Below are 144,179 nucleotides of genomic sequence, written 5' to 3'. Positions count from 1 at the left end.
TTAAGAAAATACGTAACATCATTGCCATCTTACCTTCGTGATACGATGGACGTGCTAAATAAACTGGAACATCTGACAGTCAGCAAGGACACATGGTTGGTGTCCTGCGACGTCGAAAGTTTATATACTAGCATAAGCCATCAGAATGGCATTAAAGCCACAAGGTATTTTCTGAATATGGATGCAAATTATGAATTTAATGAATTTCTGATCGATGCCATCACCTTCATCCTGACCAGAAATTATTTTACCTGCAATGGCTCCCACTACCTCCAGGTACGGGGTACAGCGATGGGGACAGCATGTGCCCCAACGTATGCTAACCTGTACCTGGGGTGGTGGGAAAGAGAGGTGGTCTTCCAAGAATCCCATATGAAATACACAGACAACATCCCACTCTTTCTTCGTTATATTGACGATATTTTATTTCTATGGGATGGAGACAAAAGTGAATAAGATGAATTCATAGAAAAACTAAATGTGAATGAACTCAACCTGAAATTGACATACGAAGCCAGCCAACAACAGATCCACTTTCTAGATCTTACTATTGGAATCGACACAAGGGGAAATATCCATACCGACATGTATAGAAAGGCCACAGCAACCAACAGTGTCTTACATGCTGCAAGCGCACATCTGCCTAGTACCATTAAAGCTATCCCGAAAGGGGAAATCATAAGAGCCAAGCGCAACTGCTCAGACCCTGTAATTTTCAAAAAAAGAGAACAAGAACTCTCTGAACGTTTAGCCGAAAGGGGCTATAGTAACAGACTCATCAGAAAGTCACAGAAATCGGTTGAGCAGACACCGCGGGAATCTCTACTTGTCCCTAAGAAACGAGATACCAAAGAAGAACCTATACGGTTTATTGGGACCTACAACAACCACTGGAGAGAAATACGGCAGACACTCCAGAAGCACTGGGCAGTATTACAAACTGATAATGACCTGAAAGACATCCTTCCCCCCAAAGTCGAAGTTAGCTGGCGAAGGGCCAAGAATATTGGAGACCATCTCGTACACAGTCATCTAGCTGACCAATATCAGATGAAGACCATTAGACAGGGGTCCACCAAGTGTGGTCGGTGTAAGGCCTGTCAATACATGGTACCCACACAAACGTACACGGACAAATACGGGAAAACGTGGAAAATCAATGAACTTATTACCTGCACAACCATAGGGGTGATTTATCAACTGCAATGCCCCTGTGGGAAAATTTATATAGGTAAAACGAAAAGACCCCTGAAAGTGCGAGTATTGGAACACATCTGTTCAATCCGCAATGCCATAAAAGATACCAACAAATTTAAGAAGCTAACCCCAGTGGCTAGGCACTTTATGAGGCACCATGGAAATGATCCTCAAGGACTCAAAGCTTTCGGTATGAGACATATCCGCATGGGGATACGAGGAGGCAATTTGGATACCGAATTACTCAAAGCTGAGACCAAATTAATTTTTCTTATGGATTGCCTCCAACCCAAAGGTCTCAACGAATATAATAGCTACATGCATTTTCTGTAGATGCTAATAACCAAAAGTACCTACATTCCTTTCCGCTCATCCTAACCTCCTGCCCAGACACAAATGGGCAACCCAAGCCCCTCCAAGAGACTAATGGACATGGATTCAACATCTACTTCAGAAGATGTGGAACATAGATAAAAAATAATTTTGACTACATCCACTGTCAGATTTACAAATTATCTAGAACGTAATCCTGAAACATAAAGATATCAAACAAAAATATTGAGTATAAACACTTCCCTGCTATTCTGAGACAAGAATACTCACCATGACCTCAGCAATTAAATATTTAGCTGTAAATCGATAATAGATGTCGGGAATTAAAAACTCAACATTCTCATAAGTCTTATAATATAAGGCTCCCCCACCGAAGTAGGGTCCATATATGTGTCTTTAATATCAAATCTGTAAACCTCCATAATATAACCCTGCAACATCCCATACTAGGTATGAGCAAAAAGTAGAAAATACTTACCTTCAACTCTGAGAATAACAATATCTACTAAAAACTTGGCACTATAACCTCAGCATGAGAGGCCCATACCCAAATACTATTGTATTTTACAACCACCAGGCCCCCCCACCAGGACAAGACCAGGGGCAAGAAATGTGTATGACATGAGTACCCCATATACAGGTCTGTAGAAAGAAAGATGGAAAAACAACAATTAAATGTCGTAAATATAAATATAAACTGTAATATCAAAGTTATAGCATATTAAAAACCCCCAATACCCACCATATATTGGGAGAACACAAATAAATTCCACCCCCCACCCTCACCATCCCAGTTTGGCTTCCGGATACAAAATGCCTATTCACAAATGATAGATGCACCTAATTGGTATAAATACCAACAGCACCTCATAATTTATTCAACATCCACTTATATATTGCACAGCAATAGTTTGACAGCATCAACTCATTCAATCACACATGTACTTCTTGCCCCATCTTTTATCACTTATTTTCCTTACACCGTTTTATGTATTTTTAGAGTGGTCACTTATTCACATTCTCACATCACAGGGCGAGTGAAATAATAACACCAATATTACACAACATATTTATTTATTTATAAATAATAACTAACAACTCAATTTTGCTTTATTATGAACAAATGTATGCATCATTTTGGAACAACTCATAAAATATATATATATGTTTTTTCATATTTTTTCCTTTTTCTTTTATATTTCCTTATTCCTATCACATTTTTCTCCAATATATGTATATGCTCAATAGACTTACTAAATGTCTACCACTACTCTGTTGGATACAGAGTAATAGAACAAAGGAACAGAATTCCACAAGACCTGTATTAACCAGGAATAATACAATATTACATCATACCTAATGAACATCAAGGTACCACGAATCTACACAGTATTATATATACCCAGGACAGGGCTCAGTTAGGGGAAGGTACTCATACGCATGTAACATCCCCAGCATCACTAATACATAGTACAGGGCCACCGTCCCCTGTGGGATAAAGCATAATCTAATAAAGATTTGTCAAAACACACTCAGACTATCAAACTCCGAGGTTTAAAAATAGAGACATCAAAAGGACAACACCCGATCAATCCTTCCACTTAATCCTCATGAATTTACATGACATACCAAAGATTTATGTACAATAATAACTCGGGCGTTATTATATATGCTCACTACAGGGCTATCTCATCCAAGAAGCAAACTTCCGGGTATAACATACAGCCGCGGGATTGGTCCACACGGACCACGTGATACGGCGCATGACGCGGTGCGCGGATCACGTGATCAACGTGATGACGTCACCGGCGGGGACGCCGAAGTAAGGGCGGAATTCGCTAATGATAGCAGCCGCACCAACGATTAACCATTGGTTCCTATGGAACCATGTGACTATTATGCCAATAATGATTGGTGGGCTATCTAAATAAATAAAGCCACTGTGAGACAGTCTAATGGTTGGCTTGAAGAAGCTGTTTATGCGAAACACGTGTCCCAATGTCTGTAGTGTCAGATAGAGGGCTGTGAATATATGCTGAATAATGTATTTATAATGTGAATATACTAGACTTATGCCTATACCCGCACTTATCAGATAGATGCTATATCTGTAGTATCAGTGGTCTGCATACAATTCAGACTATCTGACTTATATTATTCTTCTCTACCACCAGGGGTCAGTATTGGAATTACACAACTCCAATAAGCACAGCCACTTCTGTATCTTTCTGTGTTAAAAATCATCTGGAGTTTGTGTTTAAACTATATGTCAAATACACAGCAAAAACATATATAAACTGATACTCCAAACGATATACTTACCTTGGTATCAATTGTGGCATACACAAAAATATACCCAGATTAATTAAAAATTGTGTAATAGGTACATGCCCATGTATATGATATAAGGGCTTTAACATCATATGAGCGGCCTCCCGCCTTAATGGTACCAACCACATTTAAGAATTAAAGTGATAAAACAGCAGAGCATCATCTAGTGTTTACATGGGTCGGCAAGGATAACACAGTTTACCTGTTAGATATCCAGTCAAGCAATTTAGCTAAAGACATAGTGATATCCCAGACAGATTAATATCCTCTGTGCAACAATCATTCTCTGTGTAATATATCCTGGTGAATTATACCCCAAGTCAATAATCAGCATCACTACTATTTTTCAGCCCCATCTACCTACATTTTAAATCTATTTAGCACATATTTTCTCAAAAATCTTTTTCACCTATGTTATGTATTTGTATGTTACATGTTCGTCATTTTAACCTCTTCATGATTTCGCATTTATAGTGGGTAATCCCGAATCCATTAACTATTAAAGATTAATGGGATCCCCCACTTTTGAATAAAATTGGAATATTCCAATAAAAACCAATATAAAAATATATCTCTTTTTTGGTGTGCATCCGCTGCAACTACTTTCTTTCTTTTCCTTCGACTACAAGGGAGAGTTGATCAGACAAAATCAAATTACAGTGATCTTTGCTGAAGGGAATTCACTGCAAAAGTCTGGGAGATGAGGCATACTGACTGTCAAAAATGGTACAAACCTTCCGGCCATTCTATTAAACTGTTCTATTATACTGTTCTACTATACTGATTTATTAAACTGTGCCATGAGGTCAGTGGCTGATCCACCATGGGGCGACAGGGGCGGTCGCCCCGTGGCCCCCACACATCAAGGGCCGCTACACTCCAGTCTGCGGTGGGTGGTGAGTGGGTGGTAGGCAGCAGGGTCCGGGTAGCGTATCCCTGGGGTCCGGGCAGCATGGGGTGGGCAGAGGGTCCCTGTCGCGACTGGACAGTCACCGGAGGGCTCCCTGCGGCGCCTGGGAACTTGATAAAATGGAGAGTGATAAACATCCAGCCAATCAGATCCTTCCTGCCATGTCACAGACTGTGTTTGAAAAATGTCAGGCAGGATCAAAACGTTTCAAAACGGTAATATGTGCGGTCTGAAAGGTGCAGAGTGATTTTACCGTTTCCAAAATACCGGTTTTTGGAAACGGTAAAAAAGCAGGGTCCTACCCGTTTCAGACCTGGGTTTTTTTTGCTTGCTGAATGGGTCTGAAACGGTACCCAGGCAGCAGTGAACACTGTTGGTCCCCAGCGCTGTGCATATTTAATGAGCCAGACGATCATTACATATGCGCATATGTAATCAGCCGCTCACTTCATATGCACATATGTCATGAGCGGCCGGCTCATTAAATATGCACAGCGCTGACTCAGAGCATGCTCTTAACTCCTTCAGTGCCAAGAGATTGGTACAGGAGGGGGGGGCAGCACAGAGAGACCTGCCCTGCCTGCAGCTCCACAGGGACTCGTCAGACCGCACTGAAGACCCTGTATTTGAAAAAGTTTCCAAAAACGGGTCTGCCAGGTAAAAAAAAAAAGTAACTTAAACGGTAATATACCGTTAATATACCGTTTAAGAGATACGGTGTGAAAGGGGTTTAACCTGGCAGACCCGTTTTTGGAAACGTTTTCAAATACAGGGTCAAAGCCAGTTATGTGGTCTGAAAGCAGCATTAGTGCATCTGGCCCTAGGTGATTCTGTGCACTGTTACCCATATGTAGTGATACCAAAAACACCTCACCTTCCCCAATAGGCTTGTATATGGAGATAGGTTGGAGGTGAGTACCAGAGATCATGATAAAACAAACATTCCCTTATCTTTCTCTTCTTCTCCCCACTGGGGTTATAAAGTATTTATACTTCAGGAACTATATAAAAGAAGATATAAATCAACTTGTCTGCCTTTCTCAGCAGATACAGAAATAATCCATCGCCACGGAGATTTAACTACAAACCATATATATTACTAGTATAGTTAGTTTATGGCCTAATACCGTAAGGGCAATGCAGCAGCTACCACTGCTTTAACACAGATGGCTGCAGCTCTAATCACGGTATAAGTGTAGGGAGAGTAGTATGCAAGTGGTCTCTGCTCTCCATCATGGATCCCTCCCAGCATGCCCCCTGGCCGGGCCGTCCACCTGCGCATGTGCTGAAGGACTCCCGGATCTCATACCCAGAAGTCAAGCGCCGAGGCTGCTTCGCAAAGGACATCTCTTACCACTCTTACCGCAACAGCTGGCCTTTGCGTTACTAATCGAATATGTTAGAGCATATGTGATTAGTAAGAATGCGGTAGCCGGCGTAGAGGGGCGGTAGATGCTAGCGCATCCCGCCCTATATCTGAGCCTAAAAAAAATAGTCCAAATCTTCTACTCATTTATTTCAGCATCTGTTTATTTTTGACTTGCAGTTTCGATACACAGCTTTGGAAAATGGTGCTGACTTCAAGGAATCCCACTGAGGTAACGCGCAGAGGTTATGGCGAGCATCTGTGCAGTGAGACAAGCAACCTGTCTGTCTCTGGGCTGCAGTAATTACTACACTCGCCTGGGCAGGAAGGGAACCGTCAGAGCCATCACAGATATTGCTGTTTGGATAATCTTCTGCCCCAGGAGGCTCTCCCCAGACTGCTACAGAATGGAAATACACGTTGGTTTTGTTTAATTAGTTCAAATATTTTCTTGATAATGTTTGGGAAATTAAATGCATTCAAAATAAGTTATTGAACATACTGTAATACATTCAGCGTTTATACTTCAGAATACAAATGGACTACAAAGAGAAGTCGACATAATTAAAAAAACAGTGCTATTTTTGTAGGAAAATAGGTTCAGGAACTGTGGGCGGGGCAGAAGTGGGTGGAGTTACCAAAGAGGCGGGGCATTGATTTTGCATAAACTTTATTTTTTAACACATTATGCCCCCAACAGCGCCATATATACACAAAATGGCACCAGTAGTGCCATATATACACATGCCACCAGCAGTGCCAGTTACACAATGCCCCCTATATGGGCAGTAATGCCAGATACACAATGCCCCCCAGCAGTGCCACATAAAGGATGCCCCCTAGTCAGTGGTGCAAGTCTAAAAAAATACTCATGGTACTGTGGAGGGGCATTTTTTCAGTGCACACCAAAAAATGGGTGTGGCCAGATGCCATCCCATTTTGCCCGCCCACTCTATACAAGGCAGCCAATAGGCACTGTGTATAGCCTTAACCAAAGGAAGCGTGCATGACGAGCACTGCCAGGCAGACTGCCTCTCACTCTCCCTGCTGCAGCAGCAGCTCGGGTACTTTCAGGGTGCCACGCTGACCCTGCCGGCATTGCCCCCCACAGCCGCTGCGAAGGTCAAACATTGGGCTGCTTGCTGAAGGGCCGGGGTTTAGGCTGTGGAAGGGAAGGTTGGGGTTTAGGCTGTGGAAAGGAAGGTCAGGGTTAAGGCTGTAGGTGGGAAGGTCAGGGTGCAGGAGCGGAGGATTAGGTGAAGGCTGCGGAAAGGGCTGGAAGGTCAGGGTTTAAGCTATGGAAGGGAAGGTCGGGGTTTAGGGTATGGAAGGGAAGGTCATGGATTAGGCTGCGGGAGGGAAGGGAGGGGTTTAGGGCAGTGGAGTAACTATAGATGGTGCAGGGGATGCAGGTGCTATGATTGTAGCAGTAGTCATTCAGCACAGTCTTCTGGAAGAGGTTTTTGGGGAATTATGGTGTTAGTCAATGTGAAATCCAGGTCAAAATGGACATTGACATTATCAGGAAACTACAAGTAAAGTGAAGATGGTATAGTGTGGTGGTGCTAAAGCTTATTTCACCTGTGAGAGAGGAAGATAAGGTGTTGGAATACTTATCCCTTTGGAGATCGGTATTCCTTTCTTAGTTTGTCGTCAGTATTTTCCAAGTCTCTCGCAGATATAGATGCATGACAACTCAAGAGCAGGTGGGTCCAAGGGATCTATCCCACAGTGTCTACTTGGGCAGCTCCAGCAAAGTGACCTTCCTTATCCTATTCTTTTCCATTATCAGGAAACTGAAAAGGCCTGTAACAAAAAGTTATTGTATAGATGCACGGCGCTGTGGACTACTTGTGGCGCCTTATAAATAAAATGTCATATTAATAATAATAATAGTAATAATTAGGTGCAGAACAGCATACACAGTGTACCCTGCCTTTATCGGACAGTGTCTGGCTTCATTTGGCGGCCACACATCATGTAACCTTTTCGGTCTGAGACACTTTGGCCCTTATTCAGATCTGATCGCAGTACAAATTTGTTTGGAAAATGGGCAAAACCATGTGCACTGCAAGTGGGGCAGATGTAACATGTGCAGAGAGAGTTAGATTTGGGTGGGGCGTGTTAAAACTGAAATCTAAATTGCAGTGTAAAAATAATGCAGCCAGTATTTACCCTGTACAGAAACAAAATAACTCGCCCAAATCTAACTCTCTCTGCACATGTTACATCTGCCCCATCTGCAGTGCACATAGTTTTGCCCATTTTCCAAACAAATTTGTACTGCCATCAAATCTGAATAAAGGCCTTTGTTTTAATTTGTCATTACAGGTCGAGTATCCCGTATCCGAATATCCATTATCCGAATTATTCCGAAAACCATACATTCCAGAAATTGAAAAATATATTTTTTTTGCTAAAAACTCACTGGGGACATTTGTAACAGCACTACTGGTGACATGATATGTAACTGGCACTATATATGTACAAGAAAATGATTGCTTGGCATTCAATTTCAATATCTGAGATAGTACACACATTTTGTTTCATGTTTTGAAACCTTGTTTTTTGAACAAATAAGATATGTGTGTATTTTATGTGGTAATAAAATATATTTGTGTCTATTTTATGTGTTTATACAGCATAAATGCAAGATACTTCAAAATACATAATTGAAATTTTAAAATATTCCGAAATACGGAATAATCCAATCCAAAATTCTCCTGGTCCCGAGCATTTTGGATAAGGGATACTCAACCTGAACCTCCAAATTATTTCATATATTTTTCAACCATATTTCATGTTCCCGGCTCTGTAGAGTTTATAACGCTGTATTTTCTTGTATTTAGCATTCATTTTACTGCTCTTTCATTATCCTGCCACCTAGTGATCCATTTCCATTTTTCCTGCTTTGCTTTATTTTGTTAAAGGGCTTATGTATATAGGGGGATATAGGTGGTTATTCAGACCTATATATGGGGGTTCTTAAGACCTTATCGCTGCTGTGGGAATTTGCAGAGTGTGGAATCCTGCAAAAATATCGCTGGCCATCTGCAACTAAATCCCCATCCAAAGATTTTTCCACTCTGAAACCGCCTGAAACCGCCTGGGTACGCCAGCATTTTTCCAGACACTCCCAGAACATGGCCGGATACCACCCACAAACGCCGGCTTCCTGACGGCCAAGTTGTGAGGGGATTGAGAAAAAGGTAATCACTGATCTTTGTTGCGCGCTGTGATCCGTACACAGGTGCAGTCGTACGATAATCTGTCACCTTTGCGAATTTGTGCAATAGCATCAGATCTGAATAACCCCCATCATCTCTGCTTAACTGATAAATCTATATGTGACTCTGGAATCTATTAGGCATTCCTGAGCAGAGACTCGGAGGTGGCTAAGGAGATGTACAAAGATATTTCATCTGATAGGGCATTGTATGGGAGTGTTACAGGCCTGGTTTCAGACTAAGGGGGGTATTCAATGTGGGATTCCGACTGTCGGAACGTCCCGACAGTTGGAACCCCGGGTCGTTTTCAGTTCGCTTGCCTGCAACTTGACAGGTGGAATTCAATATTCCGCCTGTCAAGTGGGGAAAAGGGGGTGTGTCGGTGAAAATGGCCGTGAATTGTCAAGAAACGGCCATGAATTCAACAATACAGAGATGTTTTTCATTTGTTACTATCCAAGTTTATTAGCCATAGCCTACCAGAATGTTCTGACTTTTGTGGCCAGAGTCTACAAGGATAAATTTATGAAGATGGGAGATCTTTTGAAGAGCAACCAATCAGATTCTAAGTGATAAAATGGAGAGTGATGAACAACCAACCAATCGGCTCCTGCCTGACATTTTTCGAACACAGTTTGTGACATGGCAGGTAGGAGCTGATTGGCTGGTTGTTTATCACTCCATTTTATCACTTTTGAAGCTTAGTACATCTGGCCCAGAATCTTATTGGTTACTATGGACAACAGCCCAACTTCAATAAAACTCCCATCTTAAATTTACCCCTAGCCATCTAATAATGGCTAGTTCCAGTCACACTGTACCTACCATGGCGCATATGTCACCTGAAGATTCCGCGAACATGACAGGGAGATTAGTGTACCACAGTCACCTTTGGGTGCGATGGGATGTGAGATTCACAGCCTGCATGTACAACAAACAAAGCCACAGCAACTCCATGATGCTGTCATATCCATATGTACCGCAATCTCTGATGAATTATTTGAATCCAGTTCCTGCTGCTCTGGAGAATAGAAGGGAAAGGAGGGGGTGTCCGACCTAATAATGCCGGTATTCATAAATAAATCCCTAACAGGCCAGGTTGTAAGAATATCTGTGCTTGAGCACAGGCAACTTATTTAATACCTCGGTAAATGAGATTTAACCATCTGTGCTTAACCATGGATTTCCTTAAAATCTGTTTGGTTTGGGAACCTCTGCACTAAACTCTCAATACTTAGCCACAGCTACCAGTCATTTTTAAAGGGCTTACACCAGTGGTTTCCAAATGCAGTCCTCATGGCACCACAACAGTTCAGGTGTTATGGATATCCATGCTTAAGCACAGGTGACTTTGGGTTCCACTGGCTTACACAATGCTATCAGCTGCCATATTTGTTACTGACCATGACACATCCAGTATAATATAACTCCATGTTTCCAAACACATTTACTTCATACTTGCCTACTTTTAAAGTCTCCTCTCCAGTAGAAGCCTGGAGTAGAGACGGTCAGCATCAATTCTGTGGGCGGGGCCTGATGTAGACTTCATCAAGCCCCACTCCCAGCACTGCAAATCCCCCGATTTGCGGTACCTCAAGGAGGGGTGGGGCTAAATGCTGCTATTTGCATATTTAGCCCCACCCTGTCCCGAAAATAGTCATAAATTCCGGTAATTCAACGATGCGGTCGGGAGGGTCTGGCAGAATCTGTGAGGATTGTGAGGATCTGTGAGGATTGCCCACCTTTTTGTGGGGGCCGGGAGGGGGACCCAAATTTTGGGACCCTCCCGGCCAATCTGGGAGGGTAGGCAACCCTTATTTACTTTGAGGTAATAAATAAATGGATTCCATTTGTAATATAAGATACAATTAAATCAGTACAGTAGCTGCCTTTATATCTGCGTGTATTTCCCATATGTATGTATCACAGTATTCTCATTGCGTCTGTTATAGAAAGCACTCAGCCCAGGCACAGAAAGCTTCAAGTACCAAGTTTATTTTGACTTTTCACTGAATACAAATTTTGACATTGAATGCACATTATCTTCATATAAATTTACATGGCGGCATTTTTACATATACGTTATGTATGTAGAAGAACATACTTACTTGTTCCTAAAGGAAAGGCACAGCCTTTATTTACAAGACACATACAACCACACTCAAGCGTGAATATACATACAATACCTAAGACAAAGGGTATATCAATGCATTTTACGGCTAATAAATGAGCAGGGTAATAACAAAACAAAAAACACAAATCTAGTTACAAAATGTGAGGCCTTGTACTGTAATTACTTTCATGTGTTTTGCTTTCAACATAAACACTTTGTAGAACTTGAATAGGGCTGAGAACCTTTAAGGCTTGACACAACTACTGCATTTAACATTGTAACATTAGGGGGCTTATACAATTAAAAATCGTATTGGGGTGCATTTAACATTGTAAGCACCCATTCAGGGCATCACGGACTGTGTAATGGCTAGCATTACTGCCTCACAGCGCTGAGGTCATGGGTTCAATTCCCACCGTGGCCCTAACTGTGCGGAGTTTGTATATTCTCCCCGTGCTTGCGTGGGTTTACTCCGGGTACTCCGGTTTTCTCCCACAATCCAAAAATATACTGGTAGGCTAATTGCTCCCAACAAAATTAACCCTAGAATGTCTGTGTGTGCGTGCACATGTGGTAGGGAATATAGATTGTAAGCTCCACTGGGGCAGGGACTGATGTGAGTGTTCAAATATTCTCTGTACAGCGCTGCGGAACATGTGTGCGCTATATAAGAAACTGTTAATAAATAAATAAATAAATTACTGAATCCATCTAAAGGGGCATATACATGGGGCGATTTTCACCCCATGCTTGCATTGGCTTTCCTTCTAGATTGCGGGGCTTTGCCTATAAAAAATTAGCCCCGCACTGCAAAGATCGTTTAGCACACAGCATTGCGTTGTGCTGTACCACGGATGTACTGCGATGTGTGCTGAGCGATCACGGTTAAGCACGTCACTCAGCCTCCCTGCACCTGTGTGTGTGCGGGGCTTAATATTCCAAACACCTCGGGCAAAATGTAATAGGGTGTGAGAATCAGAAAGTGAGAGATTTTGGGAAAGGTTTCCCATTTTTTAAAAGCAGCAATCAATAAAATGGCAAAATCAACTTGGTTATTCAGTGTAAATAATTGCCGCTTTAAAAAAATGGGAAAACTTTCCCAAAATATCTCACTTTGGCCCCTTGGGTTTGTATGTAAATGTCCAGGTGCGTAAAGTGAGTTGTATCATCTAATGATCCAATACGAAAGCGGAAAAAAAAAAAATTCTACTATTTTCTATATATATAAATATAGAAAAATTCTGTGCAGAGTCAGGATTATTCAGGATGCAATTCCCACTGTTTGATAAAAAAAAGATTTTTTTAACCAAATATTGGAGGTAGTGACCTAATGAATGACTTATGACTAATGAATTAAGGTCACTACCTCCAATATAATATTTGGTTAAAAGAACTTTTTTTTATCAAACAAGTGGGAATTGCATCCTGAATAATCCTGACTCTGCACAGAATTTTTCTATATTTTTACTAAGTACAGGTTGAGTATCCCTTATCCGAAATGCTCGGGACCACGAGCATTCCGGATAAGGGAATATTCCGGTCTTTGGAATAATTTTTTTTTTGTCATACTTACCTGCCCCTGGTGGGTCCCCGATGGTCCCACGGCGTCCATGGAGTCTTCCGGCGTCCACAGCAGGCCACCAGCACCGTCTCCGGCGTCTCCAGCGGTCCCAGGAGTGCTTTGCGCAAGTTCCCAGGCGCGCCGGTGACGTCACCGGCGCGTGCGCGCACTCGCGCAAAGCACTCCTGGGACCGCTGGAGACACCGGAGAGGATGCTGAAGGCCTGCCGTGGACGCCGGAGGACTTGGTAAGTATTAAAAGAGGGTTAGGGAGGGAAAAAAAAACAAACAAAAAAAAAATTTGAATTATTCCAAAAAAACACGGTTTTTGGAATAATTCGGATACGGGATGCCCGGATACGGGATACCCAACCTGTATAGGTATTGATATCTTCTTACATTTTGACCTCATGATGGGACAGGAAGGGTCATAGATGACACGTATACTGTAACCTTTTTTTCGCTTACTTAGACAGCATAGTTTACTAGGAATACCTTATGGGCTTTGAGAAACCATTCATCAGGCTCACCTAAATGCATGGAGCTGTCAGCAGACTTTTTAACTGTTTAAAGGTATGGATATGAGCGATCAATTAATATAGCTCCCTAAGGGGGGCACCAACTAGCCCTCCATCTATAATCATTCCAATAACTTGTTTATATGTAGGTATGACCATTTACAGGGATGCCACTAGAAATGTTGGGGCCCGGGACTGACCTTCAGCCCGGGCCCCCAGCGGCATTCCCCCTCATGTGCCGGCACCCACTCCCTCGCGTGCTGGCACCCCGCCTCCACCCCAACTACTATTACTTACTAGCGGTGGCTGCAGCGCTCCGGGACTCGGAGCACTCACTGCACAGTGCAGCCTGCAGAGCGCTGAGCCCCTCTGTATCCTAGGCTCGGCGCTCTGCAGGCTGCACTGTGTATTGTACGCTCCTGGCCGCCGGGTGGTGGGATTTGTGCGGGTGGGGGGGGGGTTGGGGGGTGCCATGGCCACTGTCCTCCAGGGGCCGTGGCCTGGGACAGTTGTACCCATGGCACCCCCCTGTCGGCGCCCCTGACCATTTATGAGAATTAAGAGGCCCTTAAAAGGACTCGCAAATGAAAACAGTCTGAAAGACAGTATAAGTAATATCAATGTATAACAACAAGAACTCAAACCTCTAACAAGGAACTTTTTCCTTATATAAAAATCCTGTTGAAAGAGTCAAACATAACATATATCATCAGCCTAAAACAAGTTTATTGCTTTATTAGGTACCTCAGAATTCTATACAGGGACCTATTAAATCCCTCTATTGTGGATATGCTCCACGTGTGAAGGCCAGCGGAAGTACCTTTTGTGTTATCTGGTATGTGATTTGATATACATATAGTTGTCACGGTCTGAGGATTGGATGAACTCGTGTGACTATCAGGAACAACTGCTGAGCCAGAGGGGGTAGGTTGAAAACGTGCGGGTTTAATAAGAGACCTCTGCATTTACAAAGAAAATAAACTTGTCCCAAATAATGTCTTTGAGAGTCTGTACAGGAATTTGGCTATCACAATACTTCTTGTGAAAGTCTTTAGCAGGGGACTGCGAAATAATGAAATAAATGAAGAACTGAAGAATAAAAGCCACAGGAAGGATGCCGAGGGAATAGGGCCACTGATCACGGGGCCCCTGGTTGGCGATGGTATGGCAGATGTGGGAGACTAGGGCAGTAGACCAATCAGGAACCTTCCGGCTGGAATTAGCAGTAGGCAGACCACAGCACTACAGGAGCAGGATAGCTGGAACTGAAGAGCAGGATCAAAAAGGTAACAGGAATAGAGCCAGGATGTGCACAGCTTAACTGACACTTTGCACTGACTCAGAGCTGCCTTGACAGATCCCTTTTATGAGGAGAGGACGGCTGCCATTGGCTGCAGAGAGTCAGGGGAAGGAAATGGGCGTTTCAGGCAAGTTTGGGCATTTGCCCTTAACCAAGATGGCGGCACCGGCCTCCCGTCTAGCCCAAACCAGCTCACTGCTCCCGCTGGCCGCCTCTCACTGCGCCGGGACCCGATTGCCGCCTCCAGCCTCCTGACCGCCGCACCAGCCCCACGGAGAGCCGCCGCCGGGCACGGACAGGTGAGTAGCGGCCCTGCCGTGACCCGCGGCGGGCTGCCGTGACAGTACCCCACCCTTTTTGGACACCCTCTGAGCTTCCTGGTCTCTTGTCGGGATTCCGATGGAAGAACTGTCGCACCAGTTTGGGAGCATGCAAATCAGATGCCTCGACCCACGAATTCTCTTCTGGGCCGTAGCCTGTCCATTCCACCAAGAATTGCACGCGGGAATTTCGTTGGCGACAATTTAGAATCCGTTTGACCTCAAATTCGGCTTGTTTTTCAGTTTGGATAGCGGCAACTCTTGGAGGCTTAGGCTGGAAGGGACTTAATTTTAATGGTTTCAGAAGGAAGATATGGAAAGAATTGGAAATTTTCATGGAAGCAGGAAGTTTCAATCTGTAGGCGGCAGGATTGATGACCTGAATAATGGGGAATGGTCCGATGTAACGAGGGTCAAACTTCATGGAAGGCAAACGAAGCCGGATATTTCGAGTGGACAACCAGACCCGATCCCCAATCTTCATTGGCGGAACCGCTCTCCTTCTCTTATCTGCTGCTTTTTTATAGCGAATTGAGGCTTTTTGGAGTGCGTAGTGAACATTTGACCAGATCTTAGAAAATCGGCGTAATGAGGAATCCACCGCTGGTAAATCGAAAACTGGTAGACTGGGGAATTCTGGTGCACGAGGATGTTGACCGTACACAGTGAAGAATGGGGTCGTACCGGAGGAAGAATGGTAGGAGTTGTTGTGGGCGAATTCTGCCCAAGGCAGTAGGTCCACCCAATCATCTTGGGAGGAAGACAAATACAGGCGGAGGAAACTCTCAAGGTCTTGATTCACTCGTTCTGTTTGGCCGTTGGTTTGAGGGTGGTATGCAGTAGAAAACTTGAGTTTGATCTGCAGGGAGGAGCATAAGGATCGCCAGAACTTGGCCACAAATTGTACTCCACGATCCGAGATAATTTCTGTAGGTAGACCATGCAGCTTGAAGATGGTGGATATGAATAACTTTGCCAGGACTGGAGCAGAAGGTAAAGACTTGAGTGGGACGAAATGAGCCATCTTAGAGAAACTATCTACAATTACCCAGATTACTGAATGGCCTTCGGAAGGTGGAAGATCTGTAATGAAGTCCATGGATATGTGGGACCAAGGTTGATTTGGTATTGGCAGGGGTTTTAAAACACCGGCTGGAGCTTGATGGGACATTTTGTGTTGAGCACATTCGACACATGAAGAAATGAAATTGATGATGTCTTTGCGCATGGTTGGCCACCAATAGGAGCGCTGGAGAAAACTTAAAGTCTTTTGGATCCCAGGGTGACCTGCAAATCGGGAGACATGAGCCCAACTTAGAATCTTGCTGCGCAGTTCTTCAGGTACATAGGTTTTCCCCGGTGGAGGCATGGGAATTGGATTTGTGTGAGCAAAGACTAACGGGTGGAGAATGGGTTGAGATTTGGGATGTTCCTCCATAGAAGAGTCGAATGATCGGGACAGCGCATCTGCCTTGCAATTTTGAGCACCAGGCCGAAAGAGAATCTGGAAGTCGAAGCGCTCAAAGAAGGTAGACCAGCGAGCTTGCCTGGAGGACAAACATTGTACATTCCTAAGGAAAGAAAGATTTTTATGGTCCGAGTAGACGGTGATTTTATGACGTGCCCCCTCTAGCAGATAGCGCCATTCCTCTAGGGCTAATTTTATGGCCAAAAGTTCTTGTTCCCCAATGGGGTAATTCTTTTCAGCAGGCAAGAATTTTTTGGAGAAATATGCACAAGGGTGAAACATTTGATCGTCCCCTTTCTGAGATAAAATAGCTCCGACCCCCTCCGAAGATGCATCAACCTCCAGGAAAAAAGGCTTGTCCATGTCTGGTTGTAGCAGGATAGGAGCAGTGAGGAACGCTTGCTTGAGTTGAATGAAGGCGGACGTAGCTTCTGAAGGCCACTGAGCGGGATTTGCGCCCTTGCGAGTTAGAGCAGTCAAGGGAGCTGCCAATGTTGAGAAGTTATGAATAAAACGTCTATAGTAGTTGGTAAATCCGAGGAACCTTTGGATGCCTTTCAAAGTTGTGGGAGCGGTCCAGTCTTGGATGGCTTTTAATTTTGCTGGATCCATCTCTAAACCGGTGCCGGAAAGAATGTGTCCAAGGAAGGGAATGGATGTTACCTCGAAGACGCACTTCTCGAGCTTACAGAATAGGTGGTTCTGACGTAATCTAGAGAGTACTTCCTTCAGGATGGATCGATGGGTTTGTAGGTCGGAAGAGAAGATCAAGATGTCGTCCAGATAGACCACCACAGATTTGTAAAGAAGGTCTCTGAAGATATCGTTGACAAATTGCTGGAAGACAGCGGGTGCGTTGCAAAGACCGAAAGGCATCACGAGATATTCGTAATGTCCATCACGAGTGTTGAAGGCTGTCTTCCACTCATCCCCGGAACGGATGCGGATCAGGTTGTAAGCGCCCCGCAGATCGAGTTTCGAGAAGATGGAGGCGCCCTTGACCTTGTCAAACAGTTCAGTTATTAACGGAAGGGGGTATCTGTTCTTAATTGTTATGTCGTTGAGACCCCGATAGTCTATGCATGGACGAAGAGAGCCGTCTTTTTTTTTTACGAAGAAAAAACCCGCTCCAGCTGGTGAAGAAGAGGGTCGGATGAACCCTTTCTGAAGATTCTCCTGAATATATTCCGACATGGCCTCAGTCTCAGGAATGGACAATGGGTATGTACGGCCCCGAGGAGGAATCTTCCCGGGGATCAGTTCAATGGGGCAGTCCCATTCACGATAAGGGGGAAGTGAATCGGCTCCACCTTTACTGAAGACATCGGCAAACATTGAATATTGAGCTGGAAGAGAAGACGGGCCCTCAGGAGTTGTTTGTCGAAGAGGTGTCACTTGAGGAAGACAAGAGGAGAAACACGAAGGGCCCCAGGCTTCAACCTCCATGGACGACCAGTTGATGTGTGGATTGTGTTGGGTCAACCATGGCAGCCCGAGAACCAGCTGATGAGAGGATTTGGGAATAACGAGAAACTGGATCTTCTCCTTATGTAGAGCTCCGATTTGTAATCCCAGAGGGCAGGTTTGATGAATTATGTGACCACTCGGAATCCGGCTGCCGTCAACTGCGGTTAGGTACATGGGTTGCTCCAGAGCTTGAATTGGGATAGAGAGCTGAAGAATGAGCTCATTACTGATAAAGTTACCAGCGGCTCCAGAGTCCAGTAACGCTTTGATCTTGGCTGAACTTGAAGGCAGGTTTAAGGTAACCGGTAGAGTGGATTCAAGAGGAGTAGGAGAAGTTAATAAGATTCCCAATCTGGCCTCTCCTTCGCCGATTAGGAAGAGGCGTTTCCCAGACGCCGGGGACAGGATGAGATCAGATGAGTGGATGCTCCACAGTACATGCACAAGTTCTCCCTCTTGCGTCGGGATTGTTCTTCAGAGGTTAAGTGGAACCGATTAATTTGCATGGGTTCCTCAAGTGGCATGGAGACTGGAGTGGACGGAGCTGGACTAACAAATGGACGAGGTCTGGGTCGGTCGTTCTTGCTACGCTCGATCTGACGTTCTTGATATCGGATGTCGACTTTGTTACACAGCGAGATGAGATCGTCTAAAGTGGTAGGCATATCTCGTGTGGCCAAATCGTCTTTCATACGACCAGAAAGCCCGTTCCAGAAGGCCGACAGGAGTGCCTCGTCATTCCATCTCAACTCAGAGGCCAATGTTTGAAATTGTATGACATACTGGCTCACTGGTCTTCCTCCTTGCCGGATCCGGAGAATCTCAGTAGCTGCAGACGAGACCCTTCCTGGTTCGTCAAAGATCCGACGAAAAGTTGAAATGAAGGACGAGTAGTCGGACAATAATGGATCGGAGCGTTCCCATAAGGGAGAGACCCAATCAAGGGCTGGTCCTATGAGCAGAGACACGATGTATGCCACCCGGGCTTTCGCTGTGGGGAAGTTCGAAGGCTGGAGAGTGAAGTGAACCTCACATTGGTTGAGGAACCCCCGGCAGGCTTTGGGCGATCCATCAAATTTATTTGGAATGGGTAGATGGAGATGACTAGGAACAGTTGAAGCAGGACTGGCTGGGGTTGTACTTGTGCCCTCTGTGGAGACTGTTACAGGGGAGGCAGAAGAGGTGGCAGGAGGGGCCTGTTGGCGCTGAACCATTTCTTGCAAACACTGAGCCATTTGCCGCTGTGAGGATTCCACTTGTTCCAGACGATTGAGAAGTCCTTGCATGAATTCAGCGGTTAATCCCGAAGCACCACCCGAGTCCATTGGGTCAGTGCAAACTGTCACGGTCTGAGGATTGGATGAACTCGTGTGACTATCAGGAACAACTGCTGAGCCAGAGGGGGTAGGTTGAAAACGTGCGGGTTTAATAAGAGACCTCTGCATTTACAAAGAAAATAAACTTGTCCCAAATAATGTCTTTGAGAGTCTGTACAGGAATTTGGCTATCACAATACTTCTTGTGAAAGTCTTTAGCAGGGGACTGCGAAATAATGAAATAAATGAAGAACTGAAGAATAAAAGCCACAGGAAGGATGCCGAGGGAATAGGGCCACTGATCACGGGGCCCCTGGTTGGCGATGGTATGGCAGATGTGGGAGACTAGGGCAGTAGACCAATCAGGAACCTTCCGGCTGGAATTAGCAGTAGGCAGACCACAGCACTACAGGAGCAGGATAGCTGGAACTGAAGAGCAGGATCAAAAAGGTAACAGGAATAGAGCCAGGATGTGCACAGCTTAACTGACACTTTGCACTGACTCAGAGCTGCCTTGACAGATCCCTCTTATGAGGAGAGGACGGCTGCCATTGGCTGCAGAGAGTCAGGGGAAGGAAATGGGCGTTTCAGGCAAGTTTGGGCATTTGCCCTTAACCAAGATGGCGGCGCCGGCCTCCCGTCTAGCCCAAACCAGCTCACTGCTCCCGCTGGCCGCCTCTCACTGCGCCGGGACCCGATTGCCGCCTCCAGCCTCCTGACCGCCGCACCAGCCCCACGGAGAGCCGCCGCCGGGCACGGACAGGTGAGTAGCGGCCCTGCCGTGACCCGCGGCGGGCTGCCGTGACAATAGTAAACCAGTGTGGATTATTATCTTGTGTTGTGTTTCCATTCACCTGTTCTCACCTCCATTCTTTCAAAACTCCTGTTTAGTTAATATATCATGAGGACCAACCCAAATCAATTATTGTTCTTGTACTTTCAAGTAAAGTCCTAAAGTTGAAAGTTTTAATGTTGTTAAAAATGTACAATTTGTTGGTAAAGTATTTTTAAAGTATGTTTTTATGTGTTTGCCTGATGATGTCCCGCGTAAGGGACTATTTGTTTGCAATTTTGAAGTATCTGAACCTTATAACGGTCTGGAACAGCCACTGATATTATGTGGAGAAAGAGACTTTTAATAAATGTTTGAAATTTATGGACTTTACTTTGCTTGTTTTATAACTATTACAAGGCTTCACTGATCTAATTACAGAGGTCACTAAAATGGGCGCCATCTTACAATTGCTATCCATATCCTTCCTTTCCCCCGTCCAACAGGGGATTCTGTAAGTCAGGCAGCCCAGACATAACAATTATTAATTCTGTGGAGTGAAACAAGGGTCACCAAGATGCAGAATTAACCTAATTTCAGGTTTTATAAATACACCTGTGAGTTGCTGATGTGCATATTTAAAGCTGCTGCAAATGCATATATTTAAATCTGAAATAGTAAATGCCCAAAATCGACTTATTTAAATCAAAATACCAAAGCAAAGCATTTACAGATGTGCACGTAACCTGAGTGTGATGGTTTACAACACTTACACTTATGGGGCCTACACACAAGGTGACTGTGCTGAGCAATCTGAGCAAGATTGTTCAGCACATAGCGCTGCAATTGCCGATAGCAATGCGTAGGGCTGCGCATCACTATCGCCATGCCCCTAATCACTGAACAATGAAAGTGCATTTTCTAAGGAAGTGATGGCTAACCTTGACACTCCAGCTGTTGTTGAACTACACATCCCAGCATGCCCTGCTACAGTTTTACTATTTGGCCATTCTAACACTGATGCAGAGCATGCTGGGATGTGTCCTTCAACAACAGCTGGAGTGTCAGGGATAGCCATCACTGCAGCGGCGTAGCTACGTTTTGGGTGCCCCCCCCCCCCCCCCGCCGTTAGGGGGGGCGCCCCCCGCCGCCCATTCAAACCCCCCCAATCCCCCGCAGCCTTACCTTTCACGCTGGTCCCGGCGGCTCCGTTCTTCTGCTGAGGACCACCACAAAATGGCCGCCCCCATACAGCAGTTTCAGAGAACTGTGTGCTATATGGGGGCAGCCATTTTGTGGTGGTCCTCAGCAGAAGAACGGAGCCGCCGGGACCAGCGAAATAGGTAAGCCTGCGGGGGTTTGGGGGGAGGTGTAACTATAGCACCGCAGCCCCCGGCGCCCCCATATGCACAGCGCCCCCCCGCGGTGGCGGGGGCTGCGGTGCTATAGTTACGCCAGTGCATCACTGTTCTAAGGAATGTGGGAAGATCGCTTGGAGAATGCCCAGAAATCGTCCCCTGTGTAGGGGCCATTACAAAACACAAATTTAGGCATGTGTGAAAGGTTCTCATACAGATTGGGATATTTAAACCCCTGAAGCCTCTTGAAGGTTATAAGAAATTCTGTAAAATGCATTTCCCAGTAATTTATATTGATTGATCTTATTTCCCCTGTCAGTCAGTATACTATCTATCGCATATCTCTCACCACTACAGTCCATTATGAATGCAGCTGCAAGGCTAATCTTCCTAGCCAGACGTTCATCGTCTGCAAAGCTACTCTGTCAGTCACTTCATTGGTTACCTGTACTCTACCGTATTCAATACAAAATTCTTTTACTTACACACAAAGCCATAAACCAAACTACACCAACATACATCTCTTCTCTTATCTCAAAATATCATCCAACACGACCTCTACGCTCCTCCCAAGATCTGCGTCTCTCATCCACACTCATTACCCGTTCCCATTCCCGACTGCAGGACTTTCTTCGGGCTGCACCCACTCTGTGGAATGCCCTCCCAAGCACAATAAGACTCTCCTCCAGTCTCCAAACCTATAAGCGTTCCCTGAAGACTCATCTCTTCAGGCAAGCTTATCAAATTCCAGAACCAGTCATAGAACCTTGCATTCTGGTGGAATCGATGCAATAAAGAATACAGTATATATCCTTATGTATCAGTGCCTATTTCCCTATAGATTGTAAGCTTGCGAGCAGGGCCCTCCTACATTTGACTGTCTGTAAATACCCTGTTTTGTTGTATCACTGTCTGCTATTGTAAAGCGCAACGGAATATGCTGCGCTATATAAGAAACTGTTAATAAATAAATAAATAAAATATCTTCCTCTCTGTTTATCATGCCATGTATCTTATAATCCATCAAAAATGTTTATATCTGCTAAAAAGTGTATTCACTCACTATACAAGATGGGGTGGGTATCATTAGGTGGACAGTCAATAGTTCGGCCACTATTGGTCGACAGGCAAGTCAACACATGAAAAGAGTTGACATGCATTAGTCGACATGGTCAAAGGGTCGACACAGGCAAAAGGTCAACAAAAGGTTGACATGAGTTTTTCTGTTTGTTTTTTTATGGCTATGTCAACATAGGATGACGTGGACACCGTATTAGTGTACAGCGTGCCCTGGCATGCCTTGTTGTGCTCGCCATGCTTTGGGCGCACTATTATATTCTCCCTCTATGCCCATTAGGTTGGTAAAGTATGAACAAGTCAGTTTAAAAAAAAAATCATAAAAAGCTCATGTTGACCATTTCCTATGTCGACATGTTGCTTGTGTCGACCTAATGTGCTTGTTGACCAATAGTGGTCACCCTATTGATTGTTCGGCTAGACACTGGGCCATATTCAATGAGAAAAATTTGCCGTGTTTTATGGCGAGTTTGTGCTATTTTCGCGTTGGAAGGAGCATTTTGCTCTACAAAAGTGAACCACCCTATTCAATGTGATATTTTCGCCGTCTTTCTAAGTGATTTTCGCCATGTCTCTCCGTGTAGCAATTCTCCATCTTTTCATGGAGAAGTGGAATGGGAACTTTTAAACTAAAAGTTTTTTTTTTTTTTTTTTTTGGTGTAAAAAAAATCAGGATTTTTTTTCTGTGAAGGGGCATGTTATTTTTATTCATGTGCTTATAGCACATGAATATATATTTCATTTAAAAAAATTATTTTTTATTTTTTTACACAGAGCAGCACTGCACCCGATCATTACATATGCACGATCGGGTGCAGTGAATACTGGGTCCCCCGCTGGCTATAGGGGGGGGGGCAGCTTGTGCTGCCTGGGTCCCGGGGAGCCCTCCTCCCCTCCACATATGTTCTGGGGCAGCCAAAGAGACATTAATCTCCCTAGCTGCCACCGTCCCCCGGCTCCCTGCTACGGACACTCGTCCGCTGCAGGGGTTAAGACTCGCCGCGAGTGGCGGCGAGTCTTAACCACATTGAGTAGTGGGAGCAGGAGTGGCAGCGAGCACTCCGGAACAGGGCGAGTGCATGGCGAGAGAAAAAATCTCTCGCCATGCACGGCAAATTTTTCTCATTGAATATGGCCCACTGTCTTTTATTAGTCATTAGGGACTTTTATTACAGCTTTGGGCTATTCATATGATGGGATACAGCAGGAGGATCTAAGATTTCCTCTGCAGACTTCCATGTTGTTTTTTTTCGCACATGCGCTGAATCAATGAACATGTATGTTTTGACACTGGTCTCCACACTGGGCATGCATGTGCGGATCTGATAAGTGTAGAGAACGGTGTCTGATTTAAGGGCACAGGAGTGTTCCTGCCCTCACAAAGACAGGGATTGGCGTTTTGCCCTATTGATAGCTTTTCAGAAGATTGTTGACGGATGAGGTTACCGCAGCACATCGGAAGACCGCAGAAGGCAAGAATTTATTTTTGATTTACAGTACAACAAACATTTTACAATTGTCTCCATGAAGCCATATTAAAAGTACCACAATCTACAGAAAGATCTAAATACTGCCCTAAGCCCGTGTTGGCTGAAAGGTGCTGCATGTGCCACATTTGGCCCAGCCACGTGATATATTGTTTTTTTTTTCATTCATTTGGACTCCAAATTGGGTGCTGAGCACAGTGGTACCAGAGCGAGGCACCTATCCCAAGGGTACCCGGTACTCTCATTTGAGGTCCAAGTGATGAAATGTACAAATTAATGCAAACATTTTTAATGTGTTTTCATGTGTTGACAATTTCAATGCTGACCTTTGCTTGTGTCGACCCTGTGCATGTCGACTATTTGGTGTTGACCTATTGAATGTCTACCTAGCTATGTCCACCATTTAGACCGTAACCACTAATATTATACACCTATTTTTATACAACTACTACATGAGCATTTCCAGAAGATATAAATAATAAATAAAAAAGACTAGAGAATGTAAAAATCATTACTTCTAGTAATTTCAGCAGCCTTGTAATTGTGTATTTAATTTAGAGACTACAGTACAGTTAAGCCTGTGGCTTTGAGTCAGCACCTCTTCAGTAAAAGTAATATTGGCCAAAATACAATTATACTAATCAGCCCTCTGCGTGTGTCCATTTGCAGCAGTTGAGCTTTACCAAAATTATTCTGAGGGAAGACACAAATGAATACTCAACGTTTTCAGGGAATAATTACATTTTGTGCTCATAAGCAAAATATATTGTGCCACATCTCTATCTTACACCCCCCCCCCCCATATACTGTACCAGCATTAATTATGTGGTATTCTAAAATTTAATTTTGTGGGGGGTTTTTTTACAATAAAAATACACACAAAAAATAAATCCCTCCCACTACTACAGCCATTTCAAAAAGTTCAAGTATGGTGGACAATATTTATATTTCTCTAGAACATCTATATATTTAGTTTCATTACTATGAAATTAATTTAATTTTTTCAATTTATTACTTGTGCTTTTTAAATAACTCAGTCTACATCTTTTAATTTTATAATATGCAAAGCTGGCTTTATTTTACCAATCAATAAATTTTTTGACAACTGTATAGTTTTGACACACTATCTGTACTCTCTCAGCATTCCTAATAGGTCAATTTCCACGATTTAAGGCAGGATTAACAAGGCTACCTTTTTCTTTTACAATATGTTACATTTTCTTTCTCAAACAGACAATAATAATTTTATTATTATTTATAAAACAACACAGTCAACCAAACTTACAAAATGCTAACATCATACTGCATAAAGTATGTTTTTTTTTCTTGATGGCATAGTAAATTTTTCCAGAAATACAGTCAGCAATATCAAAACATCATTGAGGCTGTAACATAGTAATACAGAAAAATAAATTGAATTAAGACTAAAGATTTAAAAAAAATACCAAAAAAAAAAATGTTATACATATTTTGCAAATGAATATGGGACACAATATAATGAATGTACAATTTTGATAAACAGCGCTTTAATTTTTTTTTTTACTGTAACGAGCTTTGTAGTCATACATTTACATCTTTTTTAACAAAATATTGGACATTCAAAGACAACAGAGGCCACATATGTATTCATCATGAAAATCTTACATTTTCTTCTTTCTAATGAAAGAATAATACACCAAAGCTTGCACAATTTTAAAGTGTTGCTGCAATATAACATATTACAAAGATTTAAGGATTTAAGGAAAACAACTGTAAAATATATCTAAATACCAAACTTGAACAGTTCAGTTGTATATTTTTAGCTAAAAATGATTAAAAAAAGGCAAGAATGTTTACATAATATTCATAAACTGTAAAATACAGTAATTCTACATTAAGCTTTGAACTATTACACAAACTTAAAATGTTACATTCACATGTTAAGAAATAATTGAATATCTTACATTTCTATCTTACTTTAACATGCAGACCATTATTAATATAAAATAAAGTACTTTTATTTCACTTATAATTGAATTTCCACTATTAATTTCAGGCTATGCATTCTTAAGCAAACTAGAAATACAAATAATAGTTTGAATAGAAAATCGAATAAATGATATGAAAAATATTAAAATAAATTTGGAAGAAATTTCATAGGTTTCATATTCCTCATGGTGATAAATATATATATATTTTTTTACAAATGACAGGTAAAACACAATGAATTTCTCTGCATTGTACAATTTTATATTTTGCCAAAATTACAATATGTGTGTATGTGTGTGTGTGTGTGTTTTTTTTTTTTTAAGATTATGATGCAGGTGAAACGTCTTCTATTAAGGGAACCATTTACTACTACAGACATGGAAAGACAGACATATTTAACATTTTCAATATGCGGTTACTTACCATTGAGATAAATTTATTAAGTTTATTAATTTTATCATTGTCAATTTAATGCTTGTGAAGTATTATATCAATAAAATATTGGCTTTTAATTGTAATTTATATTAACATATATATAAGGTTTTGAAAAACTAAATAAAAAAATATTAAATGTGTTAAATCGGAAACATTATACCAAACTGGACAATTCATTTTACCCACTATCTATACATATCCATTTGATTGTCAGAGTTGCCTCTCTTTCTAATTCAGTTTTAGATTGACTTTAGTGATTGAAGGTCAGAAAAATCGGAGTAATATTTCATCCATGTATTTGTACGATAAAAAACCAGGCCTTAGGAATCATCCAAAACCACAGGACCTTTTCTATAATAATTATTTTCTAATATTCTCCATTCCTTTGTATTATATGATTAATGTTGAAAAATATGGTGTTATTATATTAAAATATGTCTGAAGAGCTTTCGAGAAAGAAGAAGGTTTTAAATGGTAGGAAGTACAACCAATAGTCTTTAATTGCAACAAATAGTTTAAATGGTCTGCGCCCCAGGACTGCAGCAAGGTATACACCAGGGATTACCAATCCCACAACACAATCTACAAGCAAAAATGATGAATACTCTTGCGCTGTCCTATACTGCTGGTAACTGGTCTCCCCAAGATGGAACTCGGTAGACGTTGCTCCAATATGTAGGTGAGGATGGGGCAATAGATCACATGAGAGGGATTCACCCCCTGCAACTGACCTCTCTATGGAGCCCTATAGGCACGTAAAGGTTTCTTTTTCCAAATCTCTCTCCAGCCTCTCACTCTAAGCAGATCAGAGCTCACCTTGTATCTGTGCCCTATGGTCCACAAAAGGTTTCTTTCACTCTGGTCATTCGGCGGGTAGCCCAATTTACTCGGATCCAGATAGGTGAAAAAACTTTTTATTCGGGTCACAGCAGGTATACAAAATCCAGAAAAAATCACAGATAAAACCTTAAAAATGGCAGAAGCCAATAAAAAGGTCAATGCACTGAGGGGGTCCAAAGGGAACCAGTCCACCACTTCCCACTCACCCGGGATTGAGACGAGAGTGGGTGTCAGATGAAAAAAGACACTGGAGTCCCCAAGGTGCACAGACGCTGTTCCTCCTACCAACGCGTTTCGAGCCTGTAATATGGCCCTTTTTCAAGGTATGACCTTGAAAAAGGGCCATATTACAGGCTCGAAACGCAGTGGTGCCTGGGTTTGGTGGTCCAGGGCCAAATCAAGTTATTTATGGTTAAAGTAATAGGCAAAACCAGTACTAATCATAACACATGTGTATCCCCAGAAGCACAAGGCTGTACACCCCCACATAAGTGACCCTAAGAATAACAGGTAGGCAAAAATTACTTAATTGAATATTTTTTCTTTATATATAGATAGATATCTCTCTCTCTCTCTATACATATATATATATATATATATATATATATATATATATATATATATATATATATATATAGACTTTTGATGGGGTGATCTGGCTCTCCCTGAAGTGGATATAGCTGCGCCGGGTGCCCGCTCCAGTGAATGAACAGATGGCAGGGGGGAGGAAAAGCAGCACTCCAGGCGTCTTGGCAATAAAACACAATCAGGCCATCCTATGTGGACATAGGATGGCCTGATTGTGTTTTATTGCCAAGACGCCTGGAGTGCTGCTTTTCCTCCCCCCTACCGTCTATATATACATATATATATATATATATATATATATAGATAGATAGAAAAAAAATTCAATTAAGTAATTTTTGCCTACCTGTCATATATATATATATATATATATATATATATATATATATATATATATATATATCAGCAAATTTGGGCTACAATAAGCCTGCCAAGGGTCCAAGATCAGGTGCTGTTGCCACTGTTTCAATTCTGCAGAAACGACACCTTGCATCCTTCGCAGTTAATATGATCAACCCTTATGTTTCTATATTACTGGGTTTCGCCTACAATATTATACATATGTGCACTGGAAAACAAATTCTCTCTCTTGAAAAGTTCATCTTAAAATGATGTGACCATTTGGAGGAAAAAATTTCAAATATTTACTTTTTTATGACACTCTGGCATCAATCATTTATGCATTCATTTTATAATATTGAACTAAATCAATTGTGAAATATAAATATGAAAAATACTTAGAATCTTTCAAATATTTTCTTAAACTTCTTAAGACAATTTACTCTTTAGATTTGTTAGCCTTGGAATATAAAAATAAAAAGTTTTTGGGGTTTTTTTTGCATTGAAAATACTGAGCTCTAGGATTATAAACTATACCCAAGACATAACATTATAAATTGACTATGGTGATATGGATTATTGTACTTCTATCGATAAATGAACAAATTATTCATATTCATGGTTAATGTAGGAAGGACTGAAATTTATACTTATACTGTCATACTTTACCTGGTTGAAATTTTTACCCGGTAATTTGTTGAATAACACGGGTATTTCTTCTATGTTAAAGGGTCAACAAGGGTCATAAATCCCGTGTCCTCGACCCTGGTCAATTCCAGGGTCGGAGACACGGGATTTACGACACGGGTGAGCCCTTTCACACAGAACCCGTGTTATTCACGAAATTACCGGGTAGAACTGCTTCACCCGGTAATTTCGGTTTCTGTCTGAAAGGGGTATAATTGATTTTATGCCATCTATTGGGTTTTGCTGGTTTGAGGGCACCATCCAACTCTCCAGCATGTCGTGAGACAGTGAGGGCGTGCACATGGGTCTATGTGCAGACTCCAGATGCCCCTGTTGTGAGCTGATTGGCTGGAGCATTTATCATACAGTATGTTACTGTCTACATCCTTGCTGGCGGGTCGCCAGAACGTACGCGCTGGCGACCCGCCAGCAGCCTCGCCAGCGAGGAGATTGAGACGCACGTGCGTCTCACGCGCACGCGCGTCTCAGTCTCCGTCGCTAGCGCGACGGAAACCCTGTCCGTCTCCGCCTCAGGGAGACGGACAGGGTTAGGGGGGGTTAGGGGGGGGTGCGGGCAGGCGGCGGGGACCCCGGGTTACCGCCGGCAAGCCGGCGGGGACCCGGGGGAACGGATCGAAGCGCCGTCGGAAGGGGACGCGCGCGCCGCTCGTGCGCGCGCGTCCCCTTCTCACCATCGCCATGGCGCTGGCGGGGGATGGCGGCTGGCGACGCCAGCGCCAACCCCTGCAAAGATGGGACCTGACCCATCTGTATGCAAAAAGTTTTATCAATCATAAAAAGTTTTATCACTCATTGATAAAGGAGCCCCTAAGTTATAGTCTTCAAACTTGCTGTGCAAAAAAGCACTGGGGATTGGCGGATTCATACGGTACATTTAAGGTATGGGCCAATGGCATCACCTGAAATCAAATGGGTGCTTGTTGCCAAAACTTCCCCTCCCTTTCAGGAACCATGGGGCATTTCTAATTTAATTGAGCAGCTCCCATACTGTTTTTATTTACAAGATGTATTGATGAGACCCGAATTTGGAGGGCATGCTGGTTTCTGTAGTGCCAAAAGGAGGATATAGGGGTGACTTCTGATAGGCTGGCTCTCAATTTAGTTATATTGGTAAGTGCTATTATCATGTAGCCTTACAGTAGACAATTATATGGACAAGTATGGGTACTGTTATCATACAGTGTAGGGACCTCCGGTATCAGAGAAGCCTTGCCGAGGCCCGGTAGCTTATCATATTTTTGCAAATATATGTAACTAAGATCTCTGAATTATCTCTGAATTGCCTATTAAATCTTATTACAAGAGCCCTTTGGTGTGGGGGAAAACGTCCGCTCCCTCTCAGCACCTGAGGGGCATAACTAATTTGATTGAGCAGCTTTCACTGTCTTTATCCGTAAGCAGTGGTAGGAGTTTAAGCTGTAGTCAAGTGCTGATGTGATCATTTACTTTTGAGATGCAGTAGAGTATTGGAGGAAGCCTGTTAGTTGGCTAAAACAATCTTCATGATAAAGTCTATAAAAATCACTATAAATGAATGATATCAGGGAAGCATGAGGCACTTTGTGATGTCACTAGATCCTGATGATGATGCATAGTAACCTTCTAGTGACGTATGGTCCAAAAAAATGACCTCCTCTGTAATTACTGTACATGTTTTATCAATCTTCATGCTGTCGGAATATTATTGAAAGGATTGTAATGGTGTCAGCATCATAACATGACCATACTGTATTGAAAAGCATCAATACTGTATTGAAAATCATCAATTTTAAAGTAATAATGCCATTCCCATTAATATAATGCTGTTGACATGCAGTACTGACTGCCGGCAGTATGAAGATTGCCAAACTACCTACTTCCCATGCTATATATAGTCAGTGGGTACACTGAACAGACTTACCTTCAGCCATAAATAAAGAAAAGCAGCATGGTAATAAGTGGATTTATGTGTAAACCGCTAATGGCCTGCCTACTCTGCTGATGGCCTGCCTATTATGCTGATGGCCTGCCTACTCTGCTGACGGCCTGCCTACTCTGCTGATGGCCTGCCTACTATGCTGATGGCCTGCCTACACTGCTGATGGCCTGCCTACTCTGCTGACGGCCTGCCTACTCTGCTGACGGCCTGCCTACTATGCTGATGGCCTGCCTACTCTGCTGATGGCCTGCCTACTCTGCTGACGGCCTGCCTACTATGCTGACAGCCTGCCTACTCTGCTGATGGCCTGCGTATTATGCTGATGGCCTGCCTACTCTGCTGACGGCCTGCCTACTCTGCTGACGGCCTGCCTACTATGCTGATGGCCTGCCTACTCTGCTGACGGCCTGCCTACTCTGCTGACGGCCTGCCTACTATGCTGATGGCCTGCCTACTCTTCTGATGTTCTGTGTATTCTTACATGACAGCGCAACACAGCACCGGTTGCAACAAGTTCATTTGATGAAATCCTCAAATACAACTCACTGTGATATTTCATCCTCCATAACCTACTGTATCTTATACTCCTTTCACAACAAAATCTCGGGTCTAACCGAGGATTTAGAACACGAGTCAGATCATGGACAGATTCGTTCACGTTCACACTATGGCTCTGGCCTGAGTTGTTCCCGGGTTGGTGTCGTGGGTGCTATGTTAAATGTTCTGTCATGATCCGCCTCTTCCTATACTGCAAAGGGGACTCAGGTCGGATGATGTGGGTTGAACCAATCACACTGCCCCCTTACACAGGTCATTGTCGTGGCTACCCCTGGTCCCTATCTGTGACCTTTTCACATTGAGCCACGACCAGGGTGAACCCGGCAATAACCCAGTTTGAAGCAGCGGGGTGAACAGGGTATTAGAGGTGTCCTCAGAGCCAGATCATCTGCAAGTTCTCCTAAATTTATTAGGAGCCTCACAAACAGTACTTCCAGAAGAGTTTAGCATCCCAAAACACATCCCATCCACTTCCTTGTAAAATGAGTTGAACGGGACAGGGGGATGCCGTCATGTTGACATGTGATCGTGCGATTCACTGCACTGTGTTGCACCAGGGGATAGGACAAATGTTCTGAATTGCCAGATCTGTCCTCCCACAATGGCCACCTCCACCTGTATTTTACCTATTAGAACGTAAGCTATTAGGCAACCTGGAGGCCTGGTGTTCAGTGTTTCTTTCTTTTTTAAGCAAATGGGGTCTCTTGCCCAGTGTCCCAGTGAGTTCAATCAGGCTCTGAGTCTGGTGTCTTTTGGTAATACCAGATCTGGTTAAAAAAAGTGCTGAATCACGCCTTACTCGCTCTTACCATTCTAAAACAAATTCACCAATAAGCTCCACTGCTGATACATAAATAGATTGATGACATCATAAACTAGGGTCTTCATAGGATCCAACGTATGATTCAGAGCATCACTGAAATAGTTATCAATAAAACACAGACCAAGTGTTTGACATGGTGCAAATACATCACTCTAAAGAGAAAAAGTATCCAAAAAAGGAACTGCTATATAATAGAAAACAAAACCATGTAGCAGCTAGGCCATTAGGGTTAATTTAATCGACACACCGCTAGCATACACTTACACATACACAAAAACTACATGTATCACATTAATATCAGGCTCTCCTTGGACATACAGTAGGACAGAATAAACAAAAAATTATGTCATATTTCTTAATATATAGCACGCCTATATTTTTATACAATACATCGGTCTGCCTTACGTTTCATCTTTCCAGCATTAAGAAAAAAAAAATTTGAATAAAAAAAATATATATTTTTTTTTTTGCATTTAAGGGCTAGTTTTAGCAATCCTAAAGAACTGCAAATCTATCATTAAAAAAAAAGCTAAAAAATAATAGTTTCACTAGTACGGTATTTCACAGAATCATTTTATATAGAGAATATATGGTCAGATGAAAACAATAGATACATATCATAAACAAGTGTGCTTACTGTAAATCCTGCCTTGTAACTAATTAGCTCAATCTTAATGAGCCAAACAATCAACATTTAGCCATAATTATAATACATCCGTTAGCCTTCAATAGACTCATTGACCTGCCTCCTTTATTACAATGCAGTGGATTTTTTTCCATTAGTAATATAAACATTTAAAGTAAAACAAAAATACAATTTACATTTCTGCAACCAACGTACAAAAAGTACTTTTTCGACATTAACAAGTCCACTGAATTTCTATAAAACGTTATCAAAAGATAGGACGACTGCATGCGATAACTTAATTTAAAAAAAAAAGTCCAAAAAAAAAACCTTTAACTCAGACTTTGTAACTACTATATGCTTTGGTTTAAAAGATAAAATCTCATCAAACAAAATAAACAAATGTTTCCCTCCATTCTTTGATGTTGTTAATATTTTTCACATATTCAGGTGCTAAATTAAATACTTTTTTTTTTTTTCGTTTTTCGACATAGGAAATAAAATGTTTAGCTATCCTCGTTGGACTTCTAGTTACGGGACCCAAGCAACTTGTAGAATGTGATAGGAAGAGTTCTGTGTTTTTACAATAAAACATTGCTAAGACAATTACACTGCAGCATTTCATGTTTCTGGAAAAGTTTCTTGCATTATCAAGTAGTACCGTCTTCCTCATCCAACAGATAGTTCAGCTTGATGACAGTGCTGATAAAGTCTCCTAATTCTACAAAATCTGCCGTAACGATATTGATTCCACTCTCACCCGGCTTCTGTGTCCTCACCCACTGCATCATGGAGGGGAGGGCGCTACAAGGGAAAAAATGAGAACAAATTAATTAAATATTTAAAAAACAAAAACAGATGTGTAACAAAGTGAGTTATCAAAGCAAAAAATCTGCAAAAAAAAATATTTTTTTTACAATTTTTGTTAGTGAATATTGAATTATTGTAAATTGCTACTTATACAACTAATCAAATCATAGCATTATAATTTCATGTAAGGTATTTACTACTACTGTAGCTTTGTCAAAAGTAAGACCCTACATTATGGGAGAATTGGGACAATTTCCCATTCTGTCACAGTTGAGTGGGGGGGGGGGGGATCTGGAAAATCCAACATGTTGGAAATCCTTGATTTGCTGATTCCATCCGAAAATATTCGAATTTTATGAATAAACGATAATTAAAATGCTGGGCTGGATTTAATGTGGTTCAAGTCAGGAGGTCGTGTGGGATGCCGGCCGGGACTTGGAGGTTTTTTGAAAGGTTAGTTGCTTACAATGCATGGTTTTGCCTTGTAAATGACTGTTTAAAAAAAAAACTTTGTTCTGTTTTTAACTGATCCTTCAATGTCTGCCAAATAGCAGATAGGATCGCCATTGGGGAATTGGGGCTATAGATGTATGGCTCGTACAACCCTTCAAAAAAAAAAAAAAAAGAGAAAAAGAAATACAGGTAGAGTCTCCCATATCCGAAGATCTCTTATCTGAAATATTCCAAAGGCAAAGCCTTTTTTAGAATATTTTGGATTTTTTTTTTGTTCCCCCCCCCCCCCTGCCACTTTTTTCATACTTACCAAGTCCCCCGATGTCCAGGCGGCCTTCAAGATCTTCTTAAGTGTCTTCAGCGGTCCCAGGAGTGCTTTGGGTGGGTGCACATGCAATGCACCCCTGGGACAACTGAAGGAGATCCTGAAGGCCGCCTGGATGCTGGGGACACCATGGGACCAGGCAAGTATGTTAAAAAAATCAAAAAAAAAAACATAAAATTCCTTATCCGAAACGCTCATGGTCCCGAGCATTTTGGATAAGGGATGCTCAACCTGTACTGTAATAACTTGAAGTTGAAATTGCACCATACTGTATATTCATCTCAAAACAATCATTACAAAACTAACATCTAAACATTGTACAAATTCACATAATATATGATATCTAATATATACAGCTATATACTGTTTATTTAGGATTTTTTTTCATTCTTAAATGTTTCCTATTTTTATTCATTTAAAATTTTGGCTTTGTTGAGGCTGTATTACTTTTCTAAAAAGTTGCTGGCAACTTTATTTTTGTATAGCATCTGTTTATATTTATATGAATGTTTTCAAAGCAGTGCTATAACTAAAACCCGATACACACTAGCTGATTCACAGATAAATCACTATTGTTAATGATATGAACAATATCGTTGGAGATCCTGGTTAAACAATATTGTGCATACTTTCTAAATGATAACATTAATGATCAGTGGCGTAACTAACGTAGCCCACCCGCCCAAGTAAAGTTAAGCACCCCCCTCCGCATGCCGTCGCCGCAGCCGCCGCATTCCTGGTCCGGCACCGCAGATATCCTCCTGGCTCTGTCTCCTGCAGTTCTAATGAAAAATTACACGGCAAAATGGCTGCCACCTAATAGCAGACAGTTTTTAAGGATGCTAGAGGAGGCCGCCGCATCCTCTAACATTCCTAAAAAACTGTCTGCTGTATGGGGGCAGCCATTTTTTGGTGTAATTTTTCATTAGAACTGCAGGAGATGGAGCCAGGAGGATATCTGCGGTGCCTGACCAGGAATGCGTCGGTGGCATGCGGAGGGGTAAGGGGTGCTTAACCTTACTTGGGCGGGCAGGTGGGGGGTCTAGTGGGAGGGGGCGGCGCTGTCAATATGTCCAAGGCTACTAGTAACTATAGCCCCGCAGAGCAGCGCCCACAGTTACTCATCGCCTTCCCGCCACAGTGGGGGCTGCGGGGCTATAGTTACACCACCGTTAATGATATCGATCAGTGACACCACTGCATCTTTGCAGCACAGACAACGGGGGGGGGGGGGGAATTAATGATGCATACAAAGGTTTGATATACAATGGGGCAGGGATGTTCGCGCGGAGCGGGCATTTGCTCACCCGCCGGGCAAATTTAGCTGCTTAGTGAGTCAACATGACTCAGACCCTTGGGTTCTCTAGCGGAAGTCACTTCTCAAATCCACTAGGATATAATCCCATCAGCAAAAAAAATAAAGTAAGATAATCCATGCACAGAACTGCAGGATACTGAATGCTCAATATAAAGTTACAGCACTGAGAACTTCAGTATTCCCATAATACTTATACAGTGGTTAATCTCGGCATTTTAATATGCATGGAGATTACATATTAGAGAATTTGCTCACGATAAACTGTCCCTTAAGTATCAGATGTAATTAATTCATCAGGAAGATTTGTTGCGTACATGAAAAGTTATGTAACATTTAGTAGCTTCAAATTAAATTACCATAAATAACGAGTAAACACACTACAGGTAAATTTCCTTCGTTGTTTCATACATTGCTTCAAGGTACCATCCCGCAGTGGTGTCTTTTCACAAAATTCAAAGCAAAGATTCAAACAAAATAGATTCTGACATCTCATGAATTACTGACCCGCTGTTAGACATTGATGCAGATACAATACTGTATTACAAAGCTAAATAATATACCGTACCTAAGTGTTTATAAAGTACCTAATCTGGATTCAAAAGAGAAGCTCAGAGAACCCGTCAGAACTTCCTTCTATTGGAAATGAATCTGTCATACTGACTGTGGGATGTCGGTTCTCCGCTCACCGTCCTGCAAATGTTTGTGTTCAATCAGGCGTGTACTGACATGATGTCACAAATTCAAAAACATATACGCTTTTGATGTGATGTCACTAAATACCGAACTGTATGGAGCAGCCACACCTCGTTGCATCACCTACCGCCTATTAGATGAATGCATACGAGGAGAACCAATGAAAGCTGTCCTGCAGCATCAGGGTCAAGGTCAAGGTGTTGTTTTTTAAGGATTGGGGAGACTAAGGTATGTTTGATGGATGTGAGAACAGAGACAAAAGACAGGGACTGGTTAAAGGCAGAGAGAAGGTTACAGGAGTCAAAGTCAGGGCATGATTCAGTGGCGTAGCTATAGCACTGCAGACGCCGCAACGGCGATAACCAAGTGTGGGCGCCCAGAGCTACTGCTACGCTGCCGCCTGCACTGAATTCTGCTGTGCCTGGGAGTGGACCCACATATTTTCTAGCCTGGTCCGACGCTCCTCCTGGCTCAGCCTCCGACAGCTCCTTATGAAAAATAAACCTTACAAAATGGCCACCCCCTTAAAGCAGACAGTTTTTGAGGATGCTAGAGGAGGCTGCAAGGCACCACCCTCCCCCCAATCAGCCCATTGGTTAATCAGGCACGGGGTAAAGTCATCTAAGAAATGCAGGACAGATGGTACAGGGGACACAGAGGAGCTTGGCAAGAAGGTTAACAGGATGGTAAAGAAGTATAGCAAAGACCTCAAAAGAGTAGGAGTGTTCAGGGTGAAAGACATAGAAGCTGAAGATGGGAGAGAAGTGGACTTATCCCTTGTCATTCATCAGGAAAAGAGACGTTGGGAGATTGAGGCCCCCAAATACAACAACTGGGGAAGATGTGAAAGATGAGGCTAGCCAAATGTGGTGATGGCAAAGAGGCAAGGTGATCATGTATGAAGACTAGCTTATTCCTAAATGATTTGGCATTCCAGAAACCACATTAAGGACTGATGAGTTCTACGTCTGAACATGTACAACTCAAACCTCTCAACTGTCCTGACTTTTGGGCATTGTCCCACTGTCATCGCTGGAAAGAGGGTAAGCATGTCCAGCACCTCCCAGATCGCTGGGCATGCCCACACAGTGAAAATGGGGGAATGTATCACAGGGATGACATTTCCACACAAAGCCGTGCCCCCTATTCTATCCAGAGGCCATTCCCCCTATTTGGGTCCTTAGTCACAATTACAGCAGGCTGGGAGGTATGATAACTGAAGACAAAAGGGACAGAAAACCACATGAAAGAAACATATACATGGATTTATAAGTATTAATACACGTAGTTCAAGAAGACGTTATTTTTTAAGGAGTATTTCTAACACTTTGAAGTTGAAGACCAAAATATAAAACAGGGTGAAGACTTTTTGTAGGAACTCATACAGTAAAATAATTCAAGAATTCCTGGGACAAACGTATTGTTATTTTTAAGTCCTGTGAACGCTACTTCATGCTCGCCTACTTTTAAATTCTCCTCTCTGGGAGAAGCCCTGAGAGGAGTCTGTCGGCATCACGTGTGGGGGCAGGGGCCTGATGTAGACGTCATCAAGCCCCGCCCCCAGCACTGTAAATCCCCCCCCCCCCCGATTTGTGGGGCCTCACGAAGGGGCAGGGCTAAATGATGCTATTTGCATATTTAGCCCCACTCCCGGTGAATAGCCGCGAATCGCGGTAATTCAACGATGCAGCCGGGAGGGTGAGGCAGAATCCCGGAGGATTCCCCACCTTTCCAGGGGCCCGGGAGGGGGACCCGATTTCCGGGACCCTCCCGGCCAATCCGGGAGGGTAGGCAACCCTGCACTAAATGGACATAAATGTTCTAAGCCAGGCATGTCCAAACTATGGCTCTCCAGCTGTTATGAAACTATAAGTCCCATCATGCCTTGCCACAGTTTTGCTATTAGGCATTGCTAAAACTATGCCAAGACATGCTGGGATGTGTAGTTTCACAACAGCTGGAGGACCACAGTTTGCACATGAGACCACATGGGCCTAGGGATGAACATGATCAAGGACCTGTTGTGAGAAGCAGATGAGGTGTGGCCAGTGGTGTGAGGGTGTGGCCAATGTCATGTGGGCATGTACGCTAACAGCCCCAGGGAATGATGTATTAAGTCTTGGAGAAAACTTAAGTGGCAAGTGGTAAAGTACCAACCAATGAGCTCCTGCCTTAGTTAAAAATGGCCTATAAAATGATAGAAGTTGATTGGCTAGTACTTTATTTATCTCCGCTGTTTGATACATCTCCCCTCGGATGTCTTCCCAAATAAGTAAACATAGAAAATGTCGCGGATACCTGTGAAGCCTCGCGGGGCTCACTGTGCTCGCCACGCTTCGGGCTCGGTGGCTCGCTGCGCTCGCCACACTTTCTATTCTCAACTCCACGCCGACGTGGATAGTAGGGGTATGAAAAGGTCGGAGGACGCGTACTCGCCACGCTTCGGGTTGGCGTCTATAGCGGGGTGGCGTTAAAATTGGGGGCCATTTCAAACATCAGGGGGGGTTCCTATTACAATGGGGTGTTTTGGGTCATTTCACATTAAGATTAATGCAAAATCGCGTCGATCGCATCACATGCGATTTGGTTGGCATGCGATGCGATCGACGCAATTTTTTCCAACGCGATGCTCACAATCAAAATCGGTGGCGCCGTGCTAGGAAACAAGTACCCAATTTTTTATAGCCCTAATTTTTGGCAGACCATGTGTCACTCTGGGTGGGCGGACATCACCATGATGTGGAGGCCCCAGGCTGTAGTCTCATCCGTTCCATTGTTAATCTGGCCCTGGATGTTCCTAACATCTGTACATCAATCCCAAACGATGCAAACAAAACGCTGCTAATATTTATTATGCAACACATTTCTGATGCAAATACAATTATGGTGTTTGTCTTTCTTCTAAATAGATTAGAAAACCACTCTGCTCTCAAGTACGCTGCGGCTGCAGGAGCAGATATGCGAGCTTATGCCAAAAGAGGCATTTTCAAGCCAATTCCGAAAGCATAAAATCCTGTGGAGAATGGAATTACTGGAGCCTAAATCTGCAGAGGCCCACGAAAGCAACGCTAAAAACATATAATCAAGATTTCACAAATTCAATTGAAACATACGGGGGCTCTTCCCTACATGAGACACCTTAGTCATTTGCTTGCATTTTGGCAGAAAAATGTATGAGCAAAAAAAAAAAGAACCCACTCATTTTTACGATGCCATTTAAATCAGTCTGGAACAAAGTTGTAAAATTAAAGATTCATTTTAAAGAGTTTGTGAGATTCATTTGAAAGAGTCATCACACAAGTAACTGACCATCAGCTCTTGCGGCCAGGTCTCAGGTTTGCTAAAAAAAAGCTGCTGCACATTTTTTCGCTGGGTCAACATTCCGACTAGGGGGAGAACTCAGTCTCCAGGGGGCTATCTAATGTGATCTGAAAGCTGACATTATCAGGGATTATTTTTCACCTGCTTGCAGGCAGGTGCAATAAAACCCCCGATAAGTGCCATTTCTTTGCAGGAGCGGTCTAATATCTGGTTATTTACATATGTAACTGAGCATATACCACACATAGGTCCTTATTCAGATCTGATTGCAGTACAAATTTGTTTGGAAAATGGGCAAAACCATGTGTACTGCAGGTGGGGCAGATGTAACATGTGCAGAGAGAATTACATTTGGGTGGTGTGTGTTGAAACTGAAATATAAATTACAGTGTAAAAATAATGCACCCAGTATTTACCCTGCACAGAAACAACTCACACAAATCTAACTCTCTCTGCACATGTTGCATCTGCCCCACCTGTAGTGCACATGGTTTTGCCCATTTTCCAATCTGCGATCAGATCTGATTAAAGGCCTTAGTGTATTTAAAAAAGTAAAGAAAGTAAATGACATTAATGCATACTTGCCAATTCTGCCGAAATAGCCAGGAGACTTTCAAAAATTGAGTGCCGCTTCCGGCTCCCCTGAGAAGTGGTTAAGTCTCCCAGTCAGCCGTCCCCTTGTATGCAGCCCCCCCCCCCCCCCCTTACTTACAGCTGCATACAACCTCCAGCAGTTGGGAGATTAGGGGGTGATGATGCGATTTGCTGATTAAAATGATATGCAGCATGCCTATATTCTGTGTGTGAGTGAGGCTGTATCTGCATATGAAATAGTGTATTCATGCAGGTACAGCTACAGTCGCACACAGAATATAGGCATGCTGCATATCATTTTAATCATCGGAAGCTCTTTGAGCATCCTGGTCACATAATAATGCAAATAAGATGACTTTTCAGCAAAAAAGGTGCCCGATGTTAGCAGAGCTGGCCCGGAGCTGCATGGTGTATTGAAGCAAGATGTATGAGGACACATCTGTATCCAAGCAGAGGCAGAGGTCACAGTGTTAGTGGATGTGCGAGTGCTGTGTGCAAGTGGGTTGGTTGTGCAATAGTGTTAAGCATATGTGTGCCGTGTATAAATGCATTAATAATGTGCGACAAATGTGTAACAGGCATTAATAATGTGCGACATATGTGTAAGGGACATTACGTTTGTCATTATGTTTATAAAGGCATTAATAAAGGTTGGCATAATGTGTAATGCTCATTAGATTTAAAAGGACATTAATAATGTAGTGTATGTCATGTAAGGGGCATTACTGTGTGGTATTATGTGTATAAAGGCATTACTAATGTGTGGCATTATGTGTATAAGGTGCTCTACTGTATGGTGTAACATATAGAATGGGCACTACTGTGCGGTCTAATGTGAAAAAAAGAGCACTTCAGTGTGATGTAATGTGAATAATGGGCACTACTGTGAGAAGTAAAGTATATAAGGTTAAGTGGTACTACTAAGTGATGTAACGTGAATAAGGGACACTATCGCATGATATAATGTGAATAAAGTTGCACTAATGTGTGGCATAATTTGAATTGGGGGTACTATTGTGTGGCCATGCCCCTTCCCATCGAGAACACACCCCTTTTTAGGATGCGCGCCAAATGTGCACACGGTTTCTATTTAAAATACAGAGGGTAGGAGCACCAAAATGATGACTGCTGTGATGACTGATGATGGTGCTGGGAAAGGGGAGGCGGAACTAGTGGCAGTGCTAGGGGGCACTAGACAACATCTTGCCTAGGGCATCATATTGGCTAGGGCTGGCTCTGGCTGCCTCCTCTCAAAGGGGGGGGGGGAGTCATAATATCAGCAAGTATGCATTACTCTCAGTGGAGGCTCGACGGGAGGGAATGCAGCACAGTTTAAAATTCAAATAGGGGTGCCACATCCACTGTCAGTGAGTCAGTTTGGAATGGCAGTTGGTGGCATTTGGTCTGACTCCCCTATTTGAATTTTGAAATGTGCTGCAGCCCCCCCTTTTAGATCCGCTGCTGATTACTGTATAATATAGTCTTTAAACTACTGAGCTAACATTTATATCTAAAAGTAACTGAATGATTTATACATTAGAAAAAAAGGTCTATCATTTCATTAATTCCTCTGCAGAATATTATAAATTGGAATGTATGTATGTATTAGGGCAGAGGGTTACTGACAGCACTGTAAATGGGTGTTTTATAGCTCACAGACATTGTCTAGGTCAACACAAACAATGCACAAAACCTCGACACAAGCAAAAGGCCAATATGAGTTTTTCACGGTTTTTGTTTCAATGTTGACATCTGAGCATGTAAACCCCGAATTAGTCTCCTGCCTTCTTTCGCCATGCCTTGGGCCAGGTGGCTCGTGGCACTCTCAAAGTTTCCATTCAGAGTCCACGTGGATGGTAAAGCATGAAAAAGTCCCAAAAAAGTAATGAAAATTGGGAAAAACTCATGCTGACTTTTTCAAATATAGACTTTTTCCACGTTGAACGTTTGCTGGTGTCGACCTTGTGCTTGTCAACCTTTTGATGTCGGTCTATTAACTGCTAAGCTAGACAATTTCTGTAAATCATCCGGGTACCCTAGCAACCAGATTTGTAGAAGGATTAAAGGCTTTACAGATGAGGCAGGGCCAGTTATCAGATACACACACTCTGCCCACCATGTTCTACTAAACATGCCCAAGCCTGTAGCACCACCTGGTGTTATACAGTGATTGCACAAGAGTAAAAACAATAAGGCTGACATTTAATAGGGTGAGAGATTCAGAAAGTGAGAGAGCTGGTAAGAAATCTACAGGTTTTTTTAAAGCGGCAATCATTTGCACTGCAAAATCAAACTGGTAGATTTCTTACCAAATCTCTCACTTTCCAAATCTTTCATGCTATTAAATCTCACCTCTAAATGTTTTTTATTTGTAGTCTGGCCTATATACAAGATAATAAGATTAAACTATATATATATATATATACATGCCTCCCAACTTTTGACCTGAAGAAATAGGGACACTCGCGCGGCGAAGCGCCCGAAAAGGGGGTGGGGCGTATGCAAATGAGGTTGCGGCTTATGCTAATTATCCGCGACCTCATTTTCATACGAGAATAGACGCTGTGCGCATGCGCACAGCGTCTATTCTACTAGATTGGGGGGTCTCCCAACTGCCACCCCCCGCAGTGGGACAATGCCTGCCGCGGGTGGGACAGCGGGACAGGACCCGAAAATCGGGACTGTCCCTCTAAAATCGTGACAGTTGGGAGGTATGTATTTAGGTATGTAGTTGGGAGGCTCACTGACGAAGTCCTTAACGACGAAACGCGTTTGGGCGTGCCTCACCTGACGCAAGAACCTACACCCAGCACTGACACTGATCGGGAGAGGGAGAGCTGCTGCCGTTGAAAAGATCCTGGTAAAAATCATCCATCCGGTGTATCTTGATCAGCGCGGTTCCCCAGCTGTGTACTCCGACGGTGACGTGTTTTTGGTTGTCATACATATCATGTGGTACTCAAGCCCACACTGATGAATAGTGGGGTACGAGCATATGTATTTTATTGAATCTTTTACTAATTGGCAGTCTGCCTTTTAAAATAAAAAAAACGTTGTTGCACTAAGAAGCGCTTCCCTCTGTACCTTTTCTGCAGATACATATATATATATATATATATTATATACACACACGCACAAGACAGTAAGATTTAACTATATATACAAGATAGTAAGATTTATCTATATATATATACAAGATAGGAAGATTTAACTACATGTACAAGAAATTAAGATTTAACTATATATACAAGATAGTAAGATTTAACTGCTTATATATATATATATATATATATATATATATATATATATATTAGTAAGATTTAACTGTATATATACAAGATAGTAAAATGTAAAACGTAAATTAGGATGCAAACAGTATCTTATTAATATGTTAGCATTACTTGTATATTGTATGGTGTCGAAGTACTTTTATACATATTTTTCAGGCTGAAAACAGAACTATTCAATCATATGTGCAGTGGCGTAACAATAGCCCCGCAGACCCCGCGGTGGTGTGGAAGCGCTGTGTAGGTGTGGGCGCTGGGGGTCTGCGGGGCTATTGTAATGCCGCTCCCCTGTTCCCTCCTGGCTTCTGCTTCGTTCTAATCTGAACGGACATCACAAAATGTCTGTCTCCATACAGCAGATAGTTTTTGAATATGTCTCAAAAACTGTCTGCTGTATGGGGGCGGACATTTTGTGATGGTCCGTTTTCATTAGAAGCTGGAGCCGAGACAGCAGACAAGGTGGGGGAACCTACAGAAGTGGCTTTTGGAGGGGTAAGGCAGGGAGGTTAACTATCAATTACATTTTCTGACTTTATTGAGAGATAATGCGCTTGATTTGGGTGTACGTGTTAGAGAAACGACTACAAACAATGAGGGAAAGTTAGTAAGATGGGAGTTCTATATCACATGCCTGTCGACCAATAGTGGTTGGTCTATTGACTGTCGATCTAGACAATGTCGACCTAATGTCCCATCCCCCACATTGGCACCTTGCACCATTTTCATTGAACTCTGCTCTGACTGCTGTAATATGAAGATGATATGTGTAGGTGATATAGGACGTCACAGTGGGCTGAGGATGAGATGATAGACATTTGTAGGACAGACAGCCTGACAGCTAATTGGAAATAATACAATGAATATTCTGGCTCCATAGATAAGTTATTGGTACGTATACTAGGCAAGGCTCTAATTGGATGGGATTTCAGAAAATCAGATGTACCTTAAATGTCAGCAAAACATAGGCCCTTATTTTGGTTCACTCTTTCTGACAAATTCCTTCTTAGATGGACAAAACCATGTGCACTGCAGGTGGGGCAGGTGTTACTTGTGCAGAGAGAATTAGATTTGGGTGAGTAATTTTGTTTCTGTGCAGGGTAAATACTGGCTGCTTTTTTTTACACTGCAATATAGATCTCACTTTGAAGTAAAACCCCACCCAAATCTAACTCTCTCTGCACAAGTAACATCTACCCCACCTGCAGTGCACATGGTTTTGCCCATCTAAGAAGGATTTTGTCAGAAAGAATGAACCAAAATAAGGCCCATATAGTCCTGTATTAAAGGCTTATCTGAGATCTTAGCTGTTCTAGCTCTGTTTCCAATGTGCTTATAAATGGAAATGACCTTTTCTGGACAGATCCTGGAAAGATTAAAGACAGCGATGGAAATTTACTAATATGGGAGTCGACACAGTCGACATGGACACAGTTGGAATTCAACCGCAGCCCCTCGCATCGCTCGCTTCGCTCGCATTGCTTCGGGCATGGACCTTCCAACCTGTCGACCTAACCCATGTCGACATAACGCTATGTCGACTTAAACACGTGTAGACCATGTCCAATGTCGACCTAGACACCTGTTGACCTTCACCTGTGTCGACCTAGATACCTGTCGACCTCCCACCTGTCGACCCAACGGTGTCGACCTAACGACTGTCGACCTAAGTGTGTTCGACAACACGACCGTATCCCCCACTGGGATATAAGAATAAAGATCACACAAACATACACAGCAGCAGTTATACACTGTACCGACACCCGTGCAGCCTTCAAGACAAACCTGCGTTCCTGACTCGCTAGTAAAAGGAAGAATTCATTCTGTGTTGGGTTATAGAAATGTTGATGGGCAATTTATTCAGCTGACACTGTTGTACCAAGTAATGTAACACAGTTGCTTTATGCACCAGTGATTTTATGGCAAAGCAAATGCAGCTGTGATAGTCTCTTCTACAGACACACAGCACCCGGATAGGATCCTGGCTTCTCACTGACACTGGCATCTGCGTGAGAGAAATGAATGGGCGCTGAGAGCACCTACGGAGGAGAACGATGAGATGGGTCCACCTGCATCTTTTAAGCCGACAGCTCAAAAATCAATATATGTAGCCCTTTCGTTGTGTATACTATTGATTTGCAGGGTATGGCTTTGTTGTCACTGTGGGTCTTATTCTAGTTCACTCTTTCTGACAAAATCCTTCTTAGATGGACAAAACGATGTGCACTGCAGGTTGGGCAGAAGTAAAATGTGCAGAGAGAATTAGATTTGGTGAGTAATTTTGTTTCTGCGCAGGGTAAATACTGACTGCTTTATTTTTACACTGCAATATAGATCTCACTTTGAAGTAAAACCCCACCCAAATCTAATTCTCTCTGCGCAAGTAACATCTGCCCCACCTGCAGTGCACATGGTTTTGTCCTTCTAAGAAGGAATTTGGGTACTTATGTAGTATCTGGGCTGCCGATTTCTAAATCGGGTCGGATCGGGAGATCGCATCGCATCGCATGCGACCATGCGATTCGATGCGATGCGATGCGATGACCCGATTTTTCCATAGGAATCAATGTTAAAATGGACTGAGTCCATTTTAACATGGAATTCAATGGGAAAAATGGGTCCTTTTCATACCCCTACTATCCAAGTGGGCATGGAGTTGGATATAAACCTGTGGCGAGCGTAGCGAGCCACCGAGCCCGAAGCGTGGCGAGCGAAGCGAGCCCCGCGAGGGGACGAATACCGTCCCCTCGCGGGGCTCGCTTCGCTCGCCACGCTTCGGGCTCGGTGGCTCGCTACGCTCGCCACAGGTTTATATCCAACTCCATGCCCACTTGGATAGTAGGGGTATGAAAAGGACCCATTTTTCCATAGGAATCATTTTAACATTGATTCCTATGGAAAAATCGGGTCATCGCATCCGATATCGCATCCGATATCGGATGCGATGTGATGCGATATCGCATCGCATCGCATCTGATTGTATGCCTTAACTTAAGGCATACAATCAAAAAATCGGCAGCCCAGATACTACATAAGTACCGGAATTTGTCAGAAAGAGTGACTGAAAATAACCCCCCATTTGACAGATTGTGTTTGAAAAATAACAGTTAAGCCCCATACATTTTGCACACAAACCGATATTGACCCAGTGGGGTACCATCATTGGCAAGTGCATACACACTGGTCCGATGCCGGCAGGGAAGGAGTGACTGGGAGGGGGGACCAAGGGCTATGCTGCAGTTTCAGTAACAATGCATGTGAGCGCTTCTGAGCGATATCTTTTACTATCTCGTCCAGTGTTTATGGGGCTTTAGGAGCTGATTGGTTGGTACTTTTTTTCTTTCCAATTTCGTAGGCTTAGTACATCTGCCCAAAAAAAATGTTTTTCTTGCAGCTATACTTGCCTTGGTTCTGTGGGAATAATGGGCAATAAATACCAAACATTAGCATATACAAATCTCATATAAACAAAATTCAGCTGCCCACAGTTCAAAGGGTTAATTATTTCCACTGCTACTCCCATGATCTCACACATGTTAGGACCTGCTCCTATGTTCTGGTCAATGAGAAACAAGATCAGTATTGGATTTGTCCAAACACGTTAATAAGCATTAATCATTTATGTCATTTGGGTTGTGTGGGACCCAATGGGCCACCTATAGCTGCACACATATAAATTATGGTTCATAAGGATCATTAACAAAGCTGCAAAAGTGTAGAAATAAATTAATATGTAGAGAAAAGTGATGCTTCGTTGAAACGTCTACATTGCACAGAAGATATCACTGGGAGGATGGTGCCAGCCTTAACCCTTTGAGTGCCGAGTAAATTTGTCAAAATAGTTGTAAAAATTGCCAAGCAAACATTTTTAATCATAGTGGGCGAGATTCACCAATAATCCCCGGTGCACATCGCCGGCATTCGCATTGTTAATAATCGCATATGCACTAACATATGCGATTATTAATGCAAAAGCGATGCCTGGCGATGTGCACCGGGTCCCCCCCTCCCTGCCGGAACCCTTACACAGCTGTAAGGGCTCCGGTTCCTCCTCCCTGCACTCAGAAGTGGTGCAGGCAGGAGGAAATCACTGTACCGGGCAGCACAGCAGGAGGCTGCCCGGACACAGGTGAGGAGGGGTGCGGAGTAGATCGGCGGGGGGCGCGTGAGGCAGCGGGGGACGCGAAGGGAAGCCCATAGGCTTCCATGGGGTTATGCCAAATAGGAACTGGCGTAACCCCCCGCAGCGAAGCCCCAGCAATGGGGCTTTGCTGCATATTAAAATGCGGTAAAAACCCTGAAAACTGTTTTTTTACGGCATTTTTAGCTGGCTGAATCTCGCCCATAGACCGGTAATGTTTACCTTATATAGGAAATATAATCTTTTTTACACAAATTTTTTTAATTGAATTTATATAACAAATGTGAGCGACCCTGGCATTTTTTGCAGATACTTTGCACATCTCTCACAGAGATGTTGGCACTCAAAGAGTTAAGTATAGGTATACTATATTGCAACTGGAAGCCAGGGCCGGCGCCACCACTAGGCAGCTTCAGGCATTTGCCTAGGGCACCGGTCACTGGAGGGCAGTACTGAGCTGGAAGGAAGAATGCAGCAGCCAAGTACCAGCACCTATTCAGTCCCGACAGGGAACAGGTGAGCCGTACCCCAGTGCCTCCCTGGAGCCCTCCCGTGGATCTGATCGGAGGGTGGCGCCCGCAACCCCCGTGCTGGTCAGCGGCAATCTGTGGGGGAGGGAATGATGTGTGGGCTGCATAGTGAGGTATGTCCTGTCCCCGCCTCCCACAGCTGCTTTGAGCTCTCTTCCTGGCTGTTCTGAGAGGCACCGGGGAGAGAGAGATCAACTACAGAGACCTGATTGATAGAAGTGCCGGGGGGTAGAGGACTCCAGCAGCCTCTGAAGTAAGTCGGGGGGTGGGAGTCCCCGGCTATACTGAGGTGAGGTGAGGGGGGCGGGGGATAGAAGTGTCTCCCGTGACTAGGTTGGGGGGATGGGGGGGGGACGGACGATTCAGAAGTTTTGCCTAGGGTGCTGAGATGGCTCGCACCGGCCCTGCTGGAAGCTCAAGTCAAAGAACACTACATAGAATTTGACGGCAGATAAGAACCACTTGGCCCATCTAGTCTGCCCCTTTTAGCTGGTGAACTTGTAATAGTTCTCTAACCACTGCCAATCGGTATCTCTGGCGACCTGGGTATTGCTTACATTTTATTGGTGAATTCCAGGGACATACTGTAGCACAGTGATAGAGGGCATGTAAAGTACCAACCACTTGCAGAACATCCTGCCGCCCATCGCGCCGATACTAAACGCACATGTACGATAAGAGCTGCCCTTTGCGATGCGCTCCGGTGTCAGGGCTTTGTGACCTGGGAGTACCTCTGTGCTTGCGTAGAGTGCCACCGCTGAGCATGCTGGGAGGGATCTGTGTTGGAACCCTCAAACAATGATGCGGAGAGAAGCGCATAAGCTACAGCTGGCATTACCCTTCTTAACCAGAGCTGACAGCGGGGCTTTAGTATATTCAGAAATGCCATAAAAACACTGAAAACAGGGTTTTTACTGCATTACATTCCGCCCAGAGAAAATACTAAATAGATCCCCCAATCTTGTTTACTGGAGAACACCTTTTGCCATGTGTGTCCCCTCTCCTCGTAGTGTATAACTGCGCCCTAACATCACGATATTTTGCGACTGCGCATAGTCAGTTATGCACATGTGCAACCGCTGTGTGGGAGTGGCCACAGCGAATAGATTATTTGCTGGCGCTCGCACACATCAGTGCGGGTAGGGGCTGCGGGTTTGTGGGCCGGGGGATTCGTCCATGGTAACGCCCAGCGTTTCATGGCCGTCCCCATGAAAATGCAGGACGTCCTCATGGTGATTCGTGGGTGCAAGGGGCAGGCATCTGACATCAGCAGGTGTCAGCTGCCCGCCGCTTCCCGGACGGGCACTTGCAGATGTGACACCAAAGAGAACAATCCCGTACTGTACACAGCTGTGTAATTTGTCCCCATTTTATGAATAAAAATAAATTCACATAACGCAATAAAAACCCAATTGCCTAAACAGTATCCGTACAGTGAGCTCCTGCCGGGGATTCTTCTGGTCCTTGTTCCTATAGCACAAACTGTGTCCTGCGAGTGCTAAAAATAAACTCTTCAGCATGTGAAAATATTTTGCTAGGAGACATAATTACAGGCACTAAATATTCAGAAACCGCGCAGTTCTATAGCCGGTGAACGCAATGATTTTCGATATGTGACACTGAGTGCACCCGTTGTTGGGTAATTTATAATTAATATCAGCTCATTATTTCCAAAAGCTGCTGTTTGTGTTAGATCATCTAAAAAGCCATTATTGACTAATGCAGAATGTTTTGAAAGACTGCAATATAATGCAGGATAATGGTCTGGAATTGTCAGCCATAGCTGGAAACACTGTATTTTGTGTCCTTCCAGACCGAGCACCAGGATTACAATTCTTAATTTGTTGGTTGTTTTCATAAGAAATGTTCAGTAACTGTTGCTGTGAATTCAAATGTTTTGTAGACTTACAATGTCATCAGAACTCCAACATCGGAATCCCGACTGTTTAAGTGCCCGACAGGCGGGATCCCGTCTAACAGGGGCTATTCTCCCTTGAGGGGGACCATGACCCCCATTTAGGGAGAATAGAACCTGTGGGGTGCGAAGCGAGCCACCGAGCCTGCATGGGGCTTCTTTGCACTCGCCCCCTATCATAGTGCCACACACAAAGAGATACAGAGGGTCATTCAGACCTTATCGCTGAGCAGCCCGGCTGATCATCGACTGCGAATGTGTATGGATAGTAGCATACAAGCATGAGACCTTCCTGCAATAAAATCCAGCGTCTTTTTTCATCGCTGGCCGTACGAAAGTTGACTCATAGGAAGTCGGCGTTTGGGGGTGGGAATGTCCGTTCACTTTGAATGTCAGGATAAACGCAGGCTTTTCCAGGCAAGATATGCGATGTCAGCCTGATGCAACATCCCATCTTCAATGGGATGTTGGGCGGGGCCTGATGTAGACGTCCTCGAGCCCCGCCCCACCAGTACTGCAAATCCTACAATTTGCGGGTCTTCGGTTAGGGGGCGGGGCTAAATGATGCAATTTGCCCCCCTCCAAGCTGCGAATCGAGGGAAATGAACGCTGTCGCGGGGGAGAACGTCGGCGCAGGTATCTGGGAGGATTGCCAACCTTTTTCAGGGGGCCGGGAGGGGGACTCGATTTTCAGGAGCCTCCCGGCCATTTCGGGAGGGTAGGCAACCCTGATAGAACTCCCATCTTAGTCAATTTACCCCACAGAGTGCAGGCAGCAGGTAGGGACTGTACCTTGTATGGCACCATAACTTTCCCTAACGACAGATTTAGAACACTTTTCACTGAATTCCTTCTCCCAGCACTATGAATAGTATTTACTACATTTGGGGCCATGCTGCCGATTAGTTAGATCTCTAAATAGGAAAATGTAATATTAGCCATGTTGTATTATCAATATTTGTTCACAATATACTTAAAAACCTCCATTGATATTATCTGACATTTGCAGGAACAGGGAATGGATTTTACACCATATAGATTTGCATTGCTTTATACAGCCCGTCTGCTCTGTTCCAAACACAATATATTCTAAAACACGATAAAACAATGTAACTGTCCAGCCCTCCCCATAAAGCCTTGTATGCCAGACACGTAACAGGCACAATATAATGGTAGCTGAACTGTATACGGAAGCATTGCGTGAGATAAAGCTGGTCCGGTTCTGCTGTATATCATTGTAATGGCAGCTGGAGAACATTCTATCAGCCCCTCCGGTGGTCATGGAAACAGCGGGGTCTTGTTTTATGTTTCCATAATTCCATTATTCATGACCAGAAGTTTGTTGACATCAGACATGTTATGTGCCGTGACACTTTCACCAGCCAATAATGGACGTTTAAAAAAACAATATTTTCAGTACAATATGATAAAATCGGACACAAATAAATACTGTAGATTTCCTCTCACTGTATATATTCCTATTCAGCACTATGCCAGACATGCACACACATGTTTTTAGTTTACCAGTTAAAAGCCTTTTTGTTATGTTTGCTTCTCTACAGTACTTGGAAAACTTTTTAAATAAGAATTTATGGACATATGGTTTTTTTTTTCAGATTGTTGTATATATACAACTAGGTGATTCATCGCGCCCTCCGGGCGGTCTTCACACCGTCGTGAGGGGCTACGCCCCATTAGAAGTAAAAATATATGTGAGTGTGAGATCTAGTGTAATTGAGATAGAGATCGCAGAGAGAGATAGAAAGGGATCGCAGAGAGAGAGAGAGAGGGATCGCAGAGGGAGATAGAGAGGGATCGCAGAGAGAGATAGAAAGGGGTCGCAGAGAGATAGAAAGGTATCGCAGAGAGAGAGAGAGAGGGATCGCAGAGAGAGATAGAGAGGGATCGCAGAGAGAGATAGAAAGGGGTCGCAGAGAGAGAGAGAGGGGTCGCAGAGAGAGAAAGAGGGGTCGCAGAGAGAGAGAGGGGGGTCGCAGAGAGAGGGATCGCAGAGAGAGATAGAGAGAGAGGGATCACAGAGAGAGAGAGAGAGAATCCCTTTCGTGGGCACCCCTCCCCCCACCCGAGACCCCCCCTCCCGAAATTCGCGGGCACCCCTCCCCCCACCAGCGACACACACACCCCCCAATTCACGGGCACCCCTCCCGCGACACACACCCCCCCCCAATTTGCGGGCACCCCTCCCCCCACCCGTGACCCCCCCTCCCGAAATTCGCGGGCACCCCTCCCCCACGAGCGACACCCCCCCCCAATTCGCGGGCACCCTTCCCGAAATTTGCGGGCACCCCTCCCCCCACCTGTGACACACACACCCCCCCAATTTGTGGGCACCCCTCCCCCCACCTGCACCCCCCTCCCAAAATTGACGGGCACCCCTCCCCCCATCCACGACCCCCCCTCCCTAACATCGCGGGCACACCTCCCCCCACCCACGACCCCCCCCTCCCGAAATTCGCGGACACCCCTCCCGAAATTCGCGGGCACCCCTCCCCCCACCCGCGACCCCCCCTCACGAAAGTCGCGGGCACCCCTCCCGAAGATCGCGGGCACTCCACCCGCGATCCCCCCTCCCGAAATTCGCGGGCACCCCTCCCCCCACCCGAAAATCGCGGGCACCCCTCCCCCCACCCGCGACCCCCCCTCCCGAAATTCGCGGGAACCCCTCCCCCCACCCGCGACCCCCCCTCCCGAAAATCGCGAGCACCCCTCCCCCACCCGCGACCCCCCCTCCCTGAAAATCGCGGGCACCCCTCCCCCCACCCGCGACCCCCCCTCCCGAAAAATCGTGGGCACCCCCCCCATGTGGGGGGTGCCATGCCACCTTCAGCAGGGGCTGTATGGTGAGTACAGAAGTACTCACTGTGGATGTCTGACCATTGAGGAAGGAGCTGGCAGGAGGAGAGTACACATGAGCCACTGCAGCAAAGGCATCCTGGGTCACAGTCAGTGTGCTGGGGTGGAGGGGTTGGTGTTCAGCCGTGGGGCGGGGTTTGGGTGGTATTTGGCCAGACATGGGGAGTGGTGGGAGAGTAGGGGGCAGGAGCTTTGTGTAGGACATAGGATGTGTAGAACTTGTAATGCAGGTTCTGCAGTGTGGATAACGGTGGATGGGCCTGTCAATCACCCGTGGAACCCCGCCCACCATTACCTACACTGCTTTTGAGTGACGGATCTGGCTAAATATATAAGAGATATATATACCACAAAAAGTCCATCTAGGATCTTGTGCTAGAGATCCGTGTTGTTGGTATGTACTCAGTATTTTAAATCATTTTAATTATCTCCTTTGTAATCAGATATAGTAAATTATACATACCCCTGATGAAGTTGTGTTGACAAAACGCGTTGGGTATCTTCATTAATATACTAATATACTACTACATCTTACAACGGATGTCTGCAGTTTTTATTGAATATAAATCCAGAGATTGGACAGAGGTGAGTGCTGCCTCTATATTTCTGGATGTATGCACACTCCGGGAATTAACCACCTACCGTATTTGCCGGCGTATAAGACGACTGGGCGTATAAGACGACCCCCCAAGATTTCCACTCAAAATGTAGAGTTTGTTATATACTCGCCCTATAAGACTACCCCCTCTTCCACACACCAAATAAAACGTACCGTGCGATACTGGATGGGATATAGCAAGTAGCCAGTCTGTGTATCCTGGAGGGAATACTGCTGGGCTGTCAATCACAGGGGGCGTTCGGAGGACCTAGTGTCCCTCAGGCAGGGGTGCTAGAACTGGAGGCAGAGGGTTAGGCTGGAGGGGTTCCCCGACTACCGGCATAATCTGCTGCTGTTAACTGGAGTGCCTGTCCCTGATCCCCCTTTGCTGTGGTGCGTGGTCGAGTGGGTGGGAGCTGTACCTGTGGGGAGCCTCTCCCCCTGAGTGCCATGGCTCCGGTCTCCACGTGTGCTGCGGCGGGTGGCGGGTCCCTTGTGCTGCTGTCCCCGGCGCCTCTGTCTGCTCTGGCCTCGGCTACACTTTGTGGCCTCCCTTTTCAGCGGCTGTGCTGCGTCGGTGTGGGAAACGGTCATCACGGCACTGGTGCGGCACCCTCTCTCTGGCTACACGTGAGTTCCCTGCACGGTGCACGCTCCTTCCTCCTCTCTTCCACTGCCCGCCTCTTCCTCCCGGCGCCAGCCAATCCTGTGGCTTCCTCTTCTTCCTGTCACTCAGGAATGCTGCAGCGGCTCCCCTCCATTAACCCTGCACAGCCTGGCCTGATCCCAACTGAAGTGTACCCGGCGTATAAGACGACCCCCCCACTTGGAGGCATGTTTTTCAGGGGAAAAAAATCGTCTTATACGCCGGAAAATACGGTATATCTAAATACTAGGAAGACATCGCGGCAATTGTTCTATTATCCAGAGTGCCGGACCCCTGCACGCTATATATATATATTGCCTATCGTGAAAACTCTATCAGCGCTCCTTAAAGGGTGCAGAGAAACCCGGAATATGTGCCTGATTTACCACACATAGAAGTGCAGAAATCAATAATATGACAGCAAAGCACATGGGGTTGCATGGATGGCTGCTGGAGCTGGGCAAGGGGGTACAGGACTGGCCCACACCTCTTCTGTAAAATACAGTACCCCATGCCATAGAAAGGAAGCAGATAGTGCCCAACAGATCTGTTGATGTATTGACCTGTTTCTGTTTGTTAGCAGAGGCTTTAAGTTGGCACTGGGTTTGGCACGACTAAAAATAAGATTTGCTCTCTAGGGCAAGAGTGAGAATTCAATGTTGGGACCATGAGTAAGAACCTAGAGGACAAAAGGGTAAGTGCAGTATGGTGGATTTGCTCCCTGTCCGACCTTTACTGGCCAGTCTTATATTTATCTATCTGCAACAATCTGTTTTCATGTTATTAGTTGGTAAAAAAAAAACAATTATAACAATTATTATATATAAGGGGTGTGCAATAAGTGTCCAGAAATATAGTGCGTAGGTAAAGTAGACACAGATCAGACTGTTCTCTAACTAAAGTTCTGGCAACGGTAATCTCGAACTAAAGGTCTTGTGAAATGTCAAGGCACAGAACCGAGGTCACTGGTGGATTTTCCATGACTACAAGAGTGGTCTGCCACAGCAGGATAATTTTTAATGACCTGGAACTGCTTTTAGGGAGGAAGCACCACCCTGAACCACTGTTTGGTTGGTTTGCAGAATACCAGCGAGAGTGACAATTCCTGGAAGACGAGGAGCATTGCGGTCAACCAGTGTCTGCCATCGCCGAGAATGCATTGCTGCAGTGAGGGTCATAGTTAAGTTGGATGCCAGGGAGACCATGGGCAAGTGAAAGAAGGAGATAGGCATCTCATTGGCATGCATCTGTTTGATACTCCACGAAAAGCTTGGCAAGGTTTCTACAGACTGGGTGCCGTATCAGCTGACTCCAGAGAAGAAAGAGGCTCAGGTGACTCAGTGCCACAACATGCTGGCTAGGTTTAATGGCCGTCATTCAAACCCATCGGTGGCGATGAATCCTTTAACTACAGTTCCGACCCCCAGAGCAACAACAGTCCATTCAGTGACCCAATGGACCCCAGTTGGAAGTGCACCACTGTCCTTCATAGAAAACAAAAAAAAAACACAGTCCAAGGCTGGTTCTGCAGAACACAGGAGATACCTTATGCCAATGCCAACTTTTTTTATGTAGAGTACCCCAGGGATCGAGTGTAGACAGCATAGCCACAGGACACCTGAGAAGTTCCTCACTTTGCTCTTTTGACCTGTCTTCTATAAACTCTGTAACTCAGTCAGCATGCCCCGAGCAACGAATGCTTGAACCAAGACAATGGGACTGACACCATCATCCTGAGAGAGGGAACAGCAGGATGATTAGCAGATGACAGGAAGAAGAGAGACCAGCTGCCAGATCTGGACCCACTGACATCAGAGATGGCCGGTCTCACCTGCCCAGATACAGGACTGGAGCAAGAAGCGACCAATTCTGCCAAAATGAATAGTTGAACTGATGATGTTGACTGTACACCGGCACGGGCATCTGTTGCTCTGGCGGCACATTTAAAAACTGCTCACGGCACACGAGTGCCACGGCACAGTGGTTGAAAAACACTGCTCTACAGAGTTGAATTTTTGCAAGTGTTCCGTAAAGAGTTACTACAGTAGGTGAGAGCACTTCTTTTAATAGAGTATTTATATCACTGTGTCTTGTACTATTTCTTTTTTATGCTCTAGAGGTTTCATCTGCCAAATTCTGACTTGGCATAAACTCTGCTTACTAATCACTCCGTGAAATGAAAAGCTTTTTTTTTGTTTAGCTACATTGGTACGCTGGAAGAAATAAATGAGCAAAGCTAGTAGGACGCATTGTCAGATACACATCGAATATATTTAACTGAAAAGTCTATAAATAACATTTAAGAAACGCACAGCCCGAGAACTTGCTCTAAGCCATTTCTGCAACAGTTCTACTCGGTGATCGGTGAAGTAGACAATGCATGAATACAATTCTTTTTCTTGGCAGTTCCCATATAAAAGGCTTGTCAGCCAAGGTTCCAAAAATAGGAGAATACATTTCTACATGTTATATCTCTGGGTGAGCAGGGTAAGACTGCAGACATACCTGGATAGTGTTCGCAGGAATGGATCTCCAAGTCAGAAGACAAAGGCGAATCAATCATTATGGAATCTCCACGGCCATCGCAGTGCCGAGTAAGTATGGACTTAATCTATGGCTGCACGCATGGGGAAAACCATTCAATGCTGAGTGATTGTGAATGGTTTTCCCCCTGTTTGCTGGGGGAACTCTGGTGGGATGGCATTTACCTGATCTCTGGGTTCTGAAGATTGGCAGTCCAGCAATCAGGTCCGAATCAGGCCCTAAGTGAAAGTATTCACCGATATTCTGTAAAACAAAGCTTTTCAGCGACTCTCCCCCTGTTAAACACCAATGTACAAGTGAATCTTTCGCTGGAGTGCCTTGGAGGAGCCAGAACGAGCTGCAAGCTGTTCCTCTTGCAGAAAGTCAAGAGAGTCACTGCTGGTCCTGCTCTGAGGTAGCTCCACCGCCTGTAATGGTGCCGGAGCTACTATGAATATTTATACTGGCAAATTACATAAAACTTGGTAAAGCTATGCCACAAGGCCACCCTTTACCTAATCGCTGCCAGTGTGCACAGGGGGTTATGCGATCCCAACTGCACGTATATGCCACACTAAACAACGGGGTTCCCCCCTTAGTGGGGTCCCAGGCCTTCTGCTTGCCAGTCAGTCGTCTTCAGACAAGTGAGGGTTGTTGTGATGCCAGTCGGTACTCTAACACTACCGGTTATCGGAGCAGCACCTGAAGAGGTCGGTGCCCCCCCCCCCCCAAGTTCCCACAATGCAATCATGCTCCATGTCCAAGCAAAATGCCCAAATAAATAAAAGTTTAAATAAAATCCTCTGAAACTCCAGAATGTGCATCCCCTCCTGAGGGCACATTTTTCTAAACTGAGCTGTGGGAGGGGGCCTAGAAGGGAGGAGCCAGCACACCCTGTTTAAAGTTTTATGTGCACATGCTCCTTTGGACCTCATCTAAACCCCATCGTATTAAGTGAATCCCCAGTATCCCTTATGGATAGAGAAATATAATTATCTCTGCACATGGTGTATCAGCCCCACCTGCAGTGCCCATTTGTGTGCTTTTGTGATTAGCTTGCCACTGTGATCCCACAGGTCAGATCCCAGGATGTTTTCTGTATACATTCTAATAAAAACACGAAATGCAAAAGTAAAAATAAATATCCTACTTCAAAAATGCAAGTTGTACTGTTCGGTATGTGAGAAACTGCAGAGACATCTGTCACGCACAACTGACAGTTCTAATGCTGGAAGAAAAGTTTTCAGCAAGCTGCCCCAGGGTACTCATGTCACTTGGAGATGGAATTTGCTGAGCTGTGTCTATGTATGATCGGTGTGACCTGTATTCTCCAGCTACAAGGGATCTTACTGGGCATAAATAAGAAGTATATACAGTGGAGGGAGCTTACAACTATGCCCTGTTGTTTCAGTGTCAGAGCAAAGGATATCTCCAGTATCAAAATGGGCTTACACAAACAGGAGTTAAAGTTCACTTAAAGTCCATGCACACTGGGTGATTTTGCCCAGCATGCATGGACAATGATTATGGTGAAAATTGCTGGGCTGAAAACCGCTCAGTGCATTCACACTGAGTGATTTTTCAGTCTTCTTAATTATTTTCCCAGGGGGTGGCTGACTTTCCATAGCAGGACGCTAATACCAGCCATACTTGCCTACTTTGGAAAACTAGTTTCAATGAGATTATAGTTGGTTGCAGAATTTTCCACAGCGCCCCATTGAGGGGGCGTGTCATGCTCCACCCAAAGGGCGTGTCTAGTTCCATATATGGAGAGATTGTGAAAATAGATTGTGAAAGTGGCACCTTGAATCGTTGGTGTGTACTGCTACATCTGAGGGGAATCTTTTAATAGGACTTATATCCAAATGTAGATGAGCCCCAAAGCAGTTAGTAAGAGCTACTTATACTTGGTAAAGTGCTGGGAAACGGTGCTGATGATTCAATGTAAATGTATCTGTCTCTCATTCCTTTTTTCCCCAAAAAATGTAACAGTGTAATGTGGGCTAGGTGACATGAGGGAGATTGCTAGACTACTGAGGTAGATTGCTGCTATGTCAGGGAGTCTCCTGCAGAATGCAGGAGGGAAGGTAACTATGATGTAACAGTGTAATGCGGGCTAGGTGAAATGAGGGAGATTGCTAGACTAATGAGGGAGAGAGGGAGATTGCTGTTATGTCAGGGAGTCTCCTGCAGAATGCAGGAGGGAAGGTAACTATGATGTAACAGTGTAATGTGGGCTAGGTGACATGAGGGAGATTGCTAGACTAATGAGGGAGAGAGGGAGATTGCTGCTATTTCAGGGAGTCTCCTGCAGAATGCAGGAGGGGAGGTATCTATGATGTAACAGTGTAATGTGGGCTAGGTGACATGAGGGAGATTGCTAGACTAATGAGGAAGAGAGGGAGATTGCTGCTACAGTATGTCAGGGAGTCTCCTGCAGAATGCAGGAGGGGAGGTAACTATGATGTAACAGTGTAATGTGGGCTAGGTGACATGAGGGAGATTGCTAGACTAATGAGGGAGAGAGGGAGATTGCTGCTACCGTATGTCAGGGAGTCTCCTGCAGAATGCAGGAGGGTAGGTAACTATGATACCAGCAGATGAGTGGCGGCTGACGACGTTGATGCAGGACCGCGCAGCAGCGCCCGCTGCTCATTGCTGGCCCATACAAACTGGCTGGATTTTGTGCTGAATGCAGCTCAAACAACAAAACTGAGCTCAAAATCGCCCGGTGTGTATGGGTTCTAACAGCGATAACTCTGCGCTGATTTATAAAGCTAAAAGGGAAAAGTTCTCCTATGTAATATTTATGCAAACATGCAGAGCATCCATGATCTACTGTAATGAGGCCACTCAGTAAGTGTATCTCATAAGTGCTTGGTTAAAAGATGTTGCAATGAAATTATAGTCATCGTATAGCAGCATGAACAAGCGCTTCTAAGCTGTGGTTCACCTGCAACGCGTTTCCTTTTTTTGGCTCTCAAGAGTCTATAGGCCTGATTCAGATCCATAAGGAATCTCCCTCACCATTGAATGATTTCCCCAGGGTGAGCAGTCTGCGTGTAAGCCAGAACCTACTCTGCCTGTGCGATAGAAAGAGTCTGACCGAGGCCGGAGCTCACATCACCTGCCCTCCCTGATAACACTTGCCCACCTGCGGTTTCCCTGACACTCCCAGGTAACCGCCGGTTACCACCCCCTCCCCCCCCCCCCCCCCAAACACCGGCTTCCTGTTAATCAAACAGCAGTCGTGTTGCAATTTAATAAAATTCTGTTTTCTGTCACAGTTTGACAACAGGCATGCGTACTGTGATTGTACGTCAATTGATAATCATCCAGCGTTCGAATTGGCACAACAGCGATCAACATTGGTCGACAGGCAATAGGCCGACACATGTCAAAGGTCAACATGCATTAGGTCAACGTGGTCGACAAAAGCGAAACGTTGACACACCAAATGTCGACATGAGTTTTGTTAAAGGTTTTTGTGGCTATATCGACGTAAATCGACATTAACACCGTGTAAGTGTGCCGCCTTGCTCGTCAAGTATGAAAAAAGTCAGTTTTAATTTTTTTTTTAAACTCACATGTCGACTTTTTGCTTGGGTTAACCTTTTTGACCATGTCAATCTAATGCATGTTGATCTTTTTCAATAGTGGTCAATCCCACGGCTGCGTCCCTCCCGTCTGTGCAGAAAGCAGGATGTTACTGCTGACTGGCCGTACGAGAATGTTTTTGAACACCAAGAAATAACTGTGTGCGCTGTGTCCTCTGCTGCTGACTGCTCATCACCAGCGCCCTGACTAGATATAACTGCAGCTAGGCAGAATACACGTCTATCTGCAGAACAGATACATGTGCATCTTCACTCTCACACTGATCACGTCAATTGGATTTTGTTTTAGATTATCTCCATTCGAAGGCCGCTGTAATAAAACGGAATCGGTACATCTGTCAGAATGAACTTAGGTCTACAGTCATTAGGTCGACCCCATTAAGTCGGCTGGCAGGAAGGCCGACCTGATTTAAGGTCGACATGGGCCAAGGTCGACATGACGTAAGGTCGAATTTGCATAAAGGTTGACATGAGGAAGGTCGACTGGTCATAAGGTCGACATGGTTTTTTCACAGTTTTTTATCCGAATGTCGACACAGTCGACATGGACACAGTTGGCAATGAGAATCGGACGCTTGCAATGCTTCGGGCACGGTGGCTCGCTTCGCTCGCCACAGCTTTAATAACCTCCTCCACGCCCTAGTGGATGGTAGGGCATGAAATACCGCCTGTTGGCACATGTCGGCTCAAAAAACAGTGAAAAACCCCATGTCGACCTTATGACCAGTCAACCTTCCTCATGTCGACCTTTATGCAAATTCGACCTTAAGTCATGTCGACCTTGGCCCATGTCGACCTTAAGTCAGGTCGACCTTCCTGCCAGTCGACCTAGTGGGGTCGACCTAATGACTGTAGACCTAAGTTCATTCTAATAGATGACCGCTTCCCAATAAAACATAGGGAACTTCAATGAAAAACCAAGGACCTTATTCTGGTCTGTTGGCAGCAGGGCTGCGTTCTCACGGGGACCGATGTTGTCTTAATGCGCATTTCTGTGCCCCTAGGACAGTGGGCGGGGGGCAGAGAGGGGCGTGGGGTGGCGGGCGGCCCCATTAGCATGTGGGCATTCCCATGAGAACGCTGGACGCTCTAATGAGACATTATGCTAATGAGGCAATGACGCGGGTGCTGGGGGTGGGCAGCTGACCGCCAATTTCCTTCCCAGCATGCACGTATATGTCAGGTTGCTCAGAGTAACCTGACATATGCGTGCACCTTCCACATCTTTCGATGGTAGGCCTGTGAATCGCATTTGCGAATGGGTAGGCGGCAGCTAACCATTCGCAAGGCTGCGGATTCGCAGCTATACGAATCCACCAGAATAACCCCCATAATGTGAGATTTTCTCCTCTCTTACACAGTGCATTGCTATTTCTCCTGTGAATAACCCCCCCCCCCCACCACCTCCTCCCCACCCCCCCCATTGCTTCCCTCTTCATATTTGCAGACACTGACAGGATTATACAGCGACAATCTGAATAAATCACTATCTCAAGTCTGTGCCCCCTGTAAAATATGAGACTTGTAAACGTCTGACTGGGAAAGATGATTTATGTGACTGATGAGCAATTATTTGATCGCTTGTTCGGCTGAATAAACTCTCCCCAGTCACTCCGTGTGTGTTACACATCTGCACAATCACTGCTTACTTAGTACACGTATCATTGCACTGACTGCTTGTGAGCAGTGTCTTGTAGGGTTAATGCCAGATATCAGCGTCGTACCGTCCCACACAGGTGCGTATAATTCAGACTTTTAGCTGGGTTAGTAATAGACCTTTTAATATTGCCACATGAGTTCATCCAATCCCCCCTTCTGCTGTATTACTATAAACGCGGATAGCTGGGAGAAGAACGTGCTCAGTCTGGTGACGGATCTACAAAGCGGAAAATTAACTCATTTGGAAAACAATTGAGACGTTTTTCTAGAACCGCGGCTCTCGGGAAAATATTCCTGGTGGCAGAGTCATCAACCCTAGAAAATGTTCTCTACTGACAAATTTACTGACTGATAACATTAGTTTACATACACCATATTCAGACTCTTAAAATCTACCGAAGAGAGAAACCAGTAGCACTGGATCTTCAGCTGCTAACAACAGAAAAGCAACAAATGCGAATAAAGCGCAAATCTAAAAAAGCAAAAAGCTCAGTTTTTCTATATAAAAGCAATATTGTATGTTATTAACATCTAAACCTACAGAATTTTGCTTGAATTTTCTTAAACATCCTGGCATCTGACGTGTGACCTTTTGCATATATATATATATATATATATATATATATATATATATATATATATATATATATATATAGACTTTTGTTTCAGTCCGGCACTCTCCACTATTAGATGCAACTTACGTGGGTGCCTTCCGGATACATGTATAGAGATCGGTTTCAAACAGGCAGCGGCACTCCACGGTTTGGTGTAGTCAAAAAGAATTTAATCCAACGTTTCGGGGCGTATTCCCCCCGTTCTCAAGGATACAGTGCAACACAAGGGTGATTCACAAAACGATTTAAATACCCAAACAAAAAGTGCATACTCACGGTACCTCAGCGTGATTCAGGCTGCCCGGCGTCTGCGTGGACTTCCGGTGAGCTCCGGAAGGTGGAGGGAGTGTTGTTCTGACGTGTGCGGCCGCGTCAGGTAGGCGCACCTCTCTGGCTGGTTGCCAGGATACCGGGAGACGCTTGGGGAACAAGACGCGCCGGGCGCACCTTTCACTTCACTGAGGCACTGTTGATACAAAGTGCATACATAAATACAGTGTACATGAGACAAGTGGTCATAGTGCATGTTAAGACTGTACAATTAGGTCACAGAGTCAAATGCGCATCAGACCCGCTGATGCTGTGTAAAAAAGGTGATGCTGCGTTTTAAGCAGTAACACCTTAGTGGTGTAAGTGGCAGATGCCGGAAGGTCCTGAGTCCAACTGCTGAGGGGAACCTGAGGGATAGACACCCAGGAAGGGCTCAAAGGGTACTGGGTTATTTAAGATCCCTTAGTCGGGATGCTACAGTAGGTGGAGCGGCAGCAGGGACTGGGGTTGCGCTATGCTTTATAATTACATATTTTTAAGAATTTTAAAGAAACATTTCAATAAGGGACAGATATGCCTAGAGATGCTAAGTGGCATGATGCTACAAGGACCGGGTAAGGAAAGGGATCCACGATTCAGCGTCCTCTATTTGAAACCAAAGACATTCATATTCAGTCTCTCATTGAGACCATTGGGTTTGCAAGTGTCCAGTGTGAGGATCCATTTAGCCTCTCGCTTTAGCAGGGTACCTGCTCTGTCACCACCTCTTAGTGATGCAGGGATTTGATCAATGGCCATGTATTTGAGGTCGGATAGTCTGTGTCCTTTATCCACGAAGTGTTTGGCCAGCGGTTGGTCGGCTGGTTTGCCCTTTAATGCATTGTTGATCGTGGATCTGTGCATGGCCATGCGGTCTCTCATATTTCGGGTGGTCTTCCCCACGTATATCAATTGGCATGGACATGTGGCCATATAGACTACGTGGGTGGACATGCAATTTAGAACATGTTTAATTTTGTATGACTGAGTTTTAGCGGAATTATAGAATGTGTTCCCAACAATCATGTATGAACAAGTGACACATTTTGGACATTTATAACAGCCGTTTGGCTTGCTTAGGAAGTGTGTTCTGGTGTTTTCAATGTTAAAGCCAGATATGTCCGTGTGGACTACATAGTCTCTTATGTTTCTACCTTTTCGGAACACAGTCATTGGTTTTACTTCCTTGAGGTCTGTGAGGGACTTGTCTGTGGCAACAATCGGCCAAAGTGCTCTTGTGGCTCGATTTAGTATTCGGCTTGTGGTGGTAAAGTTAGACACCCAGGGCATGGTGTTTTTAGCGCAGCGTTGTTTGGTAGTTAGTAGTTCTGACCTGGGTATTAACATGATTTCTCTTTTAGTGTTGTTCAGATCTTTGTAGTCGTATCCTCTTTCCCAGAACTTTTTAATTATTTTGTCGAGTTCTTCTGATAGTTTATCAGGGTCACTTGTTATTCGTGCTATCCGATACATTTGGGACCGTGGTAGGCCTTGTTTAAGGGCTCTAGGATGAAAGCTATTAGCCCTGAGCACGGTGTTTTTGTCTGTTGGTTTGCTGTATGGAGTGGTGGAGATGATGCCGTCCTTGATTGTTATCAAGACATCCAGATAATGCATTGATTCTAGTGAATATTCGTATGTGACTTTGATGGTAGAAGGGCGGTCATTGATGTTGTTGAGGAGATTTTTTAATGCAGCCTCACCCCCCGTCCAGAATATGCATAAATCATCTATGTAGCGAGAATACGAAAGGATGTTGTTAGCTGTTTCTGCATCCTCAAAGAACATCGATTGTTCCTCAGCAAACATGAACACGTTTGCATATGACGGGGAGACGTTGCTCCCCATAGAGCATCCCGCTGTCTGAAGAAAAAACTCTTTGTCAAATAAAAAATAATTTTTGGTAAGTACCATTTCTAGTAGGCCCATAAATAGGTCGATGTTGATGCTGTCCATCTGTTCCTGTATGAGGAAGTGTCTCATGGCTTGTAGTCCACTCCCATGTGGGATGCTGGTGTACAGACTACATATGTCTAACACACAGACAATGGTACCAGGTGGCAATGGTCCCAGTTGGTTGATTTTTACGAGAAAACTGGTGGTGTCCTTGATGAAAGTACTTTGTTTCATCACCAGGGGCTGGAGAATACCGTCTAAAAACTGCGATATTGGTTGTAGTAGTGATTTATTCGCCGATATAATCGGTCTCCCCGGTGGTCGTAGTTGGTTTTTGTGTACCTTTGGTACAGTATAGAGGATAGGTGTCATCGGGTGATCTTGTGATAGGGCGTTCTTTAGCTTCTCGGAGATAAGTTTGGCATCGTAGGCTTCTTGTAGAAGTGCATCCACTTGTTTTTTATACTGGAGAGTAGGGTCTCCCCTTAGTTTGGTATATGTGGATGTGTCTTCTAATTGCTGACGGGCTTCATTGCGGTAGTATTCGATGTCCATGACAACTATCCCGCCCCCCTTATCGGCGGGGCGGATGATGACATGGTGTCTATCCCTCAGGTTCCCCTCAGCAGTTGGACTCAGGACCTTCCGGCATCTGCCACTTACACCACTAAGGTGTTACTGCTTAAAACGCAGCATCACCTTTTTTACACAGCATCAGCGGGTCTGATGCGCATTTGACTCTGTGACCTAATTGTACAGTCTTAACATGCACTATGACCACTTGTCTCATGTACACTGTATTTATGTATGCACTTTGTATCAACAGTGCCTCAGTGAAGTGAAAGGTGCGCCCGGCGCGTCTTGTTCCCCAAGCGTCTCCCGGTATCCTGGCAACCAGCCAGAGAGGTGCGCCTACCTGACGCGGCCGCACACGTCAGAACAACACTCCCTCCACCTTCCGGAGCTCACCGGAAGTCCACGCAGACGCCGGGCAGCCTGAATCACGCTGAGGTACCGTGAGTATGCACTTTTTGTTTGGGTATTTAAATCGTTTTGTGAATCACCCTTGTGTTGCACTGTATCCTTGAGAACGGGGGGAATACGCCCCGAAACGTTGGATTAAATTCTTTTTGACTACACCAAACCGTGGAGTGCCGCTGCCTGTTTGAAACCGATCTCTATATATATATATATATATATATATATATATATATATATATATATATATATATATATATATATATACATATACAATTTACCACTCAAATAACTTACTTATATAAACCTGAAAGAAAAGGCTTGGAGACTTAGGTTTGGCAGAAAGTGTTAGCTGTATTTATTATTGAAGCACTTTAAGTTAATTAATTAGATTATAATTAATTAATTAATGGTGGCCAAGAAAGAACGGCTAATTATCTCAGCTCCACCCACAACTGACCTACGTAATCAAACATTCCCTTACAACAAGCGGTATCCCCTCAACCTTCTACATTGACTGCCCACCGGTCCAGGTGGTGTCGCTGTCCCAGAGCGGGTGAACCAGCGGATGCCTATAATCAGCGAAGGTGAGCGCACCGAAAAACAACCATATACACAGAATCACCATTTAATGAAGACCTTAAATCAATTAACCTGCAATTAACCTTTCCCGGCAAACAGCCAACGCAATTAAGCACCCACCCATCATTAAAGGAAAAGGGGCGGGAGGGTGGGAAACTCCTCCTCTTCCTGCAACTAATATCCCAGCTAACTTTGCCATCCCCTGCATCCTTATTGGATGCCGAGTCACATGCTTCCCCAGGTTTACACAGCCTTGGATGTTGAACCCACTACATGCCTATGCAGACATTCCGTTATTCAATTAATGAATGAATATCAAACTAAGAATGTGAATTTTAATGTCACTCCCTATGTGCAGAGGTCCTGATTCACAGAATTACGTTAGCGACACCGCTGTTGTACACAACGGCTAAATATGTAAGGGCTGCAGGAGGAGTCTTAAGTAAAGATTGACCCACTGAAGGCTTCTCTAATCTACAGCATAAACATTGAACATCTGCTTAAGCCCGAGGTTATTCATGATGCCCACCAAAACCACACTGCCGGCGGCAAGTGAAACCGCGTCCAAGGACATAGCCACTGGCTTCGGCAAGCCCAGGAAATGGGCATCCCTTTATTCTTTAAAGCAATACACCTCCATGCCTCCAAACAGCTGCTGCTGCTGCACTGCAACCTACATGGCAAAATACGCGCAGATAATTAAACATTGAGATTTGCGCAAGTATCAGATTTTAGGTAAATATTGGAATCAGACCCAAAGCCAGACTGTTTGGTGAGGATCCGTTATCACATCACGCTAGCTGTCTACTCTTTCTTCCTGCTTAAATTCAGGAGTCTAGACTGCGAAGGTGAGTCTGATTTGATTATTTTCATTATTATTATTATTATTATTATTATTTTTATTATTATCATCATCATATTATACTGTATATTCTATCTTACAATGTCAGGGTTACACATTGCACTCTTTTTTTCATGTCTGCTTGCTATGCCAATGTCTCGGAAAAGAACGTGATGGGTTATTTCACAGATTTCTTTGTTGAGAGTGGCATGCGGATTCTGTTCTGTACCTACACAATAGCCCTCTGATAGTCTATAAGCAACTCTGCAGGAGGCTCATACAAAAGTCAAAGCACAAATAAGAAGGAGATTTTCGACTGAGCGCATCTACAATTCATACATAAGTGGTCCTATCAATCACTGTTGCAGACTCCATGAATGCAATTTATAGATCATGGCTATAAGAGATACAGTAAGTGGCACAAATTGCTGCTTTCTTGAGTTTATAGGACTAAAGGTGCCCATACACGTTACAATTATTGTATACAATATTGTATACAATATCGCATCTCATCCGATCTCGGTTTTGCGATGACATCAAATGAGATGAGATCTAGTACAAAAAGTACGTGCTGCACATACTTTTTGTACTAGATCTCATCTCATCTGATGTCATCGCAAAACCGAGATCGGATGAGATGCGATATTGTATACAATATTGTATACAATAATTGTAATGTGTATGGGCACCTTTAAGCTGTGTACCCACGATGAGAATTTGGCTATCAATTTTGACTATATAGTCAAATCGATAGTACGTTAGTTCAAATTGCACCGTGTTTAGCCACATCCAATACAAGTGCGATCCCGATTTGTGGCCCCACGCTGTTGGAAACGAAAGTAGAAGTAGACTGTGCAGCACAGTCTATTTGTACTCTCTCGTAACGAGGGCCATGCTGCCATAGGCGTGCGCACAGGGGGTGCCAGGGGTGCACAGGCACCTCCTAATGACTGGCACCCCCACACGATTGCTGCACCTCCTAGTGGCCGCTGGTCTGGGAGGAAGTCCCCAGTCATCACAAGGCTGCAGCCGCTCAGAGGAGGAGAGTTCCGCAATTCGCGGGTAGAAAGGGGGCGGGGCTTAATGCCGCGAAATGCCCGCCCCCATCAGATACCTCACTCAGCTCAATTCAGGACAGGTAGTGTGCTCTCCCTCCTGCCCCCTCTCCCTAAAACTCTCCCTCTCTCTCACACACTCTGCCCCCCCCCCCCTCTCTATGACAATCTGCTCTCCCTGACACTGATACCCCTCTCCATGCAGCCTGCCCCCCCCCCCCCCCCCCTTGCCATGGCACTCTGCCCCCCTCTCTCCCTGACACTGCTCCCTCTCACTCTCTGAAACTGCCCCCCCTCTCCCTGACACTGGCACTCTGTCCCCCTCTCCATGGCACTCTGTCCCCATCCACTGTGTGTCCGGCGCATGCGCAGAAGCTAAAGAAGGACACTGGGGAAGCATCCGCCAACATTTAAATTAACACGGCTGGCCAACATCTGGCTGCACTGACTGCTGCCTATCCATGTCCAGCCAGTCCCAGTATGCCCAGTCCACTGCCCCAGTAAGTTAATGCCAAGTGCTGGGCTACTGTGCTCCAGCCCTGCGTGTGCTGTTCCAGAGACCTCCTGAGCCCTCCGAGCATGTTATCCCCATGGCATCAAGCATGAAACCTCTAGCAATTAACATGTAGGTAAGCAATACTTATGAGGCATCATATTTAGTAGCCCTTATGGTGTGTAGTATAATATGTAATGGGCATTAAGGCATGTGGCATAATGTGTAATGGGCATCACGTATGTTAAATAATGTGTAATGGGCATCATAGTCTGTGGTGTAACATGTTAGGGGCATTATGGTCTGAGGCGTAATGGGCATTACAGTGTGAGGCGCAACATGTAATGGGCATCAGTGTGAAGTGCAACATGTAATGAGCATCACAATGTGAGGCGCAACATATAATGGGCATTATGGAGTGTGATGTAATGGGCATCATGGTGTGAGGTGTAAAGGGCATCATGGTGTGAGGTGTAATGTGTAAAGGGCATCACGGTCTGAGGCGTAACGTGTAAGGGGCATCATGGTGTGAGGGGTAACGGGCATCACAGTGTGAGGCGCAACGTGTAATGGGCATCACAGTATGAGGCGCAACATGTAATCAGCATTACAGTGTGTGGCGTAATGTGTAATGGACATTATGGTGTGTGGCGTAATGTGTAATGGGCATTACAGTGTGATGAGTAATGGGCATTATGGTGTGTGACATAACATGTAATAGGCATTATGGCATGTTGTATACTGTGTAATGGGTGTGTGATGTGTAATAGGCATAACGGTGTAAATTTTTGGCGTGCACTGTCCCTATTTTACAAAAAATTGGCAAGCCCTGGCATAATGTGTAATGTCTGTAATGTCATACGGTGTGTGGCATTATGTGAAATGAGCATTACTGTGTGTGGCATGTGTGATGGGCATTATGGTGTGTGGCATTAAGTGTAATGGGCACTATGTTGAATGGCATATTGTGTGATGGGCATTACTGTGTGCCATTGTGTGTAATGGGCATTACTGTGTGTGCCATTATGTGTAATGGGCATTAATGTGTGTGGCATTATGTGTGATGGTTATTATGGTGTGTGGCTTTATGTGGAATGGGCATTACAGTGTGTGGCATTACAGTGTGTGCCATTATGTGTAATGGGCATTACAGTGTAGATTTTTGCAGCGCGCCTTTGGCATGCAATGTCCCTGTGTCTAGTATATGTGTAGGAGAATGATTCACTCTCAAGTGCATATACATAAATAAGTAACCTTCTATTTAGTTTGCATTGATGCCCAGTAGGCGGCGATGGACACGCCCAGTAGACTGTGATGGACACACCCCTCCAATGGTGCACCCCCTAAGAAAATGGGCTGCGCACGCCTATGCATGCTGCACAATGCAATGTTGGAGGGTATGACACCCCCTCCCCCCCCCTCCCCGTGAAAATATGGGTACATCTTTCTTACAGACTAACACAGAATAGAAGAGGTATGGGGAGAGGAGGTACCTAAGCCTATTTAACCCAGAAAAAAACTGTGACAATATATTTTGTTCTATATAATGGAGCAGTGGAATGCAGAAAAACATGGGCGCCGTACAGCTTGGGGCTATGAAACGCAGTCCATAAAAACAAGGAAGCAACAGCTTGTTCTAATATAAAGCCATCAAATAGAATTTAAAAAAAAAACATGGTCGCCGCACATATAAGGAGGCATGGGCCGCGGTTTTAAAACTAATAAGAAAATAGCACCCGGCTCAACAAGATGGACGCCCAATGGAACGCAACAAGAAGTGACCGATGATATGCATACAGATGGAGCGCCTCTCATTCTCTCGTCAGATCCCCTCCGCTGGCAAGAGCTGATGGAGAGGCGCTCCATCTGATGGGGACTCGTAAGCGTCTCACACGCACTCACGTCCCACTCACTCGGCGGCAGGAAGCGGAATCCCTGCCCATCTCCGCTTCAAGGAGACAGGCAGTGTTAGGGGGGGTGCAGGGGGCTGTGCGGACCAACGGGGGAGCTGCGGGGAAGCAACGGGTGGCTTCGGTGGGCTCAGACGGAACGGGACATGCAAGCATCAAGCGTCTGATGGCGGGTCCTGGTGATTGGCGATAGAATCGCCAGGACCCGTGAGAACAGTGAGAACGGCTCCATCTGTAAGTCACTTCCGGTCAGTGAAACCTGGATGCAGGATACCTAATTACCTCACCAAGAGGGGTGATGACCACTATTCATCCAATCCTGAAGAAAGAGTTTGCACTTCGAAACGTGTTGATTGATTTGGATGAATTGGGCTTGTGCACTTTGAAGCCTGGAGTCCCCCTGCAAATACAAGCCTTCTGTAGAGGAGCGGAGCTATACTTCCATGGACCATTTTGCTTTCACAGGCAAAGCCCATCACAGCACCACCACAGACATATTTGAGTATTTGCTTAATAACTCATTATCAACACATTTAAATATTTTGTTTGTAATATCAAATTAAGAACAACCTCTTATAAGGGGAACTATATCAAACCTTCTGAAGAGGACATGTGAAGAAGCTTTCCATAGCAACCAATCAGATCCCAGATATCATTTACCCAGATATCATCTATCTAAATAATAGAATTTGATTGGTTTGTTATGGGCAACTTCTCCACTTGTGTTTGTCGAAGGTTTGACAAGTTACCGGTAAAACTCAATGATTTACTTACCGTTCGGTTATGGTTTCTCTCAGTCCACTCGTAACTCCTTTGACCACAGTACTAGCTTTTGGTGTTAATACCACCTGAGAGATAAAAAATGTACCTTTCTTCCTCCGTTCAGTAATTGACGAATGCAGAAACTGAATTAATTTTTCTGTGTCTGTTGTATTGGCCCAGGGAGCAGGCATCATTTGCCCGGGCCAGAGAAACGGAACCTCGAGAGCCACTGGGCTGTGATAGAAGACCAAGATCTGGTAATTCCTCTCCCAAAGATACTGGAGACTTACTTCCTGGGCAAAGATAACGGGGCACGTCTTGTTCCCAAATATGTCTTTAAGCATTTGAACCAGGTTTTCATGATGGTATTTTTGCATGCCATAAAAATGGTTGAAGTCCAAGAACACCACTTCCTTACTGTGATTGGACAGATAGGCGTTGATCTCATTAAGACCTTCGTTGACTTTGGCACTAAATAAACCATGAGCAAAATACAACTCATTATCCGGGTCTCTAGGTTTTGTCGAAATCCGGAGATCAAAATATCTTATTCCCGCTTCCATTTGGCTTGTAAAGTTCATGGTCTGGGTGGCCAGCCACTTTCTCATCAGCTTCTTGGCAACTGTCCCAAAAACGGAGACAAAGTTCTGGACAGTTTCTGGCTGTTCAGGCCCAACTGGAGATGCCTCATCGATGTAGAAGCTGAAGGAATCATGTGATCCTGAAACGGAAGAAAATTGTGCCATTAATATTCATTCAAGCTTTGCTATAATTCTATACCTTTAGTGTTTTAGGGTATTTACTATGATCCTTGAGTTTAATTTGTTACTATGGGTGGATGTATGAAGCCTTGGTGAGAGATAAAATATTAACCAATTGTCACTTTGTTTTTAGACTGCAAGCTCTTAGGGCAAAATGTTCCTCAACTGTTATCTCGATAGTGCAAGTTCTTAAAATGTTACTGTAGGTATCTAACTTTCCCCACCAACCTTGTACCTCCATGTTCAGCATTACAGAGTAACAGTAGCTTGCAATTTCTATACACATTTTAAAAATGCTTTAAGTAAAACATACAATATAAACTGGAAAAAAACTTTTAGCAGAATAAATTCAATATTGTTATGTGAATATACATGTAAAAGATCTTTGCCATATCAAAGGAAACAGGTACAGTACATCATATAGAAAAAATATGTTAATGAATTTGTATCAATGAATCAAATCAAATAAGTAACGTTAAATTGAAGTATGAATTCATTTGGCAAGCTAGATTACAAATTCCATTCCACTCCAATCTTCCAGAACTTGCGCTGATTTTTCCATAACCCCGCACATCACTAAGGCAGATGTATATAGTGATGCATTAATTGATTCCAATTACAGCACATACATGCATGCATACTGTATCTCTTCTGGCAAATCACCACAAGTGTTCCAGATACTGTTAACATTTCTCTATTTTGCTAATTAATGTGTGAATATTTTTTTTTTTCATTTGTAAAAATTTTACATTTAAAATTTTTGAATGTTAACATAGAAAAAAAAAAAAAAAAGATATATTGTGATCTGGGAATCTTACTGTGCAAGCCACAAAGGTGCGTAGAGGTATCTTTCTAATTCCTCTCCACAGATTCCGGGAAAAGAAGCCCATAGGCTTCTGTAGGCAATCTATAGATAGCATTGCTCATCGGGCGCAAGCTTGATACGTATGGGAACACTTCAGTCCCATACAATTCTATGAGGAATGTAGTGTGGGCGGTCCGCAGAAGAAATATATATATATTAAAGTGATCCGCTGTGGATATCTACAATACCAACAGGGATAACTTTAATACATACTAGGAGTGATTCAGGTTGATTCGCTATGTAGTGTATTCGGGCCGGGACCGATGTTTCGGGTTTGCGTATCGGAGAATATACGCATGTGCAGACCGGATGTGCGAATGCCTTCTGCGACTATCACATTCACCAAGGTGTTCGCACACTCTGGGGCGGACAGGGGGCTGTCACATGGGGACACCCAGTGTTTCCTAGTCATGTTGACAAAAACACTGGGTGTGCCTATAAAAACGCTGGGCATCCCCATGCGACCGCAGGCATGGCGAAGCCCGCACGGGGTGGAGGAGATGTTCAAGAGGGCCAAAGTGCGGCTAAAAAACACTGCTAAGCGAGTGGGTCTGAATCAGGCCCACTGTATAAGGATTGAGGAAAACCTCCTGCAGTGGCATTTATTGGCGCTATGACAGCATTTTGGCACTTAATACAGTACATCCTGCCCTTCCATTCTGTTTTAGTTCTTTGGAATATTATGTCCTCTATGGGTCAGAGCTGTTTTGGTGGCACTAGGGGGGACCTTCACAATATTAGGTAGATGCTTCCATGGTTATGGCTGGTGGGTATATGAGCCTGCTCTCATTATACATATATTTGGGGTCAAACTGAATCATTCTGACTATAAATGATCCCATAGGAAATGATGTTATTCAGCCTGGACAGATTTATGCTGTCATATATCCTGATCAGAGCAATACATGCTTTCTCTGTCCAAGATCTGACAGACCAAGGTGGTCATTAATTCCCTGACGCTCATCAGGAGACAGTAATAGCGCCCCCTCATTCTCGGCCGAGCCTGACTGCAGCCATATATGACAGATCCGTGATGGATGAGTCAACGGTTTTTGATAATGGCGTTTAAACAGATGGCTCTAAAAACAGTAAATGCCTCTATATGGGAATAATAATGATCGGGCTGTTTGTATGGATGATAATAACACTGCCCTTTTTAAGATAATGCCATTTTTATATATATTATTGCCAGAAATCTGACAAGCGACTGTAAGTATCAAGCTGGTATTAGAAAACAAAAACCAACACAGCCACATCAATCCTATCTGTGCTCTGATATTAAGGTATAGGCTTTTCTGATACAAGAAGAGTAGCCAAGAACAGTTACTTGGTTATATATCTAGACAGATAATCTTCGCAGAGGCAGCAACAATTTTATCTGTTATAGTCCCAGCAGTATATATACAGCGGAAATAACTACGGTACAATGAATACAATCCTGGTTATACGCTATACAGTGAGCATCAATGGTAAAATATTTTGTTAACTCCTTATTGTTGACTTTACATAAACCTTGGCATTTTATAAAAAAAGATTTTCTTGCAACTTCACCATCGTACCTTGTGTGACAGTTGTTCATTTTAATGAATAACATAACACATCGTAAGTTTTAGTGCAAGATATTCCACACCCCACTGGAGAGGTTCGTTGGGTAGCTAACACACTTCCTCATAACTGATTCAGGAGACCACCAGGAGATACTGTCACAGAGCCATGGGTAACTAACTACCACACTTCCTCATAACTGATTCAGGAGATAATATCACAGAGCCATGGATAACTAACTACCACACTTCCTCATAACTGACTCAGGAGATAATATCACAGAGCCATGGGTAACTAACTACCACACTTCCTCATAACTGATTCAGGAGACCACCAGGAGATACTATCACAGAGCCATGGGTAACTACCACACTTCCTCATAACTGACTCAGGAGACCACCAGGAGATACTGTCACAGTGCCATGGGTAAATTACCACACTCTGCATATGTGACTCAGGAGACCATCAGGAGATACTGTAACAGTGCCACGAGTAACTACCACACGTCCTTATAAATGACACCGGGAGATAATAAGCAATGATTTTTAGGGCCATATGTGATTAAAAAAAAAGCCAACCCAAAGGAGCACAGGAGAAACTCTGGTGAAAAGGCTGTCGATGGAGCTTTTAAGACCTTATGGGGGCAATGATACTCAAAGGTAATTTGGTTAAAGCACGCAATAACTCCTGCTTAACCAAACTGTTTAATTGGGATAGCCATTTAATGCTTCACCCAATATCAATAGCTTGAACAATAGGTGGGCACCAGTTTTTGAGGACACATGGATATGGCATGTCATTCAGAGAAGGAAGGCGGGGCTAAAGGATAAAGCCTTGTCACTATAGGGCCAGAGAAACATTACTGCACCACTGATGGCAAAACCATTGACGCAATCAATGTTGATGGCCATCACTATGGCTTAGCTACTACAGGTTGAGTATCCTTTATCCAAATATCGTTTATCCAAATTATTCTGAAGACGTTTCCAAAATGTACTTTTTTGCGTGCAATCGCGCAGAGGACTGATCTAATCAGAATAACCCCCATAACCTCACATATTTTGTCTTTGTTCACTTTTTTATTGGATGAGAAGTGTCATGAGTGCAAAATCAATTAAACCTTAAACTCTACAGTAAATAAAGACAATGAGATGGTAATTTGGCAGAGGATCCGTTAGTTCATTTATATGATCACTCATTTAAATGCGTATGGTGGTAAAGAAAGGACGGCAAGAAATCAGTCATCATCTGCAATGCCCAAACACACCCAGCAATGGTCATCGCAGGCGGATTCAGCTCAGAGTACACAACCATAACACCTCTATAAGCAGCAAAAGGTATCAACTTACCTTCTACCTTGACAACCCGCCCCTTTGGGAGGTGAAACTCCACCCCCCCCCCCCCCCGTTAGGGTGGTATAGCCAACTGCCAGCCAATAAAAGGCATGCACCTCATCTAAGCAATTGCACCTGGACTTTTGACCCAACATTCTTTCCCACCACAATATAGTCAACATAAAAACCACACGCAAACCTTGATGGAAAGGGAGGGTGGGAATCCTGGAACCATAGAGGTTTGGCCTACATCACCAGCCCCTTAAATAAACAATATCCAAACTCATGCCCCTGAACTGCTATAGGTTGCTAAAATCAGTGATCAGCACCCAGTTCAGCCCCCATCCTTGAGGTTTAAACCACCTGTTTTCTTACAGATGGAGCGCCTCTCTTCTTTGGCCGGGGATCGCTGGCATGTCTCCTCTGGCGATCGCCAGTGCAGAAGCGCTCCATCTGACTGGGACGCACGTGCGTCTCACACACACATGCGTCCCAGTTTCAGGACGGCGCCGCTGCCGGTCCCTGCCTGTCTCCATTTCAGGGATAGGGGGGAAAGCGGGGTGGCGAGGGGCACCAGGAGATGAGGCGGAGCCAGCTCCATAGCCACGGGGTGCGTACGAGCGTCTCGTGCGCCAGCGCCCCTGGCAAGAGCCGGCCACTGATGGGATGTTGCTATGGGCAACCAATCAGATACTATCTATTATCTTCTAGAAGGTGCTAAGTAAATTAGTAGATTCTGATTGGTTGCCTATAGCAACATCCCTTATGAAATTCAACTCCCATCTAACTAAATTTCCATCGCTGTCTTTAATCTTTCCAGGATCTGTCCAGAAAAGGTAATTTCCATTTATAAGCACATTGGAGAGACAGATAGAAGAACAGCTAAGATCTCAGATAAGCCTTTAATACAGGACTATGTTTTGCTGACATTTTACGGTACATCTGATTTTCTGAAATCCCATCCTTATAGACAATTAGAGCCTTGCCTAGTATACGCACCAATAACTTATCTATGACGCCAGAATATTCATTGTATTATTTCCAATTAGCTGTCAGGCTGTCTATCCTACAAATGTCTATCATCTCATCCTCAGCCCACTGTCACGTCCTATATCACTTACACATACTGTATCATCTTCATATTACAGAAGTCAGATCAGAGTTCAATGACAATGGTGCAAGGTTTCAATGTGGGGGATGGGACATTGTCTAGATCGACAGTCAATAGACCGACCACTATTGGTCGACACGCAGAAGGTCAATACATGTCGACATGTGAAAAACTTGACATGCGGTTTAAATTTTCTGTCTAATAGACACCTTATTAGTTTTATTAGTCCTGCCCGGGGTCGGCAGTGTCTCGTGCCGGGGGCAGTTGGGAGTCGCATGCTCCGCAATACCCGCATGCACAATACCCGCATGCACAATACCCGCATGCGCACAGCGTCTATTCCAGAGGGGCTGGGGGCATAGCCAGCAGCACACAGAGCAGCTGATCATGCCCCCCACCATGGCAAAATGGGGGTGTGGCCTCTGAGAGTGATTTGTAGGACACACCCCATGTCGCCAGGCCATGCCCCCAAATTTTGGGTTGCGCCATGCATCATTCTAAAGTTGTTTAATGGATACATATATTTATTGATACATATATTATTTATTAGATGAAATGGCTTTTAAATCCTAAATAATGAATATACCATAATCGTTCATGGTACAGCACGTATGTACGTCTTGTGTATCTCTCAGCACTCTTGTATATCTCTTGTGTATCTCTGATTTCTGTTGCTGTCCTGCAATTTGTTGCTTCTCCGCTTCTTCCAGTTTAAAGCATGTGTCTGTAATTCACTGAATTAAATGGGCCTCCCCTACAACGCCTCACAATTTGAGAATCGCTCATTGAGTGGATAAAGGAGATCAAGACCTCTGTGGATCAAAGCGACAGTTTTGCTCCAAGCATAACGATGTTAAATTATACATCACAGACGATCATCAGAATCCTACTTATTCCTCTCTATGTTCTCCCTGACTGTACGACCAGACTGCTCTCCGACATAGCAACAAGACTGTTGTTCACATAATAAGTATTCATCACAATGTAGGACTATGGGAAGGGGCAGGAACGTTACCGAGCTTGGTTGCTATGGAACAGGTGAATGGGTGCAAGGAGTTGTATATACTGTAGAGATAAGAGATAAGTACTCTAGTAATACAGATTGGCAAGAAAAATTATCTGGAATGACTGTATGTGAAATAAGAGTTTTGTTGTTTTTCAGGAGAAAAGGACAATCCCAGTCTCCTGAAATCCCCGGCGCTAAATTGAAAGATGTATTAAATTGAATAATGATATTTAAATAAATGAATATTTAATTAGTAAATTAAAGCCCTGACTGGCTGCTGCAGGAGTGAGAGGTCTGCCTGACCTCTAATAGAAGAAAATAAGGTTATTTTCTTCAGACAGTCGTGTGTGTTGGGGTTACCCCTGCGCTGTCAGTCAGGACACATGCAAGAATTTGGGTTGGTATGGGGTATATTGCAGTTTTCTCTTCGTCTGTTTCTCACAGGGAACATTCTGTGGAAGTTATATTATATTAAATTCTATATAAGCCCTAAGTCATTAGAAATTTAATTAATTATTCAAATGTCTACATTGTTATCATTAATATTTTTGTTTTTTGTTTGTTATTATGTACTATGGTATTATATTATTACAATTGTCCCAGTAGTTTTTATACCGTACATATATATATATAAAAACTTTCCTTGAATACTGCGATATTGGTTATAAGATATTTCTGGGCTAGGATATAACTTTATATTAATAAACCTAGAACTCCATTTGTCCCCTCCTGAATCATGCCATCAGCTAAATAAATCACCAGATATGAATTGTCTGCGATCTCTATAGATGGACTAGGGTTATACTCTCTGTCCCCTTTATATACTCATCGCTGTTTCCAGCTCTCTGTCTTTGCAGTTTACCTTTTAGCTCTCTCTCAATGTACCGTATATGTATCTGTTGCTAGTTGTTAGAATTGATACCCTATTTACAATATTGAATCAATTAGATACTCTAGATTAGAACCAAAGTATTGAATTTACCATTGGGTATTTGTATAACACAAGAGGATGCGCTGTAATGTATTTGTATGTCTTTTTTAACTCTTAATGATATTAATGTGCAAACGAGAACTATTAATTGTATTATTGATTCATTATGCAATTAACTCTGGCCTTTAAATATGTGTCACTGGCAATAGCTGATTACAGCTTGAAAAAGTCTCCAGTCCGTGGGAGACGAAATGCGTTGCTCACTTCCGCCAGTACCTTTGCAGACTTGGTAACTTGGTAACTGACTTCCGCCCTCACCTTCTGAGATTGAAGCCGCGTCTACATCCGGCTACCTCCGGCTGTCCCCCGCCCTCACCATCGGCGTGGACGCCGGGCTCATCTCTAGACGGGAAGCCGCCGACCACCTGCCCTCCTTTGGCAGACAGCCTGCACAGAAAACCGCACAAGAGGTGCCGCTTCACCCTCCAGCAGCCAGTGAGTGTTAACATACCTGCAAATGCAAACGGGATACCCACTACCCGGGGCTTACTACTAACTGTGTCTCCCTGCCTATTAACACACTGGCTATAGCAAGCATATTACATAAGCCATTACCTGCATGAACTTTTCTGCGTGTCAGCTTACTCGCTAAACCAGGTCACAATCTTGGCTTACTAACCCAGTTGCTGCTTTATTACCTCTTCTAACTGTGCTTATATTATCCGGCTTCCCCTGGAGGGAATTTATCCAATATCTCATTGACTGCACCATTATTATTCTTGCTGGGACGCCAGCACCTATTTTTTCTACATGAGTCCTACCAAGTCTGCATTGTTTTTATACAATTAATTGTATCAAGTGGTATATACCATTATATGTCTATGTGTCTTTTTAATTCCAGTTTCTGTTTTTGTACCCACCTAAATATTTAAACATATATTTTTTGTCTATAAAACTTTATATCTTTTTACCACAGCGTGTCCTCTTTCATTGTGCTTGGTGTGTTATATACCCCATACCAACCCAAATTCTTGCATGTGTCCTGACTGACAGCGCAGGAGTAACCCCAACACACATGTATGTGAAATAAGCTGCGTCTATTATGTGTTAATAATGTATCGGCGCTGTAATCAAAATGTTAACGAGAACAAATATGTTGTAATAATGAGACGCATTTATTGTATTGCACCAGATTTATATTCATGCAAATAAGAAGTATGCTAACCTAGCCCATTTGTATTCCACAGCAACGGCTTTCAAATATAAACAAGTTATTTAATTTATTATTTATGCATGTTCGTGGCACATTCATGCTCACCGTGGCTTCTCTTCTACTACCTTGGAGAATACTTTCTCATCATCTGGAGAATTCTTTTCCACATCTGTAACATCTGGAGAACTGTTTTTAATTAATACATCTGGAGAATTCCTTTCTATTACAGAATTATCTAGAGAAATCTCTTCTGCAACCGGGATTGGTATGAATCGTTCAAAATCCCGACGCCGAAATCCTGACAAGGGGGGGACTTGGATTGCCCCCCCTTGCGGGCTCGCTGCGCTCGGCACCCTAATTTATTCTCCCTCTATGGGTGTCGTGGACACCCACGGAGGGAGAAAGTGTCAGGATTTCGGCGGTCGGGATTCCGGCGTCAGGATTTTGAACGCTGGGATTTCAACTGCATTCCCTGCAACCTATGGAAAAAAAATCTTCTACTTCTGAAATGTCTGGAGATTTATCTTCTCCTTCCACAACATCTGGAGATTTATCTTCTACTTTTGTAACATCTGGAGATCTTCTACTTCCACAAAATCTGGAGAATTATCTTCTACTTTTGTAACATCTAGAGATCTTCTACTTCCACAAAATCTGGAGAATTATCTTCTACTTTTGTAACATCTGGAGATCTTCTACTTCCACAAAATCTGGAGAATTATCTTCTATTTAGATCCAACACCTGTATATTGTCTCCTTCATTAAGACCCATATAGGGGCTAATACTTCCACCTCAGTGGTTACATATACCACACCCAGCCGTGATTGTGAGAAAATATTGTCTCCTTCATTATTATCCATATAGATTCCTACTACCCCTGATGAAGTCCATGTTTGGATGAAACGCGAAGGGTTTCGCTCATGAAATGAAGCCATACAGATGCTGGATCTAAATTCTGTGAAAAGTTAAATATTTTAATCTGCTGTAAAATGGAATAAATCATTTTTGTTTTATGTGTTTACATTTTTATCTATGATTTTATTAATTATAATATGGTGAACATTGTATAGAGCGCACTTCTACATCTTTTTGTTTTCTATCTACTCCCTTGTTCCTCAATTAACAGCGAGGTTCTATAGAAGTGCTGCCATATCCAGCGCAACAAAAGGGTCACACTCTTCTGTATGTAATAAATATATATTACACGCCCTCTGACGAAGTCCGCTAGTGACGAAACGCGTCAGGGCGTGGCCTACGACGCTCCAGCTGCCCTGGTCACCGGTGTCCTCGACGTGCCTTGAACTTCTGCGCTTCCCTGCAATCCAGCTCTGCGGCGTTTGAATACAAGCAAGGTCCTGGTCCTGGTACAGTGTGAGCAGCCTATGCCATTGGTTTTAAAACCCATGCCTTGTGGTACCCAGTCCACAGTGTTTTTATTTGTGGTACGAGTCTTATCTTGCCTACATCCGGGAAAAATTTTTAATAAATTTCATACTTTGAAATATTACACCATGAAGCGCCTTCTTTCTGCCCATTTCTAGATATATATATATATGTGTGTCTAGTGTCCGTGAGTCTCTGAAACACTGCCATCTGCTGTCAGTGAGTGAAACTACATCTCTTTCTCACACATGCACAAACACAAAAGGTAGCAGACTTTCGAATTTTTACTTTGAACTAGTATAACAAATGTGAGCGACGCTGGCATTTTTAGCAGATATTTTTGCACATCTCCCACAGAGATGTTAGCACTGAAAAGGTTAAATCAGAGTTTGATCACAGGTTCCAGGTGCCTTAGGCTAATGCACATGTAGTTCCCCTTGTAATGCTGCAAAACACACAAGTATGGGCGCTCAGGGACTCACCAGTCATACTGCCCATGTGCATGTAATGAAGGTTATACACTTGGCATGTAGGATCTAATGCTTGTGGCGTGTGAAGGAGACTTTGGCTTTAGGTTGCCTGGCTGACGCTGTAGCACAATGTACATAAAGAAATGGTTCCACAGCCATCTGTCAGTCACCTTAAGAACTTTATCCTCCACCCCCCTTGTCCACAGTACATTGGGACAGGTGAGGGTGATAGGTAAAACCCTCACCTGGTGTTAGCTATCACTGGCGCCCTGGGCTGGAGCCTAATCAGCCTTTGTTAATCAGGCACTGGTTTAAATACAAAGTGATCATATGTCAGCCACCCCAATGTAAACTACAGGTTCCAGCATGCCCAGGCTGCATACTAATGCCTGCCAGGGTATGTTTCCCCAGAATGATAGCTAGAAGCTTATTGGTTGCTATGGCAACTTCTCCGCTTTAAACAACTAAATGATGAAAAATATTATACAAGACTTCCATCCAACCCCACCACCTCTTATCAAATTCTGTTTAAAGAGCTGCTGGACAAAGCAGTTACAGAGAATGCGATATCCAGGGAAGAATCACAATTTCTGTTTCCCTATCACCCGGTCACACCCACTTTTTATTTTTTACCCAAAATACACAAAAACCTCACGACACCTCCTGGGCGACCTATTATCTCTGGTGTAGGGTCCCTCACTTCTAATTTGTCACATTTTGTTGATTCACACCTTCAAAAATTTGTCACTGCACTCCCTTCACATATTAAGGACACGACCCATATTTTACAAAAAACTCTTGACTTAACTTGGACTAAGGGGTGGGGCTTCCTCACCCTGGATGTCCAAGCACTATATACAAATATCCCACACAAACAAGGACTTGAGGCTGTTAACCACTATCTAGACACAGATAAAGAAATTTCCTCACCTCTCAAAAACTTTATTTTGGATTCCATATTTTTTATACTCACTCATAATCATTTTCTTTTTGAAGACACCCACTTCCTGCAGCGCCTTGGAACGGCCATGGGGACCAGATTCGCACCCAGTTTTGCGAACCTCTATATGGGCCGCCTAGAAGAACATCTTATATGGGGCGGTCCATATAGAGAGAATCTGGTCCTCTATGGCCGTTTCATCGACGACCTCTTTATAATATGGAAAGGGGGACAGGAACTGGCCTTGGATTTTGTGAACCATCTTAACTCCAACACTTTCAATCTCACCTTTACTCACACTTTTAATTATAACACTATTAATTTCCTGGATATCGCATTCTCCATCGAAAATGATGTACTGATTACATCAAATTATTGGAAGCCAGTGGGCACAAATAACTATTTACATTTTAATAGCGGTCACCATAGACCATGGATTAAAAATATACCTAAAAATCAATTACTGCGTTTACGCAGAAACTGCACATTGGACTCAGAATATCATACCCAATCACAGCTAATGACAGATCATTTTAGAAGACGCAAATATCCAGAATCCATCTTGAATGTGGCTCTGAATGAGGTGAAAAAAGTAAAAAGAACCAGCTTATTATCTCCCAAAAAAACATCTGAGAGAGATATAATAACTGCCAAAGACACAATGAATTTTGTGTCCAAATTCAACACAAAATCGAATCAAATCAAAAAAATTGTGTTGGATAACTTTGAAATTCTTCATCAGGACAAAATACTCCAAAGTCATCTTATAAAACCGAGAGTGACTTTTAGGAGAAACAAAAATATTAAAGATTACATTTCACCAAGCCTACTTCCCTCGCTGAAAACAGAGCCACAGGCAACATGGATTCCAACCAAACCCAATGGCAGCTTTAGATGCAATAAAAACATCTGTTTAACTTGCAAACAGATCACTAATAAAAGAAACTTAATGACCTCAACAAATAATAAAAAAACCTTTCCAATTAAACAATTCATTAATTGTGAGACATCATACTGTATTTATGTCCTAGAATGTCCATGTAAGCTGCAGTACGTTGGACGTACGATACGCAGCATAAAAACAAGATTCAGGGAACATAGGAATAATATACTAAGAAAAATCCAAAATCATAGTATCCCCCGACATTTCTGTGAGCAACATGAAGGGAACCCCAATACTTTAACAATTACTCCAGTTGAACATATCACCAATACAAAAAGAGGGGGAGATCGCTACAGAAAACTATGCTTAGCAGAAACATCATGGATTTTTAAGCTAGAAACACTGAAACCTCAGGGACTGAATGAGGCCCTTGACTTTGTAGGAATGGACTAACATATAAGATTCTCTCTAAGACGAAATAAATCTCTAACAAGATCATGGAGCTCCATGCGGGTTGGTGGAATTGGGGTCTACCATCTGTGCGTTTTTTGAAAGCGACACTGACGGTTTGCAGTCCCCTCCTCCCCCAACCCCTATGGGTTTCCTCCACTAAATATAATAAAATATAATAAAATAAAATAAAATAGAACTTTATTCTTACTAAGGGATAACTAAAAACTCATATAAATATTGAAGCGACCTCAAAGTTGCTAAAAATATATATATATATATATACATATCTTCCTCCCCATTCTTCCCCCTTTATGCCCTCGGATCAATTTATTCGTATATAAAAATTTTCTTTGTATGTGGAACTCTAATTAAGGACTAATAGAAATGCATAAATATATAGAAATTATATAGACTTTATACGAATTTCCCGTATATTCTCCTTTGTACTCTCTCTATTCTCTGACCATCCCCGACTTAGCTAAATAAATGTATCAATTAATTCTAGATGTATATCTTTATATATAATTTCTATAAAAAAATCCTTTTGCAATCAAATCAGCTCTCCCCTTTCTTGATATGTATTCAGAACATATCTTTATTGTTAAAAATCCATTCAGAACCATAATGACACGCATTAATTTTTAAATACATGCTCTCAACATGGACTACTCGATTTATTACAAATCTAACCTGAGCTAGTTATATCTATACAGGTTTTTTCTCTATATATCGGTTTCTCTCTGTATACTAGCTCCTTTATGTATATTAGTATCTCCCTGTATATTAGTTTCTCTCTGTATACTAAGTATTCTTTGTATATTAAATCTTTTAAATATACCTGCAAAAATGTTTACATTATATGCATATACCAGATGCTGCCATCCTCGATGTCCTAATTCTTTGAAACTTTTTATTAGAACAATAGGCACTGTCCAGAATTGAATGAATTATACTTCTATTAGATTAATATCAGACTCCTACTGACATGACGGTTATGAATAGGATGTATTATATTTATGGCCAGTATACTAGACTTTAAATGCCGGACACACTGCTTTTTATATGAATTTGCTACATGTGAATATTTTTATGTGATTTTTTTCTTATAATTGAATTTACAATTAATAATTGGCTAATTGAGAACCAGCTAAGCAAATTCAGCCTTTAAATAGCCTCACTACCATGGGAGGTTACCTGTCTTGAAAAAGTTTCCCGCAAGCAAAGGGTTACGAAACGCGTTGACGCAATCCCTGTCTCCTGTTGAGCTTCACAAATCTGACTGAGCTCTGCTACATCGCTCCACCTGCAAGACTGCCTATCCAAGTGCAACCAGCGGCAATAGCCCTCCACAGCGCAGAAGGACCTGATTGTCCGGTTCCCGGGACGCCAGCGTGACGGCTCATACAAACGAGCACATCCACTAAGGCACACATCGGCTCTCCTAGCCAGCCTGCAGCCGGCGCTTCCAAAGTTCTTTATCCCGACTACACTGAACCGGACACCGACTCTTAGTAGGTGAGCACAAAACACCTTATCAATTGACACTGAGTAGTGGACACACGGTCCAAATACAAATTGCGCTGCTCAGTCCATCTCTGCATTATTACAAACTCTGCGTGTCACTTACACGCTAAAGGATGGACTGTTTACACCTTATTTGAAATATATTGCCCGGAGTGTTATAGATTGATTATTGGTCACATGGACTGCCAGACAAACCATTGTTGCTTTCTGTAGCACCTGAGATCGTTCTATAAAAAAACAGGAGACATATAATCCCTATACCCCCATTAGAGGGAACAGATATTCAATTTGCTACTATTGGCTGTAATTTTTATTATGTGTATATTTTTTTTCCTTATTTCTTTTTATTGATTGTATGTGATGTATATTTCTATGCATTTTTATTGATTATAAAATTGTTACATTTATAGCAGTGTGTCCGAACTCATTTCTATTCAGCAGACATAATTCAGATACTATTCTTCTCAACAGCGCAATATCATCCAATTGTACTTAATCCAATTATCACTGGCGCCCTGGGCTGGAGCCTAATCAGCCTTTGTTAATCAGGCACTGGTTTAAATACAAAGTGATCATATGTCAGCCACCCCAATGTAAACTACAGGTTCCAGCATGCCCAGGCTGCATACTAATGCCTGCCAGGGTATGTTTCCCCAGAATGATAGCTAGAAGCTTATTGGTTGCTATGGCAACTTCTCCGCTTTATCTCTCTCGAAGAATTGAAACCTCACTCATTTAGTAGGAAGGAAGTCTTCTCACTTTCTAATCCATATTACTTCCCCTTGCAGTGGGCATAGAAGTTGCTTGCCAATGCATTAGTCTAGGGACATCTGCTGTAGATGATGGGAGAAGTTACTGACCATGACCTAATACTCTCACCTTCTACTACCCCTAATACTGTGTCAGCAGGGATGAGAGTCTCACCTTGCTGTATAAGCGATATGGAGCAGATGTACTAAGTACTAAGCCTAGGAGAAAGATAACGTGGGGAGTGATAGACTACCAACCACTCGGCTCTTGTCGTTTTTCAAACACAACCTGTAATATGAGAGTTAGAAGCTGATTGTTTTTTTCTTTATCTCTCTCCACGGTATCACTTTCCAATGCTTATTACATCTCCCCAACTGTCCCGATTTCAGCGGGACAGTCTGGCTATTTGGAGACGATCCCACTGTGCCTCCTGTGGTGACAGTGTACCGCAGGTGAGGGGACTGTTGTGGTGGAGCCAGGGGGCTGCCCAGCATCGCAGTGCTGGGCATGACAACAAAGTGGAAAAACGGGAGCCGTGGCAGTAGGCCACGCCCACTCCGGCAGAGGCCAAGCCCTTCCACTTGATAGCCCCGCCCCTTTTCAGACCAGCCTTCGGTGTATTACTTGGCCAGTGTCAGTGAGTGGTACCCCATAAGTTCAAGGGACGGCATATACTCAACTATCAATGGGGGAGATGTGCTAAGCCTTGGAGAGCTATAAAGTCGAGAAAAGATGAAGTACCAACCAATTGGCTCCTAACTGCCATGTAACAGGCTGTTTGAAAAATGACAGGTAGGGGTGGATTGGCAGGTACTTGATCTTTCACTATTTTACTCCAAGGCTTAGAATATCTTCCACTCCCACTAGAACGCACTAGGTCTAGGAGTGCAGGGGGTAACTGTAAGTGCTTCCCTGATGTCATAGATCAGGTCTGACATTCAGTGCCGGGCAAGGTGATCCAGCTTCTGGCCACTTAGACTCAATGCAGGAGTAGAACGAAATCTGAAACGGGAGCCTTGGCCATAGCCAGTTGTGGTCTGGATGACAGCCATCTACAACACACAGATACGTCTTCTCAGCCAAAATCAATTCCCAGACAGTATTATCATCAGGGTCCAAAGTAACAAAGAGAACACGTTCTAATAATGACAAATATTTTAAAATGAATGGAACATTTGAATATATCTACGAAATCATCCTCAGAAACAAATATGTGATACTACAGATACATAATAGGTTTCCAAATCCAAGAGCCCAGACAATTGCAATAAGTGGTACTGTGTATTCGTTCCTACATATAGAGCAAAGGTAGTGGTACTGTGCAGACTTAAATATATATAAATAAATATACACTAGTACTGTTGGACCTATTCTACTATGGGGGAATACATTATCCCCTGAGGCTATACTATTAACCTTGAAAATGTCACGAGCCTCGGTTTATGAGGGATTTTGTTTCATCTGCTTCAGGTAGGCAATGCAAAATCCCTGATAAGTGCTGGCTTTTTTTGTGCAGTGGCCGTGAACACACACTTTCGCTTTCCCTTTTCCTTTTTTTTTTTACGAGAATTCTAGTTAAATAACCCATAAAAAAAAAAAAATAGGTAAAACATCGGGAAAACTCCTGTTTTTGGTCCTAATGTTTCATCTCATTTAATTGGGTACCCCTCTAATAGCTCTGTGTCCCTCCCCACATCTCTCCCATCCCAACATTTGTATTTATCTATCTAGCATGTCATAGCGCTGCACTGGGAAGAGTGTGTGTAGGTGGATCCAGCATCATTGTTCCCGCGGGCCTTCCGATCAGACGGCTGGCGTGCCAGTGCACGTGGACGCGTGAACGTCTCGGATGCTCGCATGTTCATTTCCGGAATTGGGGTGCACGGTGCATCACAGTCCCCCGCGCACCATGGCGGTTGATGCGCCGGATAAGGGAACAATGAGGCTGGCTCGATCTGTAGATAGAGGTTTGCAAGGAAATAATTAGCTAAGTAGTGGAGCAGGGGATGCATGGCCTTACCAAGCTGACCCAGAATGATGATAGATAGAGATATACAGATAGACTATATATGACGAGAAGGGTTAAACCTGGGTCGCTCTGTGTATAATGGACGACCTGAGCTTAGTGTGTAAGGGCAGACCCAGGTTAAGATCCCAGGTCCAAACCTGCATAGTAATGGGAAAGCAGTATAATACAGTAAGTGAATAGCCCGGGTCGACCAATCTGGAAATTCAACCCTGATTACAAAAAGGATTAAACTTGGATTGCCCTGTTTATAACAGGCGACCCAGGTTCAGTGTGAAAGCGTTTAATCCGGGTTAGCGATGTGAAATCGGTATAAATTATGAACCTACTGTACAGTGTGGCAAATAAATTAGTAGGAGACCCAATTGAAATGAATACAAGGCTGAAGTGTAGTACCTATTAGTGGTGAGAAGAACTATGCTCTAGTAGTGCTATGACATACAGTAACGACACTTTGTTATTGCCCACGTATAGAATGTACTAGTGCTGGGATAGAGAATGGGACCCCAGTGCTGGAGCACAGTGACAGTGTTCGGACATCTACATTGACAGTGATGTGGCTGGGACGGGAGCAAAGCTGGGAGCATCTGATCCCACCTGCAGGGCAGTTTAAAATCGTCACCAGACAATTCTGGCTCATGGAGCAGCTGCCAATCAAAAGAAGCGGTGGCTTTTTAAAAAATCTGGTGTGAGCCAATCACGTCTCGTGGACTGCCAGCCAATGAGAAGATGATAAACATGGCTAATTTGTGGCAGCACACCAGTCCGCAAAATAATTCATTTTCAGCGCTCTCCCTTTGTTGATTGGTAGGTGGCTATACTAGCCTAACAGGGACCATCATGCCTTGCCACAGTTTTGCTATTAGGGAATGCTAAAACTATTGCAAGGCATGCTGGGATGTGTCGTTTCACAACAGCTGGAGGGCCACAGTTTGGACATGCCTGCAATTGAATGTTTAATGTAAACCTATTGAATCTGATACAAATACAGACAACAATCTTCAGTTGTGACTCTGCATGAGAGTTCTCTGCAATCGCTGTGTAGTGCGCGGGTGCCCGTCATCTCTGTCACTGGGCTGTATGTTACTCTGTGGCTAATGAAATAATACATGAAGTATAATTCAATTAGGCAGAAGCTTCTGCTTGTCATGTACATAGTGCTCCCTGGTGCGCTGCTCCTGTGGGATGTTACTGTACTTGACTTGGCCACGATACACTAGAAAAGCTTCTGCATACGAGACATTTGTGTCTGTGACAGTGACATCATGTTACCAAGTTACAGTATAAATAAAGTAACTGCTGGACGCTAAAGCCAGAGACACAATATAACTGTATGACAACATAGACCGTTGCAATCTCGAGTCAAGATAAGAAAATCACAATTACTAATGGAGCAGGTCATACAGTATGGTGACGGTTAATAGTCTGGAAAGGGATATAGGGCCTTGATTCCAAGTCACCTAGGCCCTCATCCTAGTCTGCGTCAGAAGACTGCCAGTAGCACTTCGGGGGCGGGGCCTGATCAAGCCCCCCCCCCACCCCGTACTGCAAATCCTGCAATTCACAGGTGTCTTTGAGATAAATGGTGTGATTTCCATATTTAGCCCCGCCCCTTCTATCCTAAAATTGCAGGAAATTACTTTTTGGGGGGGGGGGGGGGGGCTGGAGGGGGACGCAATTTTCGGGAGCCTCCCGGACATTCCGGGAGGGCAGGCAACCCTGGTCTGCATGCTCCCCTGCCTATTCACAGGGAAGTGTTGGTGAGCGACTGGGCATGCACATAAATGTGCAGCCACTTGGTGCGAGCCGGTGCGGCAAACTGATTGTTTGCCACCCCGTTCGCACCTAGCAGTGCAGGAGCGGGACGTGGGGTAGGCGGTGAGGGGCAGCACCTATGAAAATGCATGGATAGAGGCTTGTCAGCTTGGACAGGTTTACATACTCTGTATCCGTGCAAAAATATTCACCATACAGTGAGTTGTGTTCTGCTTGTTCAGCTCGAGTAATAATTTGCCTAGTGTGTGTGTGCACCTTTACTAGGGATGGCCATTGTTGCAATTGCCATCGATGGTTGCCATCGATGGCAATTCTGCATCTGGCTATCGATAGTGCTAAACTATGCAATGGCTGACCATCAAAATTTTTGTGGGCCAATCAAAACACGGGGCGGGGCTTCGCGAGTGGAAAAAAAAAAGGCAAAACATAATTTTGCTGTTCCATCGATGGAGGGAAACCATCTGGTACTCCCCCATCGATGGCAAAAGTATTCTACATCGGCCATGAACCATCGATGATTTCAAATCATCGATGGTCGATAGCCATCCCTAACCTTTACTCTCCTCCTAGTGCCCAATTTTGACCCTTTCAGTAATCCTCCCATCCAGGGGTAGATTTACTAAGATGGGAGTTCTATTGCAGATGGAATGTTGCCCATAGCAACCAATCAGATTCTATCTAATAGAATAGATGTTACCTTAATATTAATCTCTACCTTAAGGCGCCATGCACTAAAATCTGCGCCCTTACTTTGCCGCACATCGCCGGCTACCGCAGAGGGGTGCGGATCAGTTGGTCACCAGCAAGTTGTTAGGTCATTAGGTCGACACCATTAGGTCGACATGCATTTTGTTCGACATGTGTCTAGGTTGACATGCAGGAAGGTCAACATTAGGTCGACAGGGTCATAAGGTCGACAGGGTCATTAGGTCGACATGGGTTAGGACAGTCAAAAGATCGACATAGGGGTTTTCACTGTTTTTTTGGCCCGAATGTCGACACGGTTGACATGGACACAGGTTAAAGTGCACCACGTCCCCTCACATGACTTGCTGCGCTTTTCATGCTTTGGGCTATTTTATTCTCCCACCACGCCGTAGTGGATGGTAGGGCATGAAATACCGCCTGTCAACACACGTCGGCTCAAAAAACAGTGAAAAACCCCATGTCGACTTTTTACTGTCAACCTAATGACCATGTCGACCTAATGACCCTATCGACCTAATCTATGTTGACCTAGACTCATGTCGACCTTCCTGCATGTCGACCTAGACACATGTCAACTTAAATGCATGTCGACCTAATGACTGTCTGACATCTTGTTGGTGACCCAATGACCTTATCCCCCGCAGAGATAATTATTGCATACGCACTAACATATGCAATAATTATTGCAAAGGACAGCTCTTGCGTTAGGAGCTGTCCTTTGCGTTGCACCGGCGATGTGCAGCAGGTCCCCGGCGGCTCTCCAGCGGCTCCCCCTCCCTCCCTTGCCCAGCTGCTGATGGTGATGGTGGTTGCTGGGGTTACGGAGCGGGCTCTCCTCCTCCTCCCTGCACCGGTAAGAGGATGTATAGTGCAGGGAGGAGGAGGTCACTGAGGTGCACTTACAAAGGTGAGGTGGGGGGTATGTGGACATGTCAACCTTCTGTACTTGTTGACATAATCAATGTCAACGTTGTAACACTGTAGACATCACAACTGTTTACATCCTTAACCAGCTTTTGGGGGTTGTATTTTCAGAAATCCTATCACCCCAAAAAAAGTGGTACAGTTCTTACTCCTAACACAACAGGGTTATTCTGTTAAAGTGAAGGAGCCCTGAGCTATTATTATGCTGTGTAAACACGCTTCGATTCAGGGTTATTTTCAATTTGATTTTGCCTATAGAAGTCTATTTGTGCTTTGATCTGGAAGACTGAAGTGTAATATAATGTAATTCTGCTCAATGCAGCTTCCCCTTCTCCCGGGTGTGGATTGTATTGTCGACAAGACTTACATACCTCCCAACAGTCCCAAAAACTGCGGGAATGTCCTGGTTTTCGGGGACATTCCCACTTCCCTCCCATGGCCGGCAGTGTCCCGCGGCGAGGGGGGGCTGTTGGGAGTCCCCACTGTCGGCTGCTGAGCAGCGGTGAATAAACGCTGTGCGCATGCGCACAGCGTCTATTCCCGCAGCCAGGGGTCTGGGGGTATGGCTAGAGGCTCACAGAGCCTCTGGGTCATGCTCTCATAGCGTCAAAACAGGGGCGTGCCCCCCCCCCCACCCCCTAAATTTTTGGTGCGCAACACTCTGTCCCTCCTCCGTCTCCCTGAAAGTTGGGAGGTATGGACTTAGGTCGACAGTCATTAGGTCGACAATGTTAGGTCAACAGGGTTCTAGGTCGACATGGGACAAGGTTGACAGGTGTCTAGGTCGACATGGGACAAGGTTGACATGAGTTTAGGTCGACAAATGCGTTAGGTCGACATGTGTTAGGTCGACAGGTTGCAATGTCGACATGGGTTTTTTCACCTAAAGACCTAACCGTTGAAGGTCGACAGGGCTTATGTCGACACCTGAAATAGGGTGACATGGCTAAGGTAGGAAGGTCAACACAAACATTAGGATGACAATGGGAAGGTCGACAGTCAAATGGTCGACATTATTTTTTCACTTTTTCTTTTAAGGCAACTTGTGCCGACAGGGCGGTATGTCATACACTACCATCCACCACGCCGTGACGAGAGAATATAATAGTGTGCCGAGCGCCGCGAGTCATCGTGCCCTAAGCTTGGCAAGCGCAGCGGGCCGGGCGAGGGGACGCATTACACTTAGACAGCGTCCATGTCGACTATGTCGACATTTGGGACAAAAAATTGTGAAAAACTCATGTCGATCTTCTGACTGTCGACCTAATGCTTGTTGACCTTCTGGCCATGGCGACCGTAGTCATGTCAACCTACTTCAGATGTCAACATAATCCCTGTCGACCTGTTTTTGGTTATTATCTTTTGTCTCCCGACGAATTATGTCGTCTTTAGTGGGAAAAGAGCGAATACAGTAATGATCCACAATCGCAGTACAAAGCCGGACAAATCCTAATGTTACAGTCATTCAAAATTCCCATCACACTCTTCCTCCTCCTTGGAACATCCCCAAATACTGTAGGTAACAATTTCCATTCCCAAATGTCACATAGTTGTGCATTATGATTAAGTGAGGTCTATTCCTAAGCAATTTGCCTTCAGATTCTTCGCTAGGACGATATTTTGTAGGAATGGCAAGTGAAAAAGGCATGCCCGTAACATCAACGCGCGGACAATAATAATTTGGAGAAGCCAGCTGGCTCGCAAATGCTTTCAGCTAGAAGAACCCCCTCAATCATAGTTACTAGAAGCCTATAATAAGTCCCCTACATGTCGTCCACCCACACACTCGCTGAATCTCTAAATACTGTATTTAAACCCAAATATTCAGAAAAACATAGAGATGCAAGTCACACGTAGATAATATCACAAAGGTTCCCGGAGATTACCAGGAATGGGCGTCTGCCCTACACAATTTGAAGGCAAAATAAACTATATATGCAGGGCCGCCACTAGTAATGTTGGGGCCCGGGACTGACCTCCAGCCCCCCCCCCCCCCCCCACAATTACTATTTTACTATTACTTACCAGCGGTGGCGGTGTCGCAGCATCTTCTCCGGGACTCGGAGAACTCACTGCACAGTGCAGCCTGCAGAGCGCCGAGCCCCTCTGTATCCTAGGCTCGGCACTCTGCAGGCTGCACTGTGTATTGTGCGCGCCTGGTCGCCAGCGCCGGTGGGGGTGGTGGTGCCGTGCCACTGTGGTCGGGGCCCAGGACAGCTGTAACCCTGGCACCCTCCTGTCGGTGGCCCTGTATATATGGGAACTTAATTGAAGCATACAGTGGGTCAGACGTATCAAGCTTCAAAAAGTGATAAAATGGAGAGTGATAAACAACCAGCCAATCAGCTGCTAACTGCTATGTTACAGGCTGGGTTTGAAAATGGAGATTTAAGAGCTGATTGGCTGGCTGTTTATCACTCCCCACTTTATAACTTTTTGAAGCTTGATACATCTGGCCCACTGTATGTAAAATGCAATAATATGCCTACACACAGGTTATAGTTATGTATATCACCTTCCCTGAGGAGGAACCATTATATAAGAGAATTCTGGACTTTCCCGAAGCCTCCCAAACTTAAGGGAGTTCTCCTTGGGAAAGGAAAGGAGGGAATACTTCCTAAGTGGGTGGGGCTGCAAACATCATGATTATGACCTACTGCAGTGCACCAAATTTGAGACTGGCCATGAAGGTACAGGTCACATAACTGCATTTGTACATCCCGAAATTTAGCAGGTACTGTATGGTTAATTAGCCATTATTATATTTATTCTCTCAGACTATTTTTATATATACACAAAATTCATAATTCCTTTCTCTGTTTTGTAAAAATGATGCACAAATTCTAACCTACTAACTAACCAATAACGTGGACTGTTACATACCCTTTCCTGTATACATTTTCCCATTCACAATGCTGAGCACTACAGACAGTACGCCAAAAGGGAAAATGCCTCAAAGCAGTACATGTGTCATTGGCTGAGCTGAGAATCTTGGATGATGCAGCTTTCTGATTACATGACAGATAACAATGAACACTGTGTGACGTATTTAGACAATGGAACGGATGGTGTACCTCTCTCCCAAAAAATGGGTGTCTAGTGTTTCCTATATTATTATATGATGGACAACAAATTGTGCTTTGTCTGAAAATACGGTACTTGTGTATTATCACGGTGCCCCCGATTTCCATCGCACGTCATTGTACAACCAAAAATCGCGGCGCATCGCATGCGATGCAACGCGATTTTACCCGATTTGTAATTGTACAGGCACCCAGATGCCTAATTACCATGTTAAATGGCCCCCCAGACCCGATTTTTAATTGTATACCCACCCTCATGGGTCATTAGTATGTGAAATGCCCCCTCATTGTTAACGGCACCCCACTATCAACGCCAACCTGAAGCGTGGTGAGCACAGCGAGCCCGCGAGGGGCGGCGGTACACGTCCTCCGACCTTTTCATACCCCCACTATCCACATCGGCATGGAGTTGACTTTATAAAGTGTGGCGCGAGCAGCGAGCCACCGAGCCCGAAGCGTGGTGAGCGTAGCGAGCCCCGCTAGGGGATGCGGGTTACTTCACATGTATTCCGTGTCCGCTCGCCACGCTTCGGGCTCGGTGGCTCGCTGCGCTCACCACACTTTAAAAAGTCAACTCCACGTTGACGTGGTTAGTGGGGGTATGAAAAGGTCGGAGGATGTGTACCGCCTCCCCTCGCGGGCTCGCTGCGCTCACCACGCTTTGGGTTGGCGTACATACTGGGGGGGGACGTTAACAATGTGGGGGCATTAAACATATTCATTACCCATCAGGGTGGGTATACAATTTAAAATCGGGTCTGGGGAGGGCATTTAACATTGGAGTCTATGGGAAATCGCGTCGCATCGCATGCCATTATAATGGCATGCGATGCAACGCGATGTTAAAATTGTATACTGTTCCCGGGAAAAGCCTGAAATCGGGTCCATCGCATGCCATCGCATACCTGAATTAGTGGTATGCGATGCGATGCGATGCGATGGGTGCCATGATAATACACAAGTACCGAAAATACATAGGGTCTGTGAAAAACAGCGGATCTATGTATTGTGGGTGCACTTATCAGGTATTTGGTTTTGTCAGCCTTAGGCAGGCGAACAAAATCCCAGATAAATGCTGCTGGTCAGGGCTCATGGGATAACACTGTTGCGCTAATTAGCCGTGGTAATTAACCCCAGCTAATAATATACCGGCCTTATCCTGCAGATCTTCTGAGGAAGCATGGGTGCTACCCAAACCACTAATGCATGGCAAAGTCATTAAATAAACAATGGGGGAAGTGTATCAAATACTCCAACGAGTGGATAAAATGTCCAATCGGCTTCTAGCCAGCAATTATGAAGTCTTTGCTTCGATAGCTATAAGCTGCTATGACCCACTTTAACAAACACTTGTCCACTCATCTGCAATTTGAAGATTTGATACATCTACCCTCATCATCGTTCCCAACATCTGGGTTGCGCTAATCGGGACACTCAATTGTCAGAGCCGTGTGCGCGCCCGAAAACTGGGTGTGGCCTATGGAAAGGGGAATGGCTCACGGATGATGTGTCCACAGGCCACGCCCCCATTTTCCTGCCCTCTGCATCGCTGAATAGACACTGTCTATTCCCTTCAGGCTGGGGGGAACATCTCCAAAAACTGGGAGGTTCCCCTGGAAAGCAGGACAGTTGGGAGGCAGGCCTCATGCCAGTACTGTATCTGCAGTTGGATGACATCTGTGTATGAGACATGAGAGAAATGACAGGCAGTTCATTAATAAGTAGACTGTATCCTTAGATCAGAGAACAGTGTCACCCCTGCCAGCTCCCTCCTGATCTCCACAGCAGCACATAACCGGAACAATTATAGATCAAGCAGAGAGTGCAATATCAATAAGTGAAACTGTCATAGTAACTGTGAACGCAGCAGCTGGAGATCTCCATGATAGACTGGTAACAACAGGTATAGCTGTCAAAGTAGGGAATTTACATACAGTATATGGGATAGGTCAGGGGCGAATTTAGGGGTCAGGCCGCCCCTAGGCACAACATTTTTGTGTCCCCCCTATTTTAATGTAATCATATATGTATATACATTGTTATTTATATATTTCATAAAAATGTAACTGTAGCCCACCTTAATATTTTTTTAAGCACTCTGGATTGCTCACTGTACGGAGGACCCGGAGGGAGGGAGGCACTTATTAGTACAGTGATTAGCACAGTGTCTCTGTCAGTCTCTCTCCGGCTCACACACTGTGACTGACTGAGTGCAGGGAGGATCTGCGTGCCACTCAGCTCAGCTGCTGGATATACACAGCAGCCAATAGACTGTGTGTGTGTGTAGAGTAGCCAATGGGCGGGAGCCGGCAGCAGTGAGCCTGAGCCATTTCTGGACGCGCAGGGAGACTGTCAGACCCAGCCACTAAGCGGTGATGTAATGTGCATGGCAGAGTGGGTGGGCAGTGGCGGGTGACGAGCGGCGCTGCCAGCGACATATGATAATTCATGTCTGCGGCGCTCGTCACTCGCCGCTGCCCACATGCTGTGCCATGCTGCTATTTAACGGAATGTCAGTCTGCCTGCCGCCCCTTAATTGGTGCCGCCCTGAGGCCGGTGCCTCACTGGCCTAGGCACAAATCCGGCCCTGGGATAGGTCCGGTATAAACTCCAGCTGGTGTCCCTGTATAATGTTACCAGACCACAGCATAATTGATGATGTTATGCACCACCTTTGGAAGAAGCCCTGAGCCGGCGGCTGGTTAATGAGGGGGCAGGGCTGTGCGCTTTGCCTCTTTAAGCCATGCCCCCATCGAATAATAATCCAATAAATCAATGGCCTAACACTATGTTATATTGGCCCCACCCCCTTTCCATGGTTACACATTTCCTGTCATTATACTCAGCATCCTGTCCACATTATGAGGAAGTGGGCCGAAATGCAGGATACTTACCTTCTCTGCTGGTGGTTCGGGAGACTACCCATAAAATCAGGTGTCTCCCGGACCTTCTGGGAGAGTATGTATTGTTATACACAGTGAAGACTAATTGGGCAATGGGGTGATGTATTAAATCTAAAGAGAACAGGTGAAGTTACCCATAGCAACTAGCTCTGAGCTATCATTTATCATTGTATAGAATGATACAGCTAGAATCTGGCTACCCACTGAGTGGTTGGAGGTTGGAATCAGACCCATGACCCCAGCGCTGTGAGGCAGCAGTATGATCTGGCTGCTAGCCAAGGCTGCGCGCTGAAGATGAGCACTCACGTCTGTACCAAGGCGGAGCCTCTGACAGAGGGCAGTTGACGGCCTGCCGCTGGTGTTCCAGCCGAGCTTGCCGCAAGCCAACGGTGTCAGGATCCATTACACCGGAATCAGAACTTTGGCCCCGGTTTGGAATAACAGGGCGATTATGAAATGAACAAACCTTGACTGATGAATATCCGTGTTCTTTTCCATAGACATTTACCATCGCTCATATAAACTTATATGATGTTATAGATATCCTTTGCAAGTGACCACTTGTTTTATATCTCTTATATATTTGGCTACATCTGTCACTCAAAGTGTGTCTGGAGCTGTAACGCTGGGTTGTGGACTTCCATCTTAATTTATGATTGTCATCACCTGTTTTAAACAGGGTAATTGATAAGAAAGGTGTTTAAGCACAGGTGATGGTAATCCATAAATTAAGAAGAATGTCCAGAAACAGAGCAATGTGTCCCTCCTGGAGACGGTCATGTTGGGAGGTATGCACCTCCCTCCCCCCCCCCATTTACGGCATCCCCACGATTAAATGGCACATGCAAAACACTGACATGGCTATGGTCGACAATGAAAAAGGTTGACAAGATTTATTTTTCACTTTTTTAATGTTTTCATATTCATTCTCATGTGTCGACATGGACACCAATGAAGTGCCACACTTATGTCAACATTTACATGTGTTGACCTTTCTGTGTTGATTTTTTCTTGTTGCAATTCGCGGCAACCCCCGCAACCCCCCTCCCGCGATTTGCAGCACACCCCCCGCAATTCGCGGCACCCCCGGTGACTCCCGCGATTCGCGGCCCCACCCCGTGACACCCCCCCTCCTGCGATTCGCGGCACCCCGCGACCTCCCCTCCCACGATTCGCGCCAACCCCCCGGGCCCCCCCTCCCGCGGTTCACGGAGCCCCCCACGACCCCCCCTACCGCGATTCCCCACCCCTGACCCCCCCTCCTGTCATTGCGGCAACCCCCGGCCCCCACGACCCACCCTACCGCGATTCACTGCAACCCCCCGCGCCCCCCCTCCCACAATTCGCGGCACCCCCCCCCCCCCCCGCGACCCCCCTCCCCCAATTCACGGCATCCACCCACGACCCCTCCTCCCGTGATTCGCGGACACCCCTCACCTCCTCACTCCCCCCCACCCCCGCACGCGATTCACGGCAACCCCAGGATTAAATGGCACATGCAAAACACTGGCACGGCTATGGTCGACAATGAAAAAGGTTGACATGAGTTTTTGAAGATTTATTTTTCTTTTTCTTTAATGTTTTCATATTCATTCTCATGTGTCGACATGGACACCGATGAAGTGCCACACTTATGTCAACATTTACATGTGTTGAACTTTCTGTGTTGATTTTTTCTCGTGGCGATTCGCGGCACACCCTGCGACCCCCCTCCCGCGATTTGCAGCACACCCCCCGCAATTTGCGGCACCCCCGGTGACTCCCACGATTCGCGGCCCCACCCCGTGACACCCCCCCTTCTGCGATTGCGGCACCCCGTGACCCCCCCTCCCACGATTCGCGCCAACCCCCCGGGCCCCCCCTCCCGATGTTCACGGTGCCCCCCACGACCCCCCTACCGCGATTCCCCACCCCTGACCCCCCCTCCTGTCATTGCGGCAACCCCCCCGCCCCCGCGACCCACCCTCCCGCGATTCACTGCAACCCCCCGCGCCCCCCCCCCCTCCAACAATTCGCGGTACTCACACCCCCCCCGCGACCCCCCCTCCCGCAATTCACGGCATCCACCCACGGCAGCACTTTAGTCCCCCGTATACTCACACACCCCTATCACTACCCAGCTTCCGGCTCTCCTGAACCGTAACTTTCACCACTGGGGAGTCGCTGACGCTGTTTTGCCCACATGCCCCTATCATGCCTCATAGCCCAGCCTCCTGCTCTCATGCACCCGAACTCCCACCCAGTAGGAGGAGACACTGACTAAGGGCCACCATCCTGTACTCCTGTACTGCCATGCTGGACCCTCACCCACTGGCAGAAGCTGCACAGTATCTCCCACCCTCCTCTTTAGTCCCCCTTATGCCCACACACCCCTATCACTCCCCAGCCTCCTGTTTTCCTGTGTCGTGACCTCCGCCAGTGGGGAGCCGCTGACTTAGAAACACCCTACTATACTATTGCACACACACACCTAAACAACACGCACACACAGCCCCCCCCACACCCACAAATGTCACTGTACCATCCACACTATCAATGTACATCTTACTCTGTAACCGCTTTTTAATTAAACAAAACAATACACACCCCCTTCCACATCATATGCTCTCTATTTAACACATTTCACCTATAACTCAAGTTGCAATACAGGCATCTGTCATACAATTCTAACCATCTTTCTCATATACAAATGTTCACAAATTTAGGGGGCGCAGCCCCTTACGACGGTGTGAAGAGCGCCCGTAGGGCACGATGAATCACCTAGTATATATATATATATATATATATATATACTGTATATATAATAATAGGTGTGCGCACATTAAGTGTTTGGGGTGCACAGGAACACCATATGGCCGTGCACACCCTTACGAACACCCGCTAGCAATACCATTAATACCTTTTACCAAAGACTTTTGTTTTTAGAACTGTATTCCATTAAAAGAAGCGCCCATCAGTCAATTCTGTGTGTTTTGCATTGGTAATTGTACTAGACCAGGGTTCCTCAAATTATTTTGGGTACTTGTTTCCTAGCACGGCGCCCACTACGGCATTTGTATAGTGGGCTATTCAGGGTAGTGAAATCGCATCGCATGCCATTATTGTGTGGCATGCGATGCGATCAGATATCGGATCCGATTTTACATCTCATAATGGCATTTAATGTACTATACAATTAAATGACATATAGGGTGACATTCTATGGGATGCGATTTTGCTTTTTTTGCGGTAATTAGACCACAAAATGGCGATATCGCATTTTTCATTGAAATCGCAAATTTAATGTGATGCGCTAAGGGACTGAAATCGCATATTATGTGCGTTAAGGTATGCTGATAAAAATTGCGAGATTAATTCGCATTTTTATCGCATCCAGTTGTTTTCGTATAGAAAAGTATACAAGTCGCTTATTTAATGCAATGCGCATTTGCACATCACATTATTTAGGTGCCTAATTCTCGCACTTATTTCAGACCAGGGTCTGTTTGGCGAATTAGGCAGAACCCTGCACAGATCGCAATGTTCTGTGCAGGGTTCTGCTGTAAAAAATAAAATAAAGGGTTAAAATAAAAAAAAAACCAGCGCGGGGTCCCCCGCCCGAGTATAACCAGCCCCGGGCTCACTGAGCCGGTGCTGGTCACATAAAATCAGGGTCCCCGACAAATAGGGGTCCCCTTGATTTCATGAAACCAGCACCAGGCTCAAGGTCCGGCGCTGGGTCCCAAAATACGGGGGACAAAGTGACTAGGGGTCCCCCGTATTTTAAGAACCAGCACCGGACACAACCAGCCAGCAGGGTAATGCCACAGCCGGGGGAAACTTATTATATAAGCTCCCGCGGCCAAAGCATTAACCCCCTGGCTGGTCAGCATGGGCAGGGGTCCTGGGGAAGTGGGGACCCCCCCCAATGAAGGGGTCCCCCCCCTCCAGGACTTACCAGTCCATGCTGATAGTCCGGGGCTGTCCCCGATGCCCCTGGGCGGTGGGCATCAGGCTGATGGCTTGTGAAAAAAAGAAGTAAAACTATTGTTTTATACTGGCGAACTATGAGTCCCAGCAAGCCTACCCCGCATGCTGGGACTTGGAGAACCACAAGTCCCAGCATGCGGGGCATTAAAAGGCCCGCTGGCACTTGTAGTTCAGCAGTACAAAAAATAGTTAACAAAATCACACTGACACACTGTAAAATAAAATTTTAATACATACAAAACACACACACACTGATACTTACCTACCTTGAGCCCGTAGGTCGGTCCCTGGATCCTGGGTCCGTCCTCCGGGGCTCCAGGGCAGAAGAGTCCGGTTCCGGGGCCTTGGTCCTGGTTCCGGGGCTGGTTCTGGGGTTCCGGGGCTCCTGGGCTGCAGAATCCGGGGTCCGGGATCCGAGGTAGTCCCCAGGGGTACCTAAGGAAGCAAATCCAACTCATCTGGTCCCCGGCGACGACCTCGGAATCCTCTCCGGTGTCAGCGCTGCTCCCATCTGCTACCCGGCTCGCAGGACTTTGACAGGCGCTGAGATGTTTCCTCCTCGGCGTCTCTGCACAGAATGATTTCTTGGCCAATCAGGAGCCGAGAAAGTCGGCTCCTGATTGGCCAGAAATCATTCTAACTAGAGACGCCGAGGAGGAAACATCTCTGCTCTAGATGCGCTGAGATGTTACTTCCTCGGCGTCTGTATTCAGAATGATTTCTGGCCAATCAGGAGCCGACTTTCTCGGCTCCTGATTGGCCAAGAAATCATTCTGTGCAGAGACGCCGAGGAGGAAACATCTCAGCGCATCTAGAGCAGAGATGTTTCAGGATGACATAGATAGTGTGTGTGTGGGGGGGGGGGGGGGGCATAAATAAATGACATTATATGTAATTTAATTGTATAGTACATTAAATGCCATTAGAACAGGTAAAATCGGATTTTATATCAGACCCGATTTTTGTAAGGTATTCACTGACAGAAAGCAGTGAATAAATTACATAGGAAAATCGCATCTTATCGCATCGCATGCCATACAATAATGACATACGATGCAATTTGACTACGTTTGCGTACGTAGTAAAATCGGGCACCGTGCTAGGAAACAAGTACCCTTTTTTGCTCTAGGACCCCATCAGACAATAAAAATAATTACAGGACTCCAGCAAGTTACTGCAGAAGGTGACATGACATGTGTAGTCAGCAGACAACACATACATGGCAGCATTGTGGAGGCGCAGGGTGATGGGAGGAGTCTGATATACCATAACCCATCACATCACATGTATAGTCAGCAGACAGCACATACATGGCAGCACTGTGGAGGCACATAGTGATGGGAGGAGTCTAAATAACAGACCATTCAACAGATCTTTCAGACTCCTTAAATCACTGACTGAGATTAGAAAAGTCATCAGCCTGATGGTCAGCAACATGGAGTCGCGACCCCATGCTGAGAAGGTCGGGACCCACTTTGAGGTCAGTACCCCCAGTTTGAGAACCGCTGTACTAGACCATTGTCATATCACTAAATACCTGCGTCATCCATATCACTATATACCTGCATCTCCATATATGTTTTTGAATTTATTTGCATCTACTGTTACACAGAGTAATTAGAAGATTGAAACTGAAATAGGCCGGAGATTATGGTTTGGCTGAGAGACGTTTTATAATGTAGCGAGTGCCAATAAATGATGGTAGACCACCTTGATTGGTGGTGCTAGACACACCCTTTTTACGGTGCACCCCTTAATAATATGTGCTGCGCACGCCTAGGATTGTTCTACTTATATTGTGTTTTATATTTGTGCCTATTATATAGATTCCAAATTGCAACAATAAATGTAAAACAATGTGTTACATTTCTTAGGTGTTGGCCATTGACCTAGTGAATGTTGACTTAGACATTGTCTATTATCTATACCGTAACCATATTATTATAGTAGAATTAAACTGTATTATTAGCACTACACCCATTTTTTTTTCGGTCACATTATTATTGGAGTCACTGGAGAGGAACGTCCTCAGCACTGATCCTACGACACTGGTAACCTTGTGCCCCTTGGTGGTAAGAAACTTTATTCACCCCGATATTGTCAGTCATAATGCGCCATATGTTTCACAGTAGCGCCTGTAGTCTTTGTCTGTTTGCATCTCTGCTGTTTTCAGTTATAGGGCGAGATTTATCAAGGCAAAACCCCGGTTTTACCGCAATTTTCAATGTATCAAAAATGATACCGCAGTGTAGGGTATCGCCACCTTTGGGTGGCGATACCCTATAGAAGCCTATGGGCTTCTTTTCGCCGCCGACACAAACCCGCCGAATCGCCGACCCCCCTCTCGCTTACCTTCCTGAAGGGTCCTCCTGGACCCTGGAAGGTAAACCCCTCCTCCCCCTAGTGACGCAGCCGGACGTCCTTCCGGCTGCAGGGGGGAGGAGGAGGCGCCGGGGACAGCTTGCTTAGCTGTCCCCGGCATGAGGGATGCAGGAGCCGGCTGGGAGGTGACGGAGACCCCCCACACACCACATTCCAGGTATCGCGGGGGACCTCCGTCACCGCATCGTGATGCCAGCCGCATATGTTAGTAATTATGTGGCGGCATCGCGGCGGGGGGGCCGCGAAGGGCGGCGATGTATTTTAATACATCCCGTCCGTAATGAGATGATCTAGCAATTATAAAAGATCACAGAAAATTAAAACAAGTCATTTATGTACAGTGTAAAGTTACTCTACTGTGGCCGAGGAATAATATATTCCGCTGACAAATAGGATGACTAAATCAATGGAAACAAAGTCAGAATAAACAAGGGCCTACGCTACATTTATAATGTCAGCAAAGGCCCCTACACACTGGGCGATTTTGAGCTGAAACCCACTCAGTTTTGTTGAGGCTAATGGAAGACATACAACTTATGCTGAATTAGGCCCCCAGTCTCATAGTGTCACACTTTGGTCTTTGTTAAAGTGACTCAGATCCTTATACTTGCCCATGTTTTGTGTTTAAAGCATACTTGCGTATCCCTCCCGAAATGGCTGGTAGGATCCCGAAAATTGGGTCCACCTCCTGGAGCCCATGGAAGGTGGGCAAGTCTCTCGCTTGCTTCCCAGAATCCCCGCACACACCCCTTCCCGCTGACTCATATATAGCAATTTGTGGGTCCACGGAGAGGGGGCGAAGCTAATATGATGTGAACAGCATCAATTTGAGTTGTTTAAGCGGAGCTTGGTGACATCAGCCTCATCCCTGCCTCCTCTACGTGTTGCCTCTCCATCTCCAGGCTTCTCCCGGAGAGGCAACTATGAAGTAGGCAACTATGGTTTAAAACAAATAAACTTCAAGAATTGACTTTATTTGCTGGATCCTGATTAAAGAGGTAAATGGGCCAAACAGATGGGTTTGATTTACATTTATGTCTTAATAACATCCACATTTTCGTTGTGGTCATAAAACAAGATGGCTGTCAGGTACAGTATCTCAGATGGTATTTGACGATCTACCATGTGCTAAGGAGTTACAAACGGATGACCGGCAGTGGGGATGCCGGCATTCAAAATACCGTCGCCAACATCCTGAAAGAGGGAGTCAGGTAATGTATACCTACCCTCCCCCTGCCACCCCAAAAACCATCCCTTCCCACAACCTAAACCTCCCAATAGTGCCTAACCCTAACCACCTAGTGGCTAACCCTATGTGGTCAACAGTGTATCGGTTGAAAGTCAATAAGTCGATTACTATTGGGCGACAAAAGACTGACACATGAAAAAGGTCGACGTGCATTGAATCAACATGGTCCAAATGTCGATACAGGCAAACTGCGGACATGGCAAAGTGTTGACATGCGTTTTTCATGATTTTCTTTTTAAACTGACTTGTTCATACTTTACCATCCCAGTGGGCATAGAGTGAGAATATTAAAGTATGCCCATGTCAACACTTTCCCATGTCGGCAGTTTGACTGTGTCATGTTGATTTGTGAGTGAGGCACCAAACCCCAAGCATGCGTACTACTTTTAGATTTATTGAACTTTTCGGGCTTATCTCATGCACCCCATGGAGTACTGCAGGTTGTCTACCTGTTCAATACAGAAAAACAATATCTGTCTTTAAAAAGTTTAAACAAACCCACCGCCTGTGAACCGTTCCAGAATATTTTGTTTTTCTGAAATAATAGCTTTACCAACCATTTACCAACCATTTGCTAATGTCATTCGAAATCTGTTACTATGGCAACTGAAAACTTATATTTTCGCTTTTTTTTCCTGGGCTCTCCGAGCGTTGAATAGAAAATACTGTGCACTACCACACACAAAAAAAAGCCTCTCGCCTTGATCCTTTGTTCTTGCTGGGAAACGCATAACTCTGACTAAGAAATAGGGAGTAGACGGAATTCACATGAAGCCGCCGTTCTACCAGTGCTCCATAATGATGTGATGAAGAAGTTGACAGCTATATAAGGTTCCAAATTATAGGGGCTGTAGCTGCTTGAGTCTAATAAATATATACTACTATGCATTCCACATATGAACACAAATGGATAATTATGGTGTAGGCAGGCATGATTTATTACGGTAGTCGAGTTTTTGAATTTTAATATATCACACAAAAAAAAAATTGTGTATTTAGCAGAATTTAATAAGAGAGGTGTCTGCGTTTTAGTTTCACCATACAGAACATGAATCCAGGTGTTGCTGTCACACTTAGGGGACCATTTAAATAGAATCGTAAAAAATGTTGCTTCTGCTGTCAATTTTTTTTCTTCTGCCAACGAAAAATACCTACAGTATATGCATGGAATTAAACGATGGCTTTTGAAATGATAGTTTAAAATTGCCAGTTTTCAACTTAAACATTTACTCTACCATATGGCAACGAAATGTTTTTTTTTGATAATGTAGATCAAGTGATGATCTGGAATGCGAGGAGGATAAAAAAAAAATGAGGAGACACTAACTATTCTACAAAAAGAAAACTGTTCCCACTGCAAACACTATCTACATAACAAACAGGTGAGTGGTCATTGGGAGGGGCGTGGTCAAGAGGAAGTGGTGTGGCCACACCCCTTATAAAAAAATAGCAGGAGGTGCAGGCTGTGTGAAGGTGCACAGGCTGCTGCTGCAGCAGCCTCTGCTCTTCACTCCCACTGCCCAGTTTCTGCAGTGGGGGAGGGGGGCGCGAGACACAGGACCCTCAATCAGACCCGAGCCCGGGGTAAAAAGTACCCACTCCACCCCTCCAGACAGCACTGAATACAATACAATAAACAGACTCCCTTAAGTGGACCCTTTACCCCTTGAGTGGTGGCAGCCGCTGCCTTGGTCCCTTATAAAGTGGGAGGCACATATAGAAACCGTTGTAATTCCTACACCGGTCACCTGATTTGGAAGGACACTAAAGGACTCTGGCCGCCGCTGATATTGTTAATAATATTGGTCACAGATGGCCGATATTAAGTGTGCACACTGAACGATATCGGTACACGATATTGTTCAGTGATGTCACCAGGACCCTTCTGAACACGTGTGTCGTTTGGCTCTATGTATATAGTCAGATTGACCTGCATGTTCAGCAGACATCAATGGCCGCTAATAATGCGCAGGAGCACGCATCGTTAATGATATTCTGTGTACACACAACATTATATTGTGAACGATATCGCTCAGAAGTCCCTTTCTGAGCGATATCTTTTACCATAACCTCTAGTGTGTATGAGGCTCGCAGAAGATGTACATTGTCTGTGATGATGACATTGTTACAGGAATGCCTCTGGCTAATGGCGTTGAAAAAGGTTGAAGGATATCTAAAGAATTAACTTTCATGTGGCATTCAGATGAAAAGAACAAACTGCAGTCAAACTGGGGGTTATTTTAATTAACTCTTTCTGACAAATTACTTCTTAGATGGACAAAACCATGTGCACTGCAGGTGGGGCAGATGTAACTTGTGCAGAGAGAGTTAGATTTGGGTGGGGTTTTATTTCAAAGTGAGATCTATATTGCAGTGTATAAATAAAGCAGTCAGTATTTTCCCTGCACTGAAACAAAATAACTCACCCAATTCTAATTCTCTCTCTGTTTGTCCATCTAAGAAGGAATTTGTAAGAAAGAGTGAACCAAAATAACCCCCACTAGCCCATGTCTGCAATTTTACAATATCACAATAAAAAAAAAAAAAAAAAATACCATTATAAAGACTATGTAGATAGTAAATAAATAAAAGATCACTGCTTCCCATGCTAGAGTACAGGACTTTGCCCGTGCTGCACCCCTTCAGTGGAACGCACTCCCTCGCTCCATTAGACTCTCCCCGACCTTGCAAAGCTTCAAACGGGCACTGAAAACTCACCTATTCATCAAAGCGTACCCTTCCACTGCATAAACCAGCTGGTTCTCCGACCCCTTGCCTGTTTACATTCTGCTATCTAGCCACCACCCACTCGCTTGCACCTCTTGTAATCTGTCTGTCTCCCCTTCCTACTAGATTGTAAGCTCCTCCGAGCAGGGCCCTCTTCCCTCCTGTTGTCAAAGCCCACTTCTCTTCACATTTCACTCACAGATCTCCTATACTCCAACACTCAGTGACCATCTTTGTCCGCATACTCATCTCCATCATTGGCCTCAAGCCTCTAGTTGTATGTTGATTGAGTCCTCACTACTTATATTTAAGCTGTAATGTGTATTGAACTGTGGCACTCTTTATTTTTACTGTATTTTTGTTATTTATTCAATGTTATGCCAAGTTCTGTCTCCCTGTACTGTTCCTTTGTACGGCGCTGCAAAACACTTGTGGCACCTTATAAATAAAATCATAATAATAATAATAATAATAATAAAAACTGCTCTTTCTGTAACTTGGAAATAAGGAAGACTGCCAGCTTTCAACTGGCTGTAAGTGATCACATGGTTAGCCCACAGGGTATATCCTTAAGGTGCATACACACTGTACATTTTTTTTGACCAATTTCATTGAAAGACATTAAAGTCCAATTTCCCTTGAACCCAGTGTCCTGGACGAAAGATGTTGACGAAAGATGAAAGACGAAAGATCTAGTTACAGTTTATAGGCTCTTTTTTTTAACGATATCCAAATTGAGCTGCATGCACAGTTGACGAACAATCTTGATGAACAACTGGCGGGTATGCGCATCATCATTCGTGGTTAGTTGCTTGCACACTGAAAGATATTTTGACCAATAGCATTCAGAAGGGCCAAAATTAAGAAATTGGTCAAAAAAATTGTACAGTGTGTATGCACCATTACATAGTATAAAACAAAGTCACGTCTGTCTGTTTCTGAACCAGGGTTACCTACTTTCTGTCTGCCTTCTCCGAGAGAGGGCACATAGTTCAGTGTAGCAGGGGGGCGGGGCCACTGACGGAATGAAAAAGGGACAGGGTTGCCTGAAGGAACATCTTGTTGGGGGCATGACCAGCATTATTGTGTCTTTGTGGCCCCGCCCACCGCTGAGCAATTCCGTTATTTCAGGCATTGCACTGCGGTGGGCGGGGCTAACTGATGCGATTTGAATGATTTGACTCATGGAACACCCGGCTGAGGGGGGAAGGGGTTGCGGGAGCCTGACAGCTTTCAGGTAGGGATCCCCCCTCTCCAGGGAGCCGGAAGGGGGACCCGATTTCTGGTACCCTCCCGGGAGTGTAGGCAACCCTGGTCTGAACAGGGAAATCTCTTAAACCACTGGCCGAATTGATACTTACAGTACTTTTCAGTACATGACCAGTCATTTCTCTTGGAGCCTTTTTTCATTTAATATTGACCATGAATGAACACTGTTTAAACAACCAAAAGCGTATGCGCTGCATACTGCATAGGTTACACCTTAGTCATGGCATTAGTCATTATGGATTCAGATATCAAACAGGCAGACTTCCCTAAGCCCTGTAACCTGGTTTACTATACGCAGTCCCAGGGAAACTGCATTTGGCTTCACTTATTCAGAGCACATTGGCGTACTTTACCTGGGGGGGGGGAGTACTGCAGTTCTGCAGCCAATAGGTAAAACGACACTGGTCACGACCCACAGTTTGAGAACTGCTGCAGTATTAAAACAACAGAACACAGTGAAATCTTAATTGTTTTAACAGAGCCTGCACATCGTTCTGACTTACTAGCACAAAGTAATGTAAAGTGAAATAAATGATTGTATTTTTCAGTGTTATTTTTTTTATAATTGAGATATTTTTAACTTTTTTTTTTCCCAAAAGGATAAGAAAGCTAATTATGTTCTGCACTGAACCGTTGCTGTCTAGCAGAATCCTTATAAACCAATTCATTTACCATTTATCATCTACTGAATTATCTAAAAAATAAAAAAAATAAAAAATTCAAGCAGGAAGCGAGTTTTCAATTTCCATTTGTAATTGTATTTTTCGGAGGCATTAATTGCCAGAGATACACTTTTTTTTCCATTCACACCTCTTATCCATGTGCTCAGACACACTGAACCGGTTATAGCAGCAAGCCAGATGTGTCGTCTAAACATTACAAAGCGTCCAAAAAGTATATACAGATCAAACATCTATGGTCAGAAAAATACATCTCAGCCTACGGTATAATAATGCGAAAGCTGGGCGGGTATGGGTCATTGGGTCGAAACTATGAAGATTGACATACATTAGGTCAACCACTAAAGGTCAACAGAGTCGGAGGGTCAACAGAAGCATTAGGTTAACAATGGGAAGGTCTGCAGTCAAAAAGGTCGACTTGAGTATTTTTTTTCTACTGAAAAAATATACAAATTTACTACCATCCCACACCTTCGGATACCCAAAGTAAACCTAGGAATAGGCAACAATACTTACGAGATCAAAAAAGCCCCTGATGAAGTTCCTAACCGGAAGGAAACGCGTTGGGTATTGATCAATCAAAATAAACAGGAATTTATTCCAGAAAATAAGAAGCTACAAGCACCTTTATTCTTTTATATATTTTTATATATATTATATATTCATTGAACGGACATTACATATTGCACTTAGGGCGCTGGGGACACTATTGTGGTTAGTGGAAATTGTAGGTTCCTACTGGTAGGGAACCTAAGTGTCTAATAGCGACCACCTGTGTATATATATATATATATATATATATATATATATTGAAGCGCAATTTTGGGGATTTTGTTGTGTATGTATATATATATATATATATATATATATATATATATATATAAAATCAAACTTCATGCAGTACTAGTAGCAGATGGCTGAGTAGTGACCAGTAGCAGATGGCTGAGTAGTGACCAGTAGCAGCTGCAGCGTGGCCGACTCTGAGCAGGCAGCAGGAGGTGGCAAGCGTCACCGCTCTTCACTGCCTGCTCTGCTTGGCCATGCAGCTGCCGCTGCCATTTCGGCCGTCAGCTCAATCCCATGCTGCACCTGCAGTGTGTGCTGCCACGTCAGTCACCACCCTGTCTGGTAGGCATGCGCAGCACATTACATAAGTGTGTGCACTGCTGGAAAAACATTTCTAGCTCTGCGTGGGGGTGTCTAGAACCAGTCAGATTTAGATTCTAGCATTCATTTGGTCAATAATCTAATTCTAATCATAACCACAGCAAAAGCAACGATAGGGGGAATTGCTGGCGATTTGGACTGTATGATTTGCAGTATAAGGGCGATGTTTGCCCCCACCACCTTCCCCCTCAATCAGTTTATTTAATCAGGTAAATATCTGCGATTGCTGCTGGTTCCCCCTGAACCGTGAACCAATCGCTCTTGCTCATCAGATCAGTCTCTTGTTTCTATAAAATGTTATTTTTAAGATGCTACAATATATCTGTGGCGCTGTTCAGGGTAAAACGTAGAACATTTCTCTGTGAGAGAACATAATTACAACACACAATGACAGACTATGGCTATGAAGTACTGTTATTTCCAAATGCCGAAATAATTTACAGCAGTAAAATCACTTCTTCCTTTTGTGCGGCATTATGCGCTCATTCTTCTGAAATTGCACCCGATTTTACAGAACCGTGCACCAATCAGCAAAGATCACAGGTGGAATGGACAGAATCATGGAAATAGATAAAATGGTAAATACTATTAGATATGTGCTTTGTATTTTTGCTGAAGGCTGATGGAAGGACACGTGCCTAATGGAGGTGAAACCCTGAGGCATTTAAGGGCTATGTAACCAATAAGGTAGCAGGTATTGGATGGTTTTTCAAGTTAGGGATTCTATATTAAAGACTGCACCTTGATTGGGGAATCCCTGTTATTCAATTCCCTCAAATGTGACACCAACTGCTCTTCATCCCCTGTGCAAATGATGAACAGGTCATCTACTGTATATACCGAGAATAGGCTAGGATGTTGGATGCCATAGATGAATGTTTGAAAAACATTTCCTCTTCTTCAAAAAACATATAGATGTTAGCAAACGATGGGGAGACGTTGCTCCCCACCGCACAACCACTTCTTGATAGAAGTGTCCATCATAAAGAAAATAGTTTCTTTTGAGTGTTAAGGCCCGTACACACTGGGCGACTTTTAGCTGAAAGTCGCTCAAAACAGTAGGTTTGAGCGGCTTTCAGCTCAAAGCCGCCCAGTGTGTATGCCCCAGCGATAGGTGCTGCTGCGCGCTCCCGCAACATCGCCGGGAAAGCCGTTCACCTGCTGGTTATACCAGCAGATGAGCTGCTTTCAGGGTGGCTTTGCATAGCGCTGCGCTCTCACACACACAGCTCCGGTAACCACCAGATACCCTGCGCTGGCGAATGCCGGTGGAGAGGGGATTATGCGGGCACCAGCGTAGAGGCTCTCCATCTGTCTGAGACGTCTCAGTAATTATTGTGGCAGGGTACGGCAACCCTGCCTGTTTCCGCTTCAGGGAGACAGACAGGGATAGGGGTTCAGTAGCACGTGTGTCTCCTGCACAAAGGGGGGGGTGCGGTGTGCAAGTGTGTCAGATGCACAATGTTACATACTGGCGTCCTCCCGACCTTTTCATACCCCCACTATTCACGTTGGCATGGAGTTAACTTTATAAAGTGTGGCGAGCCCAGCGAGCCACCGAGCCTGAAGCGTGGCAAGCGCAGCGCACCCCGCGAGGGTCCACGGATTACTTGACTTGTATTCCGCATCCCCTCACGAGGCTCGCTGCGCTCGCCACACTTTATAAAGTCAACTCCACGCTGACGTGGATAGAGGGGGTATGAAAAGGTCAGAAGGGCGCGTACCACGTCCCCTCGCGGGGATCGATACGCTCGCCACACTTCGGGCTGGCATGGATAATGTGGGTGTTTCAGGAACACATTCACACCTGTCATGTCAGGCAGGTTAAAATGGTCAATGGTTCCCACACACTGTAATTAGCGCTGAATGACTACACTAACTGCATAATGCTGACTAACTACGCTCGAACGGGCGGGACCACGACGCTGATACTAACTGGGACGCCTGACTGACTACGCTAACTATGTAAGCTCCGGCTACCTGCGATCAGGCGGGAACACTACGCTGATACTGACATGGACGCTGACTATGCTGCCTACGCTGGCGTCGGGAACACTATGCTGACAGGGACGCTACGCTAACTACGTAATGGGCGCCGTGACAATACACAAGTACCAAAATTAACTTTTATTAATGTTTGTTTAAAAATTCTGCAATATTTAAATGAAACAATGAGAAATGTGAAAAAGATATGAAAAATTGTAAATATTTTAAAAATGATAAGAAATCCTTGGTGGCAAAGTGACACTAGACTCTCGCCACCAAGGATTTCTTATCCTTTTTAAAATATTTATATTAATAAAAGTTAATTTTTATTGACTCTTAATGCACCTCCAGATGGAGCGTGTCTCATTCAGGCAGGGGCTGGCGAAATGTTCGCCAGCCCCGTCCATCCGCCAGCTCCCGCCGAAGTCTGCCGCCTCCCCCAGACGACGATCCCCCTCGCCACCTCGACCCCCCCCCCCCCTAACCCTGCCCATCTCCCTGAAACGGAGACGGGCAGGATTCCGCTGCCCTGCTGCCAAGAGGCTGGGACGCATGTGCGCATGAGATGCACACGCGGCCCAGTTTAATGGAGTCCCTCTTCGCCGGCGCTCGCCAGAGGTTGCATTCTGATGGGCACAGGACTAAGTGAAGGGCGCTCCATCTGTACCACTGTCTCCAGTTTTTGAAACATCTTATATATCCCCCAGCTTAAGTATTTTTTAGTCACTGTCAGTAGCACATTGTCATGCTCGTTTTGTGTTTTAAATGTGCAGGTCTCCATGGATACGCAACACAGACGCTCGCAGGGTCTCTGTGACAACCAGGCAACCTCCAGGAGAATGACGGCTTCCTGCCTCCCCTCCGTGTGTGGCGGCCGTGGTGTCCGTGGTGGAGGATTATTCTCACTAGCTTATATGTGGTAAGCCACACTGGGGGTTTTTCACGTCCATTCGCACGGAGGGCCGATGGTGTGCATCTGCGCATGTGCAGGTACGCGTCTGTGAATGCGCATTTCTGCGCATAAGCAGACATTGGGTGCGTGCACCCACGGCAAACTTTTGGTTTGCTGGGTGCACGCACCCATGGCGGTGTGCAGGAGGCGAAGAAGGGTGGGGGGCGCCGGGCTGCCCCACTACCATATAGGAATGGCCATCACCGGATGTCAGCTGTCCGGCCATATTCGTGCCAGGGTGCACGCATATGTAAGTGACTAAAGAGTCACTTTTATATGTGTGCATGCACCACATCTTTCGATGGTTGCTGACCATCGAAAGATATGGGAGGTCGCCCGCGGCATACGAATGGATGTTTATGCAAAACATCCTTTCGCAGCCTGTATGGGTGCACAGCCTTGCGAATCAACCAGAATAAAAGAAGAATACACTTGTAGCCTATTTTCAGGAATAATTTTAGTTTTATTTACAAGAGCTGTGATCAATACCCAACACGTTTCGTCCCGGTTAGGAACTTCATCAGGGTTTTTTTTTATTTTCAAGGTATTACTCTCTATCATAGACCAGGAAAAGACCACAATCAGGTGTATTAGATCTTCCAATTTTTGGTAGTAATGCAAGGAGAATTTTTCTATAGGAATGGTTCTACTTCATAAGGTTGTATCTAGACCTTATAATAATTTGAAGGTAAAAGAAAGAGCCTCTATTAGAAATAGTAGCATCTAATTAAGCTATACGTCTCCTATGAGAAGGCACTGAACTCCCAATTCAACATCAAAAAAATCTTCCAGAATTACAATCCATTTGTATACAGGTGAAAATACAAGAAATCGTTCCCCTTCTGTGTATGTGTGTGCTCCTTGGAGTCCAGACAGCAAGTGAACATATATATACAGGGCCAAACCGACTGGTGTGGACCCAGGGTCAACGTGCGGGCCCCCGAAAGTGAAATTGCTGGCAAAACCCAACCCCTCCCCTCCTGTGTGCCTCTGGAGTTAACCTACAGAGGCAGCCTGTGCACCCACCATACTAGTGGATAGCTGAAACCGCTCAGCTGCCCTGTTCTGCTATAAGGCGGCTCAGCTGTCAGTCTAAACAGAGGGGCGCCAGTCAGAGATGCCTCGCGTTCCTGCTCCCTTCTGCATGGAAACTCCAGTGGTGTGGCCTCTGAATATGTGGGGGCCTTTAATTTGTGAGGGCCCTAGGAAGGGCGCCCCTATTGCCCCTCCCTTAATCCGGCTATATACAGATGGGGCAGGTACCATCTTGGCAGGGGATGGAGATGGCGACGCCAGCCGCCATCCCCCGCCAGCACCATCTGCATAGCGAGAAGGGGACGCGCGCGCACGAGAGGCGTGCACGTCCCCTTCCGACGGCGCTTCCAGCCGCTCCCCTGGGTCACCGCCGGCTTGTCTCCCTGAGGCGGAGACAGACAGGGTTCCCCTCGCCCCGCTGACGGAGATTGAGACGCGCGTGAGACGCACGCGCGTCTCAGTCAGATGGTGAGGCAGGCTGCTGGCGGATCACCAGTGTCGACGTTCTGGCGATTCGCCAGCAAGGAAGAGGCCTGCCCCATCTGTATATATGTTTATATATATACTATATAGTAAACTAAGGTTCTACTGGATGCACAAGCCTGGGTTCCAGTGCAGTGCCTATGTATGTCCCAGCAGGACCATGCACGGTGTATCATTGCATTACTGGTGCATTCATATACAGTACAAGTACATGCATAGTATAATGGCTTCCTCTTACGAAATCCTGTATTTTCACAACTGAGAAGGTTGCTCCCAGCAAGTCATATTTTCTACCTAGATGTGCATCTAAGTGCATCAGAAATTGCAACCTTGGAAGATTCACTTTGAGGGTCATTGTAGTGAATAAATGGTAAAGAATAATAATCCAAGAGAAATGATGTGAGACCAGATCACTCTCTCTCAGAATATTCCACCTAGCATTCTGCAGACTGTGAATACCAGGCATGATGGTGTAGTCATGTCCTTAGGATATATGAATATATTTAGGAGATTCAGCAATTACACTTGAAATGAAGTGATATATTTCTATTTGCCTGCTAGGCGTAAATTTACTCAGCGGTGCTTTTCAGAGCAGTCACATCTTTGGCCACAGAATTTAAATAGGCAACAGGCAACAATATTAATTATAAAACCAGGCCTATTTAGTATTTCATATAATTGCCACTTTAAATCCAGTTTCTGAACCCAACAAAGATGCAGCGGCTTCAAAGCACATTTATAACATTTCACTGAGGGCCTTATTCTGGTTCACTCCTTCTGGCAAATTCCTTCTTAGATGGACAAAACCATGTGCACTGCAGGTGGGGTAGATGCAACTTGCGCAGAGCGAGTTAGATTTGGGTGGGGTTTTACTTCAACGTGAGTTCTATATTGCAGTGTAAATATAAAGCAGTCAGTATTTACCCTGCACAGAAACAAAATGCCTCACCCAAATCTAACTCTCGCACATTTTACATCTGCCCCCCTGCAGTGCACATGGTTTTGTCCATCTAAGAAGGAATTTGCCAGAAGGAGCGAACCAGAATAAGACCCTGAGTGTGTATTGCATGTTAAAAGAAGGTCACATGTGTCTTACCCCAATTTTGTATGTGAGATTAAAAAAAATGTATCATATAATAATACAAATTAAACACATTTAGCAAATAATTGGAAATGCAACTTATTTAGTTACATTTGTCCATTTCCATCGGTTAAGTGGAAACAATCTGAGATTAATGCATGATGATATTAACGATACTATTATTATTATAATTACTATTACTACGAGGCTGGATTGAAAAGTAATGCCTCCATGGCTATAACATTTGTACAGTATTTGTAAACATATTTGAACACTTTCTTTTGTACATGATAACTCAGTTGATCCTCTATGTCATGCACTATTCACTTTTCAACGTAGTCCCCATCCCTTTCCACGCATGTGCACCAACAGTGGACGAGTCGGTTATACCCATCAGAGAAGAAAGCTGTGGTTGTTGTCGAGACCATGACTGAGCGGCAGCTTTTCAATCTTTGGGAAGGGGTGAAATTAGCAGGGCGCAATGTCTGCGTTGTGTGATGGGTGTGGCAGATCTTTCTTGAACTGCAGGAGCTGCAACCCTCTTCCCGAAGATGAAAGAGTACCATAAGGGTCAACACTTCTACTCTGACGACGAGGTGAAAGCTGCCGTTTGGTCATGGTGTCAACAACAACCACCAGCTTTCTTCTCTGATGGGTTTGCCTGACTCATCAAGCGTTGGTGCACATGTGTGGAAAGGGATGGGGACTACATTATTAAGTAAATAGTGCAAATCCTCACATTAGTAAATAGAAAGAATACAAAACATTACAATAAACTAGAGATGTGCGGGTTCGGTTTTACCCGGATTTACTTGATTTTGAAATCGGGATAACCAATATGATCCAGATTTGAAAACCAAATAATTCCAAATAAAACTGAAGCCGTTTTTTTCACTACATCAAATCTACAAACAATTGTTTACTTGCCTTCCCTACCAGTGCAGCCACCGCCACTTACCCCAGATACACAGAAATTTGCACTGAATCACAACATCATACCGAAACCCCCTTCCCAGTGTGCAGTTGTATATCGGGGCATGGTCACAATGATGCAATGGTGGATATTATGCTCCCGGTACAGCCTTCTTTGACATATCCAGCCTCTATTACTCATCATGTCCCCTGCACTATTTCATCCTTTCTCAACGTGGCTACCCTCTTCCAACGCTAGGGGGGTACTTAGGGTTAGGCTGCGCGGTGGTGGGGGGAAATTAACAAATAGAAAACCTTTTAACTCTTTGTGCCAACGTCTCTTTGAGAGATGTGCAAAACATCCGCTAAAAATGCCGGCGTCCCTCACATTTGTTATATAAATTCAAATAAAAAATGTTGTGTAAAAAAAGATGATATTTCCTATATAAGGTAACATTACAGGTCATTATGAGGAATACAAATGTTTGCTTGCCAATTTTCACACCTATTTTGACAAATTCACATTGTTTACTCAGGGAAGTTCATTGCACTTCATTAAAACTTTGGTAACTATTTATTACCTCATTCTCTACTATATGATGATGACATTGGTTATTTTCTTCACAACCAGGTCTCTTCTGGACCATGTGATCTCCTACAGGAATAGTGACTACCAACGCAAACCACTACCTGGCTTGACAAGAATAGTTTCTTCGAAGGTTACCCATTGCAAAGAAACCAAATTGTATACAGATGTAGCCACGCCCATTATCACGGCAATCGCCATGGAAGTGATGCTTTCGTGCAAGGTTGCAAATTTGGCGAGACAAACGGGCACGAGCGGCTGTATCGCCGCAACGATGAGCGCAACTACATCTGTAGGTAATTTTATCAACGAGAAAGAGAGAAGAAACTCGGGTGGGGTGCACTCTAGATCCCCTAACTACAGTTGTTCTGTTAATTTAAATTATAATTTTTTTTGTACATTTTTTCTGCTGTGCACATTTTATTTTATTTATTATCAAAAAAAATTTTTTAATAAATATTAGTGATATTTAGTTACTGATATTGCTGTGTAAAGAGTTGAGTATTCAAATCCCAGCGATTTCTGTAAAGATAATTAACTCAAACACCGGTATCTCAACGGTGTGTGTCCACTTTTCATGAGAGAATCGGTGTGATAATAATTAACACTTATAGTGACCATCATATCACCCTATTAATATTTATTAAAAAAATTTTTTGATAATAAATAAAATAAAATGTGCACAGCAGAAAAAATGTACAAAAAAATTATAATTTAAATTAACAGAACAACTGTAGTTAGGGGATCTAGAGTGCACCCCACCAGAGTTTCTTCTCTCTTTCTCGTTGATAAAATGACTTGGCCCAACTCGGGGGTGCACCACTGAACACCACTACTGTTGCCAAGGACCTTGTGGTCAAAGGCTATATGTGGTGTATAATATAAGAAATAAATTCTGCAATTAAAATCAGTTAGATCCCTACTGTGATTAATTAAACAACAAAATTTCTTTATCCCTAATACTTAGTGCAGTTCCCCAAAACAACCCTTAATCTACATCTGTAGGTAAGGCAGACTCTCAGTCGAGTGGTGCCAGTGACCCTGGGATGAGCGGCCCCTAAAAAAAAGATCGGTGTACTGGTCGCCGGACCCTATGGAAAGTGCAAACTTTCCATCTGAGTATTGCCTCCAAAGTGAACTTCTAAGTGGTCTCACTTCAGCGACAAACCGGCTACACTCCCTGCCCGAGTTTGCCTAATGACAGCAGCGAATAGAAGTCGGGGGTGTACCTGCGCACTGAGTGTTCCCTGGTCGGACTAGCTTCAAAGCACTTAAGTATAGTCTGACTCAAACTATACTGAAAATGGTAATCATAGAAAATAATGACAGCAGCGGCTGGGTGCAAGAAACCATTGTCTATTATCAACCAGGTTAGGTTCTTAAAATGCCTTTACTCAGGACATGCTGTGTGCAGTGCATAGGATTAAATGACATCTCTATGATCATATTTTTCTCAGTTCCACTGCATATTCATTTATTATTATTATCCTTTATTTATATGGCACCACAAGGGTTCCGCAGCACCTGATTCCTAAATATAACTGCATAGCACTTTGGTATAGGTGGGTGGTCAAGAAGGGCGCTGGATGAGCGTCAAGGGGCTTTTTTGCGCTTGCCGCCCTGTCGGAGTACTGGCGGCAGAGACTCCAATGTCGATATACTGACCATCGAGATCCCAACCGCCATTTATACCACACCCAGACTAGAAAGTCATCCAGTAATAATCATGTTATTTATTGTTACAGTCAAAGTTGAGCCCAATGAAAGTGAACCAAATCTGCACCTTATAATCAGTTCGAAATGTTATTGCAAATAAATAAATCAGCAGCTGCACCTTCCAGCTGTTAGCAGTAATTCCAGGGCCTCGCGCTTATCAAGCTTATTACCATATATTTAATAAACAACAATTATCTCTCCGTGAATACAATGTTAAAGAGGAATACATTAGGAATCCTTTTTTATTTCTCATATCCAATACATCTGGCTCTGATTGCTGTAAAGTATCAAACTATTAATAATGTATGATTACAGTAGAGAAAGTGTACTTGAATGATAAATGAGCTTTTTTGTAGCTATTGCTTATCGCTTTAAATAAATGACAATAGTAATGATGGAGTATAGAATGGATTTTCATTTACAGTGTGCAAATATAAGTATTATTAATAACACTGGTGCAGATGTATTGAGCTCTAAAAAGAGATAAATGCAAGGGTGACAAAGAAAACGTTCAGCCAATCAGCATCTAACTGCCATTTTTCAAACACAGCCTATAACGTGACCATTGGGAGCTGATTGGCTGCACCTTTATCACTCTTTATTATCACGATTAACTCTTTTTAAAGTTTAATACATCTGCCCCACTTTTTTCTATGTTCCTTAGGACTGCGCACAAACTGGAGGATATATATATATATATATACACTGGTGATTTTACAAAAATATCATTATTTATCAATCATCGGATGATATCTTGATCCTCCTTATCTTAGAAAAACTTTTTATTTTAACTAATATTGAATGTGCATTTGTGTGTATGTGTGTGTGTGTGTGTTTGTATATGTGTGTGTGTGTGTATTTATATATATATATATATATTTTTTTTTTCTATAATGCAAATACTTTAAGAAATATTAATAAAGTTGCAATATCTTGAGGCTAATGTAATTACTTTGCGGATTCAACATGAGACCCCAAATTTTGTTTTTTTAGGCTTTCATATAGCTACTTCGTCCATTTGGTTTTTCATTTGAGAATTCTGCTAATAGGAGATGCTATCGGTGCCTGTTTTAGCTGGCGGTTATCTGTTCTCTCTATGCCAGACAGTACATCTGACTCTTAAAAGCAGACTTCCAGAAACAGATAGTCACTGCTCCTTGGGTACAAATGTGACTGCATCACTCAATCCAGGAATTGCATTTGCCAGGATCAAAAACACAAAGCAGCCAAGTAAAGATTATATAACGAAACTGTCTACTATTAAAGAAAAAAAAAAACTAAAACCACAAAGCAGTGACACATATTATATTGTAAATATCTCTTTCCTGCCATCCATAATGTATGTGTAATAATGCTCAGACATACATTAAAAATCCATTATTACCCAATCAATATAGTAGCTGGTTATCAGCTAACACAATACTAGGTAAAGCCCAAGTAATCTGGCGGAACCTTCGCTATCCTACAAATTAGTCAGCAATTTACCGCCTAGTGTGCAAGTCAATGGAAGGGTTACACAAAGTGCAATTGTGCTCCAGGCAATAGCGTCACATCCAATTACCGTAATCCCGCAGCCATTAATTGTCCATTTCAGATACAAAAAAGAGTTTTTGATTAGAGTTCTGATACCCAATAATCATGTATGTCTTTTTGTACCCTATAGAATGTTTCCCTATTTTGAAATAAATGCCCCCATTGTATCCCCATTGGAGGTAATTAATGACATTGATCTATAACACACCAAAGCCAGAGCCTCTTTCTTACAATGCAACCTTTTGGTTTGTGACTAACATGAAGCCGGATAAAACTTCAATTTAGCTGAGACCTGGGAAGAATATTAATGATTCAGAGGCTGAACGTGCAGCAGCAGGAATCGTTCTGTGAGCTCAGGGCCAGCAAACAGAAGCTTGGACTCTGTGCTTTAGCATGGCATGCAAGCTGCAGGCTTATCTCATTGGCAGACTATTCTGTAACACAACGGGAATAGTCATGACTTTGCAGAGGCATCAGCACAGGGCTGAATGTCACTTAACTTAGAAGATGCTTTATTGATTTTGTGCAACAACTGGCATCACCCTGTTGTCCAAATCCAGTCTCAAAGCCTTATTCCTCCCCCTTCATCTCTCCAAAGCATTATGCACACACACACACAGACACAATTGGTGCAAAAAAAAAAAAAAAAAGCCCTTGCAGGGTTGGGGACAAAGGGCCAACTCAAACCCCAAACAATCAGCCATGGAGGGAAATTATTATTACTAAATCTTTGATTTGACTATACAGGTAGGTGCAACTCTAAACCAAATCACATGCACCTTAAATCCTCCATCCAAGTACGTGTGTGTGCGCGCTGCTGTAACCACGTGCAGTATATAGGAGTATGACAATCATAATACTATATTAAAGTACATTCCAGGTGCTTCATACACACTGGTGCTGGTATGAGCTTCTACTATCACTGCAATGACAGTATTATAGGCATATACGTAGCCAGGGGTATAGATGGGCAGAGCAGCTACTGCCAGCCTTGTGTGAAGGGCACAATAATCACTGCAAGATCACATCTACAGCCAGGGCTGACACAAAGTTACTATATGGGAAGTGAGCAGCATTGCATGGACCTACCTGGGATAGCTAAAGTTGTAAGTGGGACCCTGTGGATCCTTTCTGGCAAATTTGCCATCCACTCAGCAAATTGCACGTCGCTCTTCCCTTGGGATGAAGCCATTGTGCTCTGTCTGTTGTCTGCCTGACTCCTCTGCCTGCCTGGCTCCTTCTGCTTGCAGAGCTTGCTCCGGAGTGTAGCCTGCTCTCTGTACCACACCCACAGGATGCTGCTCACACACATGCTAATTCCCCATCATTGTTACTCAGTAGCTGCTGCTGTCCATGGTGCTGGCTGTGTGCAGGCTGTGCTCTATACTACCTCTGCTACAGTATAGGCGATAGCTAGCATGCATGGGGTATTATTGCTATAACTGCAGACTGCACACATGCTAATTCTCCATCATTATTACTCAGTAGCTGCTGCTGTCCATGGTGCTGGCTGTGTGCAGGCTGTGCTCTAAACTACCTCTGCTACAGTATAGGCAATAGCTAGCATGCATGGGGTATTATTGCTATAAATGCAGACTGCACACATGCTAATTCCCCCTCATTATTACTCAGTAGCTGCTGCTGTCCATGGTGCTGGCTATGTGCAGGCTGTGCTCTATACTACCTCTGCTACAGTATAGGCTATAGCTAGCATGCATGGGGTATTATTGCTATAAATGCAGACTGCACACATGCTTATTCCCTATCATTATTACTCAGTAGCTGCTGCTGTCCATGGTGCTGGCTGTGTGCAGGCTGTGCTCTATACTACCTCTGCCACAGTATAGGCTATAGCTAGCATGCATGGGGTATTATTACTATAAATGCAGACTGCACACATGCTAATTCCCTATCATTATTACTCAGTAGCTGCTGCTGTCCATGGTGCTGGCTGTGCGCAGGCTGTGCTCTATACTACCTCTGCTACAGTATAGGCGATAGCTAGCATGCATGGGGTATTATTGCTATAAATGCAGACTGCACACATGCTTATTCCCTATCATTATTACTCAGTAGCTGCTGCTGTCCATGGTGCTGGCTGTGTGCAGACTGTGCTCTATACTACCTCTGCTACAGTATAGGCTATAGCTAGCATGCATGGGGTATTGTTACTATAAATGCAGCTTGCACACATGCTAATTCCCCATCATTATTACTCAGTAGCTGTTGCTGTCCATGGTGCTGGCTGTGTGCAGGCTGTGCTCTATACTACCTCTGCTACAGTATAGGCGATAGCTAGCATGCATGGGGTATTATTGCTATAAATGCAGACTGCACACATGCTAACTCCCCCTCATTATTACTCAGTAGCTGCTGCTGTCCATGGTGCTGGCTGTGTGCTGGCTGTGCTCTATACTACCTCTGCTACAGTATCGGCTACAGCTAGCATGCATGGGGTATTATTGCTATAAACGCAGACTGCACACATGCTCATTCCTAATCATTGTTACTCAGTAGCTGCTGCTGTCCATGGTGCTGGCTGTGTGCAGGCTGTGCTCTATACTACCTCTGCTACAGTATAGGCTATAGCTAGCATGCATGGGGTATTATTGCTATAACTGCAGACTGCACACATGCTAATTCTCAATCATTATTACTCAGTTGCTGCTGCTGTCCATGGTGCTGGCTGTGCTCTGTACTACCTCTGCTACAGTATAGGCTATAGCTAGCATGCATGGGGTATTATTGCTATAAATGCAGACTGCACACATGCTAATTTCCCATCATTATTACTCAAAAGCTGCTGCTGTCCATGGTGCTGGCTGTGTGCAGGCTGTGCTCTATACTACCTCTGCTACAGAATAGGCTATAGCTAGCATGCATTGGGTATTATTGCTATAAATGCAGACTGCACACATGCTAATTCCCTATCATTATTACTCAGTAGCTGCTGCTGTCCATGGTGCTGGCTGTGTGCAGACTGTGCTCTATACTACCTCTGCTACAGTATAGGCGATAGCTAGCATGCATGGGGTATTATTACTATAAATGCAGACTGCACACATGCTAATTCCCCCTCATTATTACCCAGTAGCTGCTGCTGTCCATGGTGCTGGCTGTGCTCTATACTACCTCTGCTACAGTATAGGCTATAGCTAGCATGCATGGGGTATTGTTACTATAAATGCAGCTTGCACACATGCTAATTCCCCATCATTATTACTCAGTAGCTGTTGCTGTCCATGGTGCTGGCTGTGTGCAGGCTGTGCTCTATACTACCTCTGCTACAGTATAGGCGATAGCTAGCATGCATGGGGTATTATTGCTATAAATGCAGACTGCACACATGCTAATTCCCCCTCATTATTACTCAGTAGCTGCTGCTGTCCATGGTGCTGGCTATGTGCAGGCTGTGCTCTATACTACCTCTGCTACAGTATAGGCTATAGCTAGCATGCATGGGGTATTATTGCTATAAATGCAGACTGCACACATGCTTATTCCCTATCATTATTACCCAGTAGCTGCTGCTGTCCATGGTGCTGGCTGTGCGCAGGTTGTGCTCTATACTACCTCTGCTACAGTATAGCAGTATAGGCTATAGCTAGCATGCATGGGGTATTATTACTATAAATGCAGACTGCACACATGCTAATTCCCCATCATTATTACCCAGTAGCTGCTGCTGTCCATGGTGCTGGCTGTGCGCAGGCTGTGCTCTATACTACCTCTGCTACAGTATAGGCTATAGCTAGCATGCATGGGGTATTGTTACTATAAATGCAGACTGCACACATGCTAATTCCCTATGATTGTTACTCAGTAGCTGCTGCTGTCCATGGTGCTGGATGTGTGCAGGCTGTGCTCTATACTACCTCTGCTACAGTGTAGGCTACAGCTAGCATGCATGAGGTATTATTACTATAATGCAGACTGCACACATGCTAATTCCCCCTCATTATTACTCAGTAGCTGCTGCTGTCCATGGTGCTGGCTGTGTGCAGGCTATGCTCTATACTACCTCTGCAACAGTATAGGCTATAGCTAGCATGCATGGGGTATTATTGCTATAAATGCAGACTGCACACATGCTCATTCCTAATCATTATTACTCAGTAGCTGCTGCTGTCCATGGTGCTGGCTGTGTGCAGGCTGTGCCCTATACTACCTCTGCTACAGTATAGGCTATAGCTAGCATGCATGGGGTATTATTGCTATAAATGCAGACTGCACACATGCTCATTCCTAATCATTATTACTCAGTAGCTGCTGCTGTCCATGGTGCTGGCTGTGCGCAGGCTGTGCTCTATACTACCTCTGCTACAGTATAGGCTATAGCTAGCATGCATGGGGTATTATTGCTATAAATGCAGATTGCACACATGCTAATTCCCCCTCATTATTACTCAGTAGCTGCTGCTGTCCATGGTGATGGCTGTGTGCAGGCTGTGCTCTATACTACCTCTGCTACAGTATAGGCTATAGCTAGCATGCATGGGGTATTATTACTATAAATGCAGACTGCACACATGCTCATTCCTAATCATTATTACTCAGTAGCTGCTGCTGTCCATGGTGCTGGCTGTGTGCAGGCTGTGCCCTATACTACCTCTGCTACAGTATAGGCTATAGCTAGCATGCATGGGGTATTATTGCTATAAATGCAGACTGCACACATGCTCATTCCTAATCATTATTACTCAGTAGCTGCTGCTGTCCATGGTGCTGGCTGTGCGCATGCTGTGCTCTATACTACCTCTGCTACAGTATAGGCTATAGCTAGCATGCATGGGGTATTATTGCTATAAATGCAGACTGCACACATGCTAATTCCCCCTCATTATTACTCAGTAGCTGCTGCTGTCCATGGTGATGGCTGTGTGCAGGCTGTGCTCTATACTACCTCTATACTACCTATATGAAGTACATAAAAGCTTTTCGTAAACTATACTTAACGGAATTAAGGAAATGATTGAGTAAACAGGAAAGTCTTGAGTCTGTTTTTGAAGCATTCTAGAGTGGGGGCCTCCCGAACTGTGCAGGGAAGTGCGTTCCATAGAGTCAGAGCCAAATGGCTAAAACTTCAGCCCCCAGATTAATTACGAGAGATTCTCGGTACTGCTAATAGTCCTTCTTCTACAGATTGCAGTAATCGGGTGGGACAGTATGGAATCAGAAGCTGCTTCAGATACCTTGGCCCTTGGTCATGTAGATCTTTGAAGCTAAGCATAATGATGATTGATACTAAAGATAACAATGTTTTTATGGGATCTGTAACACCAGTAACACCAACAGGTGCTCGGATGGTAAGATCCCCTGCTTTCCCACCCCCTAACCCTGCAGCCTAACCCTAAGCTCCCTGCTTATTGCCTAACCTTAACCTTCCTCCCAGCAGCCTGACGCCCCCCCCCCCCCCCCCCTCCCTACAACCTAACACTCACCCTGGGATGTGCCTCACCACTTTCCTTGGTTACATACTCACCTCACCCAGTGTTTGAATTATAGGAATCTCATCAGTCGGGATTCTGGTGTCGGGATGCATTGTGTTGACATGGTTAAAAAGTTGACATAATTGTTGGGTATGGGTCATTGGTTTAACCAACTTTAGGTCTACCACTGAAGGTTGACAGGCCTTAGGTTGACACCTGAAATAGGTCAACATGGGTAAGATTGAAAGGTCTGAAGGTTGACACAAGCATTATATCAACAATGGGAAAGGCGACAGTAAAAAGGTCGACTTGAGTTTTTAAAGTTTTTTTTGTCCCGAATGTCGACACAGTTGACATGGACACGCTCTAAATATACCACATCCCCTTGCATTGTTGGCTACGCTCGAAACACTACTTTATTCTCCCACCCTGCTGTAGTGGATGATAGGGCATGAAATACTGCCTGTCGGCACATGGCTAAAAAAAAAAAACATGAAAAACTCACGTGGACCTTTTGACTGTCGATTTTCCCATTGTCGACCTAATGTTTAGGTTGTTCTTCATCCTTATCAACCTTACGCATGTCGACCTATTTCAGGTGTCAACCTAAGACTTGTCGACCTTAATAGTAGATGATCGAAATTAGTTTTTCATCTTTTTTTTACGGTTTCGTACTTTACCGTCCACGTGGTCTATGACTAAGAACAGTAAAGTGTTTCGCAGGAGCGGTAGGGGACATGGTTGACTAACTGGGGGTCCATGTGCTACATAAATGTTGACACCTCAAAAACTTCAAAAATACTCATGTCAACCTTTTCAGGTGTCAACCATTTTCAGTTCAACCCTTTCTTTTGTGTCGATCTCTTGGGCTTGACCTACAAACTGAAGACCTAGACACTGTCAACCTATTGAAACAAACCCAAGGTTAGTAAATCCGGCCTCCGAGCCATTTGCCCATGCACATAATCGCGCATACGCAAAACCCCAACCTTCGGGGTTGAATTCGGCCCCATAATGAACAGGTCTGAATCGGCCCATAAATTGCAAGCTCCTGCTTATAAAGTTATGAACCTTTTTCACAATTTATGAGTCATTTCAAAGAAATGAAATAAAGTTTCATCGAAATTTTAAATCATTTAAAAAAAACATTGTAGTCATTTGTAAAATAAAATTGCCGTACCAAAAATATCTTGATTTATTGACTTCTGCGGATACAGGAAAACCATTAACTGGATTTTATATTTTATATCAACATATGTTCCTCATTCAATACTTTTTAATAAAGCTTCCTGATGAGAACTGACCCCCATATGGTGATAATTACAGCGCCCATCAACAGAAAACGCTTATCAAAATAAGCAAATAAGCAAAGCTGGGAAGAGACTACCGGGCCCGCTGATAAGATATATATTCCGCACTGCGGCCATCTGGAATCGTCATCTGTTACAATCACCTCCTCCGATGTTACAAATACAGATTGATTTTTAAACACCAATTGCAAGACTTGCTGATAAAGCAGCCGACTGGGGGAACCTGGGACATTGGTCAGTTGGAAAAAAACCATTGATTGCGCATATATGTCATACCGTGTCGGTGATGGATAAAGCATTTTGACACATACAGCCCCTGTCAAAGTCCTCTTTAGAAGGTAATTATAGTTTTTGTGCAAGGAAAATTGATGTTATTACATTTTATAGCAAAATATAATGAAGGCAGGATAATGGTCGCTTATTTTCCAAACAGTGAAATAAAAGACTGTTTGTATTAAGATCTGTATTAGACGGTTATCTGTTTGGCAGCAATTTAGTATGTTTTGGGTTCTGGATTCATTGCAAAGAAAGAGTGCAAATTATCCAACCACTAAAAACCAGTCGCTGTGTCATTATGTCTGTTCATCAGGGTCTTTGGGAAGATAAGTGATGCACTTTAAAGGATCAGTAATCTGCAGCATATTATACTACTGCTACGGCTTCTGCAGCCAAGGGTGTAGCTACCATATGTGTAGTGAGGGCTGGTGTTATGGGGCCCAGTGCTGAGATGAGTAGACCTTCCCTGGCATACAGAAGCATGCACTGACCCTGGAGGGAGGTAGGCTCAGGGAAAATCTGAGGAAACATGAGTTCAAAGAGAGGGTAGCGGACACGTGGAATAACCTCCCATCAGAGTCAGGGCAGCCGAGAGGGGGGTGGAGCAGGTACTAATTACCCGGGCCCAGGCTTGCTGGATGGGCCCCACAGGGGCCCTGGTCTGACCCCTCCCTTCCCCCTCCGTCCCTCCCGGGTAACAACAGCAGCACACACTTCTACAGCATGTGCTGTGCTGACAGCAGGCTCAGCATGAGTGCCTCACTGACAGCGTGAGAGATCATGCTGAGCCTGCTGTCAGCACAGCACATGCTGCTGCTGATATTACAGTTTTTAGAGTTTTCTTTTAACCTCCTCTAAACATTTTTGGGGCGTGGCCTAAGTGCAGGAGGTGCCCACACCCCCACACTTAGGCCACGCCCCCAAAATGTTACCGGGCCCGGCATTCCTCTTGGCTGCCCTGGCCAGATGTGGTAGAGGCTAAGACAGTGCATTTCATTTCATTTCAGGCATGGGATAGACATAAGGCATAAGGACATCCTTACATAAGAACTAAGGATAAAATAGAGTTTGAGTAACAATATGGTTAAAAAAGAGGCAGGCTAGATGGGCCAAATGGTTTTTATCTGCCATCACATTCTGTGTTTCTATATAAGCAGATGTATCAAGCTTCAAAAAGGGATTATGTAGAGAGTGATAAACAACCAGTCTATCAGCTCCTACATGTCATTCTTCAAACCCAGCCTGTGACATGGCAGTTAGGAGCTGATTGGCTGGCTGTTTATCACTCTAAAATGTATCACTCTTTAAAGCTTGATACATCTGGCCCTATGTGAGTAGATTTAGGGGTCAGGCTGCCCCTAGGCATAATATTATTGTCTGCCAGGGCTGGTGGAACCTGCTCAGCGAGGGATGCAAAGCAGGGAGGTGCCGGCCAGTAGAGTCGCTCTTCCTGCTCCTGCTGGCTGCCACTGCCTGTCATACTGCACGACAGACAGCGGCGACGGTAACGGCAACATGAGGCACTTACCCGCCACTGATGTACTGCATGCAGGAAAGGTCGAGAGTCGGGGGAGGCAGAGACATGTGATGAGATCTGCAGAGGATGGCTCCAGAGTTACTGCTGACTGCAGTACTGCCTGGAGCCACTAGATGCCCCCTGCTGATTCCACTGTGGAGCTCGGCCCTTATCAGTGGAGAGAGATGGCCCAGGACCCAGCTAGAGAGAAACTGGCTGACATGAGTTTGTTTTTGTCTGTCTGTCTATATCTGTCTGTCTATATCTGTATCTCTGTCTGTCTATATCTATATCTCACTGCCTGTCTCTGTCTATATCGCTGTCTGTATATATCTATATCTATCTCTGGGCCTTATTCTGGTCGGTGCGGTCCGTTCCGAATTCTATCGGAGCTGACCGAACGCCACGCTGTGAGGACATTGTAAGAACAAATGCCCACAGGTCCTCCGCATTCGGACAGACTCACTCTCTAAGAAGACGGTGTGTTTTCGGACAACAACCAAACCGTGCGTGTGCGGTGGGAACACAAAGATTTTGCACGGTCTTACAGAGTCAGAACGGACGGGAAGCTGCCCGTACGCACCGATGCAGTGTATTTCCGCAAAACTCACGACTGTTATCTGAACTCTTTCTCATTTGCCACATGACACACTTATGCAATTGCTGAATGTAAAAGTGACATGTAAAATTATATTAGTGGTACCAATTTCTGTCCATTGCTTGCAGTTTAAATGTGTGTAAAATAGCAAGCATGCAGTCGTGTTCTCAGCATATATTTGTGTATTGAGTAATGAGCCATTTAGGCAGCAATGTTTCCAATTGAAGCTATGAAAAGAGTGTAATTAATCACTAATGATTAGAGTAGTGGATTGTATTGTGTTCAGCTGAGAGTGCTTCAGGTGCGGGCGTACTAATTGGGCAAACCAAATGCCTAGCGAATGAACAAGTGGTCTCCGCAAATATGAAGACCGCATATTTCATGCGTGTTGGTTCGTTTGCAGTCAGTGTGCTGTCCGAATGCACGCCTACCACAGTTAGTGCACTCCCTCGTGTACGCCCATATTTACGCCCAGTTTTTCCCACTTTGAATCCACGCCCTTGTGTAGGTCCGAATGACGCCCATATTACACCCATATTTTCCGAGTCAATTCGGTGCACATTTCTGTACGGTATTAGTGAGAACAAGTACGGAGACCATGCGTGACACATGCGCATTGCGTTGCCTACGCATGCGCAGACGACTAAATGCGCCCTCCGAAAGAATTCGGAATGGACCGCACTGACCAGAATAAGGCCCTGTGTATATCTCTCTCTGTCTATATCTATTTACCTCTATGTATGTATCTATCTATCTATCTATCTGTCTATTTGTCTGTCTATATCTATCTATCTATCTATCTATCTATCTGTCTATCTGTATCTATCTATCTAACTGTCTGTCTATATCTGGGGGTGAATATACATATAGGGGGGCTCTTCATAGTAAAATGCCATTTTTATTCCAAATACTGACACAAACACTTATCAACCATTAAAAATTCCTTGAAAGGGATACTGTAACAAAAAAAAAACAAATGGGAAGAGCTACTCGAACAAAATTTTTTTTTTTTTGTAGCACGAGTTATCCCTTTATGGGCAATGGAAGGGAGGGCACAAAATGTCAGTTTGCAGGGGGGAGCCAGAAACCCTAGCACCGGCCCTGTTGTCTGCCCTGTTGTCTGCTCTGCACACACACTTCGTTTTTTCCCTGTTTTCGATTCGAGAAGCAAAATTAAATCAACATCGAATGGTTTTTAGGACACTTTCGATCTGCATTCGATTCGATGCGCGCTCCCATTTTTACAAAAGTAAAATAGACTGCAACAAAGGAAATATCGAATTCGATCCAGTAAATCGAATGTGTACAATGTACCATGAATGTAAATCAAATTCGATATCGAAGTCGATATCTAATGCAAAAGTACAGATCTATTGCCAAATTGAATGGGAAGATCTAATGTCAGAATAGAAAATCGAATCTAACATAGAATCTAAAGCAAAACGAAGTGTGGGTACATAGCTTTACTTACATCATACCCCCTCCCATCCACAGCTTACACTGCCCTCCTCCCATCCACAGCTCACACTGCCCTCCTTCCACCCACAGCTCACACTGCCCTCCTCCCATCCACAGCTCAAACTGCCCTCCCATCCACAGCTCACACTGCCCTCCTTCCATCCACAGCTCACACTGCCCTCCTTCCACCCACAGCTCACACTGCCCTCCTCCCATCCACAGCTCACACTGCCCTCCTCCCATACACAGCTCACACTGCCCTCCTCCCACCCACAGCTCACACTGCCCTCCTCCCATCCACAGCTCAAACTGCCCTCCCATACACAGCTCACACTGCCCTCCTTCCACCCACAGCTCACACTGCCCTCCTCCCATCCACAGCTCAAACTGCCCTCCCATCCACAGCTCACACTGCCCTCCTCCCATCCACAGCTCTCACTGCCCTCCTCCCATCCACAGCTCACACTGCCCTCCTTCCACCCACAGCTCACACTGCCCTCCTCCCATCCACAGCTCAAACTGCCCTCCCATACACAGCTCACACTGCCCTCCTTCCACCCACAGCTCACACTGCCCTCCTCCCATCCACAGCTCAAACTGCCCTCCCATCCACAGCTCACACTGCCCTCCTCCCATCCACAGCTCTCACTGCCCTCCTCCCATCCACAGCTCACACTGCCCTCCTTCCACCCACAGCTCACACTGCCCTCCTCCCATCCACAGCTCAAACTGCCCTCCCATACACAGCTCACACTGCCCTCCTTCCACCCACAGCTCACACTGCCCTCCTCCCATCCACAGCTCAAACTGCCCTCCCATCCACAGCTCACACTGCCCTCCTCCCATCCACAGCTCTCACTGCCCTCCTCCCATCCACAGCTCACACTGCCCTCCTTCCACCCACAGCTTACACTGCCCTCCTTCCACCCACAGCTCCCACTGCCCTCCCATCCACAGCTCACACTGCCCTCCTCCCATCCACAGCTCACACTGCCCTCCCATCCACAGCTCACACTGCCCTCCTCCCATCCACAGCTCACACTGCCCTCCTCCCATCCACAGCTCACACTGCCATCATCCCACCCACAGCTCACACTGCCCTCCCACCCACAGCTCACACTGCCATCCTCACAGTGCACTACGACCCAGAGCTCACGATTTCCCCCTCTCATCTTATTAAACCCCCAGCTCATTACCCCATCACACCTCATTGCCCAAATATCTGCTTGGTACCTGCTCCTTGTCAGGTATTTCCCCCCTTCCCTCGAGGGGAATGTTGAGTGTGTCACGTCTACAGTATATCCATTAAAAATGTCCCTCCAGCGTTCATATGATCTGGCTCCTTAAAAGGCAGCTGCCTTTTTTTAGGAGAGACATTTTCAATTGGGGCAGGTAAGACAGGAATACGTGGGGCTCAGCATATCTGCTGGTCCAGGCAATGGTAGCAATAGCCCCCACAGATCCCCAGCACCCACAAACCACCCAGCGCATCTACTTTTGCTATGCCATTCACTGAGCGTGTTCCACAGTCACATAATTCAGTTGCAGAAAAATGGCGTAACTGGTCGGCAACAGGGCGTAAGCATGTAAGATCTATCTAACTGTCTGTCTGTCTGTTTATATCTGGGGGTGGATATAGATATAGGGGGGCTCCTCATAGTAAAATGCCATTTTTATTCCAAAATACTGTCACAAACACTTATTCACCATTAAAAATTCCTTGAAAGGGATACTGTAACAAAAAAATCAAATGGGAAGAGCTACTCGAACAAACAGTTTTTTTGTAGCACGAGTTATCCCTTTATGGGCAATGGAAGGGAGGGCACAAAATGTCAGTTTGCAGGGGGGCGCCAGAAACCCTAGCACCCTCCTCCCATCCACAGCTCACACTGCCCTCCTTCCATCCACATCTCACACTGCCCTCCTCCCATCCACAGCTCACACTGCCCTCCTCCATCTACAGCTCACACTGCCCTCCTCCCATCCACAGCTCACACTGCCCTCCTCCCATCCACAGCTCACACTGCCCTCCTCCATCTACAGCTCACACTGCCCTCCTCCCACTCACAGCTCACACTGCCCTCCCATCCACAGCTCACACTGCCCTCCTCCCATCCACATCTCACACTCCCCTCCTCCCATCCACAGCTTACACTGCCCTCCTCCCATCCAAAGCTCACACTGCCCTCCTCCCATCCAAAGCTCACACTGCCCTCCTCCCATCCACATCTCACACTCCCCTCCTCCCATCCACAGCTTACACTGCCCTCCTCCCATCCAAAGCTCACACTGCCCTCCTCCCATCCACAGCTCACACTGCCCTCCTCCCATCCACAGCTCACACTGCCCTCCTCCCATCCACAGCTCACACTACACTCCTTCCACCAACAGCTCACAATGCCATCCTCACAGTGCACTACGACCCAGAGCTCACGATTTCCCCCTCTCATCTTATTAAACCCCCAGCTCACTACCCCATCACACCTCATTGCCCAAATATCTGCTTGGTACCTGCTCCTTGTCAGGTAATTCCCCCCTTCCCTCGAGGGGAATGTTGAGTGTGTCACATCTACAGTATATCCATTAAAAATGGCCCTCCAGCGTTCATATGATCTGGCTCCTTAAAAAGCAGCGGCCTTTTTTTAGGAGAGACATTTTTAATTGGGGCAGGTAAGACAGGAATACATGGGGCTCAGCATATCTGCTGGTCCAGGCAATGGTAGCAATAGCCCCCACAGATCCCCAGCACCCACAAACCACCCAGCGCATCTACTATTGCTATGCCATTCACTGAGCGTGTTCCACAGTCGCATAGTTCAGTTGCAGAAAAATGGCGTAACTGGTCGGCGACAGGGCGTAAGCGTGTAAGAGAAGTGTTGTAAGTGGATGATTCATACCTGCTCGGTGCGGTTCATATTTGCTCCGAAATCTGAGCGAGCGGGGGGTGGGGAGGGGCAGGGGAGTTCGGCATTCTGGCGTTCACCTGCTGACTAGACAGCAAATATACTCAGGTCTGAATTAGGCCCCAAATGCGTATCGTTGCCATCAAGCCAGAATTTAGGAATATATTGATTGAACAGTGAAATACAGTTAATAAATATGAAGCTACTGTATGATATTATATGGTCTACATTAAAAATGACAATCCCCGGCAATGCATTTAAAAAAGCAGATTATCTAAATTGAAAAGCATTTGTTGTAAAAGGTATAAATCTTGTTTCAAAGCTGGTGCCGGTGCTCTCGAGGGATAGGATGATCCAGAAATTGAAACATATAAACCTGTATTTTTAATTGAAAAACAAATTATAAGAAGTCGCATAATTCCCTTGTGGGCCAAGAAATGAGATTGCAGGTTCCAGAGCGGGGAAGGAGCGTTCAAACTATTATAAACTGGGTATTAAGGAACAACACAAGACAGTTCCAGAGGGATAATGAAAGTCTCTTAAACATCTGCTACAAAACCCTGTTAAATTGCAAATCTGATACAGAAATGACTCCTGTCTGAATCCCGGCTAAAATCTGCCTCACTGAGCCACTGTGGTGTGCTATTTATTGTCATGAGGCAGAATATGGATAACACCCGCTGTGTAAGGATAGAAATTTTTTTTATAAAAAAAATAATTTTATAAGTGTTTTTTATTTTTTTTTGCTGAATATATACTAGTTCTGATGGTATGCATGACCGGCGCATGGGATGCCTGCAATCAGAAAACTAGCAGCAGCATCAATGATTAATGGTGCTGAGCATCAGGAGCCAAAGCACACTGACTGCACAAGTGTGCAGTGCATTACTGGGAGTTGACTTTTGCACAAGATGTCAGAGGTTGAGAGGCTTGTGCTGAGCTCTGCTTAGAGGAGATCATCGGGTGTGGTATAGGGTTCCGACAGTCGGGATCCCGACAGTCATTAGCCCGACGTCGGGATCCCAGCGGCCCGGACTCAGACAGCATGGCGAGCGCAACAAAGCCCCTTGCCGGCTAACTGCGCTCGCCGAGCTGGGGGCACGGTGGCTCGCTACGCTCAACACCTATTCTATTCTCCCTCTATGGGGGTCGTGGACCCCCACGAGGGAAAATAGCGGGTGGCCGTCGGGCGTCTCTCTGTCTGCGTTTTGACAGTCGGGATCCCGACGTCGGGTAAATGATTGTAGGTATCCCGACTGTCGGGACCGCGTCCGGCACCCGAGATCATCATAGGCTCCTCAGGCCCATGGAGGACAGCAGCGGCGGCTTTATCATGGGAGGATTTATAATTAGAGGCAGCGCTGAGCCTGTCAGCGCTCCTACAGAGTAATGTACAGAGGGACAAACACAGGCTTTTAATGTGGACTGCAGTTACCCATTGACCAAGTTTATACTGCCTTTACAAGTGGGAGGGGGCCCCCCTGTCTAAAGTGACCCCGGGCCCCACGAAGGCTTAATCTGGCCCTGACACTAACCCTCCCCATTAGCGCCTAACTCTAACCTTCTCCCACCACAGCGTAACCCTCCCCTCTTAGTGATTATCACCGCCCTTTTATGTGCCATACCCTCTGCACCTGCAACACAACTCTGTAGCTGCTGGTAGATACTGTAGGACTGCAATGCAGGTCTTTCAACTGACATCATCTCAATCGCCGATATCGTAACCGCACCCCATTCTGTTCTGTGTTTAAAATCTTGCTCACTATAGGGGTAATTCAGACCTGTTCTCTAGGCTGTGCATATTCGCTGCCTAGTGAGCAGGTAAGTGCCCGCCACCCATGCGAGTGGGAGCACAGATGAAAAATCATTAGCTGGTCGCGCAGTCTATTCATTCTGAAAAGTAATCCAGGACTTCCGACAAACTGGAGCCCGCGGCAGATGTCATGTGACCCCGAGCAGGCAGAGGCATGCCTGCGTTCTGAGGGGCTCGTTCAGTGCCCCAGCTAATAAAAAATTCAGCAAAGGTGCTCACTGCCGGGGGTTTGCATATGCAAATAATCATACATTTGCAGACCCCCACCATCGGGGACAGGGACGAATTCGGCCTGCTATGAGCGTGTCTGAATCACCCTCTATGGTCATGTTGTAATGTAATATGTCTTCATTTTGTTGATGTTGAGGTTGACCTGATATATATATTTAATTCTAATTCGTCATCCACCTTACTTCATTTTTCTGTCTCTCACAATCTATACAGGCCGCAGGTCCGCTTCTTCCCAATTCTCAGATTTATGGGATATTATAAAGCTGATTATAGGAATGATGTTACATAAGGATATATTGGTAACAGTAATCTGCCTAAGGGGAGAATTTATAGAAGCACGGAGAGAGATAAAATACCAGCCAATAAACTTCTGTCTTATATTTTACAGGAAGTGTTTGGAAAAGGTCTAACTGCAAACTTGTACACTCTCTAGGGTGACCAACTCATCCCTTTAATCCGGGACACATATTAATTACACAGGTTCTGTGGCAGTTTAAAACCAGGTGAAATGGAGTCTTGAGGTATGGCAGTTTAAAACCAGGTGAAAACCAGCCACAGAACCTGTGTAATTAATATGTGTCCCGGATTAAAGGGATGAGTTGGTCACCCTAACACTCTCTCTGATTAATGTTCAAGACACTGGGTGAAATATTTAGAGATTTAAGGGGTTATATGCAATGTTCCCTCTAATTTTACGAAGGCTTTGTGCGGCAAAAGATTTTGGCTGTGCAACTCTAGAAGGAAATTTAAATTTTTGTGCGTCACTTATATATAACTGGAAAACGACGTTCAGCATTTGTGTTAACTTTACTTCAAAATTATATTAAACATTTAAAACACAGCACACAATGTAGTTAATGGGTGAAACACACATTAATTGAGTCCACAACTGCAAAAACGGACCACTTCTGCTTTGTGCACTCTGTTGTAATGTCTGTGCGCACACTCGTCAAGTTGTGTGCGCGCGCACGTGCGCACAGCTTAGAGGGAACACTGGTTATATGTGCCAATATTTCCCGACAGGGGAAATATCAACACTCCCCTATTCAATGCTGCCTTTAACGACAGCATTGAAGGGTGTCAGATCCGCCTTTTTTTTTAACGTTGGATTTGTTTTGTTGGAAACGGATTTCATAGTTGTTTTTCGACAATCTGCTGTGGTTTTCACCGATCCACTAACGTTCCGACATTCGACAGCCGGAACATTGAATTTCGACTGTCGTAAAGAATGAAAACAACACAGGATTCCAACTGACGTTCCAGAAGGGGGGTGGCAGGAACAGAACAAAAAAGTGGGGGTGGGGCGTAAGGACAAAACACAGAAGGGTCAGAGCACACAGCAAGTACTCAGTAGGTATGCTAATCAGCCTACTTTCACTTACTGAGCAGAGACCAGCTGTGGGGACTCAGAATTTGATGGAGGCCTTGACTTGGAGGAGCATGGTGTGTCCGGCCGCAGCAGTAATATGAGATGCTGCAGGATATAAGGGGTGGGAGCCAGGCAGCAGGGAGGGAGCGCCACGCAGCAGCGGACGGGTTACCTGGAGGGAGCGCCGGTATCAGAGATCGGGTTACATGGAGGGAGCGCCAGGCAGCCGGGAGGGAGCACCACGCAGCAGCGGTTCGGTTACATGGAGGGATCAGGCATCAGGGGGTCACTCACATCCTCTGCTGCTCCTCCGGCACCCACCACAGACCCCGCTCCTCCATATACTGTTTGTAGTATATTCATGACCTTGGGCTTAAGGTAATGGTGCCAACTTACCAACATCATAGCGTTGTGGTAGTTGGTGTGGTTTGTGGTAGTTGGTGTGCTTTGTGGTAGTTGGTGTGGTTTACTATTGAGTATCCTGTATTTTTGCTACGCTTGGCCATTATAAAGGTTCTCCACCTGCTGTTACTTGACTCCTATGTGGCTTGCTATTAGGGTGGCCAATCCCGGGATCGGCGGGATCCTGGGATTTGGCCTCCAAAATGCCAGGATTTCAATCCCGGGATTGGAGATTCCAATCCCGGGATTTTGGGATTAGACTGCACATGTGCAGTCTAATGCTGGGCAGCGTCTGAGCACCCGCTCAGACGCTGCCCGGCTTCTCCCATACCCGGCGTGCGGCCTGCGCAGCGTGATGAGGTCAGCTGTCACGCTGCGCAGGCCACACAGCGGAGCCGCCCACACACCCAGCAACCCGGCTTATCAGCACACGCCCGCCCACCCGCCAAGCTACGCGACCACCCGAACAGCTACCCAGCCGCCCAGCCACCCACCTGCCCAGCTGAAGCTGCCCACCCGAAGCTGCCCACCCGCCCAGCTGAAGCTGCCCACCCGAAGCTGCCCACCCGAAGCTGCCCACCCGAAGCTGTACACCCGCCCGCCCAGCTGAAGCTGCCCACCCGCCCAGCGGACATACCTGCAGCCCACCCTGCTCCCAGCAATATCTGCACGCTCGCCCACCCACCCAGCACCCGCAAATGTAAGTTCTGTGAATGTGCAGGGTGGCCGGGGCGTTTTTTTTTTTTTTTTTCAAATTAGGGAAGCCAATCCCGGGAATCCCGGGATTGAGCATTTTTCAATCCCGAATCCCGGGATTGAAAAAATGCCCCGGGATTGGCTTCCCTACTTGCTATATCAACAGTTTTGCTGGGCCTCTATTCAGGTTTTGATTTAGGCATTATATATAATTTAGTTTGGCATTGGTATAAATAGGTTGTGTTTTAGTATTGACTGTTTGTATGGTTATCGGTACTATGCTGCTAGAGTATCCATTCTAGGCCTTAATAATAATAATAATAATAATAATAATAAAGAGGAATTTGGATAAAAGTTTCTTCAGAAGATGCTTCAGCTCATTTCTGACATGTAAAATAGTTTCAGCAGGTGGCCCAGCTGCAACAGAAATCATTTCACTTGCATTAGAATTGTTCACTGTGACCTCCATTGGGGTTAACAACAGTTTCTATTTGAATAACAGCATTCTCTACAGTATATCATAATGTAAATTGTCAGGTGGAATCCCTCAACCACGGGATGAGTTCCTTAAATCGAGGGTGGCCAAAATATCTGAATGTAGCTGCGGAGAACCCAGCGTCAGACATCCAATCACCTGACTTTACCCCATGTGTCTTAGGGCCATCAACATTTATTCGCTGACAGGAAGCTGTGAGAAGGTGATTTGAAAAACATCAGGAGGCGGATTGAGGAGATGAGAGAGTGGTGATGATGGTGGTGGGAGGGTAATAGGAGGATGGAGCGGGGAAGGAGGTCGAGAGAGAGAGAGAGAAAGAGGACAAAGCAGCGAAAAGAGGGAGAGGGTCCAGATAGTGCGGGAAAGGGGGCAGGTCTAACTAATAATGACTAAAACAATTCAAATGTGTTTTTATGAGAAAAGGTACCGGAACTCACCTGAAGTTTCAAGTTGTTACAAGAATAATAGTACTCCGGAGAAAGGGTCTGTAGATATCCGCTGACACAGGAACGCTCCAAAACATGTACTGTTTACCCTTTAAATTTTCATTTGAGTTACCTGTTCCACAAAATGCAATATTATTTGTCAATTACTTGATGTGTTAGCTAAAATAAAGGCAGTTGGGTGCAGCCAATCAGCAATACTGTAGCTAGCACACACAGGTAGGTGATTTCTTCATTATTATGGGGCAGAAGTGGTATCTGTGCACATTATGTGTGCTATAACGCTTCTCCCCCATGTATGAATGAGCCTATGTGTGTCTATATCGGTGCTGCTGTCTACAAGAGATGACAATGCAGGAACGGCCAGGAGACTGACCATTGTGACAACTGCAGCTATCAACTTCGACAGCATTCACTGTAGCAGAGACAGCTCTGTCCATGGGATGTACTTCAAATACCAGCGTTCGAGAGCCGGTCAGGATCCTGATTCCAGAATCCTGACACCATCCAGAACCTCCACGCTAGAATTCCACCAGAATCTCGACAAACGATATCCCGATTGTTCAGCCCATGAGTGAGGTGATTATGTAGGTGGGGATGGGGGGGTGAAAGGTTTAGGCACAAACTGGGGGGTTAGGGTTAGGCACTTAGGGGGGAGGGTTACTTTTATGCTGTGGGGGTGGGGGGGCTGGGGGTGGGTTAGGCTTAGGTACTAAGAGGGGAGGTTAGGGTTAGGCTACCGGAGGGGAGAGTTAGAGGGTAGGGTTCAGAGCCCCTGCATGCATTACCAGCCTTTGGGATGCCAGTGTCCGGATATTGTATTATACCCACACGTTATTTGCGTGTATAATACATCTACCCTTCAGTTCTCCAACAGGATCCATATTTAGAATTCTCTATAGCGGAACCTTGACAGTAGTCACTGGCCTGCTTCATGACATTCCCTTTGTGTTCTGTTGGTAACACATGTGAGGGGGAATGTTAGAGGGTCAGTCATGAATTTCCTGCAGAAGTCCCCTGAGATGTTAAAGCCATGCTTGAGTTAATATGTAACGGCATGCAGCACTTAACCTTCTATATCAATGAGAAATTCCATAAAGATCGGGAGTTATCTCTTCTCAGTCTATCTGTCAGTCTTGTTTTATTACTGTTTGTTACCAAGTGCAATGCACAATGCAGTAAGAAAACGCGGTACTTGTGTATTATCTGGGCGCCCGATTTTTTGATTGTATGCCTTAACTTAAGGCATACAATCAGATGCGATGGACCAGATTTTTTCGGAAAAATCGGGGCGATCGCATCGCATGCAATCAAATCGCATGAGATGTGATCGACCCGATTTGTACATTGGATCCAATGTTAAATGGTCCCTGAGACCCAATTTTACATTGGGTCAATGTTAAATGCCCCCCAGACCCCATTTTCTATTGTATATCCACCCTGTTCATACCCCCACTATCCAAGTGGGCATGGAATTGATTTATATTATGTGGTGAGCGCAGCGAGCCACCGAGCCCGAAGCGTGGCGAGAGGACGCGGATTACTTAACATGTATTCCGCGTCCGCTCGCCACGCTTCGGGCTCGGTGACTCGCTGCGCTAACCACACTATAGAAAATCAACTCCATGCCCACTTGGATAGTGGGGGTATGAACAGGGTGGGTATTCAATAAAAAATGGGGTCTGGGGGGCATTTAACATTGGACCCAATGTAAAATCGGGTCTCAGGCACCATTTAACATTGGATCCAATGTAAAAATTGGGTCGATCGCATCGCATTGCATGCGATTTGGTTGCATGCGATGCGATGGACACAATTTTCCGACCCGATAAAAAAATCGGGCGCCCAGATATTACACAAGTACCGAAAATGCTAATAAAAAATAAACTAATCATCATCGTTATTTCAAACCAATTTTCCCCGAATACCATCCGATTTATTTTGCTGGTCTAATCGTTTTATCTCTTGGATTGCTAGAGTTAACTTGTAACGATGAACGTACTTTCTCTTCCCCCTCATGTATTTGCATTTCTAAAGTTCCACACATAAGCTAATTAATTAGTAAAATAAAGAAAGAAATAATAAAATGTGCTTTGACATGGAGTTCTGATCTTAAGAGAAAATAATACCATAAGTACTCCAAGCTGGGTCTATTGTTTGGTTGTTGTTATAATTATTGCCCTGTTCCTTTATCGCTATGTGGTTTAATAGCTTAGACCCAACTAAAAACGGTGTAAGATTTGACAGATTCACACTGAGAGCTGTGGAAAATATTACGTTACAAACAAATGTATTATATGTTATATATATTTATTACCATTATTATTATTATATAGCGCACACATATTCCACAGCGCTGTACAGAGAATATTTGAACATTCACATCAGTCCCTGCCCCAGTGGAGCTTACAATCTATATTCCCTACCACATGTTAACGCACAGACAGACATTCGAGGGTTAATTTTGTTAGGAGCCAATTGACCTACAGGTATCAGTATACTTTTGGATTGTGGTAGGAAACCGGAGTACCCAGAGGAAACCCACGCAAGCACGGGGAGAATATACAAACTCCGCACAGCTAGCGCCATGGTGGGAATCTAACCCATGACCTCGGTGCTGTGAGGCAGTAATGCTAACCATTACACCACCCATGCCTAGGTGGGGTGCTTTTATGGGCAACAGGTATTACCTGTGTCCAAATATATACCAGACAGTCCTACAAGCAGTAGGAAAGAAAGCACTTGCCAAAGAAACTTATTTTTCTAGAAAAAAGTGATCAGAAAAACATAATCAACCAATATTGTGGGTGGTACACGTGGCACCTAATCCGTGGGGATTCATCGTGTTGTCTATCTAAACTTCATTGGCACATTGAGCTTCATTGGAATTGCTGGAAGTACATTTCTCCTTGACAAAGATCACAGTTGGTGGTCGAAACGTTGGAGGAGGTACCACCCACAGTATTTGTTAATTATGTTTTTCTTATCACTTTTTTCTAGAAAAATAAGTTTCTTTGGCAAGTGCTTTCTATCCTATTGCTTGTAGGACTGTCTGGTATATATATATATATATATATATATATATATATATATATATATCTTAAAGGGTAGTAGTTTTGCCACAAAATGGGTGTTTCTGGGCTAGTCATGTGGCAGTTGCCCATCAAGGAATGAGGCTCCCTTCTGAATCACTTTGGGTTCACTTTCTATTAATGTGGTCCATTGAGTGGCCTCAAGGGGTCAATGGTGGTACTTCACTTTA

The 144,179-nt window shown here is 44.6% G+C and overlaps 1 protein-coding gene across 1 annotated transcript; it reads right to left on the bottom strand.

Annotated features, from left to right (window-relative positions):
• Positions 1 to 32,512: 32,512 nt before the first annotated feature.
• Positions 32,513 to 123,329, bottom strand: PLCXD3 (phosphatidylinositol specific phospholipase C X domain containing 3). The gene is made up of 3 exons (XM_083154286.1): positions 123,067 to 123,329; positions 71,673 to 72,381; positions 32,513 to 33,723 (listed from the first exon to the last, which is right to left on the bottom strand). Exons 1-3 carry the CDS (start codon positions 123,287 to 123,289, stop codon positions 33,570 to 33,572), a joined length of 1,086 nt encoding a protein of 361 aa, XP_083010412.1. The 5' UTR covers positions 123,290 to 123,329; the 3' UTR covers positions 32,513 to 33,569.
• Between the last annotated feature and the right edge of the window lie 20,850 nt (positions 123,330 to 144,179).

This window comes from Crinia signifera, chromosome 1 (assembly GCF_055691185.1).
Source record: "Crinia signifera chromosome 1, ASM5569118v1, whole genome shotgun sequence".
Classification (NCBI taxonomy): Eukaryota; Metazoa; Chordata; class Amphibia; order Anura; family Myobatrachidae; genus Crinia; species Crinia signifera.
The sequence above is the reverse complement of the archived record's forward strand: the minus strand, read 5'-3'. Positions and strand labels throughout refer to the sequence as shown.

Bases quoted from the DNA above. Each gene is read 5' to 3' on its own strand.
- PLCXD3 (XM_083154286.1), bottom strand. From the start codon at position 123,289: ATGTGTGTGAGCAGCATCCTGTGGGTGTGGTACAGAGAGCAGGCTACA. The intron at 72,382-123,066 runs GTAGGTCCATGC...CTTCCGTTTCAG, and splicing joins TACAACTTTAGCTATCCCAG to GATCACATGATTCCTTCAGC. The intron at 33,724-71,672 runs GTAAGTAAATCA...TTTCCCTTGTAG, and splicing joins AGAGAAACCATAACCGAACG to CGCCCTCCCCTCCATGATGC.